The following is a 122410-nucleotide window of genomic DNA, read 5'->3' as shown; positions in this document are numbered from 1 at the left end:
TCTGTAGAGAATTGTTTTAAGGGTTTGTATGAGCCAAACTGATAATATATCTAAAATGCTCCAGAGAATAACAGATTTGCAGCTGCTTCTATGCATTAGAAATTAAGGCAGTGGGAGAAAGCAAGGCTGGGATTTGATCACAGAACAGTTAAGGAGATTCTGTGCTCTCTTGAGGGTGGTTATTTCAAAGGTAGGTTAACCTAGACGCACGGAGACAATGGAAGGGGCTCAATCAAGGCAAAGACAAACCTGCTACTGAAAAAGTTTTATACCTGGGGCATGACTACTCCTCATGACCTGCCCAATTAGAAATTTACAATCAAATCACCCTGTAAGGCTACTTTCCCAGACTGCTTTTTTTTTTGTCCACAAAAACTACATGGAATAATTCATGTAAAATACCTAACACAGGGCCAGGCCCATCACAGATGATCAACATGCATTACTCTCTCCTTTTCTCCTCCCTTACTTCACCTGTGTCCCAGATCTGGAGGTAGTCGTACAGCTGTATCAATCAGGTATGGTTGAATTAAGTCCTAATTATTTTATAATAAGGAAATGGAAAAGAAGGCTACAAGTCAAAACAACCTAAAAGCAGAGACATCAAAAAAAGAAATTGGCTAAGTGTGACATAATACAGAAGGGGGAAAAATTGTCCCAAAGACCGAGTGACCAGAATTAAACACGAGGGAGAATCACTAAATCAAAATGTTTGGCTTCATCGAAGGCTCTCTGGCCCCAAAGTCAAGGGAAGACCCGGAATTTAAGTTCTTCCTGTTGCTTGATGGAGGCATCATCCTTCCCACCTGGGGGAGAGCTAAATTGGAACTGTCAGGAGCAAAGTTAGGGTATCATCTATGCCAAACTGTGGCACAGTGAAAAGAACACAGGGACCAGAGCCGGAGAAGCAGGATGGATTTATCTTAACCTTGTAAAGCCTCGGTTTCCTAATTTACATAACTAAGATAATCAGGCCCATTTGCCTCAAAGGATTCTAGTGTGAATGAGCATGTAAAGATGTTCTTCCATGGTAATAGTTACACCTTGTTCTTCTAGCAGCAATTCACTTGCGTACCGTAATTACATTTCAGACCACAGGTTCGGACTCAGTGTTTCTGGATATTATGCTGTACTTAAGGCTCTCTCACTTTAACTGGGACTACCCCCACCACAGTGGTCACAAGAGAACGTGGCTTTCCTTGAGCATTGGCATAAATGTGGGCAAAATCCCTTTCCTTGCCATGTAAATAGTTGGAAAACAAATTCAGTGGGCAGAGTGCAGACCAGTGTGCGTCTGCCTGGATGTGGATATGGGCGTGGGAGGTACATGGGCAAGTATTTTCTTAAATAGAAGTTTGTGATTCTACTGAAGCCAGCCTCTTATCTTTTTTTCATTTTAATTATTTTTTATATTTAATAATTATTCACTTATAATATGGCTCATGATACAAACCCATGGGTATAGACTGTGGTGATTCCCCTTCTCTTTCTAAAACATATTTTATTGATTATGCTGTTAGAGTTGTCCCAATTTTTCCCCTTTGCTTCCTCTACCCAGTACCCCCCAATTCCCTCCAGCAATACCCACCCCTTAGTTCATGTCCATGGGACATGCGAATAAGTTCTTTGGCTACTCCATTTCTTATACTGTTCTTAACATCCCCCTGTCTATTCTGTCCCTACCAATTTGTGCTTCATAACCCCCGCACCTTTCCTCTCATTTTCCCCCATCCCCTTCCCAAATGATAATCCTTCAAATGATCTCCACATCTATGATTCTGCTCCTGTCTGCTTGTTTGCTTAGTTTGTTATTTAGATCCAATTATTGATAATTGTGTATTGCTAATTTAATATTCATAGTGTTGGTCTTCTTTTCCTTATATAATTTTCTTTAGCATTTCATATAATAATGGTTTGGTGATGATGAACTCCTTTAGTTTTATCTACCCTTTGATTCTAAATGATAGCTTTGCTGGATAGAGTAATCTAGGTTATAGGTCCTTGCTGTTCATCACTTTGAGTACTTCTTGCCAGTCCCTTCTAGTCTGCAAAGCTTATTTTGAGAAATCAGCTAACAGTCTTATGGGAACTCCTTTTTAGGTAATTCTTTGCTTTTCTCTCACTGCTTTTGTGATTCACTCTTTATCTTTAACCTTTGGTATTTTAATTATGATGTCCGTGGTCCTCTTTGTGTTCATTTTACTTGGGACTCCCTTTTCTTCCTGGACTTGTATGTCTACTTCCTTCACCAAATTAGGTAAGTTTTCTTTCATTATTTTTTTCAAATAAGTTTTCAGTTTCTTGCTCTCCTCTTCTCCTTCCGACACCCCTATGATTTGGATATTGGTACACTTAAAGATGTCCCAGAGGTTCCTAAGCCTATCCTTATTTTTCTGAATTCTTTTTCCTTCCTGCTGTTCTGATTGAATGCTTTTACCTTCCTGTGTTCCAAACCATTGATTTGATTCATGGCTTCATCCTCTCCACTGTTGGTTCCCTGTTGATTATTCTTTATTTCACTTAATGCAACCTTCATTTCTGCCTGGGTCTTTTTTATGGTGTTGATATATCCAGTGAATTCCTGGAGCAACCTGATAACCAGTGTTTTGAACTGTACAGCTGATAGGTTTGTTATCTGCATTTCATTTTCTTCTTTTTCTGGAGTTTTGTTCTATTCTCTCATTTGGGGCATATTTCTTTGTCTCCTCATTTTGGCAGCCTCCTTTTGTTTGTTTCTGTGTATTAGGTAGAGCTGCTTTGACTCCGTGTCTTAGGTCACTTGTTAAGTTGTATGGGATGGAGCCTTAGGTAATCATGAGGGCGGGGTAACTCATGCCACCACTCTGTTGTTCTGTTTGAGGAGGGTTCACAGAGGGGACGGTGACACTGCCTGGCCTCTGGAGTTTGCCCTGGAGTAAGCTGTCTCTCCACTTGCACTTCACTTTCTCCCTACATGCCACTGGTACCCTTTCAGCTGTTGCCCTGGTGCTGAATCCCAGAGGTGGGTCTGTGTGAAGCTTAAGTCCACTGTGAGCCCTTTAAGAGGATGTAGTTTCTTCTACCATCCCAACCCCCACTGGTTTTTACAGCCAGAAGTTATGGGGACTTATCCTCTTGGTGCTGGAATCCTGGGCTGGGTGGTCTGGACTGAGGCTGGAATCCCTCACTCCCGAGGTATTCCTCTCATTTTTTATCTACTACACATGGGTGTGGGACCAACCATTCCTATCTCCATGCCTCTCTGCATCTCTGTCCCTCCTACTTGTCCGGATGAATGCGGCTTCTTTAAATCCTTGGCTGTCAGACTTCTACACAGCTTGATTTTCCGATAATTCTGGGTGATATTTGTTTTGTAGTATAGTTGTAATTTTTGCTGTAGTTGTGCCAGGAGGTGAGGTGTGTTTACCTCCATCTTGACAGGAAGTTGGTTTCTTATGATCACACTGCTGTCCAACAGCTGCAACCATCTGCCTTTATTCTTTACTTCTCTGTTCTGAATTTATATGCATGAGAAAGATGCTGTTTTCAGACACTTCTTTCCTTAGGATCTTTTATATCTTCCAAAATGAAAGCCAAAAAGACATATTCCTAGGATTTAACTCACTTTCTATTTTTATTACAGGTTTCAGAAGCATAGCCCAGCCCATTTTTGAAATCCAATATTCCTGTCTCTAATCCTAATTAGGTGTATACTCTTGAGCAAATTAACCTCTCCCAAACCTCAGTCTTCTCAACTGTTAAATTGTGTTTACAATATTATCCTATGAAGTGTCATTGTAAAAAGCAAATGGTACTAGAACAATATCTAGCACATAGTAAATAGTAACTTGCTAATTTATTTCTATAATAATTACAGGAATAAAATATTCCTATAGCAATTACTATCATCACTCTTCTAATTATGACATCTTCAAATGGCCTCTTTTTTTGGATAAGAAGCTTATTCTATGCAGCATCAATATCATGACATAATACTATAATATGTCTATATGTAACACAAGGAAAAAATTATTTCCCGAGATCTAAGTTTAATGTATCCTTGCAATAAATCTTACCCATGCTTCTACTATAATTTGCTCACCTTTTTCTAAAAAGTAACTGCTTCTTTCATATCTTAAATATTTAACTCTCCTGTTCTTTTCATAAATTACTTTGGAGGTTTTAAATTTAAAATACCAGATACTTACAACAAAAGTGGATATAGATTTTGGGCTTCTTTTCCTAGACTCTAACTCCCCAAACTTAAACCAGCGTGGTGCTCCTCGAAGAGCCTTTTCAAAGTCTCAGCGCCCAGGACACATCAATTAAGTCAGAAAGACTCTGTGGGCATTGGAATCCAGGACTGGGATTTGTTGAAGGCCCACTCTCAAGGTTAATTCAACATCTACATGCGGCCAAGTTTGGGAACTTTGCCTTAGGCCCTCATTACCTTACTTAACTAATACAGAGGAAATGCACCAGGCTCCAACAAGATTCTAAATTGGCAGCCACATTCTCTCTCTCTTTTTTTATGTCATTGGAGGCAAGTTTTATCATAACACATAACACAATGCAGCATCATAATCCTTGCATCATCTAACCAGAGGCATTCTGAAAAGACAAATGAGATAAAACATATAAGAGGATATTAACATTTTAGAATTAAACTATTTCAGCCCTGGCTGGTGTAGCTCAGTGTATTGAGCCCAGGCCCGAGAACCAAAGGATCAAGGTTCAGCTCCCAGTCAGGGCACATGCCTAGGTTGCAGGCCAGTTCCCAGCAGGGGACTCACAAGAAGCAACCATACATTGATACTTCTCTCCTTCTCTCCTTCCCTTCCGCTCTCAAGATAAAGAAATAAAATCTTTTTAAAAAAAAGAATGAAACTGTTTCAGAGCCAAGATAGAATTACCATGCCCTCTCCTCACCCCATCCCCCCACCCATGCCTACTGCCATCTCTTCTGAAGTATCCTTACTTTCCATCATTAAAGCTTTTCTATAGCAAATGATATGGGGATCTGTTAAACTGTGGTTAAGTTCATGGTATTTCAGAGTATTTCAACCCAACTCTCCTCATTGTTCTATCATTTGTTTATCACACTTTTTCTCCGCACATATATCATGACTAATAATTTTTAGGGAGACAAAGGTTAATGCATATAAAGAGAGGTGCTATGACATGCACTTTGAAGAAAACTCTGAGATCAAATAAACTTTAAATAATGTTATTTCTGTACCAGCATCAATGTGATGAGTTCCTGGCAATAATCTCCACTTTGGCTTCAGCTGTCTCTGGCCCTGGAGTTTGCCATACTTTCCTCACTTAGATTATTTCTCAATAGAAAGTGCTAAAAGGGAACAGAGCCTTCCTAGCTCTGTGAGACCACTCTATCCAACCAAACAATTGGTCGTCGGTTCGTCCTTCAGATTGATTTATGACCAAAGAGGGAACTGAATGAAAAAAAAAGGGGGGAATTCTATGGAAAGTAACCTCACTTGGTTATTTGATCATAGATTCCTAATGGGGCAGGTCCTGGTGGGGAGCCATGCCCCAGGCCTAGATGACATCATTAGTAAAAAGTTTATCTGTGCCTTAAGGAAGCCCTGTCTATTATGTCCATGCATCTAGGCTAACACATCTTTGCAATAACCATACTCAAGAGAGAACATAATTTCTTTATTATCCTGTAATCCATTCCCAGCTTTGCTTTTCCCCACCTTCATGTAAAATTCCTTAGTTCCCTCCTTGATTTCAAATATATGAAAGAAATTGTTCAGATTCCACTCCTGACACCAACCAAACAACCAACCAACCAACAGAAAAGAAGAAACTTCATTTTCGATCTTGCTCCCTGTCATATGTCATCAATTTGCCTCAAATAAACTCATAAAAATTCAAGAAAAGAAAAAAGAAGGTTGTAAAAGAAATGTAAAATGAAAAGGAATGATTCTGTCTCCCCAAAATGCAAGGAGTCATGAAATCTCAGTTGTGGCCCCGGGTCAGCAACTTCCTGCGTGTGACCTTAAGCAAGCCAATTAACATTTTTTGTTAGAACGTTGTGTGGAAATGATTATGAAATATAAAAAGAATAAAAAGACAAGGCATTTATTGATATGCAATGGAGAATATCTGAGAAAGCACAACTATGATGAAACCAAGAACATACAAAATATATTTCCATTCAAGAGAATTCAGACATTTAAAACCAGAGGAAACGTAAACAACACTTTTTCTCTATCCTTTTAAATAAGGAATTCAATACCTTACAGCCATCCCTCAAAATGGGTATGTAATCCAGTCCTTCTAGCAGAATCTCTATTTGCTGTCTGTCAACAGAAAGAACGAGATCTACAAAAAGAAATCAAAAATTGAAGATGTACCCCTACAAAGATTCAGAAAGCAGCTTAAAGCAAAGGGATATGAGTTTTGGGGAGAAAAATGGAAAAAAGAGAAGCTCCACCCTCCTGCATGCTTGATTTGTCTTGGGAATAAAAATGTGATAGTGACATGACTTTAAAGATTTGTTTGATCTTACTTTTGAAATGAAGAGGCAACAAATATCCTAATAAAGACAGGACAGAGCAAAGATCGTAAGTTTAGTGTCTAAATTCCACAGGAAAACCCTCAAAAGTTTTTGCCTCATATTCACTTAAATTGGACAGGAAGAATATAATGAGTACTGCTCACCACTCCTTGCTCTGGCTTCCTCCTTGGTATGTCTCTCCTAACATATTCTTGTACCTGTATCTAAGACCTTGGTAAGAAGGTATTGTATCCTCCATCCGTATTGTTTCTCCCTCCTTTTGCACTAATCCCATCTCTTCCCCTGAGTCCGGTGGAGCAGAGTCCAGACAATAAACTAAAGGAAGCATTCTGCTTTCAACTCCGTCTTGCTCTGCTCCTCCTTCACTCACATTTATGTTCTCAGCCCAGGTCCCTAGACACTGGTTTTTGCTTTCCACTAAGGCCTAGCACATTTGATGGCATACAGTTAAAGTGACAACCCTTTTCATATCATTTGATGTGGGTCAGGCAGTGTTTTAAGCACTTTACATATAGAGAAAGAAACTGGGCCACAGAGAAGTTGATTTATTTGCTCCGGATCACAGAGCTGGTAAGCAGGGATTTGGAAATTCAACCTAGGTCCTGTGGCTTTAGAATCTGTGTTCTTACATTGTACTCATATTGCTTCCCAGGCAGAAACTCAAACATTTTTTTAAAATTAGAATTATCTTTAACATTGCTTTTGTTTTTTTGAGATATAATTCACATACCATAAAATTCACCCTTTTAAAATATAAAACTTGGTGGTTTTTAGTATATTCACAAAGTTGTGTAACCATCACTGCTACCTAATTTTAGAATATTTCATCACCCCTCAAAAGAAGCTGGTACCAACAACAACCATTCCCCAGTGCCCACCCCCACCCACCTCTGGCAGTCACTGACCTATTTTCTGTCCTTATGGATTTGTTTATTTTTGACATTTCATAAAAATTGAATCATACAATTTGTGGCCTTTTGTATCTGGCTAATTTCTCCTTCACACGTTTTCAAGGTTCACCCACTGTATTAGCACTTTCTAGAGCAGGGTGTCAAACTCATTTTCACCAGGGGCCACATCCCCCTCGCAGTTGCCTTCAAAGGACCAAATGTAATGTTAGCGCTGCATAAATGTAACTAGTCCTTAACCGTTAAGTGAGAGCTCGGCACTGCCGCCAGGTAGAGACAAGGTGCTGGGCCCATAAAACAAGGTGGAGGGCCAGATTCCGCCCTCGGGCCTTGTGTTTGCCACCTGTTTCCTAGAGAAACAGAACCAACAGGATATGTAAATATGTAAAGTGAAGAGAATTATTATAGGAATTGTCTCCTGAGGTTTTGAGGGCCAGGATGTCCCATACCTGCCATCTACCATCTGGAGAACCAAGAAAACAGGTGGCATAACTCAGTCTGAGGTTGAGGGCCTAAGAACCAGGGCCACTGTTCGAGTCGTAAAGTCCGAAGGCCTGAGAACCAGGAGCCCCTGCGTTGGAAGGCAGGAAAAGATGGATTTCATCTGTTTGTTCTGTTTGGGCCTCCAATACATTGGATGAAGCCTGCTCACACTGGGGAGGGCAGAACTTTCTCATTCAGTCTATCATTCAAATGCTAATCTCCAGAAACATCCTCCTCACAGACACACCCAGAAATAGTGTTTTAGCAGCTATCAGAGCCCAGCCAATTCGACCCATGGAATTAACCATCACATCCAGGTTGTAACAAAAGTCAGCACTCCATTCCTCTTTGCGGCTGAATAGCACTCCATCACATAGATAAGCCACTTTTTCACGATTATGAATGATGTGTGTAGGAACATTTACATACCTGTTTTGGTGTGGACATGGTTTTTTTTCTCTCTCATATGCAGTTAGGGATGGAAGTGCTGGGTCATTTGGAAACCACGTTAAATTTTGAGGAACTGCCGACTATCTTCCAAAGTTTCTGTACAAGTTCACATTCCCAACAGCACGTTACAAGGGTCCCATGCCACTACACCCACTACTGATTTGGGCTAGCACCCCCTTTTTGTAATAGCCTCTTAACTGACTTGAAATGGGTACCTCATTGTGGTTTTGATTTGCATTTCCCTGGTGATTAAGAATATTGAGCATCTTTTCATGCGCTCATTAGCCATGTAGGTATCTTTTTTGGAGAAATATATATTCAAATTCCTCATTCATTTTTAATTGGAATACCTGTCTATCATTGTTTAATTGAAAGTGTCCTTTATAATTCTGAATACAAAACCATTATCTGATATATGATTTCCAATATTTTCTCCCATTTTACCTGTTATTTTTTCCACCTTTGATAGTAACACAATGATTTCGAATTTTGATAAAGCCCAATTTATCTATTTTTTTGGTTGCTTCTGCTTTGATGTCCTAAGAAACTTGTTTAACCCAAATAATAAAGGATCATAGCTATGATTTTTTTGAAAAATTTTATCATTTTAGTTCTCATATTTACCCGAAGTCTTTGATCCATTTTCAGTTAATTTCTGCATACGGTGTGAGGCAGGTGTCACTATCACTCACTTGCATGTGGATGTCCAGTTGTTCCAGCACAACTTGTTAAAAAGACTCTTCTTCCCCAATGAGTTATTTAGACACCTTGTCAAAAATCAGACAGCCATACACATATGCATTTATTTCAGGGCTCTCAATTCTATTCCATCGTTCTGCATATGCATCCTTAGGCCAACAACACAGTCTTCATTCCTATATGGCTTTGTAGTAAGTTTTAAAATCATTCCGTATGAGCCTCCCAAGTGTGTCCTCCTTTTGAAGACTATTATGGATGTTCTCAGTCCCTTGTATTCCTATATGAATTTTATAATCAGCTTGATGATTTCTAGGGGGAAACAGTCATCTGGTATTTTGGTAGAGATGATATAGAGAGATCAATTTGGGTAGTAGTGCCATCTCAAGAATGTTTTTTCCTGTTCTTTTCTCTTTTTTATCTTAATTCTTGTTCAAGTACAGTCTTCTGTCTTTTACTCCCACCCTAGCCCACCCACCCAGCCCTCCCCACCTCCCTCCCATTTCCACCCCCCCTAGTTTTTGTCCGTGTGTCTTTTATACTTGTTTCTGTAAACTCGTTCCTTTTCCCCTGAAATTCCCTCCCCTGTCCCCTCTTAATATTTTTTCTTACAGAAAAACACAGGATGCCTTCCTATTTATTTACCATATTCACCATGCATAATGTGCACTTTTCCCCCAAATTTTTGAGGGGAAAATAAGGATGCACATTATATATGGGCTTTGTATCCCACGAAATGCCTTGTATCTGTTCTTGTGTTTTGTAGTTTGTTACATAAAATTTCTTGTACCATAATATGTTCAGAAAGAAATGCTAAACTTCCTTTATAATACAAAAAAAAAATAAATAAATGTAAATAAATAAATAATTGAATTTAAAAGTTTAAACAAAATATTTTTTCCTGGAAGTTTGGGCCAAAAATGTGAGTGCACATTCTACATGGCAAAATATGGGAGATTTTCTTTAAATTTCAGTGCCCAAGTTTCATTTCTTTTTGGTGATAATATTAAAATTCCACAGCCTCTAAAAGTTAAACAAAAATTTGTGTTCGATTTGGTGATATCACAGACTGTTCTGTCTCTAAGAAAATCAGTTCTAAAACAGGCTGGATAGTACATGCCCCCTGAGGCTGGCCAGACACGCTGTCTCTACCTAGTGCCATGACATTGTAAAGTTCACACTGACCCTTCTCATATCTGGTTAAGTACTCAAAGCACCACATTCTGCAACTCTGAGCAACAGAACCAAGTTTATTTTCTTTAACAGCCCTGAACTGGTCTAAATTTCTCAGGTTTCCATGAATTGGTGGAACTAGAAAGACTATCCAAACATCACATCTCAAAATTGTCATCAACGTAAATGCTTCTCCATACCTAACCTACATGTCTTCAGAGACCACTGCTCCCTGGGTACCTAAAACATGTTTGATTTAGGTGCAAATAAAAGCCAAAATGGTCCAGCCCCCAGTGTCAGTTTTGAATCCCATAACTCAGGTATGAAGATATGGAGATTTCCTTCAGCACAGAGGGTTCTATTCAGAGAGCACTGAACTTCTTCTGAGTGATTTATCTCACACACTTTCTGAATATCTAAAAACTCACCACCTGTGGCCTTGCTGATACCATCATATCTTTATTGCTAGGCTATAGTTTGCTTAGGTTATAGATAACCTAAGCTCATACTTTTAAAGTCAGCTTACCTCTGTTTCTCAGTCCATGTTACTCAGTGAATTAAAAATAATTAATTTTGCCCTGGCTGCTGTAGCTCACTGAATTGAGCACAGGCCTGTGAAGCAAAGGGTCACCAGTTTGACTCCCAGTCAGGGCACATGCCTGGGTTGCAGGCCAGGTTCCCAGTGGGGGGACACATGAGAGGCAACTACACATTGGTGTTTCTCTTCTACTCTTTCTCCATCCCGTCCCCTCTCTCTAAAAATAAATAAATAAAAATATTTTAAAAATAAAATAATAATTAATTTTAGTAGCAGTCCAAGAAGAATAAACTCAGAAAGGTAAATGTGGCGGAGGTGGAGGGGAGGTGATTTATAGATAGTTATAAAATCACATTTGGTTTATCTACATTTCTTTATTTTCCAGTCTTGCAAAACTGAATTATTCTTCAAAGTTATTTTAAATTTTATCTAATGGAAAGCCAGTTGAGAATAATCCACAGCTGTTTTAACAACTTCATATTACATATGGAAACTAAGATCTAATGAAAAGGTGACTTGCCCAAGGTCAGAAAATAAATCAGAGATCTAAGCAGATGTGGAACCTCCTGGTTATGTTATTAGACCACCCTTAGAGTGGAACATGGGTGAGGACAAGAAAGGGAGTGAAATTGAGGTCACTTGGTGTTATGAAAGCTACTTGGGCTTCAAGGAGGGATGCAAAGATAGCAACTTCTATTCTCAGTGTCAAAAAGACATTCTCTTCCCACACTGTAAAGGAACTAGCTGCACCTTCTGTGCCACGGCCGTCAAACCTCCCCACTAAACAAGCAATAAAAACAGCAACTCCGGCTTCCGCCAGGGTTCCGCCTGACAAGGACACTACGAAAAGCAATGCATGCTCCACAAATGCCACAGAATTCTGTGAACAAACAGAGAGCCCTTTGAAAGCAGCGAAAATATCTAACCTCCATGACTTGCCGATGAGGAAACTGAGTCACAGAACTTAGGTGTCTTCCAACAGCTGATTTGTACTCAAACTGAGACTGGTGTTGTGTGTCGTGAATGTCTCTGTCTGGTGCTCTTTCACTGCCCTTTGCCATCCCTCAGGAGGCAGACTGGGTATTTGGTCTCTTTTTATTCAGTTAAGTGTTGTAGGGATGAGGATAAGGAGAAAGATATTAGTCCTTGAAATTCTAACATGCATATACTTTTAAAGTTCATTCTGCCTGCCAGGCCTTTGGGCTAAAATTGTGTCTGGACAGGCCTCTGGAAACCTACCCTACATGTGACCAAAGTCAAAGACCAGCCACATACACACATTTCAATTGTATTTTCATTTCTGGCATTGCAGGGCGCTAAGAATATTCTAGTGACTACTTTGCTTTTCTTTTTCCTCCATCAGAACTCATTTTGACTCCTCCCAAGACATCAGCCCCAAAGGACACTCAAAGGGTCAGGCAATAAGACCCCCAGGGAAAGACCACAGACATAGGAAGCAGGGACGGTTCAGGCCAGACTGACTAGATCCGTGGCATCTGCTCATAGACCCGATGGAAAACGAGGCAGTCAAGTACATTTTCAGGATTCCCTTAGATCCCCTCCTCCTTCCTTGAACAAACCAAGTGTGTCGCTTCTACTGCTCAGATAAGCAAGTCCTCCCCTCTACCCGGCCAGCAAGGTCAGCACTAAATTTGGGCCCAGGCTGAAGGGCGTCACTGAGCACTGAGACAAGGATCGACAGGGCCAGTCCCCGTCTGGGCACAGCCAGTCCCTGGTACTTTGGAGAAGTTAATTCTAAGAAACGAGGCATGGCTCCAACGAACAATTGATCCTCAGAGCTGATCATTACCAGGAAAAAAAAGTGTTTAGAGTCATCTTCTCTAAACTGCCAATTATCATCTTGGGCAAGTACTTTTCATCACTCACTGATAGCAGAGATGAATACAACATGAACGGTACCTCCTCGAGTTGCATGACCTAATATTCTGCACTTACCCAATAATACAATGCATCTGGTTAAATCACTCCCCAACTGATTATAAGACAAAACCCAAGAATTCTGAAACTTTCAAAAGTAACCTGGCTTAAAATATGAGTATTACGTGTGTATTATTGAGATTTTCCTATGGCCACTATGTACCTTTGGAAACATATTTTTTCTTAACCTTTAGCATCTGCTACAATAATATACATATGTATATATATATATAGATATAGATATAGATATAGAGTCATTTTAATTTAGATCAATGTTCTAGAAATAGCACCATATGTCTACGTATTTTGTTACCTGACAACTTTAAGAGCTGCTGTTCGATACACAAAGCTGGGTCTGTTTGCTACGGCTGAGTCTATCAGATGCTAACTTCTGTAGAAGGAAACATTAAAGTGGGTTTTCTTTTCACTTACAATTCTTGCCAGTAACTCAGTCCACAGAAGCACAGCAGTGTAGCCTATTTCCTGAAGACTCAGCCTTGGGCAGTGGTACTCCCAGCACAATAACACTGGCGTCTGCACTGCCCAATTCAGCGGGAGTTGCAGGGAGAGGAACACAGTGGAGAAAGCCACGTGAGCTAAGAGAATAAGAGTAAATGCACAAACAGAAGCTCAAGTCGAGGGATGGATAGGAGCTACTTCACTTCATCCCCATTTTCCTTTGCATATCCGGAGGTGACTAAACCCTAACCTACCTCCTCACTTCTATTCTAGTTAGGAAACTCAGAGCTATTATGAGAAGCTGAAAAATAAAATACTCTGTTTTTCTGAATCCTGGAAGACTCTCAAGCTTTCATGACCAAACTGAAAAGAGGGCTCCTGTGCTCACTGACACAAAAGGCAAATTCAAGAGGCAGAGGCTGATGAGAATGGAAAGTTTTATCAGGTTCTGAATGCTCTGGGAGAATGAGGGACGCCCCATCTCAAAGCTCATCTTCTCCTCAAACTGCAGCAAAACCCAGCCATTCTCAACAAGATGAAAACAAAAGGCAGGGCCCAGAGTCCCTGCTCCATGTGAAAGTCCCCTCCTTTGGAGCCTGCAGGCAGCTGCTAAGTGATCATCCAGGTGGCTTAGCTTGTCCCCAGCTGCTGTCCAGCTTCAGGCTCCCTTTTGGAGGCTGTGTGTGGAGCCCGAGCAGCCAAGGCCACACGGCTGCCCGGGCCACAAGAACACATGCTCCCAGACGGATAAAACATGTGAACACATGGGTGAATGTTTCACCTGGTATGCAAGTGAGAGAAAGAGAGATCCCCCCCTGGAAGCCTTGTGACTGCTAAGATCGTGTGACCCATGGAGAGGACAGGCCAGTGCAGGTCCTGAATAGCAAGAGACAAGCCAGAGAGCATTTCAGTGTTCCCCTGGAATTGTATTTGCTTTGGGTGTGGGGTAGGGCAAGTACTTTCTCAGAATGAACTTCCCAACTCTGTGCAAACCTCAGGTGGGCCCACCTCCCAACCAATCTCTTTCCCAGGCTAGACTGACAGGCCTCTTTGCTTGTCAGAGAGGTGGGTGCTTGTCAGCACCTCCCCTGCCACCCTTTTGACTTCCATGGCACATGTGCTTGCCTTGCCCTGGTCTCACCCCAATCTAGTACCAGAAAGGGGTAGAAGGGCTTTTTCCTCTATCTAATTATCTTGCTAGGCTTATACATGTTCATGGTAAGAACTTTCCATTGCTGCCATCTTGGCTGGGGGCAGGGACACTCCCCTGGCACTCCATCAACTCCGTGCCCTGCCCTGCCACACCCTAGTCCCTGCACTCAGCGAGTTGCCAACAGTCCGGGATCACAGAGAGCAACCAAAAGCCTAAGTAAAGGGACCCCGGAAATCCCCCCGCACAGCCTCTCAAGCTGATGGTGGCTTTAGCAGGAGGGGCAGGCACCTGCAGGCAGGAGTAGGCTCTCTGCATGGGAGGTAGAGTGCCCACAGGCTCATGCTGAGTCACTTGGGCAATGCAGCCTCACAGAACCACAGAAGAGCAACCTGGCTCAGCTGCACACCACGCCCTCAGTAATCAAACCTCCGACCTCCATCCCCCAGGGGTGCGGCTCGGTGCACAGGTGGTTCCCAGGCCCCATCCCCACCTCCTAGCTGTATTCCCCTGGCAGCCCCTCCTGTTCCCTGCCTTCAGCATGCTCCCCACAGTCCAGACAGGCTCTCTATCATTATCAATTTCCCAGTCTAATCTCAACCCTTCCTTTTCTAAAATAAAATATATATACAATAATTAAGGACACAGAGGTATGTGCCTGTTCTTTTCTCACAAAAAGAGTGCCAGAGCTTTAAACAAACTGCAGGTCCTAGACTCAGAACAGGACTCTTCCTAATCTACACTGCTGTCTGTGCAATTAGCTGCTCCTACTTTCCGTTTCCCTAGGTAGGAACGGTGTCCAAGAAATGATATGCTAGTAAGAGCATTGACTGTCCTACATACGTACTCAGTACTTAATGAGCTTGAACGTTATTATCTGTTTCTTCCCAACCAGACAGTAACTTCCTAAAGGACACAGTCGCCTTCTTTGGGTCTTTTATGAGCAGAGCCAAAAAGTAGGCACAGAGCAGTAGCCACATCTGAAGTCAGAGGGCATGTTGGGGAGCAGAGACCACTCAGCCTAGGTTGGTGGGGAAAGCAGAAATGAAGTGACCGGGTCAGAAGAAACAGCATGATACCTTTGTGAGAACCAGAAGTTCGGGACTACTGCTATTTCCTTCATCACTGTATTCTTTCCTCATTGCCCTATCTTTAGCACCTAGGGGGACTGGCATCTGGCCCATACCAAGATTCCTATGCTTGTTCAATAAACAAATCGCTAAATTCACCCATAAAAATAGCATTGGGTCTGAAATACATTTTTATAGAAAAATAGCATAAAGATTAGGTAGGTATGAAGGATTAAACTGTAATGCTAAAAGCACAAGTGGGAATGGGGAGTAATTTTAAGTGTCATCTGGGAAGTAGCAGGTACCCAGTTCGCTGCTCTGCGGGGAAATGTTTTTAGTTCTGTCACTAGAGAAGATGCTGTTTTCTCTATAAAAGACATATAAAGTTTTTACTACCCAAAACAACCAAAACACTGATCAACCAAAACACTGATCTCTCAGAGTGAAAACAGAACAAAAAACCCATTAAAGAAAACCCAGGCATTGAAAGCTCAGTGTGGCAGGCAGATAATGTACCCCCCCCCCCAAAGATGTCTGTTCAAAATCTCCAGAAGTGTGAATACGTTAGATTTTCATAGTGTCACACTAGCACGAGGGAATTAAGATGGCAGACAGATTGATGAACTGACCTTAAAATAGGAAGGTTATCCTGAATTATTTATTGAGTCCAACATCACCACAAGGAGCCTGACATGCGGACAAAGGCAGAAGTGTCGGTATCAGCTTGTGGGAGGAGAGAGAGACATGAAGTGACTTGAAGATGGAGGGAGGGAGTCACAAACCAGGGAAGGCAAGCACTCTCTGGAAGCTGGAAAAGGCAAAGAAACGGACTCTCCCGTAGGGCCTCCAGAAGGAACACAGACCTGCCTAGCCATTTCAGACTTCTGGCCTCCAGAACTTTAAGATACAAATCTGTGTTGCTTGAAGCCACTAAGTTTGCAGTAATTGTTAATGCAGCAATAGGAAAATAACATACTTGGGTTAAAACAAAACAGAGCTGCAGAATCATGTACCCCGTGGAAGTTTGGAGCACCTGCTTATAGGAGCTGCTTGGGAGGGGTTGGGAGAGGTGGGAAAACCCAGTGTCTGCAGAAGAAAACAGAAATAGACGTGGTGTTCAACTAATTTTGAGCGTGAGCATAATTAGAGAGTTAGTCATTGTTAAGGGCGGAAGTGTTGAAAGTCCTAGCTGCCAGTACTTCAGCTTGCATCTTTATTTGGGAATTGAAAGAAATGGAGGTAGTGGAAGTAACTAGGTCCTGAGGGTAGGCCTTAATCCAATATGATTGGCATTCTTACAAAGGGGGGAAGTTGGAAGGCAGACAAAAGCCATTTGAGCACAAAGAGAGCCATCTGCAAACCAAAGAAAGCAGCCTCGGGGCAGATTCTTCCCTCACAACCCTACCAAAACCTTGAGGCAGGACTTAGGGCCTCCAGGACTGTGAGGTAATAAATTTCTGTTGTCTATACCACTTAGTTTGTGGTACTTCGCAGGGCACACCAATGCAGAGATGAAGGCACTGAACCGAGTATATGGTTCTCAACAACCAAATACTTGGTCAGGTCACACTGAAAGGCCTGGATGGCCACTCTCCTGAGTGGAGAGTCTGGGTACTAAGGAGGGGAAACAGGGCTGAGTGCACAGAGCCGTTTCCAGCTGCAGCTCAGGGTGTGTGTGCTGCCCATTACAACAGCCAATGGCTCTTCCCTAGTAGTGGGAAGAAAGCTTGATGTCGAATACAGGAGAAACTATGACGAGGAAAGGATTCGTAACAGAAGGTGGCCACAGTCACAAAAATGAAAGGGAAAGAAAGTGACAAAATGGGACTGAGGTTGAGGGACTGATCATGAGAAAAGGAAGAGAGAAAAGACAGATCAAGAGAAAACAGAAATTCAGTCAACAAGGAAGAGCATATCACACTGTACAGTTTTGAAGACTCTCACTTAGGCATCACGACTCTACCGATGAGAAAGTTGAAGCTGAGAGCAGTGAGCCGGAGGCCTTGCATCTGAACGACTCCACAGTCCTACCCAGGAGAAGCAATTCCTGCACTCTGCTGATCTCTGCCTTCCTTCGCCCCATCGCTTCCTCCCCAGGTACATACCGAGGCCCCACATCACTGGGCTTTCCTGTTGCTGCTACTCTTTGTCAAAACGGCTGAGGCAAGTTTAGTCTCTTGTTATAAAAACACTGAAGGCAAAACCCACAAGATGCTTGTTACAGAGAAATACAGATTCGTTCACCTGGGGATTATTGTTTGTCCACATGAAATACAAACAGCTGCTCACAACCATCCCACTCTCCACCTCCTCCCTCCTTTGCTCCCCTAAGGCCAAAGTCCATCCCTAACTGCATCACCCCTTCCCCCTCACCCAACTTTGTACCCCCAAACCTCCATTCACTACCGTATCCCTCTTCCAGTCACTCTGGTTGCAGACAGAACTGGCCCAGCTAGAAAGAAAGAAAAAAATAACCGGTTTCGGTAGGGCAAGGTGTGCCAGCCTCAAGGAAATGCTTTGCAGTCCCTCCTGCGGGGCGTGGCTGCCTGCAAAGGATGGAGTTTGGGCGGGCTTCCCCACAAGAGAAGTCTGTGGGCACTGAGGTTTCCGGGGCTCACCACACACTAGCCAGCCGGAAACCTCTGCTGGAGCTGTGAAGGCTGGACTCGTTGCTCCTCTATTTACTCATTCCCTTCCCCGGGGATTGATTGGTAGACGATCGGGGATACAGTAAACGTCAGTCCAGGTGAAAAATGGAGTCAGTTCTGATAAAGCGCAACAGCGCCACCTCAAGTCCGACCCCATCGCAGCAGCCTTCATTGGCGCTGAAAATGGTCAGGCTTTGACCCGAAGCTTACTTAGACCCACCTGGGGACAATCACCACACGGAGTTCTTGCTCGGTGTACCAGATAGTTTGACCACGGCTATGACATAAGGAAATTGATAAGGAATAAGTGGAAATAAAAATCCCAGAACTAGAGCCCTGACCAGGATGGCTCAGCTGGTTAGGTATCATCCCGCAAAACGATAGGTCACTGGTTCTGTTCCCAGTCAGGGAATATGCCTGGGTTGTGGGCCAGATCCCCTGTTGGGGCGCATGCAAGAGGCAACTGACGGGTGTTTCTCTCCCTCTCTCCCTCTTTCTAAAAAGAAATAAATAATATCTTTTCAAAAATCCCAGAACTAGGTAACCAATCACTAGCACATGCTTTCCACACACACGCTGGGCTCTCCTCTAGGAACACGAAGGTGAGCACAGGAGTCATCTTACCTGCCCACGTGGGATTTACAATCATGGGAAACACTAAAGAAAAAAAATGAAGGAATTCCAAATTAGATATTAACACCTAAAACAAGTTCAGTTAAAGAAATATATAGGTCGTCGATAACTCGAGTAGGTGACCAGTTCGTTCAGCATGCATAGCCTAGCTAGTGAGAAGGGGCATCCGTTAGAACAGAAGGAGTTAGCGGGCACTGTAATGTGGCGTATTTGGAGACTCAGGCACTACAGTTCTCCAGTCTTCTCTATTAAAATTTTTATTTCCTTCAGCACTATTTTTAAATTGGATAAAATGTACTAAATGTTGCTGAACTGTGCATTTTTTAAAGGATTAATGGTTGACTTTGTCTTATATAATTTTTTTTTTTTACTTAGGGAGGGGATGAGAGGGAGAAAGACAGGGAGAGAAACACCCACTTGCAAGAGAAATATTGGTAGGTTGCCTCTCATATGTGCTCTGACCTGCCAACCCAGGCATGTCCCCTGACTGGGAATCGAACCAGTGGCCTTTTGCTTTGTGGGACAATGCCCAACCAACAGAGTCACACCAGTTAGGGCTTCCTTCAATTTTTTTAAATGATGACATTTCATCAGTCAATTGCTCTTCCCAGCCTTTATGTCATAGTTGATTAATAAAAGCCAAATGAGTGGGTTGCAACTGTGCTATATAATCTCCCACTGGACTCCTCCAAGCACCCTGACCTTGAGGGCAGAGATAGTGGCTTACTCAATTTTGTATCCTTCAATATCCTGGCTTATTGCTAGATACCCATTCTGATGATACACAGAATTCTGCTAAAAATCTTGTTGTTATTAAGGAGCCACTATAAGCTACAACCTCTAGGGCCTAAGGACTTTATAATTTCTGATAGAGAAAACCCTGGAAATAGCAAGATACAGAAATGGCTACGTACATGCTAAATACAGTGCTAGGAGAACAGAAGATGTAAACAGGAGGTCCTCCTCATTACACTCACGAATAAGGTGGTTGGACATCTGATATTTTTCTTTTCTCCCGAAGTGTTCATTCCCTTATCATTTCAACTACTATCTCTGTCCATATTTCTGGCCTTCTGACTAATTTTCAGCCATGTTTCAGTCCCACCATCCCTGTCAGATGGTTATTTCTGCTTTAGTACTAATTTAGTAAACATCTAAGAGTACTCATTCTCTGTGCTGCTCCTGTTAAGTACTGAACAGCAGGAAGTCACACTAAATATACACTGGCGATCCCTTCATATTACAGGTTCCTCCACATGAACCTTTACTAGACCTTGCTTTCCTCTAAACTCCTATAATAGTCACCCACTCATGCGTTATTTAATTTCTCTTATACAATTCTGCATTTATAAGGGATCCCAGCTTGAAGTCTGGTGAAGTGAATAGTCCTAAGATCTAGTTATATGAGGCATGGAGATCATATTGTTACCCTTGGAAATCATTCATTATAAATCAAAAACCAAATCAAACCAAACCAAACCAAACAAAAAAACCCAAAAGAGTCAGAGCTTGAAGGCTTTGCCCAATAACCAGGATAGCTCGGTGTTCAGCGTTATGCCTGCCTCTTAAAGTTTTTTGGCCAAGGCCTCATGATCTATCACTAAGTCCTAAGGAAAGGAAACTATTAGTACAACTGGCAGAGTTATTTCACACACACACAAAAAAAACTCAATTAGCCAAAAGCAAACAAAGGAACAAAAAAAAACCAACATTAAACCTTGGGTGGCATTGCTTTGGAACTATTCCAAAGGAATTCACCACAAATAGGAGGCGAACGATTCTTCCAACTTTATCTGAAAACAGTTTCACCACGGGTGGGCAGCAGGGGCTCCGCAGGATGCTGGGCCTACCTGCAGGGCTTCAGGGCTCGGAAACAGAGCAACCTTGACGGGAGCTGTAAGCAGAGTGAGCAGCAATGCCCAGCACCTAAACGGGGCCACTAAGGCACTGAGAGAACAGTAGACAGCAACAGGGCAGGAAATGGTCCACTCCATGTAAGACCTGGGATTCAGGTGGGTGAAAATCTGAGGAATCCCACTGCCCTGAGGACTCCCAGAGATAGTTGAGGCAAGGGTTTTCAAAGGAACTAGAGGTTCTGCAACCAGCTAAAGGCAGAGACAAGAGAACATGGACTATCCCTCTCCGTATGCCCCCACGTTTACTACAGCTTAACAGATTGCTGGTTACAGGTATATAACTTTCCACGTGCATGCTGTTTCTTTTCACATTGCATATCCGTTTTCTGTTGCTGATGCAACAAGTTATGACCAACTTGGTGGTCTAAAACATACAATATTATCAAAAATGTCATGTTTTGGGATATTATGCCAACCATATGCTCCACTAATTTCTTTCTTTCCCTTTTTCTCCCTTCCCCAAGATTCTCAGAGCCATTCACTGTAACTTAGAAATGACTGACCTACATTTAGTTTCCACAGCTTACATGGTCACTGACAGTTTGTTCTTTATTTCCAAGTCTCTGGTTTTATTTTACTCATTTGTTTGTTTTGTTGTTTAGGTTCCACTTACAGGTGAGACCATATGGTATTTGTTTTTCGCCACCTGGCTTATTTCACTTAGCCTAATGCTCTCCAGTTCCATCTATACTGTTGTGAAGGGTAGGAGCTCCTTCTTTCTTTCTGCTGTGTAGTTTTCCAGTGTGTGAATGTACCACAGTTTTTTGATCCACTCACATACTGATGGGCACTTAGGTTGCTCCCAGCACTTTACTGTTGTAAATTGTGCTGCTGTGAACATTGGGGTGCATAGGTTCACAAATGAATTGGCTATTTGAATTAGTGATTCAGGACTCTTAGGGTATAATCCCAGCAGTGGTATCACTGGATTGAAAGGCAGTTCCATCCTTAGTTTTTTAGGAAATCCTCTTACCTTTTAAATCTCTATCACCCCTCTTTCCTCCTTTCCATCGTTGAGTTCACTCCCTTTTCTCGGCTGAATTTTGCTGATAGGCTTCTAAGTGGTCTCCGTTCTTCAGTCCCCCTGCCCCACTGACCTTTCACATCGCTGCCAGGTCATCTCCAAAAGCAAGTCCTACCATGTAAAGATTCTTTAAATCTATAAATTACTGCAGAATGAAATCTCTTAATGACTGCACATCCCCATAAACACCTTATTTCTTTCTATGTCTCATTATCTTCATCATACTATTCATATTTCCTACCAGAGTAACAACAAAAAATACACGGGAAGAAACAAGCCCTCGCCTTCCGTAAGCATTTGCATCCTCTGTTCCCCATGCCTGTGATCCTTCCCCTCCTGATTTACTCAATTCCTCCTGATTCTTTAGAATTCACCTCCAAGTGTTCCCTGATCGTCACTCCCAGGTGTCTCCTACACAGACTGCCTTGTTTTCTGAGCCGCTAGAGTGCTTCTCATTTGTGGAAGTTTGTCTGTTTCTTCTTTTAGGTTGTGTTTTCCCTTAGGGCAGACACTAGTGTTTATCACTACATCTAGTCCCTAGCAAAGTGCCTGGCATGTGCTCGTCCAATAGGGAAAGCAGATCAGAAAAAAGCGATGGTCTTAAACTGTAGTCTCAACATACTTTCAGATTCATCATCTTGTTTAATCCCTGGAAAAGGTTTATGAGGCACACAGGATATTTCGAAGAACATATATGTTTAATTGTACTGTACAGCTTCCCATCCGTATTCTGAAAATCTAGGTGATTCTGGTTTATCAGCTGGAACGCTGGGAAAAGATAAAGCTGATGAAGTCTTATCCTTGCCACTGACAAGATCATCTTACGAGTGGACAAAACAACTATGGGACATTTACGCAGTGGAATACTACTCGGACATAAAAAAAAAGTTCACCCTCCGAGACAGTATGAATGGACCTGGAGAAAAGTATGCTGGGTGAAATGAGCCAGACAAAGAAAAATACATGTGATTTCACTTATATGTGGAATCTAGTGAACACACTTAACTAATAAAAAAATGGGGACAGACTCACAGATGAAGAGCAGGATGGCAGCGTGGGTAGGGCAGATGTCTAAATGGTAATGAAAAAAAAAACAAGGATTCCATTCTAAAAAGATCTCCTTATTTTCACAAATTTATTATCAGCACCCATTTCCTTTCTAGATTTTTCCTATTAAACAAGACATACCATAATGTACAAAAATCACTCTTATGTAGTCAAGAGGTCCCCCACCCTCACTCTTTTCAGCTGAAACCAAGTACTTGCTCCTGGAAGCTTTACTCTGTGTCAGCTCTAAGACTTAAAGAACTTCATTACTTCAAATCTCAAAATATTAGCCCCTGTGAGTACATTTTCCCACTTCACTAGGAGTGAAAGCACTTTCTTTTTTTTATTTTTAATAGATTTCATTTATTTATCTTTAGAGGGGAAGGGAAGGAGAGAGGGAGAAAAATATCAATGTTTGGTTGCCTCTCATGCATCCACCGCTGGGAACTGGCCTGCAACCCAGGCATGTGCCCTGGCTGGGAAATCGAACCGCGATCGTCTGGTTCGAGGCCCTCGTTCAGTCCACTGAGCTACACCAGCCAGGGCTTGAAAGCACTTTCAAACATTGCCTCTTTGCAACAAACCCAGGACCACTGTGACACTGGTGTGGCTGGGGATCTGTGACATGAACGCTCCCAGATCACTCTCCGCAAACAGCAGGTGCTCTGGTGTACGGCTACTTTCTGAGTAGGTGCAGCTCTGCCTGTTACATCCAATTTGCAAAACTCAGAGCTTCAAATACCACTCACAGCTCACGTGCGGTCACACTTTGCCAGCCTCCTGGCCCATTCCTGGCTGTGCTCTCACCCGGTAGCCCGTGTCTCTTGGTAAAACAGTCCAAGCCCCAACCACCTGCTGTGAAAGAACTTATTTCAGGCCCATCCTCAAATGACAGCCAATTTGTCTTCTTTCTTCTGTGCTTCCAACCAGAGTGTTTTCAGGTTGTACAGACATCCACTACCAAAGCGGAGATTGCTGTTCCCAACTCCACATTGCTCATTTCTTTTTCTGAGAAAACAGCTGTAACCCTGAAACAGGTGGCATTTAGGAGGGTGTTGGAATGAAGTGTTTATAATAGCAATTTTAAAAGCCCTCAATATCCAATAATAGAGGACAAAATTATGGAAAGCTATAATTAAATGTTATACAACCAGTACAAATGATGAACATACTCCACCTAGATAATAGAAAAACAGTAAAAATAAAAATACTAGGTGAAAAAAGACATCAGTGCCAAAAAGTATATGGTACATTTTGAAGCCATTTTAAGCAAGGACCAGTTGGACAGCAAAATTACCCACAGAATTCTAAAAACTTATTTCTAATGTTTGTTAAATTGTTGGGGTAATGAGTTAAAATCCCTTCCCTCTCCCTGAATTTGGATCGGTTTTGGATCAGTTTACCAATCTCTCTTTCACACATACACGAACATAATATCTGATACAGACATATTTAAAAAAAACATGCTAATTGGTTGCCGTGAGAGCATCAGGCCTGAAATTAGAAAATTTTTAAAGTAAAATACTTCATGCCTTTCAGTAGTTTTGCCTGGAGTGTATTACCAATTTTCTTTCTTTTTAAAAGTGTGAGGCAACATGAGGTTCCTGGTCAATCCATCCACTTTCTCCCGCTTGCCATTTCTTGAACAGGCCAAGGATGGACCTTCCCTATAGCCTTTGCGTCTGCTCCCCGTGCCAGGAACACTCCAGATGTCCAAGTGGTTACTGACCTGCCAGGCCAGGGGCTCGGTGCATGTACTCTCTAATCATTTAGGAAACACCCTTCCCCTAGCTAAAATAAACATACCACCCCAAAATATGCCTATTTCTATCCCTTTACTATGTTTCTTTTCCTTTGTAACATGTATTGCCATCTGAAATTAAATGTTACACTTGTTTACATATTTGTTTGTTCTCTACATTCACGTACTGAAATAGCTCATTGGGACTAGAGTATTTCATTCATTCGTTCCTCCTAGCCATTAGCAAGGTGTCTGGCACAGACCCAGGTTTATACATACTTGAGTCAAGTATAAATAATTTGAAAGGCACGGTGGGTCTGAGAAGTTACCTACACAGCACTGACGTGCGCCGTGGTTTCTCAACTTGGGGAAACCATCTACTTCTTAGGGGGAAGAAATCTGTAATATTGTTTCAAAGACCCTCCCTTCCTCTTTTGGAGAGATACACAAATAAATATACAATACGACCTCTGGCTAGAAGTTCAAGGACGTTAGAACTACGGACTCTTTCATCAATCTGAAGAGAGCTGTTTAGTGTAAATGCCAGCCAGTCACCTCAATGGAGATCACTCAAAAGATACAGAGGACCAAACAGAAACGAAGCAGGCCCACTGCTGAGCTCAGACACAAACTTGTTCATTCCGAGGTGCACTTCCCCAAAGGAATCCCACCTTCTACCATCTCAAACTCACACGCCTGCATTTATTAAATAGCACTAATGCACCTTGACATTTGGCTTTCAGTTTACTAGTAAGTCAAGTGAATAAAGTGGGGAAAAAGACAAAAGACAGGAAAACACACTCCAGATATATATTTTCCTTTCAAGGGTAAAAATTTTATTTTCGATGAACTTCATGCTGCACATTTTCAAAGAGAGTCACATAAGAAAGCAAAAATGTCATCCTCCCCTCATCCTAGAAATAAATAAGCAGGGCATAAAATTCCTTTCTTAATCACGAGACTTGAAAGTTTAGCACCAGCATCCAAAATGAACAGAAAAGGGAAAAAAAGCATTTACTATATATATTTCAGATTTCTTTGGGGTTTTCCCCATGTGGTATTAATATTTCTTCTTTCAATTCATATCATCAAAACAGTAAAACCAGGAAAAAAATATAAACCTAGTGGGTGCTGAAACTGGGTAGGGGGGTGGTGCTCTCTTGTCTTCTGTGCAGGCATTCCCAGCAAAATCGCTGGAAACACTGGCTGACATTCTCCTTTTGTGCTTATTTGGTTTGTAAAGAATAATTGTAAACATTCCAATGTCCACATTTGGGGTATTAGTCTTCCACTTTATTGCTTGGATGTCTCTTTGGTGTTGGAAAGGTCGTGGTCTGCTTTTGTTTTAGCTTTTGAATGATCATTAATTCTTTAGGTCACCTGGAAAAAATTAAAATCAAACTTATAAAGAGGGACAGAATAACCAGGAGTTAAAGAATACAAAGGCGAAAACACTATTCTTCATGTATTTCAAAATGCACTATTTTAAAAGCTCTAAACGAAATCCACATGGGTATCTTTCTCAACATCTGTGCATCATTCTTGTTATGCACTGACTTAACGGAAGCTGTTTTGCATGAACTATTTTTATACACCAGAACAATCAGAACATAAAAGTGAAACCACAATGAAGGTAACAAGCTAACCCGTATAAAGAGGTTATTCTTTACCACTCCCTGCTTAACGATTTCATAGGCGTTATCTCACTGAACATTTCCGAGGACCTCAGTGGCTCAGGCTAGCGAGTGTTTGCGCTCCACCAGCAGTGGCCATCACTGAGGCAGAGGGTAAATAAATGAACTGCTCAAGGTCGCGGGCAAATGAGCAGCAGACCCTGCACTGGGGATAAGGACCTGCTGGCCCTTGCACACCGGACTGCGCTGCCTCCAAATCTGCGCTCCTCATCAAAGGGAAAAGGGAACGAGAAAACCACTCCAGTTTTTCCGCACATCAGTTTCCTGTTACTAAAATTTTGAGGCCTGGTCAGGCACTTTAAAATGATCAAGTTGGCCACTAGGTGTCATAAAAGTAACACTTTCAAGTGTTCCTACCTGGGATTACCATGTTAACACTATAATAATTAAAAACTGTCCAGAAAAAAAATTGGCCTCTCATGAACGGTCTGAATGTTTATGTACCCAAAGCCTAGCTAAACAAACAAACAAACAAACAAACAAGGCAATCTCAGAGATATTTGAACACCAAAACCGCTTTCTTCAAAATCCCAGTGGAGATGAGGAATGGTCCAGGTGAATCACAGAGCTCCTGTAGACTGACTTGTGCTACTGTTGAGAAATCACGGACATTCAGAAGAAAACATCAGCTGCAGCCTGGGCGGCCCACGCTCTCACCTGCCGATGTGAAGGTGCCGGGGGAGCCTGGTGTTACTCAGCACTGCTCTGCTCGGTGGCTGGAGCAGGGTTCTCAGATGGCACTTCACCCGCCTTGGTCTAAAACGCAAAACAGAACCACAAGCCAGAGACGAATCAATTCAGGTGACACTGGAAAGCTCAAGGCGGAAAGGCCTCAAAAGGTGGATGGGATCTTCTTGCCTCTGAAGGCAAATCACGGAGCAAAACTTCATTTATTCTCAAATAAAAGTCAAAAATCAGTACCACCGAACAATGGCTTCCAAACAGCAACTCAACCCCACCACTCTCCATTACAAAAAGCCTATGACATGCAATTACTTTCCGCACACTTAGAAGCAGGTTCTTCTCTGTAAAAGCTGTTCTTCGTTTGGACAGCCCTAAAGGTACTAGCTCCGAATCCCCACGGTGTGGATGATTCTTTCAGAGAATCTGATTTAGTGAAATTCAAACATTTGGTTCATATTAAGTACAGGGCATACTCTCTCTATATACGTACAGGCTTTAAGTGTAATGTTAATATACATATAAATGCATATAAACTATGTGAACATACCTTATATTACTTATAATATATATGGTATTTATAAATAACATTTTCCATAAACTATTCTATATAAATATGAATAGTTGTGTCAGTCATTAGACTATAAACCACCCTTAGAACACAGCACCAACGTTTGACATGGTTAAGGCTAATCTGGGGTCGCCCCCGCCGGCTGCCTGGATTTACCTCTTTGCCATCTTGTGAGGGAGCATTAGGAGGGCGGGGGCGACGCCGATAGTTGTACGGGCGCCGGTACCCACGGCGAGCAGATGGCTGGTTTGGACCAGTGGCCGCTTGTTGATTTTCTTTATCTTCAGCCTCTCCCACAGCTGGGGCAGGTCGCGGGCGAGGGGGCCCCCTAGAACAGAGCACAGGACAAAAAGAGAGAAACGCAATGGGGCAGGCGTCCTCAAGAACATGGGTTTTAGTCATTTTCTCAAGACGGAAAAATCAAGTGATCGGGCACTTATTGTTAGAATTATGCATAGGCTAATGCAGCAAATGGAACACAGTTTGGGTGAAAAATAACTTTTCCCGTCACTTTCTCCCTTCATCTGAATACCTACTGTTGTGAATAAACATGTACTGAGCACATACTATGTGGGCGCAGAGCACAGGAAAGTAAAGCAAAGTGGTCTGGCATCTGCCCTCCATGAACAGAGTTTCATGGAGACTAAGATTAAACATGGGCTGGGGGGGGTTTCATGTTAAATCATTTAATTTCGACACCTACTCAGTGAGTTAGATTTACAGTGAGAAATCCAAGCGGTTCAGAGAACATAAACACGGTTTGAGTCATACAGGACTGCTGGTTTTCTAGGTCAGAAAGGTCCACGACACCTTTGTCAAGATGCCACAGCTAGGGACCGACAGAGCTGGGATCCACGTGCTGTCCTGTGTCCTCGATTTTCATTACGACATTTCTATGAAGTCACTTTTATTTGACAGTCCTTAGTAACTCATCATTAGAGTGATTACGTCTAAAACTGGAGTGAACATTGGAGGAAAAAGGATACAAAGGGTGTACAATTCCTCACCCTAAATAATACACTTACACACCCTTCAACGAACTCACATCGCCAGACTACAAGGTGTTATACATGGCATTCAGGAACAAAGCTGGGTTTTCTTTTCTTTCTTTCACTTACCCTCAAGGATAGGGTAAATAAACAGTAAGGCTTATAATATAAAAAGCTGAAAAAGGATCTTAGGGGGTCTAGTCAATTTGTAATCTTCACAGGGATAAAGAACAAATAAAATAACCCACTCCATTCATATTAACATCATAGATAGTAATAATATTTAATATTACTCAGTAAACATTAACATTTATTGAGTGACTACTATGCCAGGCACGTTACTAATTATCTCAGATGTGTTATGCATTTAAACCTACGGACAACTGTAGAACGTTCCTTAATGTCCATTTGACAGACCTAGTGACTGGCTTTAAGAATTTGCAAACTTCCCGAAGGAGTTACAGCTACTAACTGCAGGGCAGGAATTTAAATAGACAGTCTGATCTATATCCTGATTTAACCTTTCTACTAGACTGGCTCAGTCAACAGACCACACAGAATCCCAAGTATCCCTGGCACTTGTTCTTCCTCTGCAAGGAGCTCTACGATTGAATTACCCATCAACTAATTTCTGCTTATTTCATTAAAAATAAAAAGGAATAATTTATGTCATGAGAAAGTTATCAAATACAAATAATGCTGTGGTAAAGAAAAAAGCCTAAATGTTCTAATTGTCGAAGTAGGGGGGGGCGGAATATCACAAGGCATCTGAACACATGCACGGCAGAGCCCCCCCAAACTTGGCCATATGGTCAGGGCAGCCACACCTTCTACTTCATAATAAATCCACAAAACAAGACCCACAATACCCCGTCCACTCTGCCACCCCTCAGGGGGGGGCCTTCAGCCGGTCGTGAGTTAGAGGAAAACGCCACACACCTGCGGTACCTGGGGCGGTAGGTTGGGTTTCGGTGAACCGGGCCCTGAAGCTGCACTCCCTCCGGGACGCCGTCCTTCATCTCCCCAATCTCACCGGCCTAGGAGAAGGGAACAGGGCTGGGAATGAGTGCCACGCTACCAGATGCAGGAGGCACAGAGCACACAGCTGCATTCAGGGTGTTGGTGAAACGTAAAAGATAAAGGGCTTCCGTACAGAGCTGGGAACTCTCAATCAACAGGGAACTGCTGACTGACTGGATCTTTGTGAATGACAGAAAAGAAAGAAAAACACGCTCCCGCCAGGTAAGTCTTCCGCCTTATTCCAGAGTAACTAGTTTTTTCACAATGTTAGTTTAACATTTTGAAGTGTTCCATGCATCCTTTGAAAGAAAACCTACAGTATGAAAGGAAATGCACTGTTAGACTCCATTTGAGCAATGAAACTCTTTCTCAAACTCAGACCCACCAACTCTACAAACTGGGTGTCCCTTCAGTATTTACGTTTCTACAGTCACAGCATCTCCCATCCCTCTTAACTATGCCTCCCCTCCGATTCCTCCCTTTCACAATGTCCCCCTTGTATGTTTGCACTACTTATTTAAGCATAACATTTTTAAAAGCAAAATACACTTTCTTAATGATAAATTTATTTTAAGCCGTGGGAATATCATAATTTTACTGTAGAACTTCCAGGGGAAGAAAGACTAACTATAGACAAAAACAAAACACAATAAGCCAGCTGGCAACCTCTCAAAATCACTACACATCACAGCCACAGTCTCAACCTTCTTTTTCCCACTGAAAACTAACATCCCTTCCTTCTGCATATTTCACTAAGAAAAGAGCAGTCAGAAAATACTTTCTACAGGTTACCAAGGCCATCCACATCTGTATTAATTTTCTTCTCTCTCGTTACACTGGATGAGTGGTCGAAGCTCATATCCACAGCCAACCCGTCGCTCTCGCCGACTACAAGGGGCTTACTCTTTATCTCCCCTTCAAGGTGCATTTCTTCCCTTTTCTACTCTATCACTTCCATCCAGGCACACAAACATGCTGAAAAGCTATCGTTTTCAATTATTTTATTTTGAAATAATTACACACAGAAAAGTTGGATGTATAGAATCTAATCCTCAGGCTCCATTCAAGTCTCACCAATAATGCCCTTTACAGCAAAAGCAAACAAATGAACCAACAAAAACCACTTAGAACCATGCACTGAATTTAGTTGTCTCTCTTTCTGACACAGTCCTTCAATCCCTCCTTGGTTTCCACAACCATGACACTATTAAAAATTACAGGCTTGGGGGTGGAGGGGTGGGGTGGGGAGATATTACAGGCCAGATATTTTAAAATACCTCCCAGTGCAGCTGCTTGGTGTTTCCCATGCTTTAGTTTCCGCGCGGATGGCAGAGAAGCCACAGAAGCGACACTGAGCTCTGGCTGCATCCCGGCAGGGGGAGTTCAGGTTCACACCCCGACTGACAGCCCTTGCATGGAGCAGGAGTCAAGGTGGTTGGCCCCTTTCCCTTTGTAATTCAGGAGGATTTGGAAGACGTACTTTCAAAGTCTGCAAATATTTGATTTCTCATCAAATTCTCCGTACATTCATTCATCCGTGTGTATCTGTGCAGACTCACGGTTTTCTATTTTATTCAGTGAGTTATAACCTGCTACTGTCATTACTGGCTGACGGGAACCCACTCAAGTGGGCTCATGTCCTTCTGACCCGTCTCCAACATTCTTTGCACGCTTCCTTGCTTTCTGGCACAACAAGATGTTCCAAGTTCATATTGTACTATCTCTGGTCCAGATCTGCAATCAGCCATTTCTCCAAAGGAGCTTCCTTTTAGTGGAGAATGGTATTCAGAAAGGCCAATGCTACCAAGGTGTCACTGATTCCAGGCCATTTTGGTGAACAGAAATAAGGAACACGCACACAATGTGTACACACACACACACACATATGAACGATTGTATGTCGTGGGGGGTTGGGGGGCATTAGATCTGCCCATCTAAGGACATAATGACATCACAAGCAAGTTGTTGGCAAGGGCAGGGGTAAGGGGAACCAGCACAGAGCTCAGTCAATGTCAAAACAAAATCAGATCAAGCCCAAACCTCGCCCTAACCTCATTCTCCTCCAGACACTGCTCCACGTCGTTGGGCTCCTTCACAGACACACACACTGACGGAAACCATCACCATCACCACAGAAACAGCCTCGAGGGGGAAGAAACTAGTCTTCTTCCTCCACTTCGGCGCTCTCTCGAGTTTATCCAAATCGTATGTTTGTCCTCACCACGCCACCACCCTCCAAGTGACCAAACCCGGCAATCAGGTCTCAACCTAACACCCTCTCCTTTTTGGCAGCATTTAGCACAGCATGTCCTTCTCAAAACCTACTTTTTCTTCTTGTCCCTTCTCATTGCCATTTGTTAGGCTCTTCGTCTTCCTCATCTGCAGTCGTTGGTGTGCCCCAGAACTCAGTCCCAGGGTCAATTCTCTGCCTCACCCATTTTATAGTTAGTCCCACCCTACACTGTGCCTTTCACTATGTCTCCACGTCTCCAAGGTTCTAGCTGCAATCTCATCTGTCCCCTTCAGGGTCCCGTCGGCCTCTGTGCCTGGCAATCCCTCCGCCACGCATGCCAGTCCCAGTACCCGAATAACTCGCTCCTCTGCTTCCTTAGGTCTCTTCTCAAATACAGCACCAAAGACTTTGCCAGCCACCTTACCTAGAGTGACGCCACTTTAACTCATGCCACTTTCTACCTCTTGACTCTGCTTTATTTATTAATTAATTCATTTTGCCCACCTGGCATCTCCACTTGGATGCAAATGTAATACAGGGGAAAGGCCTCCGAATAATTTTCACCTCCCTCCTAAACCTAATCTTTCTTCAGTCTTCATTCGTTTAAATTAAAAAACAAAACACAACACAACAAAGGGGTACCCTTTACTCCTCACATTGCACATTCACTCCAGTACCAAATGCTGTCACTTTGGTGTTGAAAACACTCCCTGAATCCGACCACTTCTCACACCTCCACGCTAGCACTCCAACCCAGGCCAGGGTCACGATCATCTCTCCGCTGGGCGATCATCTCTCCGCTGGGCGATAACAGTGACCTCGTCTCCCTACTTGTTGCCTCCTGTGGTCCAGCCTCTAAAAACAGCCCAATGATCTCTTAAATGTTTCTTCCCCGTACAGATTCCTTGATTCCTTTTTATCACATTTAGAGTCTGTCAACGGTCCCTGTTACCGTCTGCCAGGCATGTCTGGTCTGCTCTAAGATATCACCCTAGTCCCGCCTGCTAGCCCTCTCCTCTCCACTCAACACCACCCCAACCACACCGGCCTCCCTGTAGTTGTCTGAACAAGCAAACCTGCTTCTTTCTCAGGAACTGTAATTAGGAAAGAAAAAAAGACGACAGAAAGAACAATGAACTTCACTAGAGGATGAGAGTTTACTGGAATGACAGAATGGGAAAAGGAGATTGAAGCTCTAGCACCTCTTACCCATGTAACCTCAGGTAAAAGCTGTTAACCTCCCCAAACACCCCAATCTCTTCAAAAGTATGGCACCCACTGTCGCCTTCACAAAGCTGCAGGGAAGCTGAAGGAGAGCTGATTGCAAATGTCGATCACTTGGCAGATGCCAGACAATGTCGCTCCCTCTCCTCTATCACACATTTCTTTTCTCAAAGACTATAAATAGTTGGTATTAGGCCAGTCACCAATTCTACTTAATTTCATACGCAGAGAATTATTTTCTTTAAACAGGGGAGGTCGTTTGGTCACTGACCATGCTATACTGTGTCCTTTGTACATAAAAGAAATACTGTTGGCCTGCATATCACTTTTTTTCTCCCACTGTCATGTCCAATGAATTTCAAAGTTTCGAACAGAGGAGCAAGTGTTGGAAAGACTTTTCTGTTTGACCTCAATCACTTTTACTATCTAAACAGCTCTCCCTATAATTTTAAGTCATTACACTGACATCCTGGAAGTCACATGCAAGTTTTGGGAATCTCCACTTGATGACACTGGTTAGCTTAGGTCAACCTCCGACTCCGTGAACAGGCTCTCAAGTCCTAAGGTGAAATATACTTTATTTCAAACGATATGAAAAAGAATCATCGTGTCCTCAAAAAAATGACACGTGTGTGTATGTGTGCTAAATACCACAAATGATTATTTCGGGACGGTGCTCCTAACACTCTAAAAATAACCGTGCATTACAAGTCACTGCCTCTTCCTGCCCTCATTTCCTAGAAGCCCAAAGTGCGGCTCCGAAGGAACCTACTACGCCCCATGCACCCGACCTCTCCAACCGTGTGAGTCCACCTGTTATTTTTAGCACATTGGTCAGGGACAGCTGTTAAAGACTAGAAGGACACAAACAAGAAGCGGTGTAGAAAGAACACCGTCATGCATGATGGGAGAGGAGACGGGGAGCAAAGAACAGGCTGAACATAATGTTCAGTCAAAACACTCGGCGGCAAAACAACCCAAGGACACCAAGAGGAAAAATTTGTAGCTGCTGATACTAAAAGTGATGTCCTTGCCTACGTTTTCCAAAGTTTCTGGAGACGGAAAAGTTGGTGTGAGGCCTGCTAAATTACAGGCCAAGTTCACAACAGCTGTATCAATACTTTGTAGTAAAAAAAGGAGAATCAGTGGAGAATCTCCCCTCCCTGATAGGGTTTCTTAACAGTCAGCACCACCCCATCTAAATTAAGGACTTCCCAGACACTAGCTATCCTATTTACAGACACTGCGCTCGAGTCTTTACCTATGACTTAATCATCATAAACTCCATAGCAGAGGTGTGTTATTAAAGCCATTTAATGGATGAACATGTTGATCTCTTTAAAGCCTGGTTTTCTCAAAAGCTCACAGATAATAAGTGGCAGAGACAAGATTCAAATCCAGGCCTGTCTGACTGACTTCAGAGTTTAAGCTCTTAAGCGTATTGTCTCTCTGCTTCGCTTCTCCCACAAACTAGGGCCAGCACCCTTTCCGCCAGGGTCCTCGGTTGCAGGCATGGCTCCTGCGGTGGCGCTCTGAGAAATGTTACTAGAATGAAAGACTCCAGGCCTTGCCTCAGCTTTCCTGGCACAAAGAAGCCACTGGCAAGGTTTGGTTTCCCGCAGCCGGTGTTGGAGGAGGAGGAGGAAGAGGAGGCAGAGGAAGGACGGGGGGTGAGGACTGCTGAAGAGAAGGCCCAGGTGCAATTTTACCTGCATTCTGCTGGGATGGGGAAAGACCCGTGAGCGACGGTCAAAGGTCTGTCCCACGTGGTACGGCGGGAACCGCCGCAGGTACTGAGGGCGGTACTGAGGGCGGTACTGGGGGCGGCGCAGCCGACTCCGGGCCCCAGAGAGCTGCCCGTCAGCGGCAGGGGGGTCAAATCCTTCACTGCTGCCGCTCCCTTCCTCCTCCTCCTCCCCAGCGTACTAGCGAAGCAAAGAAACAGAGGTTCAGAAGAAGTTTCAGCAAGGACAGAACCAAAGAATACCATTTAGGACGAGTATCACCAAAAGAAATAAATATTTCCTCCCCAGAAGGAATAATGATCCTTTTTTATACAGACAAAATGCATTTAACCCAGATCATCACGTGATTACCCGGGATAAACTACATTAAGATTAAAGGAGATCTATGCAAATAAAATATCGAGAAGCAGAAAAGCAAAAGCAACCAATCTACTTCATTTTAACCGTCATCTAACCAACCACCCAAACAGCATTTACAATGTTTGTAATATGTAGCCCAGCCGAAGGCGGGTTTCCCAACATCTGCCACCCACTGGGACGAAGTCAGGGAAGTCAAGAAAAAAATATATTTCATGGTGTTATCAACAGTTCCACATAGTCTGCTTCCTGCGGCTGCTCTCAAAGTGTGGACGGGGTCTCCAGGACCCTTCGGGGAGGGGCTTATCGATGTGGAACTGCTCTCATAGTTCTACGGAAAAGAGTGGCGTTGTTTGACGTATCTTCTATCAAACCTCTGGTTTAATATAACCTCTGGTTTAATAGAAGATACGTCAAACAAATACGTCAAACAACGCCACTCTTCTCAATAAGTCAAACAACGCCACTCTTCTCAATCAATTTAAAAATATATAGTTCTCATAAAAATGTTATTTACATTTACATGTAATGCATTTGTTTTATATCAATTGAATATTTTTGAAACTTCTGCTTTAATTTCTAATATAATCAATTTTAATAAATAAGGACTCTGGGATCCTCAATAATATTTAAGCATACAAATGGGTCCAAAAACCAAAAAGTTTGAGAACCACTAACTTATGGTGTGATTTTCTTTATTTGCTTAGTAATACAGTTTTCCTTGCATTTTCTCAGATGGTGGTAAGTAATATATACAGGTAGTTTCTAAATATAGGCCTTACTAACAAAAGGAAATACTGACTCATTTTATACTTTTTTCTGTAGTTAAATTACCATATCATATAGTAGTATTTTATACTTAAAAATAAAAACAAACAGCCAAACATCCCTCAAAGAATTTATTTCAAATCTTACTTTAAAAGGGGATGTGTAAATGCCAAAGATAGTCATGAGGTAAGTAAATACAGTTAATAAAAATAAACAAATTAGCCCTGGCCGGGTAGCTCAGTTGGTTAGAGCATCAGGGTTGAGGGTTTGATCCCCAGTCAGGGCACACCCAGGAGTCTCTGCCTAAATAAATGGAACAAAAGAGCCATGTTTCTCTCTCATTCAAAACTAACAACGGAATAGCCCATTTCTTTTGGAGAGGGAGGGTTTTTAATATTCAGAACCCCCCAGATCAAGCCCCACTCGGGCAACCACATTGCCCGATAGGAAAGGCTTCAACAAAAGGCTGAGCTAGTTGACTTTCAGTCCAGTCAAGCCATTCCACTCTTTGTAAAAAACCTATTTCAGACATGACCCCCAATTATGTAAAGATACATAGAAAATGTTCACCAAAATATTAAGTGTAAGGCTTAAAAAATAATGGCAGCACCATTGGCAAACATACTTTTGAGCTGTGAGGCCTTAAACACATTAGAACAGAAAACCTTTATGTACACTTTCAGAACTGACATTTCTAAATACCCTTTACATGCATGATTTCACAATTTCCAGCTGAGCTTAAAAGTCTTCTAAAGGGAAATTTTTCACCAAAGGTTTTCTATCATTTTTACTTCTGAATGAACGTAGGAATCAACATACTCGCAACTGGAGCTCCATGAATCCAATGGATTTGAGTTAATCTGACAGAGTAAATGCTGTGGTAGCTCATTCCCACCTCCATCCCCTGCACAGCTTCTTATTAAAAATCAAACAGGATAAGCAAATCAGGGATAAGGAAAATACCGAAACGGAAAACAAGATGTCACCAACAATATGATAAAAATCAATCTGGGCAGGGTGTGAAGACGAGAGAATGAAGAGGGGAACCATTCTGCTACGCACAAAGATGTAAATCTATCAAAAGCATGAAGATAAATCACTCTCAATTTGCAGGTATTGATTCTGGTGAGACTTTTCAAGTTTTCCTTGGATGACTGACGCAGCCCCAGTCCCATGCTTACAAAGCATCTTGGGTTTATTGTGGTGCCAATCCCAGGCACTGATTCTAGAACCATCAAAAACTGGCTCAAATCCACAGAATCCTCATAACCACCAAGGAACAGGATTCTATTTGGGTGCTTTGGCAGTATTTCTATCGAACCTCCTAAGACAGCTCTAGCTAGACTTGGTTGTAAACCCCTTCACCTGGATTGGAAGAAATCTAAAGAACTAAAAATCCAGCACTGGCTGGGTGTGGCTCAGTTGGGTGGGCCCAGGCCTGCAAAACAGAAGGTCGCTGGTTTGAGTCCTGGTCAGGGCACATGCCTGGGTTACAGGCCCAATCCCCAGGCAAGGTGCATGTGAGAGGCAACTGATCAAATGTTTCTCTCCCCTTCTCTCCCTTCCTTCCCCTCTTTCTAAAATAAATAAATGAATAAATACATACATACAGAAATGTTTTTATAAAACTAAAAATCCAGAGAATTACTTACTACTCTACGTTAAAATAAAATAAATGTTATGCTAAATAAAACACCCACTTACTCGAGGTAAATGTAATATTTTCTGTGGCTAGCACTGTTTATTGCCTATTCCCAAGCTATTTTCCATTCTTCCTGGCCAACCAGATGCTGATTTTCTTAGAGGTCAACAATGCCAGTGCCAAGGGATGAACAACAGGTTTGAGATCTCCGTCATGGAGATCCCATTCCCCTTTACTAGTGAATGCCCTAAGACTAGGTTCTGGCCCAATGAAGAGACTGCCTTTTTGACTACCTTGGCACAGCCTGCCTTAATTAAGCTTTCTTGTTACAAGATAACAAAATGTCTGTTACTTGCAGGCAAGTACATACAAACTGACACAACGTTTCAATGGCAAGTTTCTAGTGAGACTAGGAGCTATGGATAAATTCTAGGCCCTAAAAGTTCCCCACCAGATAAAAAGAAACCACTTTGTATCTCCAGGAGAAGATACAGTGCATATCAGCTCGAAGTAAGGACACTGAATTTTGGAGGTGAACATTTTCTCAGTCGCCGATTCGGAAGAGAGAGCAACCTACGTTGCGGGGAGGTCCGCGGCGTCTGCCATAGTAGCCTCGTCTGTAGCGGCGCCGATCCGCAGCGTAGCGGCTCCCTTCTACCGGAACTCCGTCGGGGCCGGTCACGTTGGCTGCTTCAGCACCCTGACACCGAAGAGAAGGACAGCCTCAAAATTTAAGAGACACTAAACACCCCAACAACAACCATCAGCAGCCAGACGGTTCGAGACTGGCAATTCCCATGGTTAGACCTCAAAAATACACCCACGTTCTAACGATGTTGTGATTGAAATGGACACACAGCTCGTTGGTTCATGCAGCCTAAGTGCTAACTTCTTGTTTGGTCTTAACTGAGTCCAAAAGCAACACACCCCTCTTCGAAGCACGCAAACTGGTCAATACATAACAACCGAAAAGGAAGGAATGCAAGACCAAGAAAAGGATGTTCCTCGGTGGGAAATAACTGAGATAATGGTGTCTTCCTCGAAAATGCTGACTTCCCTATTCTTGTCACAGGCACCAAGGGAATCCCTATTCCCAGGCTCACGCGGCTCTGTCCAGCAAGGACCCAGAGTGACACTTGGCAGCAGCAGGAGTGAGGGACCCTGGATTTAGTAATACGGAGCTTCCACACACGCCGTCCCTCCGTAGTCCTGCCTCTTCTCCTTGAACCAGTCCTGGCATGCTTACTCTCATACGAGCAAACGAATACAATGCTTCAAACACACAAAGAAATTCAAGACGACTCAAAAGAGTGTATTTCACACCCTGTGTCAATTTGTAAAACCTCAAGTTCTGAAAACACAGAGGTGAACTACACGGTGAAACAGACAGAGGTCAAATTCACTCGACAAAACAAGATACTAGAGATCATTACGGGCCAGCATTTGAATCTCCAAGAGGCCCTGGGGATCACATCAGTACAGGCATCATTTAAGTTACTATATTACAGGAAATAAAGCATTTTTCGTTTAAAACAGAACAGTTTGGGAGCCACTAAGAATATGGACTATAGAATGGTAGACGGGGTGTGTGTGTACCTGCTTAGTTTATAACTCAGCGGCCACGGCTAAGTGCCACGACGGCTGCACCATGTATGGTTTTAAAACGTTTGCTTACTGCTGTGTTGCTTTACTGTCATCTGTAGTCCACTGCTGACTGAAAACAAACCATTAGGGGTGTTGCTAATATTGGAATTAAATATATAACAGCATTAAAAACAATCCGGAGATACGTTCCAGATGACAGAGTAACTTCATCTGAACAAAGCTGTTACACAGTCCATTCAGAAGCCTAAGAAGCCTTTGGCTTTCCAAACTCCAAGCCCAAACCACAATGATTATATTCTATTTGAATCCTGTTTTATTGAGATTGAAACATTCTTCACTGTGTATTACTGACATTATTAAAAATCACAGCCTGAAAGTTTTATTTATACATAACAAGTTAAATTTTAATCTTCTTAAAATGAAATGTCATTTTAAATCTTGAAAAATTAGTGCGTCCTTCCATAAATAGGTGTTGTCATTTATTAAATGAGACATGAAATTGTCTTTCATAATCGGTATCCAAAATATTTATGACATCCAATATCAACAATATTTCTACTTAAAAGCCACTTCTTCCTGTCATACAAAGACAAAGGAATATGAATTCATATGGGACCGACAGACGACTTTCTTGGCGCCACACGAAAACGAGGTGCCAGCTCACTCTGACACCCAGTCACAACCTGCTCTCACCTTCTCTCCTTCAACCACGTCAAACTCCACAGTTTCTCCGTCTCCTACACTGCGCAGGTATTTCCGTGGGTTGTTCTTCTTGATGGCGGTCTGTAAAGAGAAGAGACGATACAAACTGAAGTTTATGTCAGTACTGATAACCTTCCATTGCTTTCCAGTTTACTGGGGATATTGAAGAGACTGTCGACTTATTGTTATTCATACTTTTTAAATTGATCATCCTCCTACTACCATGAATCTCTGAGAGAGATTCTGTTCTCAGCCTGGTCACCCAGTCTTGACACGGTTCACTTAGTGCCCTTGAACTAGTCATCCTCAGACATTCAGACTGCAGCTCCATCGGACGGGGTCGGATGTCTTGGTGAACTCTTATACACACACCCACACGTATTTTAGGTATAAAGGTTTCTGCAGACAAGAGAAAGTGCTTCCCTCAAAAGGTATTAAAGAATTATGTGAAGGGGAGGAGGGATGACAAATAAGAAAAAGGAATTAGACAACGTCAAGGGGTAAGTATTTCTGAGAGAATATTCAAAACTACCTCAGGAATCAGAACATTACTTATAATCTGGCTTATCTCCCACCCATACCACTCATTTTATGGATGAGGAAGCATGAGGCTGATAAATGATGTGTATCTGAGGCCACATTAAAGATGCTGGCAGTGGGAGGTGGGGGGGGGGGGAGGCGGGTAGGTGAGGAAATTCATACCCCTGTACTGAGTCCGTATATTTATTCAACATTTTCCCCATCACACCATGCTTTGTCTCTGACAACACATTAAAAGGTTAATGGGGACATTCTCCTGCATGAAACATCTGCATCTAAGTACGTGCCTACAATTAGAGGTTCCTTCTTCAGCCCGAAGAGGGGAGTGGCATCATTCTGGCAATCAATTTCCATTTCTTTAGCTGGCATCTCTAAATAGTTAAAGGGGCTCTGAGTTTCTATGGAATTAGGTCAACTTTATTTTATAAAGCGACTGGGCATGTGTAATCTAGCCCTTCCCTTACTCTGAGTAGGAGGAAGGAAAAAAAAAGTAAAAGAATGAGCCAATGGAGCCGAGACTTCACCCACAGAGGAAAAAGGCAGTTCGGGACAGGATATACGCGCACACAGCATGAGCATTCAGCCATTCCAAAGCCAGCCCCTCCCTGCCGGCTCCCTCGCTTTTTCCTGTTAAACTGGGCAGGCCTCAACACAGTGCGGTGACTCACCCCACAGCACACAGGGGCTGGAATCAGGTCACACACTCGCTCGCAGGCTCACAAAGCCGGCCCCCAGTGCAGGCACTTGCAAGGCCCTTTTACTCCTGCCGCCACCAAACGTGCAGTTCTTACCCCAAATTGTCTGCCAACCCCTTGGTATTTATTATAAGCAACACTTCCTGTCAGTCTGTCATGACTTTAGAAGTTAACCTACGCAAATTATCTAGATACAACTGAACTATATCCACTCAAGCAGAAATATAAACAATAGGCACCACAAACAGGGTTTATTCTTAGCTGTCACTATTGCCAGTCACCCCACCCCACCCCACCCAACACACACACACACACACACACACACACTCTCTCTCTCTGTCTCTGTCTCTCTCTCTCTCCCCAACAGAAGGCAGCAAAACCACTGGAAACCGAATGCTTGGCAGAGCCCTGATGGTCCATGTGCTGGTAACAGAACCTGCCTCTGTGCTCCCTGCTGATATACACTGGGAACTGCACACACATTTGAGACAACTCATTGAAAACATGACACAAAAAAGGACAGCAAGGAGAGGTGTTTTTTTCATGTACTTTGTAAAGTAAGTCCAGGATACATGGCAACAGAATAAACAACATCCTAGGCCAATGATGTAAAGAAAGGCTGAGCTCCTGTAGCAGAGAAGCCCATATTTTCCACGTTTTACCCATTTTCTACTTTTGCTTTAAATGTAAGGCAGTGTTGGCCTTTCGACCCGGCCATGTGCCCACTGCGCCTGCCTCTCACAGGAATGAGGACTGTCCTGGGAACAGGCCGTTTTCTCTGTCTTACAGACACACCCCAACCATCTGCGCCGCTGGCTGCAAGCTGGAGGAGCTCGGACCAGCCTCCATCCAGGCCCAGAGCCAGGTGCATGCCTACCACACTCTGGGGGGACTGCGGAGTCCGGGGAGCAGGGCATCGGCAGGAAACAGGGTTTTTGCTAAGGATTCAAAGGCTTCACAAATTAACAAGTGGTCGAACTGCCTATTACTTCCTGGCACTCAAAAATAAAAACCATGGGAAAACAATGGCTGTGACGGGACTGAGTGCTCACCTGCCAATCGTGAAATGTAGAACTGAGCTCCCTCGCCAAAATAAAGTCACCGAGAGAGTTTGGGGTGGCATAATGATGTGCAGGACTAAATTCGGGAATGGAACAACAGCATATTACTGACACCTCTCTCTTCACAGATAAAACGTAACATTTATTACCCGTCTTACCTGATGTACAAATACATCTTCTTTGGTGTCATTTCTGTTGGAAGACAAAAGAAAAACAACTAAAGTTTATCTCAAGGCTTTAAAACACATCGAAAATGTTTGTTGATCCTCTAACCTCAATTCAGATGCCTGGACTCAATCCTCACGGAAAACTTCTAACCCCTCGAGATACTCACCTTGCTCCTCCGCATTAGCACAGTGCTTAGATCCAGGTGCAGAGATTCAACACAGAACTGTCCCCTCCTTCTCATCTCCCTCTAAGTCACATGGTGTGTAATCGGAGCCCCAGATTTCCCTCCCAGCGAAAGCACAGCAAGCCGGTTAAAAGGACAGGGCACAGCTGTGAACTAGGCTCTCCTTACACTGAAACCAAAAACAGCCCCTACCACCACCACCCCAGCCTAACTCACCCCCCACCTCAGCAAAACAGACAAGGAAGAAACTGGAGGAATTTTTTTCAGAAAGGGGTCGGGGGTAGGGGAGCATAGAAAACTATAATATCATATAAATACATAATACTCCTACGAGCTTGCACTTATATTCTCATTCCTATATGGTTAGAAGTTACCATGGTTTAAAGAAAACACTAGTTCCTACACAGGACTTGGAACTATATCGTTCCAGGGCAGTTACGCACTAGTTGAAGTGACCTTGGGAAAGTTGCCTAACCAGTCTCCATTTCTGCATCTCTGACACTATGGACATGGGCTCAATTACCTCAGGTTCTTCCTGTTTCTGAATTATTCCCCCATTTTTTCTTTTTAATGGCTAGATTCTGTAAAATAAGTTACTTATTTAACGTTCTGGAAATGTATTTTAATTAACATTTAATGGCAAGTAACTAAGCAATGAGAATATTTACAGTGCTTACAAACCTTAAAACTTATATAAGTCATTAACAAAGCATGCTAAAGAATTTATAACTACTGGTATCACAACAGAAGTATGCATTTAAGATATGCAGAGATGCGTGCACACATACCGATTAATAAATCCATATCCATTTCTGACGTTGAACCATTTGACAGTGCCAAGGACTTTGGTGGCTAAAATAGGATTAAGCAAATAAATTAATTGCTGATGTACAAGGAGATAAAACTCATATCATTTAAGATCTTGACAGCGCTATGTAAAGCCTAAAGATACCTGAAGAAATCATTATGAGCTTAATTTCAGAATACATTAGAAAAAGAAAATGGAACAAGTAAAGACATTATAAGGGAATACTTTTCAGAAGACTAAACCTTTTTTCCCTGGTAAACTTTCTGGTAAAGTCCTCAGATAAGGAGTGGCCATAAGTCTATGCATTTCTGCAATAATTAAAACTGAGAAACAGTGTTTAAGGAAAAACAACAAAAAAAGTTTTTTAAACACCAAAAAATCTTGTAAGTGCAAAAGAAGGGTCGCAGTGAAAGAGAATACAGATAGGCGAACAAGGCAAATACAAAGGACCTTAACCCATCACTTTCACACTTGGGAACACTGGCAAACGTTATCACGTGAAACAGTAGCTCCTTGTTGATGGCTAATCTACAGAGATACAACACAGAGTGGCTTGTCTCGTTGCCACACGGTGGCCCATCAGAGGAGTCAGGAGTAAGAATAGAACTGATGCTGCCTCAATCCCGCTGTGCACTCACCACCCCGAGACATGATGCAACAGGACTTTTCAAACCTCAGGGATGCGCCTGGACTTCTGTGTCACTGTTTACCCTACTCCCTGCAGCTGGCAGGGATCAAACCCAGCACTTTCTGTCAAATCCCCTCTTAAACTTGCTGATGGTCTCTCCTTTGCGTCACGAGTAGGACCATTTCTGTACACCAGATTTTAACATAAAACAAAGAGTAGGGTTATATAACTTGTACTCCATAGATTCACAATTATTTCAGCCATCAAGTAAGACCTGAGGTGACTCCTTTCAATCAATTGCAAATGCCTCTAAGAATCAGTACCTCTAAGAAATGCCCATGTCTAAATTCAGGAAGTGCATAAAGCAATTATCAAGACTCAATGAAACAGGAAATCTGACAATAGAGTACCTTTAAAAAAAAACTTAGTAGAGAAGGAAAGTAATAATTAACATTAATCCTTGCTGCCTCTCTGAGATACAAAATTTATAATTTCCAAGGATAAACAATGAGGATTCGGTTTTTAAATGCAAGACTAAAACAGTAATTAGAACTTGTTTTGTTGTGAGCAGGGTTATTTCTGAGTGTTGCTAGACTGACATGCTTGAGGAAATACTTTAGGTCTCTTAGTAAAAATAAAAAAATAATTCTTTATGCTCTCAAGTCATTTAGCTTACTATTGCCTCAGCAATATCCAACTCTTTGGCACCAAGGAACAAAGACCTCTCCAATGAAGAGTTAAACCATCGGAATCGTCAGTTTTAGGCCTTTCGAATCCCAGCATTAGGGCAAAGAAGAAAAAATGTCCACAAAAGTAGACTGTTTTTGATAAATCATATGCTTTTAAGTCATACATTATTTCAGATGATTCACCATTAATGACTCTTGTCATTTGCCCTAATTAATGTCCTGGGAAAATATAAAGGAACCGTTTTTGACTCATTTTCATGTAAGTTAATGTTTACCACTGTCAAAGGAATAACCTTGATCAGAACAGCAACATGATAATAGGGGAAAAGATAAAGAATGATTTTCAAGTCTAACTTCAACCAAAGCTGAAGCTTATTTTTACTCCCCCAATGTGATTTAAAAATTTTTCCCCAATCCCACACATATTTCCAATCATGCCATGTGGCCTAACACACTGACCCACCCTTTTTGCTTTAAAACCATAAACTCACTTTACATACACAAAGGGAGAAGCAGGGGAGACAGAGGAAGCCCACGTGGTTTCCGCCGGGGTCATCAGCAGAGCGCTTTCACCCAGGTAAACTGCTTTTCCTGGCCTACGATGGCTGTATCCACACTGAAGGTAAAGACTGTTTGTAAAAACTAAAATGGGAGAATCCCAAACCCGAGTTCCATTTTAGCCAGCACTGTGCCTGGCACAGTTTAGGCACCCACGTGTTTGCTTGGCAAAGGAGAGACAGCAGGACGAGGAGGGGGTGCGCCCCGCAGCCGGCTGCCCTTCATTCTGAGAGCTGGAGTTGCAGGGGAGAGATAAACGACCTCCAGGCTCATCACCAGGATGTGGGAGAGGCTTAACAGCCGTTGGTGATTGACAAAAAGTAACTTTATGTTTCCTTCGTCTTTGCCAATACCTGCTTTCAAATCCAGAAGTTACTTTAGATAGACCCCAAAGGGTAGAAGGATTAAGTGAAAAACTGCAAAATTTCCTTTACACAAGATAAGTTTTAAAAAGGATATATCCAAACACCACTCTGGATAACTCAAGGCTGTCTCTCTCAGACATTCTGCACAGGCGTTCCAAGAAACACTTGTTGGAAATATCCCAGTTCAATGTGGACTAGACTTCAGCAACTTTAAGTCCAGCAAAATGCCAGCTATTTCATTTCTTAACCTACACAGGCTACATTTAGCATGCTGTTGGCATTAACTGAATAAAACCCCTGGGGTGGAAGGGGACGGGGGAGACAGGAGACAGGCCTCTCAAGGTAAGGGACGTGGAATCATATTACTTTCTTCACATTAACCTCTTAATTTTCTTCCTAGAAAATTGGAAAGGCTCTGAGAGATCAAACACACCGTACCCAAAATACCAAAAATTTATTTGAAGCATCCTACACTATCTCTTAACTTTCCTGTTTAAAAGGCAGTGAATGATACAGGCATACACCCATGAGAAAGCTTATTCACCACCCACGTGCTTTGTAAGCCCGTTTAAGGTCTCCTACGGGGACACAGGGCGTTACTTGAGAGAAGGCTGCAGTACGTGACAAAACCAACGACGACCACAGAGACCTTCTCCGACGCTCTGCCCACCCCCCCCAAAAAAAACAAAACAACAACAACAAAAAAACCCTGAACGTCTTATCGCCTATTTCCAAAGTTTAACTCGCTAAGATAACGATGTAGCGAACAAACGTCATACCCACACTTCCTACTAAGTTTTTCCAGCTGCCGCACCAAGTGCGTTCCCACAGCCCAGGAAGAAGAAAACGTGTAGCGATTGGTAAACAGTGAAACAGGTTCTGCACTGCAGTGGGCACAGGGAGGGAGGAGGACGGGGGACCAAGACCCAAGAGGATTGCAACACGCCTTTCCCCGCCTGTGGCCGACAGAAGCGTGGTGCCTTTCCCGTGCCAATGTGGGAAGGGCGTCGGGGACAGACACCTGAGCCTCCCCCGCAAGAAGCCTTTCCACCTTTCCTTTCCCGTCTCCCACGAGCGCCTCATTCTTCTCCAAAGGAAATCCTGTCGCCACCCAGATCTTACGCAGTGACTCCAAAGTCGCCATCCCACGTGTCTGTTCCTCCCCAACATCCACCTTCATCCCCACCCTGGGTCCTTTTTCGGACTGCCGCTCCTTTTCTCTCCGGACCAAATCAAGGGAAACGTGCGACAGTGGCCAAAGTAAGACCCAACTTGCTGGCCCAGGACCAGGAGAAACGCGCACCAGACGGCGAGGAGCGCAGGGCGCCACGCGCTCACCTGGGAGCGCCTGCAGGACCAGCGCGCTGCAGCCCCTGGTGCTGGGCACCCACGCCCTTGGAGACCCCACACGGTGCTCCCCACACCAGGGGGAAATGCAACTGGCGATGCCCACACGTGCTCGGCTTCTGGCTGCAGCCCGCCCCGCCCGGGGCAGCCCCTAAACTCCCGGGACTGACTCACCGAGAACTTTTTTCTCTGCGTCTTCACTGCTGGCGGGGGCTGAAGAGGCCGGGGCTGCGGGGCCCGTGGGGGTCGCGTCCCCACCCGGGTTTCCTGCGACGAGGGCAGCGGGCGCCGTGGCAGCGGCCTGGGGCGCGCCGCCGCCCGCCGGGCTCTTGGGCGCGGAGTCCTGGGGGACCGCGGCGGCCGCCTCCGCCGGAGCCTGCGGGAGGGCGGCGGCGGCGGCGGTGGTGGTGGTGGTGGTGGCCTCGCTCATGCCGCCTCCTTTGCTCTCACTCGGGCACCTCGGTGGCGGTTGGTCGGCGGTTAGCGCGGCTGGTGGTCGCGACAGCCGGGCTCGCTCTCGGGGAGGCCGGTGCGGATCTCGCGGCGCGGGAGGCGGCGGCGGCCGGGGTGGGGTCTCGCGGCGGAGGCGGCTCGAGCTCTCGGGCTGCGCGCTTGCTCTTGGGCTCCTCGCTGGATCTTACTGCCCCAAAAATGGCCCCGCACAAGTTTTTCTAGGCGGCGCACGGGCCGGGGAGGGAAGGGCGGGCGAGGGAAGAGGGTGGGGAAAGTTGGCTTCGGAGTCGGGCATCGACTCTATTAGCATTTAAAGGAGCCTGGTGCCCTTTCTAACCCACGCATCCGCCCGAGACTGGAGCGCAGGGGCTGAGGTGGGGATTAGAGAAAGCAAGGGTAAGTTTGAAGTTTGCATTGCACGCTGCAGTGTTCTGAGGAGTCCACTCTACTGTCCCTTTGTTGGAGAGGAACGAGGGATCTCGTCCCTCACAGTCTCGAGGACACCTGAAACTGACCTTTAGCAGAGGAAAATAGGGCATCCAAATTACGCTGCGTTTCTCTCCCGCAAACACTTGTTTTTATGCAACATCTATCAAGAAGCAGAAACCATTTCATACAGCAGTTAAGAATTGAAATGATAAAATCTTAAGACCATCTGGCAACTTACTCTTGAAAGATAATTTGTGGGTAATTTCATCTATAACCCACAGGTGAGAAAATTGAAGTCCAACCCTCAGAGAATTATTGTATCGGAGTTTACACCCATTTAACAGAACAAATAATGGGCTGTTAATGTGTTTTTAATACTTTAGTTGAAATAAATCCACACCCTCCTATCTTTTGCTCCGATTGCCTAGACCATCTGGTGAAAGCTTAAGCAATGGAGCCCTCTTAACCTCGTGGATGACAGATACAGCGAGACCTCGCCCAATAAACGTTATTCCCAGTCGGAGGAGCCCACGTGGCCTTTAGAGAAAGAACTGGGTTATGGTAAACACATACCAGAAAGAGTGCGACTTGTACCCAAGAACTACCTGGAACACAGAACTATTTGGCCTCCTTTGCCTCTAGGGTCCAAGCAAACGTGGGGTATAAATTCCTAGTGCTGCTCTTTCTTAACCGAGTTCACCGAGTTCCTGTGCGCAGTATGGCAGAGGCAGCTCCCTCTTTGGCGACAGTTTCGTAAAGGTGCCATGGAAAATAGATGATATTATCATATGTAACTCCAGTGTCTGGTCTCACAAAAACTCCTTTTTTGGCATTCCCTATTTCCCCAAACCACTTACCTATTTATTTTTTCCTGGAGTTATGTTATGGGGCTGTGTGCTCCACATCAGGAGGGTAACTTTCAAGTGTAACTCACTATGTTTCCACTGGTTAGCACAACACTGAGTATAGAGTTGGCATTCGGTACATGTTTACTAAATAAGAACAAAAAGACCAAATTGTTCCAATCTGAATTACTTATCAATGCCTTCATTATCAGTAATTACGAAACCATCCTACGTTAGTACTTTCTCAATCCAGTCATGAAAACTACTAATTAAAGGAAATTGATCTGGTCTTAGAAAAAATATCAAATACAAGATTTTTTACTTTTCCATGCATTTCATCAATATTTTTAAAAATTACATACTCTTAAATGTTACCCATATATCAGTTTGACTGCTATATAGAGCATACAGTAATGTTACATACAAGGTCTGTCTAGAAGGTATCCAGCCACGTTGTATGAAAAGTAGTGACTTTTACTGAAGAACATACGGATACAAGATATAAGAAACGTACATAGGACAATGATGCCTCGGTCCGATTCAGAGAAGGTGCTTTGGGACCTCACACAGTTCTTCCAAACACCATCAGCTGTCCTATAGTATTTTCCTGAATCTCATCAATGGTCTGAAATCTCTTCCCTTCCAAAGGTGATTTTAGTTTGGGGAAAAGGCAGAAGTCACAGAGTGCCACATCTGAGCTACAAGGGGACTGAACTGCCTGGGCAATTTGATGTTTTGCAAAAAAAGCTCTGCACAAACAGGATGCACGAGCAGGTGTATTGTGATGATGAAGCTGCCAATCAACCATTGCCCAAAGCTGTGGCCTTCTGAATCATCCAAATAGTTTCCACAGAGGAAGGTTCAAGCTTAATGCAAAATCTGCTGCAGATTCGTTGCTCTACTCGCTCAGTTATTTTGATGCAATGGCCACACAATGTGCATGGCACTCAATGGCGTCTACCCCCACCCCCACTGACTAGCACAGTGTAATTGTCATTGTCCACGCATGCACATTCCAGTCCACTCTCCTTGTCTGCCAGGTTACATAGATGTCGAACAAACCATTCTCGTTATATTAACAATGGCTGGACTTTTTCTAGACAGACCTCTTATTTGTGAATAGTTAAGAAAAATATTGGTCTAGCCCTCATCTGTGTGGCTCAGTTGGTTGGATGTCACCCTGCAAGGCGAAGGGTCAATGGTTCAATTCTCAGTCTGGGCACGTGCCTGGGTTGCATGTTTGGTCCCTGGTCAGGACATGTGCATCCAAGAGGCAGCCGATCGATTGTTTCTCTCCTTCTCTCCCCTTCTTCCCCTCTCTCTAAAAATAAACAAATAAAAATCTTTTTTAAATGCTAGTCTAAAATTTGTTTTAAATTAAAAACACACTGGTCTAATTATAAACATGGTTAAATGATTTCTTGATTTTTTTAGAGATTAGAGTTGTAAAATTAAATTAGAAGCATGATTTATTCTGGTGAGGACTTGCCACTGACTTTCTTATCCAACAAAATGATTATCATTGCTATTTACTGTGCAGAATTGGACTGCAAGAAAAAACAGCTTGAATTCTTTAAACTCTGGTCCAATATTCAAGCCCTTCGAATGTACACATGTATATATATACCAATATTCCCCCTTGGAAGATAAGTCATAACTAACATGGGTAGCCTCCAAACTCTGGAAGGCCCTAAAGTAATTACAGATGCATCCTGGAATTTCCTAGAATTTGTCCTGGAATGGCTCCCGAATCTACTTATTTTCATCCAAAAAAAGCAGTGAGCAGCTGGGAGTTCTTGATATTGTGCTAAATCTAGAGAGAATTAGTTAGAGCAAACATGATCTCTATTGTTTTAATAATCATAAGTAGGAAACAACGTGGCTACAAATACTCATAAAGTCATCCATTCCGTCACTCAACTAATTCGTGCACATGCTCATTAGCATATGTTTACGAAGTACACACCAGCTGCCAAAGCAGTGCATGGTGAGTGTTCGATGTTGATCAAGATGAAGCTTAGTCTAAGGCTTTTTTTCATGTGGTGTTTTTCTATCATTTCCAGTGTAAAGAAATGTTATTAATTAAATTGGAGCTTAAGTGGAACAAAAGAAGAATCATGATATAATAATTGACAATAGTCATTTTTATTGTATATTGATTATGCTATTACAGTTTTCCTGATTTCCCCCTTTGCCCCCTCTATCTAGGCAGCCCCCCACTCCCTCAGGCCACCGTTGTTCGTGTCCATGAGTCATGCATATAAGTTCTTTGGCTACTCCTTTTCCTATAATATACTGTATATTCCCATGACTATTCACTAACTACCAATTTATACTTGTTAATCCCCTCATCTCTTCACCCATTCTCCCCCTCTCCCTCCCATCTGGTGACTTTCTGAAAAATAAGTTCTTTTCTCTTGCGTTTAAGAGGCTCTCTTTGTCTTTAACCTTTGGGCTTTTTAATAATGATATGTCTTGGAGTGGGTCTCTTGGCATCCATCATAATTGGGACACTTTGTGCTTTCTGGACTTGCACATCTATTTCCCCCACCAAATTAGGGAAGTTTTCTTTCCCTATTTTTTCAGATAGATTTCCGATTACTTGCTTTTTTTTCTTCTCCTTCTGGCACCCCTGTGAAGTGATTTTTGGACCTCTTAAAGTTGTTCCAGAGGCTGTTTATACTATCCTAATTTGGGGGGGATTTTTTTTTCTTGTTATGTGTGGTTGTTTTTCACTTCCTTATGTTCCAAATCATTGATTTGATTCTGGCACATTGATTTAAGTAGAATAGCTTCATCCGCTCTACTGTTGTTTCCCTGTAAATTGCTTTTTATTTCAATTAGTGTATCCTTTGTTTCTGACTGGGTCTTTTTTATGTTTGGTGATGTTTATGTTTATGCTAAGTTCCTTGAGCATCCTTATAATCAGTATTTTGAACTCTGCATCTGACAGATCGGTGCTCTCCATTTCATTGAGCTCTTTTTCTGAAGTTTTAACCTGGTCTTTCATTTGGGCCATGTTTCTTTGTCTCCTCATTTTGGCAGACTCCTTGTATTTGTTTCTATGTATTAGGTAGAGGTTCTTTCACTCTGTGTCTTGATAGTGTGGCTTAATGTACTTGGTGTCCTGCAGAGTCTAGTGGCACAGCCTCCCTTATCACCCAAGCTGGGGACTTGAGGTGCGCCCTCTATGTGCTCTGAGTACACCCTCCTCTTGTAGTTAAGCCTTGGTTACCGTTGGCATTTCAATGGGAGGGATTTACCCAGGCCGGTCAGCTACAAGGATTGACTGTGACCACTGGCCATCAATCCTCACCCTCGATTGAGGATCAGCTGTGCGGGGGCAGGGTGGTGGTACTCTCACATGGTCTGTAGCTGTCCACTAGGTATGTTGGTCCTAGGGTTTTCTGGGTGATGCAAGCCAAGGTCAGTCCTGACCTGTGTTTTGCCTGGGGCACCCTCCCTGAGCTATAAAGCAATCTGAGACAGCTGCTACCTGTGCTGGACTTGGAGATTCCCAGACAAAGCCAAGCTGTGACTCTTATCTGGCTGCCTCCAGAGCTCACTGAAGCCAGCTGTTGCTTGTTTGATAGGATTTAGGAGCCAAGGCCAGTCATTCCTATGGAAAGGCAGCTTGGGTGGCCCCTTAAGTCGGTGGGGTAGAGCCTCTGTGGATCTCCACAGTGTTAGCCAGGTTGATGGAGTCTCAGATGTGACACATTGAATCCACTAGCACTCTGAGGGGAGGGCTCAGCAAAAGGACAATAGCCTCTCCTTGCTCTGATGCGGGATGCTTCAGTTTCTCCCTATGGACCACTGGCACCCTTCTAGCTGCTGCCCTGGTGCTGGAGCTCAGAGGGAGCAAGTCCGAGAAGGTGAGTCCCTGTGCGGGTTCCCCAGGAAGAACTGCTTAGGGGTCCATCGGCCTCCTCCACCAACTCAATCCCTGCTGGTTTTCACAGTCAGAAGTTGTGGAGACTTATCTTCCTGGCACTGGAAATCTGGGTAGGGGGGCCTGGTGGGTCTGGGACTCCTTGCTCCAGAGATATCCTTTCCAAATCTATACCCACAAGGGTGTGGGGCCAGCCCATTCTGCCTCCATGCCCCTCCTACCAGTCTGGATGGAAATGGTTTCTTCAGTTCTGTAGTTTTCAGACTTCCATTCAACTCAATTTCTGATGGTTCTGAGTGATGGTTCTATATATTTTAGTTGTGATTTTGCTGTGTTTATGCAAAGATGTTAGCCATGTCTGCTTATGTCACCATCCTGACTAGAAGTACTAAACCCAAGCTTTAGTTTTTCACTTTCAAGAAAAAATATGTATCTTTTCTAGTTTGGATATAGTACTTAGCAGTGAGTTTCAATGAGAGGAATGTATTTAGTCTAATGTAAAATTGAAATGCTATTTACAAGCAGCAAGGGAATTCCAAAAAAAAATCAGGATACAAAAAAAGGTTGATCAAAATTGGCTTCCAATGTATTAGACTATGTGTGGATTTGTAATTGCATCATTTAAGCCATATTACATGGAATCAGATTCAGCATCGCACTGGAGAAGGAATCCTACACTCTTTTGGAGTGGTCTTCCTGAATTAAAGTGCGGCATCACCATAATCTTCCATGGCAGATTCCACACAAGACACAGAGGGCTAAGGACTGACTCAGTCTGCTCAAGCACTCTACCTGCGGGCTGGGTAGTGAATTGAAAGGTTGCCTCTAAGCACCAACTCATCTTATTCTCCATATCTTCCTCTGTGTTGTGCTATCGCTCATGGCTACATTCCTATCGATAACGGGGTTTTGAGCAATTCTTGTATCGGTATCTCCAGCTACTCAGACTCACCCACTCTGAGCTCCAGCACTGGGGTAGCAGCTTGAGAGGCACCAGTGGTAGCACAGCAGTCGTTTTAAGCAATGACTGATATGCTCAGGCAGACAAAAGCCACTCAGTTCCTAGTGGCCTTTGGGGGTTAGAACTTGCACAACTGTTGGGAAGGGCAGGCAGGGGAAGAGAAAGTCAGAGGCTCCACTGAAGATTTCTAACTCCAGCCCCAAAGCCGGTAGCTCTCAGGAGCATCTTCAAGCCACTAGAGTCACAAGATCTCTGGAAGGCTCTTAACCATTCTGGACTAGAGCCAAGTTTTGTGAACCTTATAGCTTATGCAATTTATAGAGCTCCCTTTAACAAGAAATGGGATAAAATTATGTATATAAAAACCACTTCCACTTCCACCAAGATGGAGGCATAGGTGGAAACACTGCCTTCTCCCACAACCAAGTTTGGATACAACAAAAGTTTTGGTGAACTAACACACACCCAGAGGCCAGAAAACCGAATTATATGGAAGTCCGACAGCTACGAACCGTTCAACGAGGACGGTAAGAGGTGGAACCAGCAGTGGAGCTGGGTCAGGCAGGGCAGACCTAGGAGCGCAGGCAGCCCAGAACTAGTCAGGGCAGACTGACCAAGGTCGCACATTCGCGTGCAGTGAGACGGACCACACAGGCCCCAGGGGGCAAACCCAGTGGTGGAGGGCTGACAGCGGTGGCACACTCGCATGCCGAGGAGTGGGGCGCGTGGCCCTGGTGACGGTGGTGGCTGCGGTGCTGGTGGGGGTCGCGGCAGTGGCAGCGGCGGCGGGTGCCGGAGGGAAGCCATTGTCCCTCTTTGACCCCGCCCCCACATATGACGTCACAACCCAGCGACTGAGTTGCCCTGCTCTGGTGAAAACCTTGGGCTCCGTTCCTGCTACTTAACAGGCACAAACAGCCCAAAGGATGGCTCAAGAAGAACTCAAAGTCCCAGAGCCAATAACTCTAAGCGACCAACAGATTGCCAGGCTCTCAGAAGCCCAATTTAAAACACTATTTACCAGGATGCTCACAGAATTGGTAGAGTACAGTCACAAATTGGAGGAACATATGAAGGCTAAACTAATTGAAATGAAGGGAGATATCCAGGAAACCAATAGCGATGGAAAGGAAAATGGGACTCAAATCAATGGAATGGACCAGAAGGAAGAACGAAACATCCCACCAGAAAGGAATGAAGAAATGAGAATTCAAAACAATGAGGAGAGGCTTAGGAACCTCCAGGACATCTTTAAACGCTCCAACATCAGGATTATAGGGGTACCAGAAGGGGGAAGGAAACAGCCACGAGTGGAAAATGTATTTGAACAAATAATAAAAGAGAACTTCCCCAGTCTGGCAAAGGAAATAGACTTCCAGGAAATCCAGGAAGCTCAGAGAGTCCCAAAGAAGTTGGACCCAAGAAGGAACACACCAAGGCACATCATAATTACATTAGCCAAGATTAAAATGAAGGAGAGAATCCTAGAAGCAGCAAGGGATAAGGGGACAGTCACCTACAAAGGAGTACCCATCAGACTGCCAGCGGATTTCTCAAAAGAGACCTTACAGGCAAGAAGGGGCTGGAAAGAAGTATTCCAAGTCATGAAATCCAAAGACCTACAGCCAAGATTGCTTTATCCAGCAAAACTTTCATTTAGAATGGAAGGACAGATAAAGTGCTTCTCAGATAAGGTCAAGTTCAAGGAGTTCATCACCACCAAGCCCTTATTATATGAAATGCTAAAGGGACTTATATAAGAAAGAGATGATGAAAAATATGAACAGTGAAAGGACAGCAAACACACAGTTATTAACAACCACACCTAAAACAAAAGCAAACCAAGAGGACAGCTAGATCAGGAGTGGAACCATAGAAATGAAGAACACATGGAGGGTTAGCAACAGGGGAGTGGGAGGGGGAGAAGGGGGGAGAAGGCACAGAAAATAGCATAGATGGTAGGTAGAAAATAGATAGGGGGGAGGGTGAGAATAGTGGGGGAAATATAGAACCTAAAGAACTTGAGACACGTGGTTATAAACTAAGGGGGGGAGAAGGGTGGGGGAGGGAGTGTGCGGGTGGAGGGGAATGAAGGGGGGGAATAGAACAACTGTAATGGTATAATCAATAAAATATATTAAAAAATAAAAAAATAAAAATAAAATAAAATAATTAAAAAAAATAAAAAAAAAACACTTCCAGAATCCTAGAAAGTATCCATGCAAGAAAGGAGCCCTCAAGTTTAAACTTTATTAGCTTCACTGTGAGTCCACCCACATCAGCCGTCTCAGTCAGCGACGTAGATGCAGAAGTTCTTCAAGAAATTTATCTGGAAGCAGTGTTGAACCTCCATCTACACACATATCTTCCTGTAACTGACTCTGGAAAACAATGGTCTCCTTCTCTCCCATTTTCTAACTCTTGAACAAGTGCCTCTCATTTACAGACTCAGGCCTAGAACCGTAGAGGGAAGGCGTTCTAGGAAATGTAGTTTTTGCCTTTGAGAAAGCTAAGGTAGGTGCTGAGTTGAGAAAGGACTACCCAGCATATCTCCCTAAGGGAAAAAAAATGCAATTAGTAGACCAATAAGACTGAGGAGACTTGAATCCATTCAAGAGACTAGAGCTCAAAGTATGGAAGCATCACTCTATTAGTAATGATAATAGAGGATAAACATCAATGATAGACATCGATGGGATGTCTATGGGGAACACTGATAAACAGTGAAGTATTTAATCTAAACCTGCTTGATGCTAAAACAACACAGAAAGGAAATGGTCAGTTGGAAATACTAAAGTAGAGGACTAAGAAAGCCAAAGTTTTTTCATGATCTTTGTGATGTTCGGTCGAGAGGGTACCCTGATTATAAGACTCTGTTTGGCATTCGCTGATAATGCATTCAACACATTTATTGATCACATTAGGTGTAATCAGCATACAAATCAAGACCAGAAAACCCTATTATTCAAGGACCTTATGGTCCAGACCAGCACTGTACAAATGAAATATAATTTGAATCCCAAATATGACCCACACATCCAATTTTAAAATTTCTGGCAACCAAGTGATTGATGTTTCTCTCACTTTCTCCTTTCCCTTTTCTCTAAAAATAAATAAATAAGATATTTAAAAAAATACTTCTGGCAGCCAAAATAGACAAGTAAAAAGAAATAAATTAAATTAATTTTCATACATTTTACTTAACACCATATGTCCAAAATATATGTTGCCATTTTAATATTTAATCAATATAAAATTATTAATGATATATTTCCCATTCCTTTTTTCTTGTTTTGTCTTCAAACTCTGGTGTACATTTTAAACTTACAGCGCATCTCATTTTGGACTTGCCACATTTAAAGTGATCCGTATGGTTGGTGGCTACCATGTGAGTTGCACAAGTCTCCTAGGCAACTAGAAGCTTACACTGAGCGATTCTCCAGAAGCCCACTGTGGAAAAGTTCTGGCCCTTTCATTTGGACCGCACATCAGTCTGTGACAATCCATCAGTACAGTGCTACCTGTTGGTCTTGCTTGACTTCCTATAGCATATAATAACCAAGGAGTTTACATGAACCATTATTCCATAATTCTGAGTAGCTATATGATGGTGTCACTGATAAGCTTCAGGGTATAGAAACAAAGTTAATTTACAGTATCTCTTCTATGCTACCGCTGCCTTTGCAGACATACTCTTTCCTTTATTATCTTTAATACAGGGTTCGGCACAAACAATGCTGCTTTTTTATTATAAAATCATATGCATGAAATTCTGTAATATAACAATATCACACTTAAGCACATCGTATGACATTGTAGGTAAAGTGTTCAAATGAAAACTATAAATGATTACACCCATGTTGTTACCCCACCAACCACACTCATGCAGGCGCTACTTCTGCTGGACCCTGTATATATATATAGTGCTATACCAAAGTGCAGATATAATGACCTTTCTTTATTTTCAGTAAGAAAACTGAGAGGAGTAGGGGACTGCCTGTGACTTAACCATCTTCTATGGGAAGCTGGATTTAGGATTTGGAAAATGTTGCACCTCTACATCTGAGGTTATTCGGAGGGGATAGCAATTACTGGGAAGTTTTTAAAATGCACAGAAGATTTTTAAAAACATGATTATTTCAGCATACCTTCATTTTTATATAAAAGTTTCAGCTCCTGAAAGACTTTGTTGTGTTATTCTTTCTTCTACTGTTTTTATCTAAACTATCTAGATAAATTCTTGATGTTTCTCTAAAGACTAGCAGACTGGCTTACTTTTGGTTGAAGAACTTGAAAAAATTGTATCATAGATAAATAAAGACTGGAAAGAAATGTTAGAAAGTATCCATTTCAACCCTATTCATTTTACAAGTGAGAATCAGGAAGGTCTCCAGCTTTCTCAAACTATAGCATCGATTCATTGGCAACAGCTAGAACCAAACCCAAGTCTCCTTACACGCTCAGCTTTTTGTACTACACAATTCTGTTAGAAAAAAATTCCCATTCTCTGGCATTGGGTCTTGTGTTTTTTTTAACTCTCCTCTTTAATTAAGTATGTAACTGGAAGTTGGTAAAATGTAAAAAATATGCAGAGAAATTTGTACACATTCTGAACTCACCTCAGAAATAAGTCAACTGAGCAAGGCTCTCTGGCCACTGTAAGATATTGATATCTTTCCAATTGGGACCCTTGGAGAAGAAACCAAGCAGCTGTGTGAAATGTTGTTTTATAACACTTTGGAACTAACGCTCTGAAACAATTAATAAAGTACACTTTCTTCTTTCCTAAAAAACATTCTTTTGTCTCTCTCTGCACAGATTATGTCTCTTTTTCTCCCTGTTTTAACCCACTTTCCCCATTTATGTTCTCCCTCTTTATTACTTTCTTTTATGTCCTCACTTGTTTAGGAAAAGCCCATGCAGTATATAATCTGAATTCTTGTGTAGAAGATCTAATGTCTGATTTTGGGGGTAGATATGATAATTCTGGAAAATAAATCCTCAACAACAGCAACAAAAAAGACTAAAGGAAAAGCACCCAATAGATGTCTTCTTCAGCTTTTTCTCTTCAAAATTCTCCTCTAGAGAGGAGGTGGGCAGGGGGGAGCAATAGGGGAAAAATGGGGACAACCATAATTGAACAACAATTAACTTTTTCATGAAATAATAAAACAAATCAATGTTCCTTCTCTTTAGTTTGAATTCTGCCTCTTAGTCAGATTTTCACTTGATCACTATTAGCGTCCTTAATTGTTCACTGTAATAATCTAATCAGGACTCATTTTAAGGAGATAGCTGTTTAATTTGATTTTGATAGTTTCCTAACATGGAAACTTTGGAATAGAAATTGAGAATGGAGAAGTTTGAGAGGGTAAAGAAGACCTCGCTCCTAATGAAATTGCAAGAGAGAAAGATCAGTCAAGTGCCATCAGAGTTTTGACTTCCAGATGGTAAGGTCACAATATTGAAGAAAAAATATGGGTGTAATACAAAAAGTATCATAAAGTAGCAATATTTGCCAGTGTAAATCTGAGTGTGTATTTATTTTGATATTCAAACTAAATAAGAACAAGGAGTTATATCTACCTCTTCCAGGTGTTTAGAACTCTAGAAATCTTACTGCGAAATCTTACTTCCAGGTGCAAGCAAAGTATTGCTAGTCCTCTTCCTTTTATTCTGCCTTTACCTGAATCCCATGCATTTATCACTATTGATGGTGGTCCTTTAATAAGAATAAATTTGGGGGGACAGAGTTTGAGCAAAAGTAAATGATAGGATAACTTGTATCCTTGAGGTGATCATTTACAATTACAGATAAACATAAATTTCCAAATACATATCCACCTAGCAATGCTTTGCTTTGAGGCATGGAATATATTTTCAAAATTGCTTTAGTAAAATGCCTTTTTTCTTTGTTTGTATTTCTGTTTAGGAAAATTTCTTTTAGTAGTAATTTTCAACATCTTGACTTTCAAGCCAGTTTTTTCTTCTCTTTGGCTTTTTATGCCCCTTAAGGTAAAAGCGGTAATAAAAGAATAGTTTGTTAAATATGGAAGAACTTTAGAATTTTTAAAGGAGAAAGTAAAGGCTTTAGTGTCTGACACTATATCCCACAGTAAAAGTTTCTATAAAAAATGAAAAACTTTAGAGTTGTGAAATGCTAATAGGAAAAATTTGAACTAAGAAAGGCTAACTTTAAGAAAACAAGATTGCAAGAATCAAGTGGAATGGTTTGATTTGTCTTGAGGCAGTTACTTTGTTTTGGTGGTTGTGGGGGGTGAATTTTGTGTGTGTGTGTGTGTGTGTATGTATGTATGTATGTATGTACGTGTTATATTATTATTATTAAATCCCACAAGGCTGAAAACATGTCTTCAGGATGATGGACGATATAGAGATGTATGTTATGGTAGAAGAAACAAAGAAGAGAAATATGAGATGCATTGACTCCCTGAAGAAAGCCACAGGCACAAGCTGCCAGCAGTGAGCAGGGCTGTGGAGGACGGGATGTTGTAGGTGTCACCCGCTCATAGGGCGGCCACAGCCGGAACAGACTCAGTAGCACACAACACACACACGTGATAGTGGAGACAAATCTCACGGTTTGACTGTGGCCCCTCCCATGCTCCTGTATCTCAATTTCATGAGTTTCTATTCAGAATCAGGGTTTATAATCTATAAACATAGTGAAACGAAGTATTGTCCTAAAGTTAAAGAGTGGAATCTGATATTTACAGGGACCTAGAAGGCACACTGGTGTCCAAGAAAGAAGGAGGCCCTTTTATTTGAATTTCAGTGGTGTAGAATAATGCTAGCCAGCTATTTTGCTATCTTGAACAAGAGTAAACCAAAAGAACACAAGTTGTACCGAAAAGGATCTCTAACTGTGAGATGGTGAGAAATTCATGTGGCAAAATGACTTTGATGTGTCCCTGTTTGAGAAGGTTCTGAAGACAATTTTTGTGGGCAAGATGTTGGTAGCTGGATGTGGTCTTGACTCAAAACAAAAGCCCACCGTGATGTGCTCACTTGGAGTTTCATTACCCAGGTCCAGCAGGAGCAGGAATCGGCTCTGGAGAGAGATGCACACTTCAGCGTCACTCAACTCATAGCTTAGGAAACAAGATTCACTCTGGCCACTCAACAGGTATAACTGGGCACACCTTAGCCCTAGTATCTGATCTCAATATATTCAGGTCCTTCAAGATTAGTTGGCACTTTCCTGACCTCTATTTTGACTGAAACTCTTAAGCAAGCTGTACATACCTGCAGAAACAGGCCAGAGTGCTGTTTGAAGTGGAAGTCTGTCGACAAAATGCTGGATTGGAACCAGCATTTCCTTCTGGAGGAAAAGGACCCCTTTTCCTCCAGAAGGAGACCGCACTCGTATAGAGAGTACATTTCGTAATCAGAGGACCTCTCTCAGCCCCCTCTCAAACAAAAAATGGAAAAGAGAGATAAAAACATCTCCAACAACAAGACTTTATTCTGTTCAGTTGACCCATTTCTTCTGCATTTTTATTATTTCATTTGTCCTTAGCCCTAGTCCGGTTCGTTTCTGAATCCATCAGGTTCTCAGATCTTTCTGTCATGTGTTGTTTTCCGTACTAGTGAGGGGGGCACCACTGCCCAAACACTAACAGGAGGCATCGTTGCTCTGGTATCTATCACGATCTAGGTACTGAACAGGGGCCTCACACTTATCACGCCTGATCCTTACACCAGCTCTGCGAGAGTGGCGCTGTTCTCCTAATTTTACAGAGGAGATAATAGAGTAGTTACGGTCTCTCAAGGTCCAAGCCAGGACCATCTATTCAACTCTGCAACGATGCCTCCAGTGGCTCTTATTCATATAGATTATGGGAGGATACCAGCTCTGGAAGTAACCTAGCATTTCTTCAGAGAGGCATGTTTGTCTGAAAACTGTAGATGAAATTATATCATGGTATAGTTATCTCCCTCCTTCTCTCAGGTCCCTCCATTTCTATCAAACTTTTTTTTGAAGCTGTCTTCACATTAAGTATCAATGGTTATTTTTATTGGTAGTAATTGAACAGTGTTGTTGCAATTTGTGAAACAGTATGTTGTGTTTTGTAAAAAGATTTCATGAAATGGCGGGTCCTTTAGAAACCTTCCTTTCTCTTTTGCCCCATCTCTGTTGTCTCGGCTCTCCTCTGGCTCAAAAAACCCCACGCTCAGAAGTCCTCAGGTGGAGGTGGTATTGTGCTGAGGAAGGATGGCGGGGATGCTGCAACTTTGCCTCCTCTTGTGGGCTATTATTCATGAGATGAGGAAGGCCATTCTGGTCCAAGCGCTGGTCCTGGGAAGCCTGGAATGTGACGTGATTGTGCCACACGCCCCCAACCCTGTTTTCCAAGGCAGAACTCCTGGCACTGGAAGCCCCCAGTAAAGAATGACTGAGTGCATTAAAACAGATGGGTTCATGTCAGTAACAGTCAGGGCCCCGGAGCATGGACGCCTCAAGGTAGAGGACAGGGGATTCCTCCAACAGTTAAAGCCAAGCTGGAGGAAGGACTGGGACAAACATGTAGGACGGCCACAGGGACCCTATTGGTGGAGGTCTTTAATGTGCCTGGAGGTGATGCTCCATTGTTGGATCTTGCTGTAGCCCAAACTCTACACAGGACCTGCTGTTTCTGTGCCAACCAGAGAAGTGTAAGTGGAGCAGCTGCCAAGGAGAGCAGAGCTTTGTCAGGTGGGCGATGGGCTTCTCAGTGTTGGCGCTGGGTCTGTTGGGCCTTGCCACTGGTGAGCTCTCCTGGGTGTGGATAAAGAAGGGGGTGGGGGGAGGAAAATGCTTCAGAGCCTCTCTTCCTCCCAACTCACATTTCTGATCAGCAAACCAGGAGATCCAAGCAACTTCCAAAAGAAACTTTGTGGTCATCAAAACCACTTCACTGTCTTCACTTTTTTGTTGCTCCTTTCTTCATCCCCTGACACCATTCATCTTATCCGGGATTCCCTCATTCTTCTTTTAGTTTAGTCCCTAACTGTTTTATGAGAATAATGTTCAGACACATGCAAGCAAAAGTGAGGAGGGGAAGAGATATATGTGGAGTATAAGTGATGAGTCTATTGCTACTTTTCTGTCTTTTCACACACTGATTTTCATATATATATATATATATATATCCATTTCTGTCTTACATGCTAGGATTAATCTCAATTTCCCCTTCTGCTATAATAACCTAATACCGTATAAATTTCTAATTTGATGTAGGCAAATTAAATTACATGTTATTTACATTGCAATAGAAGAATAAGAGACAATTCTGAATTTGTTTCTGTAATTTTCTTTTTTTCTTATTCCAAAAAGGAAGCCAAGATATTGCCATGTGGTAGTTTATAGGACTGAAGGCCAAAACTGACTCAAGAAGACCCTTCTTTATGCTGTGAAAATCCAAGCCCACTGAAGATGGTGAGCCAGGGCATTTGAAGTGGCAGGGGAGGAGAGCTGTTGGCTTTGTAAGGAGAAATGCAAAAGCAGAAGCCAAGGCAAGATTCTCAAACCTAGGAAAGGGATGATAGCTTACTGTGAGTCAGTGGGACTGTCATCTGCTCCCTGCAGTGGCCGCTGGAAGGACTTTGTGCTGTGGGGATGTCTGCATGGTATATCTCGGCAGCATCGCGTTCCTCAATGTTCTCGACTCTGGTAAAAGCTCCATGAATGCCATGGCACAAAGCCACAGGACCTCCAGACACAGATGTTCTTCTACACTTGGACAATGCCCAACTCAGCAGCAAGTGTGAATACAGTGTAGAAAAAAGTTTGCTCTGGAATAAGGGTCTTATGTGGGATGGACGTGGGTAAGGAAGGGAGGCAGAGTCCTATTAATGACTGGATTTCTTACAACTTGGGTGGGATAGGTTCTCCAAATGGAATTAATTTTAAGTTTAAAAGAATAACATGAACTGACTTTTTTTGTTTGTCTCTTAGGTCCATTCTCCAATTTTTCTTCTCTGCTCTGTGGCCCAAGGGGCTCAGCTTTTTGGATGGCTACTATGGACATCTCTGCTTTCGGGATTCCAGTTGTGCTCAGCCATTGGGAGGCACTGGCAGGAGATCAGAGGAAGAGAGGAGAATAAATTGGGATGTTTATTTCTAAGGGTCCCTCCCGGTGGGTTGACTGGGTCCTTCTACTGAATGCAGCAGGTCCTGTCTGGTGGCCCTCCCTTGCACGTACTCTCTCCTGCTGGGTTCTGTTGACCATTTGCTCTCCTGCCCCCCCAAATGTAAAATCTTTAGAAACTTCCCCATTGTTGTTAGTTTTGGGTGGGGGTGAGGGAGCTGTACTATTCCTAATTGATTTCTTTTCATCTTAACCACACCTTTTAAGGATTTCTTTGTTAAATCCTCCTCAATTAATTACTTTTTATTATGTCATCTTTGTCTTACCAGGACCTCGACTAATAATACATTACATGGATATTTTTTCACACCAAAGTTTATGGATTCATAACCCCATATGTGCCATTTCCCCCCTTGGAATTACCAAAACTCCTTGTGCAGCCCTCATCAGGGGCTATAAGCAGATTAGAACTCCTAGCACTGAAGCCAAATCATTTTGAGATTTTAGCACTGAAAGTCCCGCATCCTGGGAAATGCTTCACTCCCAGGCAAATTGAATGATTGATCAACCTAGTTGTAACTCTGGTGGAGAGCTGGGTGTATATGCAAAGAAAGCTCTACTGACTTCCATCCAGTGGAGTAGGATGAGACAGAGTTTGAAAATTAATATACTGCATATGAGATTGTCCAGAAGGAGATGAAGGAAATTAGGATAAATACAACCCTGTTGAATAACTGTTTCAAAATACTTTTTAGTGGGGCATGGATGTGAGACCCTTGTTTCAGAGTGAATTGTTAAAAATTAAAGTTCTTCTTCAAGATGGAGGAGCAGTGTTGTCAGAATCCTGGGTACAAGGTGAAAATTATTCCTCATACCCAGACCTGACATCGGAGGCATGGCTTAACAAGTTGAAACAGATGACCAAGCTAGGAAAAGCTCACTTAGCTGGAGGTGGAGATGGTTTCCAGAGACTGAGAGTGTTTTTAGAGGATACAATTTCCATCCCAAGAGAAAAGACAGTTCTATATTGGATAAGGCTAATTTGAGATGGCAGGGAGCTGAGGAAAAGAGCATGCTCTATGGAATGCCTGAAGAAGTCAGCCTGAAGCGGCCACTGGTGATCCCAAGTAAAGCATTTCTGTGGCCATGGTGGGAGGGACTGGGGGGCTGGTTCCAGGAACTTAGATGAAAGAATATGGTAGGTAGGACTCCCAACTGTTGCCAGAGTTAGAAAAGCTGACTGTACAGTCATCGTCCATTACCTGCCATTTTGCTTTCCACATTCAGTTACCCTGCAGTTAACTGCATTCTGAAATCATTAAATGGAAGATTCCAGAAATAACCAATCCATAAGTATACATCGAGTGAAGGTCTGAGTAGCGTGTTGAAATTTTGCAACAACCCATTTTGTCCCGCCCAGAACGCAAATCATCTCTTCGTCCAGCATATCCTGTTTATCAGAGAAAGAGAGAAACCACATCCACATACTTTTATTGTAGTCCATATTGTTATAATTGTTCTATTTTTATCTTTAGTTATCGTTGTTAATCACTTACTGTGCCTGATAAACTTTATCATAGGTATGTGCACATAGGAAAAACATAGTCTGTATAGCATTTGGTACTGTCTGTGGTTAAGTCAATCACTGGTGGTCAGGGAATGTATCCCCACAGATAAGGGGAACTACTGTATGACAGTAGGTTAGAGACTTTGTTACAAAGAACCTGCCCTCAGATCCCGGAGAAGAGTTCAGCTGACTCACTTAGCCCATGTGTGAGCAGCAGCAAGGATTAGCATCTTTCCCTGTGCAAACCTTCACTGAATTCAACTCCCTTCAACTACCTCCCAAATAGTGAAGCTGGTGAAAAGGAAGAAGAAGCTGTTTCCTTCAATGGCAGGGAGGTAAAGTTCAGAAACATGGGTCCTTTGCACTCAGTTGGCCCACACTCTCCAACAGAATAAGTCAATTTCCTTGCTTTGCTTTCACATCTTCCCTGTAAATGTCTTCCTTTCAGAGGTGTCCAACCTGTGGCCCATGGGCTGCACCGTGGCCTAGGATGGCTATGAATGTGGCCCGACACAAAATCGTAAATTTACTTAACACCTTTTTTTTCTCATCAGTTTTTTTTCAGTGTTTGTGTATTTAATGTGTGGCCCGAGACAACTCTTCTTCTTCCATTGTGGCCCAGAGAAGCCAAAAGGTTGGACACCCCTTCTTAGCTCCTGTCAGTGTAGTACTTCTAACCCTTCTGGTTTGGCTCTACCTGACTCAAATGGACTTTTGCTCAAATAAACTCTCAAAAAATTTTTAATACACCTCAGTTTATCTTTTAACACCCCACACAGCTGCCTTATTATCTGATACTTCAAGCTATCTGAGACTCTCACCCAGCTCCGTCACTGGGAAGATTTGGGCTTATTCTGAGAGGAAGGCATTTTTCTAAGAGGGCCCAGCTCCTGAAAGGGACAGGCAGGAAATGTCCACTGTGCTTAGCTAATATATTTAGCTGTTGGGGAAAATATTGCTGTGATAGTAAGCATTTATAATTATAAATATATATTTGGTTTTCCTCCCCATTCTTGGCACACAGCTCCTAAAACTCTTGCAACTTCCTCCATAATGAGAGCAATAAAGCTGTCTTTTACTCTACATAACAAGCCCCTTCAACCACATTGAAGTTTATGCTAATGAGGTGACTTTTGAAAAGCTCATTGGTAACCTAAGAAGCCGGGCTGGTTGCTAGTGAATCCTATCATGCTATTATAGTGTTGGATCATTCAGTCCCACTCTTTTTTTTAATTGTTATTCAATTATAGTTGTCCCACTTTTCCCCATTGCTCTCCCCTACCTTGTCCACCCCACCCCAAATCCCACCATCAATTCCCATCCTATTTTTCATGCCCATGGGTCCTTTATACATGTTCCCTGACTTGTGCCTTCCCCTTCTTCCCCCCCTAACCCCCTTCCTCTCTCTTCTGGTCACTGTCAGTTTGTACTTTATTTCCATGTCTCTGGTTCTATTTTGTACATCTGGTTGTTTTGTTGATTAGGTTCCACATATAGGTGAGATTATATGGTATTTGTCTTTCCTCATCTGGCTTATTTCACTTAGCACAATGCTCTCCAGTTCCATTCATGTTGTCTCAAAGGGTATGAGCTCCTTCTTTCTTTGAGCTGCTTCGAATTTCATTGTGTAAATGTGCCACAGTTTTTTGATCCACTCATTTACTGATGGGCACTTAGGCTGTTTCCAGTATTTGACTATTGTAAATAATACTGCTATGAATATTGGGGTGCATAGGTTCTTTAAAATTGGTGTTTCTGGATTCTTAGGGTATATTCCCAGTAGTGTAATCACTGGATCAAAAGGCAATTCCATCTTTAGTTTTTTGAGCAAATTCCATAGTGTTTTCCAGTGGCTGCACTAGCAGTCTGCATTCCACCAACAGTGTACTAGGGTTCAGTTTCCTCCACAACCTCACCAGCGCTTATTTGTTGATCTGTTAATGATGGCCATTCTGACCAGTGAAGTTATATCTCATTGTGGTTTTAATTTGCACCTCTCTGATGGCTAGCGATCCTTTTATATGACTATGGGCCCTTTGTATGTCCTCCTTGGAGAAGTGTCTGTTCAGGTCCTTTGCCCATTTTTTTAACTGAATTGTCTGTCTTCCTGGTGTTGAGTTGTGTAAGTTCTTTACATATTTTGGAGATCAAACCCTTGTCTGAGGTATCATTAGCAAATATGTTTTCCCATATGGTCAGTTCCCTTTTCATTTTGTTGGTGGTTTCCTTAGCTGTGCAGAAGCTTTTTAATTTAATGTAATCTCATTAGTTTATTTTTCCCTTATATTCCTTGCCTTATGGGGGTGATCCATAAAAATATTACTGTGTAGGATATCTGAAATTTCCCTGCCTATGATCTCTTCTAGGACTTTTATGATATCACAACTTATATTTAAGTCTTTTATCCATCTTGAGTTTGTTTTGGTGTATGGTATAAGTTGTTGGTTGAGTTTCATTTTTTTGCATATAGCTGTCCAGATCTTCCAACACCATTTGTTGAAGAGGCTATTTTTACTCCATTTTGTACTCCTGCCCACTTTGTCAAATATTAATTAACCATAGAGTCATGGGTTTATTTCTGGGCTCTCTATTCTGTTCCATTGGTCTATGTGTCTGTTCTTGTGCCAGTACCAGACTGTTTTGATTATAGTGGCATTGTAATATAGTTTGATATCAGGTTATTATGATCCCTCCTACATCATTCTTTTTTTTCAGAGTTGCTGAGGCTATTCAGGGTCATTTATAGTTCTATGTGATTTTTGAAATATTTATTTTATATCTGTGAAATATGTTATTGGTATTTTGATAGGGATTGTGTTTAATCTATTAATTGCCTTGGTTTGCATGGACATCTTAATGATGTTAATTCTTCTAGTCCACAAACATGGTATATGCTTCCACTTATTTGTGTCTTCCTTAACTTCTTTCTTCAGCGTTCTATAGTATTCTGAGTACAAGTTTTTTTACCTCCTTAGTTTAGTTTATTCGTAGGTATTTTAGTTTTCTTGTTGTTATATTAAATGGGATTTCTCCCCCTAATTTCTGTTTCTGATATCTCATTGTCAGTGTACAAAAATGTCTTTAATTTCTGAATATTGACTTTGCATCCTGCAGTTTTGCCAAATTTACTTATTAGGTAATTTTTGGTGTATGGTGGAGTCTATAAGTTTTCTATGTATACTATCTTGTCATCTGCAAACAATGACAGTTTTACTTCCTCCTTTCCAGTTTGGGTGCCTTTTATTTTCTTTTGTTGTATCATTGCTGTGGTTAGAAATTCCAGTACTAAATTGAATGGAAGTAGTGGAAGCAGAAACACTTGTCTTGTTCTTGATCTTAGAAGGAAAGCTTTTAGTTTTTGCCCATTGAGTATGATGTTGGCTGTAAGTTTCTCATATATGGCCTTTATTATGCTGAGGTATGTTCCCTCTACTCCAACTTTGCTGAGCATTTTTATCATAAATGGGTATGATCATGTGGTTTTGTCTTTCATTTTGTTTATGTGATGTATTACATCTATTTATTTACATGTATTGTACCATCCTTGCATCCCTGGAATGAATCCTACTTGATCATGCTATATGCAGTTTTTAATGTGTTGCTGGGTCTGGTTTGCCAATATTTTGTCCAGGATTTTAGCATCCATTTTCATCAGCGATATTGGCCTGTTGATTGTCTTTCTTTGTTGTGCCTTTATCTGGTTTGGGGATTAGGATAATGCTGGCCTCATAAAAAGAGTTTGGAAGTCTTCCCTCTTTTTGGATTTTTTGGAATAGTTTGATAAGGATGGGGGTTAGATCTTCCCTAAATGTTTGGTGAAATTCTCTTGTGAATCCGTCCAGTCCATGGCTTTTGTGTACCTGGGTTTTGTTTTTTTTTTTTTAATTACTGCTTCAATTTCACTAGCTGTTACAGTCTATCCAGACTTTCTGCTTCTTATTCACTCAGTTCTGCAGGAATTATATTTATCTAGATTTGTTCGTTTCACCCAGGTTTCAAATTTCTTGGCATATAGTTGTTAATAGTAATATCTTACAATCCTTTGTATTTCTGTGGTATCAGTTGTAATTAATCCTCTTGCATTTCTGATTCTATTTATTTAGGTCCTCTCTCTCTTTTTTTTGATAAGTTGGTTAAAATCTTGTTAATTTTGTTATCTTTTCAAAGACCCAGCTCCTGGATTTATTGGTTCTTTTGGATTGTCATTTTATTCTGTTCTGATCTTGATTATTTCTTTCCTTGTACTTGCTCTGGGCTTTTTAAATTGTTATTTCTCTAGTTCTTGTAGATGTAGCATTAGGTTATTCATTTAATATTTTTCTATTCCATTATTTTTTTTAAATTTAGGCCTGTACTGGTATGAACTTCCCCTTAGGACTGCCTTCACTGTGTCCCATAGGTTCCGGATTGTTGTGTGTTCATTTTCATTTGTTTCCAGAAACATTTTTATTTCTTCCCTGATCTCATGTTTAACCCATTCATTGTTTAATAACATGTTATTCTGTTATAGATTTGATTATTTTTGAGTTTTTTCCTTGAGATTGGTTTTGATCTGAGAAAATGCTTGATGTGATTTAAATGTTCCTGAATTTGTTGAGACTTGTTTTGTGTCCTATCATGTAGTCTATCTTTGAAAACGTTCCATGAGCATTTAAAAAGGTTCTGTATATATTGGTTAAGTCCATTCAATATAGCATGTTGTTCAGTGCCACAACATCCTTGTTGATTCTTTATTTGGAAGATTCATCCTCGTTGACAGTGGGGTTTTAAAATCCTCTAGTATAAATGTGTTATGTCTATCTCTTCCTTTAAGTCCACCAAGATTTTCCTTATATATTTGGGTGCTTCTTTGTTGGGTGCATATATATTTACAATGTTTATACCTTCTTGATGAATTCCACTCGTCAGTATTACAAAATATCTTTCTCTGTCTGTTTCTTATGGCCTTTATTTTGAAATCTATTGTTTCTGATATAAATATTGCTACCCTGGCTTTTTATTCTGTCCATTTGCTTTCCAACCCTTCACTTTCAGTCTGTGTAGGTCTTTTGTTCTGAGGTGAGTCTCTTGTAGACAACAGATATGTGGGTCATGTTTTCTTACCCATTCAGCTACCTTATGGCTTTTGATTGGAGCTACATTTAAGGTTATTATTGATAAGTACTCATTCATTGCCATTTTCACATTTTATAGCTGTGTTCCTCTCTCACTCTATACCTTTATCTTTTTAAAGCAGTCCCTTTAGCATCTCCTGCAGTGCTGGTTTGGTGGAGGTATATTCTTGCAGTCTTCTTTTGTTTGGGAAACTCCTTATTTCACCTTCTATGTTAATTGAGAACTTTACTGGGTACAATAGTCTTATTTGAAGGCCTTTGCTTTTCATTACTTGGAATATTTCTTGCCATTCCCTTCTGGCTTGCATGTTTCTGTTGAGAAATCAGCTGCTAATCTTATCAGAGCTCTCTTGTATGTTTCTTCCTGTTTTTCCCTTGCTGCCTTTAAGATTCTCTCTTTGTCTTTAACATCTGGGATTTTAATTTTGATGTATCTTGGAGTGGGCCATTTGGGGTTCTTCTTAATTGGGACCCTCTCTGCTTCCTGAACTTCAGTAATTTTTCCCCTCACGAAGTTAGGGAAGTTTTCTGTCATTATTTTCTCAAACAGTTTTTCTATCCCTTGCTCTTTTTCTTCTCTTTCTGATATTCTCATGATGCAAATGTTTTTACATTTCATGTTGTCCTGATGTTCCCTTAAACTATCCTGGTATTTTTGAGTCTCTTTTTGTTTTATTGTTCTGCCTAGTTATTTCTTTCTACCGTGTCTTCCAGCTTGCTGATTTGGTCCTCTGCTTCATCCAACTTGCTTGTAAGTCTTTCTCGTGTATTTTAAATTTCAGATATTGTATTCTTCATTTCTTCCTGATTCTTGTTCATAGTTTCTACTTTATTTTTCACGCTGCTGTAGCTCCCACTCAGTTCCTTGTAGTTGTCACTGAGTTCCTTGAGCTTCTGTATAACCATTTTTTAAATTCTATGTCTGATAGATTGAGTGTCTCATTTCATTTAACTCTTGTTCTGGGTTTCCTCCATTCCTTTTGATTGGGGGTTCTTTCTTTGTCTCCTGATTTGAGGAGACTCTTTTTTTGTTTCTGTGTCTCAGGATGCTCTGCTTTGCCTGTATGAGTTTGTGGGGTGGACTTCTGTGGCAGGAGTTCCGTGGGACTCAGTGGTGCAGTCTCTTTGATCTCCTTATCTGGATGCTCTAGGGTTGCCCTTTCTTCTGTTTGTGTGGGCTCTCTCATTGTATTTGGGTTTTTCTTGTTGGTGGCTCCTTCCTTGGTGGGTTCTCCCCTCCATCTGGCTGACTGATATCTACAACTCCTGCTGCATCTTGTATGCTCCTGACTTCTTTCTGAACCCATTTCTGTTTTTTTTTATCAGCCCAAAGCCCCAGAGTGGGTAGTCAACTTCTGGCAACACCACCTGTATCTCCTTCACCTGTCTCTAGAGAAAGCTTCGATCACTGGCTGTGAAGGTAGGTGAGAAGGAGGCTGTTGGCAGAGTCTGGGGAGATGGAGAAGGATTAATATTTTCCTATTGCTTTTTTCTGTGTATGCACTTGATGTGTATTTAAAAAGGAGGGACATATTAAACAGTTTTAGTAACTTTAAAAAAAGGATCCTCTCTCCAAACCTCACAGAGACAGAGTTTGGGGGTTAGCCTGGGTCGAGCTTCTGCTGCCCACCGCTCCCCTGTTTACAAGTCTCAGCAAGCTGGAGGAGAGGGAGAAATAGAGAATAGAGAATGTTCCCATATGGGCCACTAAAATATTAGGGTGGTTAGTGACATGGGCTGTGAAGTAATTCACAAAGAAAATAAAGTGTAGTCAGTCCCACTCTTGACCTCTGGGGAAGAAAGAGGAGAAATTGAGTTCAACCACCAATTGGCCAATGATTTAATCAATAATGTCCATGTAATGACACCTCCACAAAACCTCCCAAAAATGGGGTGTGGAAAGTTTCTGGTTTGGTGAGCAAAAATGCTGGAAAGTGGTGCACCCCAAACTCCAAGGGAACAGACGCTTCTGTGCTAGGGACTCTTCCAGACTTTGTTCTACATGTCTCTTCATCTGGCTGTTCATCATATCCCTCAACACCCTTTGTATAACCTGGCAACCTAGTGTGAAAACTGTTTTCCTGAGTGCTATAATCTGCTGTAGCAAAGTAATCAAACCCAAGGAGAGGGTCACGGGAACCTTAGATCTACATTTTTTAAAAAAAAATCTGTGGTGATACAGTGGAGAGTGAAGAACACCTTGACCAAGTGATCAGGATTAATATCACCTGCAAGAGGCAGGGGCCTATCTTGTGTCTCTAGATGAGTTATCCCGTGAAGGACACAGCATCACCTGGGTAGTATTCCAGCTGCACCTAATCTGAATGTAATAATAAGAAAATACCAGAGGAACCCAAAATAAGGAATGTCATATTAAAAGGAGGGGAGACATTATTTTTTTAAATTGTCAATGTTATAAGAGTAAAAAAAAAAAGCTGTGGAAATATTCCAGGTTGAAAGGGGCTAAAAAGACACCTAAACACAGTCAGTACTGGATTGTGTCTTTGTGCTGGAGGAGAAAAAAATAAGTGCTATAAAAACATTGTTGGCTTAATTCACAAAATTGGAATTCAGAAAGGTGAGATAGAATTATTAAATCACTGTTAAATGTATTGAAGTTGTTAACTGTACTAGGGGTATGTAAGAGCTTATCATGATCCTTAAGAAATATACACTGAAAAGTTTAGGTGTAAAAGACCATGATTTAAGTAACTTGCCCTCATATAGTTCAGGAAATAAGAGAGAATAACAAAGCAAATGGGGTAAAATGTTAACAAGTGCCACCCCCAGACCAGCAGCACCATTGCCATCTGGGAACTTGTTAGACATGCAAATTGCAATTTATTAGACCCCAATCAGACCTACAGAATCACAGCCCTGAGCCGTGTGATGGGGCAGACATCAAGTTGTGTGTTTTAAGAAGACCTCCAGGCAATTCTGAAGTGCACTAGAGTTCGAAAATCACTGACGGAGGGCTTAAGTGCATGTAACTCAGGCTTTTGATAGAGCTTACATTTATAATGTGGCGGTAACATTTACATTTCTTTTTTGCTAAACAGAATAAATGTTCATTAGAACCATTGAAGAATGACACTAAAAAAAAAATTCACTGACCTGGTTCTAATCAGGATATTAAACATCCTTTGCTGGGCCTGATTTATTATTCAACAAGCGTCCACTGCCAACAATCACCTGTTTCAGCAACCCCAGCTTTAGTCAGCAGTCCTTCTGCATGTCAAATTTAAATTAGTATTTTGTGATCTAATTTTTAATTGAATTTATTGGGTTGACATTGGTTAATAAAATTATATAGGTTTTGAGTGTACAGTTCTGTGGTACCTCATCCTGTATAGTATTGCGGGTTCATGACCAGTCTTTTATGATTTTAGGTGTGTTGCTGCTTGACCTGTCATTAAGGCAGATTTTTATTTGTATAATTTATATTAACATAAGTAAGCTGAGATATAGGTCTTTTAAATATAAATTCAAAATTTTCTGATTTTGGCCTGACTTTGTTCTGAAAAAATTATCAAAATCTTTGTCCCAAATTACTGTTTGACAGTTCTCACCAGCAACATAGGGGGGAAATGTGGATTTGCCCAGTGGTTTAGAATTTCATCCTGATGGCCTATCTAAGGTCTTGTCTAATTTCCTGGAAAGATATTTAGCCAGTCATAACATATGTTTTCTGGGTTGTCTACTGGCTCAGAACGTCCTTCTTTGAAAATTGTCACCCTTGTTTGTGCTTAATTACTCTTAGATTCCCCCTTGGCTGTAGTCAGACCACGGGAGACTCTTTGTCTCAGAGGTTAGGAATCTGAATGTGAAGGTGTGAGCCAGTCTCCCCTAGTCACTGCAGCAGGAGATGTGTGGATTCAGGAGCTGTGGGGTCTAGTGAAGAAAACCAGTTATTGGAAGAGGCAAGAGCCCAGACATGCCAAGAAAACCCTGCACTAGAGAACAGACAAACAAAGAGAGAATAAGTATGAGCGATTGCCATAATTCCTAATGGCTTCCCAGCTCTTTATTCTAATTTTCTGCATCACCCAAAAGAACTTCTAGTCTTTGGGTTCTTCAAAATGAATTTTTATTTCATTGAGAAACCATCTCTTTTTTTCTTTAACCAAGTTTGAATGAAATTATGTTATTTCATTCAAAATAAAATGCCTTGATTAAGATGACAACCAATGAAGACATGTTCTTGTTTTATTTAAGTGGCAGGAAAGGAATGAGTGACCCTGAAATAAATCTTAAAATTGACATTGCTACTAGTGACCAAACCACTATTTAATAGTGTCTGGGAAAGTTGTTTATATTGTCCTGTGCTAAAAATAAATCAAACCGCTTAAGCATCCCTTCAGTTATAAGGAAAATAGCAAACGTCTGATTTCTGTATCAATGAGGAGGGAGGTTAGGAAGGAAGGTCACTTTGTGTTAATTAAATAGGTTTCTTCCTAGTTCCTAGCACATGTGGTGAGAAGAGAGAGGACACTGATCAGAGGTACTCAGTTTTGAATTCTGGCGCTATTGCTTACTGCTTCTTTTACCAGGGAGAACTTACTTGATTTCTGTGTTCCTAGTTTTTTCCTACATGAGAATGAGGATGGTGACGTCTCCTTTGCATGAATGTGAGGATTGCAAAGGGTCTAGACCACAGTTGGTCCTCGGGGTGGGGGATGTCTTCACCAGCCGAGGTGTGCACAGCCTGTGTTCTTCCAACTACTCTGGCCTCAGTGACCTCATGAAAGCAGGGGAAGGAAAACCTGTGAACATGACTCATTGGAGGAGCCTGTTTCTTGGAATCCAACGCAGAGTTTACTTTTACTTCACTGTTATCGCCACCTTGTGGGTTTCTTGGGGAATGAAACTCATCCTGTGAGTTTCAAAGGGGCCTTACCGTTTCTTCAGTAAGTTTCAGTGGTCTTTGTGAGCACACTCTTCCCAGCATTGGTTGTAAAGTTTGAACGCCCTGCTGAGTGCTGAGAGCATGAGTAAGAGCACTAACTAGTTCATCCATCCGCCCTCCTTCACAGACCTCCCTCCTACCCAGTTTTCAAACATAAAAACTGAATCCCACGTAATATGAATTTAGGTTTCCTGCCTTCCAATTAAACATACTGCCTACTTACACAATTAATTGGATAATAGACTGTTGTATTTACAATGAACTGATAGTTATTTTTCATTATGTACTTATTTTACAGGCATAGGTAATTGATCGACTAATTTGCTTTATCGCACTGTATTTATATGTGATCCTACTCTCTTCTAGTTTATTTCCTGGGTGCTACCAATTTTCTTCCTTTCTTCCTTTCTTCCTTTTCTTCCTTCCTTCTAAATGCTTCCTTTAGAAGCATTTTCTAGTCTTTTTTTTTTTTGTGGAAGTGTTGGGTGATAGATCAGTAGCCTGTCCCTATTTGCTGAAGATTTCTTGGGGATTCCCACCCTCGTGTATTCCTCCTGCTTCCTAAACTGTCCCTCCCCTTCTCTAATCTTATGCAAACTACTCTTTCTTTTAGGCAAACTCAAGTTCCACTACTTCTGAGCTCATGGTATCTCTTTTGGGGCTCATATCACCGACTTCTGTGAGTTACTTTAATGTGCATGCCACTGTTTCTTTAGCTAAACCATGATCTCTCTGAAAGCAAAGACTGTGTCTTAAGAGCACCAGAACCCCCACTATGTGTGTACATGATTAATATGTATTTCCTGATCCATCATGGCTGTCCCCACTTTTACTTCCTTTTTCTGTCATGTCCCCATTTTTCTGAGCAAGCAGAAGCAACAACCAAACAAAAGTATGGTCTATTTACGTAGTAGCAGAAGATTGCTTTTTGTTTCTTGTGGTTTTTACTCATGAAAAACCTGTTTCCTAATTTGCACTCACGTGTGCCTGCCGAGTGTGTGTGTGGTTTTTCCCATAACTTCCAGTTCCTAGCCACTTACCTCTGGGTATTCCTGGGGATCTGTGTTTAAGTTGCTCTTTTACTGAAGTTTTCTTTGTTACTTCTTAGGAGCAACTGATGGCATTGCTTTTAGACAAATTCTCAGGTTGAGATTCTGGGGATTAAATGTTGCAAACATGTTTCAAGTTTGGTTCGTAGTTATAAATTCTCAGCAGAGAACATTTTCCCTCTCTTTTTCCAGGGTTGAAATTTTTTCTTCCATTTGCCAAGGAGAGGTCTTCATATTTTTTCATATTTTCCTTTTCAAATTTGTCGGTAGTTCACCCTGACAACGAGAGGATGGTCTTCTTGGATTCCAGGTGTGTGTGTGTGTGTGTGTGTGTGTGTGTGTGTGTGAGGGGGATGGAGGTTTCCATGAATTAGTCTCCAACCTCACTGATGACTCCTTCCTAGTGAACATGAGGGGATGCTCATTTTACTGGGCTATAACACGGAAGCTCGAGATTATCCTGGTTCAGCAGGTTCCGTTAGGGGAGGCCCCAGTTTCAAGCTTTACTTTCCTCTCTGGATTTTTGGGTTTACTTTATTTTGTTGAATCTCTAAGCACACTCTTTGGTTTTTGCTAGTTCAGCCATGCATTGAACAGTATTTTTTTTTCCAAGTTGTGTCAAGAATTCTCAGTCATTTGAATTGGGACGGCTCTCCTTGATGGGTTCAACGGTCACTTACTCAATCCTTTAGATACAATTTAGAATTAATCTGTGAGTTGCATGGAACAACTCTGTTATGATTTTGGTTTTGGGATTTCATTTAACAATTTAGGAAAACCTAATACCTTTACTTAATATTTATCCTTCTCCTACTTAAACATGGTTTATCATTCCATTTATTGACGTCTTTGTTATGTTCTTCAGTAACATTTATGTTTTTCTTTCAAAGCTCTTATATGGAGGGCTTGTAAAACTTTTTTTAACTTTCATTTTGTACTTATTGTTGCTGTGTAAATAGCTAAGATTTACATAGTACTCATTACATGCCAGGTAATATTTTAATTTTTTTAGTAATTTACCTTATGAACTTGTTTATTAACTTGAATAGTTTGTCATTTGACTTATTTTGTAAGTTCTAAGCTCTTTAAATATAATCTTCTGTACAGTCTTTTGAGGGCAGTGCTATAATTAATAACATTGTGCATGTGAGAAACTAAGGGATAGGACAATTAAATAATTTTCAAAAATAACACAACTAGCTTCTCATCTATCCTTGTTTTATTTTTAATATCTGTGCCTTTTATAGTTTATTTATTTTTTCTTATTGCTGTCTTATTTGATGCCTCTCTTTAATGAATGTTTTTTCTTTGTATATTTTATTAGTCTTGAGTGCAGGCTTATGCTTACATTGGAGAATTCCTCTTTCCCTGACTGTGGACACTTTCTAAGTTTACTCTTGGAGGGGGCACAGTTTACACAGTCTTACTGTCATTCTCATGAGGATTTTCCACTCCTTTTGGGAGGTGCCAGCCCCCTGGAACACTGCATTACCCCTGAGAGCCAGTTATTGTTCACACTGACTTCTCTGGTCTGGAAGCAGGTGTTGGAGTGTTTACTGCTTGACTCTGTGAGTGAGTGAGTGAGTGAATGTGTGTGTGTGTGTGTGTGTGTGTGAGAGAGAGAGAGAGAGAGAAAGAGAGAGAGAGAGGAAAGAGAGAGAGAGAGAGAGGGAGAGAATGTTTGTGTTTCTCTCGGTGTGCAGGCAGGGCCAACCTGCCTGACTGCTTTACATTCCACTCTGAGCAGTCACCCTAATAATTGTTCTTGGCTCCCTATATACCTCTTCATTTTCATTCATTATGAGTCAGAGAGTCTTAAGAACTAATCTCACAAAATGTGAGATGTCTATCTTTGAGCCAAATATCTTCTCTCAAGTTAATCCTGTCATATTTCTGTCTTTAAGACATATATAAACATTTTCTGTAGTCTAATGATATTCTTTCTTTTTTTTTTTCCAGTACGGTTCAGGTTTTATCTCTTATTTTAATTTTGTTAATTTATATTTAGTTGATTATGCTACTAGAGTTGTCCCATTTTTCCCCCTTCCCTCTCTCCACGCAGCACCCCCACCCCCATCCACATCCATGATTCTGTCTCTGTTCTTCTTGTTTACTTAGTTTGTTTTTTAGATTGAGTTGTTAATAGATATTTATATAGGTATAAAATAGGTGTTTCATTGCCATTTTATTATTCATAGTTTTGATGTTTTTCTTTTTCTTAAATAAGTCTGTTTAACATTTCATATAATAATGGTTTGGTGATGATGTACTGCTTCAGTTTTCTCCAGTCTGGGAAGTTCTTTATCTGCCTTTAGATTCTAAATGATAGCTTTGCTGGAGAGAGCAATGTTTGTCTGTAGGTCCCTGCTTTTCATGACTTTGAATATTTCTTTTTTTAAGTATATTTTATTGATTGTGCTACTCCAGTTGTCCCATTTTTTCTCTCCTTTATCCCCCTCTTCCTGGTACCCCCATTCCCTCCAGCATTCCCCACCTTAGTTCATGTCCATGGGTCACACATACAAGTTCTTTGGCTTCTCCATTCCCTATACTATTCTTAACCTCCCCATGTCTATTTTCTACTTACCATTTGTGCTTCTTATTTCCTGTACTTTGTCCCCCATTCTCCCCATCTCCTCGCAGATGATAACCCTCCATCTGACCTCCATTTCTGTGAGTCTGTTCCTATTCTATTGTTTGCTTAGTTTGTTTTTTATTTTGGTTTTGGGGGGATTTTTTAGGTTTCATTGTTGATAGTTGTGAGTTTGGTGTCATTTCACTTTTCATAGTTTTGATCTTCTTTTTTCATAAATAAATCCCTTTAACATTTCATATAATAAAGGCTTGGTGATGATGAGCTCCTTTAACTTGACCTTATCTGGGAAGCACTTTATCTGCCCTTCCATTCTAAATGAAAGCTTTGCTGGATAGTCATCTCAGATGTAGGTCCTTGCCTTTCATGACTTTGAATACTTCTTTCCATCTCCTTTTCACCTGAAAAGTTTCTTTTAAAAAATCAGTTGACATTCCTATGGGAACTCTCCTGTAGGTAACTTTCTTCTTTTCTCTTTCTGCTTCTAAGATTCTCTCTTTATTTTTAATCTCTGATGTTTTATTTATGATGTGTATTAGAGTGGATCTCTTGGCATCCATCATAACTAAGTCTCTCTGTCCTACCTGGACTTGCATGTCTATTTTCTTCACCAAATTAGAGAAGTTTTTTCATCATTTTTTTCAAATAGATTTCCAATTTCTTATTCTTTCTCTTCTCCTTCTGGCATCCCTATAATGCAAATGTTAGACCACTTGAAGTTGTCCCAGAGGCTACTTATACTGTCCTTGATTTTTTAAATTCTATTTTCTTTTTGTTGTTCTGATTGGTTTTGCTTTCTTATTTTCCAAATCATTGATTTGATTCTTGGCTTCCTCCACTCTACTGTTGTTTCTCTGTAAATTGTTTTATATCTCAATTAGTGTATCCTTCTTTTGTGACTGGATCATTTTTATGCTGCTGAAGTCCTCACTAAGTTTTTTGGGCATCCTTACATAACCAATGTTTTAAACCCTGCATCTGACAGATTGCTTATCTCCATTTCATTTAGCTCTTTTTCTGGAGTTTTGATCTGTTCTTTGATTTGGGCCATGTTTCTTTGTCTCCTTGTTTTAGCTGCCTCCTGTATTTGTTTCTACATACAAGGTAGAGGTGCTTTGACTCCATGTCTTACTAGAGTGGCCTAGTATAGTAGATGTCTTGTAGGGTCCAGTGGCACAGTCTCCCCTGTCACCCAAGCTGGGTACCCAAGGTGCCCCCTTCTTGTGGGCTGAGTACACCCTCTTCTTATAGTTGAGCCTTGATTGCTATTGGCAGGGCAATGGGAGGGATTTACCCAGGCCAGTCAGCTGCAAGGACTGATTGTGACCACCTACTACCAACCTTGGCCCTCCATGAGGATCAGCTGTGCAGGGGCAGGGTGGTGGTGCTCTGATACGGTCTGTCACTGTCCACTGGGTGCACAGGCTCTGAGGTTTCTCAAGTGGTGCTGGCCACATTCAGCTCTGACCTGTGTTTTGCCTGAGGCCACCCAGCCTGAACTATAAAACAATCTGAGATGGCTACTACTTGTGTGGTTTTGGAGATTTCCAGGTGGAGCCAAGCTGTGCATATAGGCTGGCTCCAGCTAGTGCCTGGCCTGGAGCCATTTAGGTATGGGGTTCCTGGGAGCTCACTGAGGCTGGCTGTTGCTAGTTTGAGGGGATTTAGGAAGTGAAGCATGAGCTAAGACCAGCCATTTATGTGGAAAAGCAGCTTCGATGGGCCCATATGTCTTGTGGAACGAGTCTCAGGGGATTTCCAGAGCAGGGCAAACAAAGAGTGTTAGCAAGGTAGATGAAGTCTCACATATGGCACTAGCCTGTGGCTCTGTGGCTCTGTCCACAGGATTCAGAAAAGGGATAGCCTCTTCTTGCCTTGACACCAGACACTTCAGTTCCTCCCTGTTTGCCACTGGTGCTTTTCAAGCTGCTACCCTGGTGCTGGAGCTCAGAGGGAGTGAGTCTAAGTTCATGTGTGGGTTCTTTAAGAGGAACTGCCTGCAATTCCAACAGTTTCTTCCACAGTCTCCACCCCTGCCAGTTTCTATAGCCAGAAATTGTAGGGATTTCTTTTCCTGGCACTGGTACCCTAGGCTGGGGGTCCTGGTGTGGGGCTGGGACTCCTCACTCCTGGGATATCCCCCCTGACTTTTCCCCACTCTATGCGGCTGTGGGGTCAGCCCATCTTGCATTTGCAGCCCCTCCTACCAGCCTAGATGGATATGGTTTCTTTAATTCCGTAGTTGTCAGACTTCCCATTCAACTCAATTTCTGGTGGTTCTGAGTGATGGTTTCTATATCTGACTTGTAATTTTGATATGATTTTGTAAGGAGGTGAGCCATGTCTGCCTCCTTAACCTGAAGTCTTTATCCCTTATTTTTAAATTCATCTTCAAGGAGTTGTTGTGAGGTTAAGTTTGTGTCATTTTCCCATTCTGTTACTAATACCCACTTATTAATGATCAATGCCCACATATTAATCATTTCCATATATATATCTTTTTATTATTGGTTTAATTTCCAATAAAACATATATCAACAATATTAATTATGAAAAATATTTATATTTGGCATTCTCTGATCAATACATTGATCAGACAAACATTAAATTCAATAAAAATTGTCATCCTAAGCCTACCTAAATTAATATCATCTTGCATTTCCCAAAACATTTATAAATTATACCACCAAATTTTCTCCATAGTCTGAGATCATTATAATTTCAAGTTGAGAAAACATGTCCAAGGATTAACAAGTTTCACATTATACAGTATGCAACAGAGAAATACTCAATGGGCTGACTAGCATTGCTCTAAAAAAGCACAAAATCACAGCCAGCCAGTCTAGGTTCAAATTTATTTCAATTACCAGCTGGTGTGTCACTTTTGAAAATTATTTAATTACCTCATCTCTTAGTTTCTCACCTGGACAGTGTTACTAATTATAGTACTAACCTTGAAATGTTATAGTCAAGATTAGATCTAAAGAGCTTAGAACATAATATGCACACAATTAATAGCGATTATCATATTATTATCATTGCTAAATCTGAACTCATATCCAACATCTTTGACCACATTATATCATTGTATGCAAGGCCAATTTTAAAGGTCTTTGGAATTTAGAGATAAGGTTATGGGTAAAAAACGATAGAACTTAACAGAAGTTTAAATACACATGACACACATGCACTTGTACATAAAAGTATTATCTAGCCATTTTCCCTGGTAGCTCAACCTGGTGCTTCCTAGGTTCTAGACAACACAAAATACAGGGCAGGGCAAAGTAGGTTTAGCATTGTGAGTACATGAAACAGAGTTTATTCCTTTATTATTTGTTAATTATTATATTAATTTTCATATGAACAGCTGTAAACTACTTGTGCCCCACCCTGTATGTCGGGAAAATGGTGTTGAATAGGAAAGATACTCTTATCTCCCTTTAAGCTTATTTGCCAGAAAAAGAGACAGATATTAAAGAAATGATTATCGTACTAAGGGCTTTACAGCAAGAAATCATTTAGTAATGTACTACTCAAAAGACTTAAAAATACATTCAATTATGATAACCAGAATTTAACTCCCTGCAGGCATGTCTGAAAACAATGGCTTCTTAAAATGTTATGGCACAATTAACATGGCTTCTATCCCAATAATTGAAAATGAAGCTTTATCATTTTTATCTTTTACTATTCAAGTGAGGGAACCAAAAAATCTGACAGGTAGAATCATTCAGGTCTTTGGAGACAGGTGCTTCATTGTGAGTAGGGCAGGTGTGCTGTTGTTTTTGCTGTTGTTGGTGGTGGTGATGTTGCAAGGTCCTGGGGGAAATGACTAAAGTGGAAAATATGCATCCGTGGGTTCACAGCTTGTAAGCGATGTAGTAGGAACTGACTGTGGATTGAGTGTGCCTCCGCATCAAGTTCATATGTTGAAATCCTAATGCCAAAGACAATGGTTATAGTAGGTGGGACCTTTGAGAAGTGCTCAAGTCACAGGGGAGGAGCCTTTATGAATATAATTACTCTTCTTATAAAAGAGACATCGCAGGGATCCCTGGACTATTCCACCATGTGAGGACACAGCAAGAAACTGGTGATCCACAACCCTAAAGAGGGCACTTGCTGAACCATGCTAGCACACACCCTGATCTTGAACTTCAAGCCTCCAGCACCATGAGAAATAAATTTCTGCTGTCTATGTTACCCAGTCTATGGTATTTTGTTATAGCAGCCCAAATGAACTAAGACACACAAAATTAAAAACTTTCTGTGTGTTTATCAGGGATTGCTGAATGCAAAAATTCTTTCATTACTTGTAATGTAGCCTATGTTTTACTTGCAATTGGAGTCAATAAGAAATAGTCTTCTGTTTCTCCACTATATTCCGACTGCCTACCATGTTCTAGGCACATTTCTAAGCATTTGGGGCATGTTCATGAGCAAAAGAGATAGAGATCTCTGACCTCAAGGTACTTTTAAAGTAACTCAGCAGAAAATATCAACCATTCTCCACATAGCCTGTCTTTGTGGAGAGAGACGGAAGAGGACCATCACTCTGCTTCAATTATAGAACCGGGGGCAATTCAGCAAGCTCCGATCAAGGGAAAGGACAGCAGAGATGTTCCTCTCATTTGTGTCAGTGATGTTTGTTGACCTGACATATCTTCACAGTTCACCCTTAACAAGCAGCTATCCTTGTGAGCTCAAGTATACCTTGCAGGTATATTGTTCAGGCAGTCACTAACCATCCCAAGCATCACAAGCCATCTGTCCAGGCAGAACTGCCAGGGCTTGTGGAGAGAAAGGGTGCATTTCCCAGAGTAATGTTATGGAGTCATGGGAGTTGGAGCTGGTATAACAGATGGAGGAAGGAAAGCTTGTAAAGGGAGCACTATTGGAAGACAGGGTGAGATTTTCTGGCTTTAGACAATAAAAACGGTCACCTACAATCCTGCCACTCAAATTTTTGCCTCAGTGTTCTTGACTAAGGAGTTTATATGAAGAGAACAGTGGATAAAAACAAAACAAAATAAAACAATATGCTGTAGTGGTTGTGTATTAGACACATCTAATACAAAGTTAATTAAGAACCAAAGTCAAAACAAAAGGTGGAAAATCGTGTATTGACTGAATTTCCCATGATCATCCTGTAATTGCCTCCAAGTTAAAGTACTTGGCACCTGTTTTTGTTTTTATAACTGTATAGCATATCTGGTAACCTTTGGTTAGTCACTATATTTTGTGCCCTCAGTTAATTCTTCAATCTCTCAAGAATATTGACAAGTAAATCATGACTCACATGTCAAGTCACATGAATCATGCATTTTTTCTTCTTCTTCTTTTTTAATCTCAAAATTTTTTGAATCAATTGCATATTATTTCCTTAGATTTACTAATAATACACATTGACTCTTTTCAGCTTGATCATATATGATCGATATATACACAGTATTTCAATAAGTTAAATGTGTGTATAGGAAGTTTTATTTATAGTACTTGAAATTATCTGAGTAAGCCCTGGGTAATGCAGGACTACCTGGTATAAACTGGAGGTCTAAGGGAGACCTCTAAGAGGGACCTTTGCCTACTTATTGACTTGGCCAAATGGTGGGCAGAGGAAAGAGGCATCAGTTTGCCTCAAGGCAGTAAGCTTGCAGCAAGCTATGATTTGCTCCAAGAAATAGAAAGAGAGTGTTCTCTCAGGAAGGAGATGAACAAGAGAGTGTACTCTTATGATTCTGAAAAAAGCAAACCTCCCCCTAAATATCGCCCAGTTAATATCCTATTATTCTTGATTCTGAAGAGGCAGATGAGCAAATGCTCCTCTCCTGGGAGGGAGCAGAAAAGGACGTGGGTGGAGAGGAGAAAGAGTGGGAAAAAGGACTGGAAACCTGGGAAGGAGGACAACAGTGTAGGGAGAAAGGTGGACAAGCCCTCTCCCCAGAAGTCCCCCCTGTAAACCCATGGTCCTGTAGTCACAGAATGAACCCCAAGTTCACAGTGAAAACACCACCAAAAGAAATATGCCTCCTATTGTTACATTTTCAAAGACATTTCCATGCCTTATAAATTAAAATTTAAAGAAGACTAAATTTCAAAATACTCTGCTCTCTAATTTCATCTTCAACTCATATTGCCCAAGCCATACAGTTATCTAGTTAAATTCTATTTTCCTTGCATTGTAACTGAACTTCAGCCATCTTTCACTTGGGTAATATAAGTCCTTGAATCTCCAACATTGAAAAATATCCAGTTGCTTTCTATCCAGTATCTTATGTGTCCAAATTTCTAAAGAAGAAAAAGGATAATTACATGTAAAAGAATATTACAAAAAGATTTCTATACTTGAGTTTGGAAGATTTACCTTGAACAATACCATTTAATGAACAAAAACAACATTCCCTCATTACTATTAGCCAGTAAGGTAGAAAAATAAAGAAAAAAAGGAAAATTGCTTTTGACTTAAATGATTAGTAAATTTCTACCAGATGTCCATGGACCAGAAATTGAGAGCTAAAACACAACCAGAAGAAATATGACCTTCAAGAAGCTAATTGTGATTTTATGTCTTACCTCCATCAGAGGATGAAATGTGAGACTCTGTCTTCTTTAAATTTTTCCTTTTTAAAGGTTTTATTTATTTTTTAGAGAAAGGGGACAGGAGGGAGAAAGAGAGGGAGAGAAACATTGATGTGCTCAAGAAACATTGATCAGTTGCCTCTTGCACATTCCCGATTGGGGACCTGGCCCGCAACTGAGGCATGGACTTGGAATGGGAATTGAACCCGTGACCTTTCAGTTCACAGGCCAGTGCTCAACCCAGTGTGGCACACCAGCCAGGTCTTTTTTAAGTATTTATAAACATTGGCTGTAGTTCACTTAAGGAATTCTCCCTATTAGCTTATGAGAAACCTCTGAATTTTTATTTTCTTTCTGAATCTCATATTCCTAGCATCACAATATTAAATAGAGTATGAGTTCTCTCACAGTATTCTTTTAAAGCAGGGCACCCTTAATTGTAGGAGGGAAGTATAAGCAATCTTAACCTTCAGTCAAGTCTTCTGCTTCAGAAGACCAGGTCTGTGTCCCCAGCAGGACCCCCAAAACTTCCATGCCCTTTACCTCCTATGGTGAAATTCTTCATGTCTACAAACCCTGTCCCCCGAAAGAGACTTTTCTTCTTGCCCTCAAGATCACTTCAGCTGGAAAATCACTCTTCTGTGATGCTTTTAATTAAGTTATTTCTTTATTGAGGCTAATTTGCATACAGTACAGTATATAGATGGCAATTCTATAGCTGCTGAAATTTTGTATGTGAATATACTGTGTAACTACCTCCCAGATCAAGGTAAAGAACAATTTTGTCAGCTTATTCTTGAATTGAGCTCTTGATGTTTCGGAGGTGAAGCCAGTGCCCCCAGGTGCAGGGGAGGAGTAGTGCTTCCTTCTGCAAGCTCCTTTCCCCAAGCACACTGTCTTCTCGTGTCTAAACTTTCCAGGCTGCAAGTACATTGCATGACCTCGAGAGAAACAGAAGTATTTCTGTAGTCCAGCTCCTGTCCTGACATACTGGATTAGGCCTCTACTGTTTTGTTTTGCTTTGTTTTTAAGGCTAGCCTTTTTTTTTTCTTCAGCATGTCTAATTTGTTCTAATTGCATTTCCATGATGACTACATGAGGTTGAGCATCATTTCTGGATTTACTGTTTTGTGAATGCCTATTCAAAAGAGAGGAAGAAAGAGAGGGAGAGAAGGTATGGCAACATTTTGACGAGTGAACTATACTCAGTCATTTTTTTGCTTTCTTTCTTTAAAAAAACAAAGAACAAGAAGTGACAGAACTAGATTAATATATACACCCCGATTCCAAAAGAACAACTCGCTACTAGCAATTTACTCAACAGACAATTGCTAAATCATTATTTCATTTCATGTTTGTTCTTTAAGTCCCTTGACCTGTCTATCAACTACACAGCATGGCTAATTACTTCAATCACCACTACAGAATAACAACCAGTACAGAAGTTTCCCTTCCCCTCTCCCAAGAGTTGTGCCCTACCTGACCTTGACATTTTAGGGAGAAATTTGATTTAGTTTGAACAGTATTTCTAATAGGTAATTGAATTAATCAATCAAAGACAATTCTTTTGTTGATATACTTTTCACTCTGGTTAATAAAAATAAGTTCATACCATCTTAAGTATTAATTTGATCAAACAGTTTTTACATATTTCAGAAATTCAGCCTTCTTCCATCTATTCAACTTTCAGTTAAAGATGTACTTACACGGAAGGCACAACAGAAATATGCAATTGTCCTCAAGGAAGAAGTTTCATGGGAGAGCAAGGCGTGACTGCATTTGGCGAGGTGGAGTGTAATTACGGACCAAACCCACGATTTCACTGCTGGGCTATGTGATACAGACAAGTGGCACCCATCTCCGTGGCCCTGGATGGAGTGCTAAGGCAGTTATCAGTCGTCCAAATGAAATACAAACATATTAAAAGGGGCCAGATGCAATGAGCAAGAATGAAGTACATTCGATTGGCCAACTCCTCCATAGCTATATTTGAAATTATCATAGTATGTACACTACCAGAATGAATAATGAAAAAGAAGTGCATTCAATGATATTAACAATAGCTAATGTAGTACATTACCTGAATCTATCCTATGAATTTTATTATTTTAAAAGGTCACATAGTTTTTAAAACATGGACACAGTGTAACATAACTCAAAAGTCCACCTACTTACAAGTTGACCTCACTTATCATTATAAAGTTTTCAGCTAAATTTTAAAATCATGTACTTAGCTGTAGTAACCTACTTTTCGAGTCTCACTACTTCCGCTCAAGTCCTGTTGGTATACTGCATTGTTTATTTGGCCTCATTTTTTAATGTTATGTATTACTAAAAAGAAGCTTCAAATAGGAAGCTATGTTAGCTAAAAAATAAAGGCACCATGAAAACGGCTGTCATTTTTATCTAGAAATAAAACCACATACAAAGGAGATAGTACAAAAGTTATACTGACAATGACCACAGTGTGGCACCCTAGTCTCATGCATGACATCATAAAACTACACCAAAAAGCATAATCACATCATAAAATCTAGCTCAAATTATTGCATGTTCTTCTTCCACCCCCACCAAAGGAAGTCATCAGAAGAAACCAGGGATTAGCCCTGGCTGGTGTGGCTCAGTGGATTGAGTACCAGCCTATGAACCAAAGGGTCTTGTGGGACAAGTTCCCACTAGGGGGCACATGAGAGGCAACCACGCAATGATGTTTCTCTCCCTCTTTCTCCTTCCCTTCCCCTCTCTCTAAAAATAAAATATTTTTAAAAAAGAAAAGAAAAGAAACCACAGCTTAAATATTATGTTATTTGATTTTCCCAGACTCCAATCTAGTTTTACACTTCCTTTGGCAACTGCCCTTTAACCCATCCTGAGCAAGCTTTCCCTTATCCAAAAAGAAACAAACAAAACAAGAAAACAGAAAAAAAAAATGCTAACTCTGCTTGATCTTCAAACTAACTGCGCATTTGCTCACTAACTTCATGAACAAATATTCTTCACTTGTGGAATCCACTTTGCTTCCAGCAACAACAATCTGGTTTCCAGAGTCATCTGTTACAACTAGCTTTCAGGAAGCCTCAAACTGAGTTCCTATTTGACATTATTATTCATTCCCTTCTTTTGGAAACTCTTTTCTGCTCTGGTTTGGTAATATCGCTCTCCTAAACTTGTTCTCAGTGTCAGGCGGCCTGTGTTGAGTCACTTCACTAGCTCGTCCTGAGCCAGGTGCATCCTCTAGAATGTTGCAGCCGGAAGGTCATCTGCGAAGTCTTCTATACCAAAGCCCAGAAAAGACACATATTCCAGCAATCTTTTACTTCAAGTTCAAGGGACACAATCCAGCCAATAGTGATTTTGTCAATAATGGGGTTTGTGTTGCCGAGTTCAATCCACAATTTAAGGTTTCGGATCCTGGTGCTCAGAGAACAGATGAGAGGGCAGAGGGCTTCTTGCGGATGCTCTTTCTCAGGCCCATCCACAGCCCTCAGCGGTTTCAACTCCTTCCCTGGCGCCCACTGTCTCCTCCTGTGTCTGGCGTCTGTAAGTGATGATTTGAGTTTCTGCTGTTGGATGAGGGGAGAAAAGAGCCTCAGATCCTACCTGTGGAGGTAGGGAGGGACTACAAGGAAAAAGGGAACTCAAAGTGAGGTATTATCTAAAGTCAGATTTTTAAATTTTTTAAAATTTTTTAAAATTATGTTTTATTGATTATGCTATTACAGTTGTCCTGATTTCTCTCCCTTTGCTTCCTCTACCTGTTACTCTCTCAGGCAACCCCACACCATTGTTCATGTCCATGGGCCATGCATACAAGTTCTTTGGCTTTCCATACGGTGTACTTTAAACCCCCATGGCTATTCTGTAACTACATATTTGTAACTTCTTAATCCCTTCACTTCTTTACCTAATCCCCTACGCCCTCCTCCCATTTGGCAACCATCAGAATGCCTCTGTAATCATGATTTTGTCCTTGTTCTCATCTGCTTAGTTTTTTAAAAAAATATTTTATTGTTATTCTGTTACAGTGGTTCCCATTTTCCTCCCTTCCTCTCCTCCACCCAGCCTACTGCCCACTCCCACAGCCAATCCCCACCCTGTTGTCCATGTCCAGGAGTCACTCACACATGTACTTAACTAGTCTCTTCCCCTTCTTTCCATCCTTACCCCCCTCCTCTCTGGTAACTGTCAGTCTGTTACTTGTTTCCATGCCTCTAGTTCTATTTTATTTGTTTGTTTGTTTTGTTCATTGGGGTCTTTTTATAGGTGACATCTAATGGTATTTGTTTTTTGCCACCTGGCTCATTTCACTTGGCATAATATTCCCCAGTTCCATCCATTCTGTTAAAAAGGCGGGAGCTCCTTCTTTCTTTCTGCTGTGCAGTAGCCCATTGGGTAAATGTACCACAGTGTTTTGATCCACTCATTTACTGGTGGGCACTGAGACTGTTTTCAGCACTTGGCTATTGTAAATTGTGCTGCTATGAACACTGGGGTGCATAGGTTCTTTTGAACTGGTGTTTCTACATTCTTAGGGTATAATCCCAGCACAATCACTGGGTCAAAAGGCAGTTCCATTTTTAGTTTTTTGAGGAAATTCCATACTGTTTTCCACAGTGGCTGCACCAGTCTGCACCTAGTGTACCAACAGTGTGCTAGGGTTCCCTTTTCTCCACATCCTCACCAGCACTTGTTGTTTGTTGATTTATTAATGATGGCCATTCTGAGGGGTGTGAAGTGGTATCTCACTGTGGTTTTAATTTGCATCTCTCTGATGGCTAATGATCTTGAGCATCCTTTCATGTATCTATGGGCCCTCTGTATGTCCTCTTTGGAGAAGTGTCTCCTTTGCCCATTTATTAACCAGATGTTTGTCTTCCTGGTGTTGAGTTGTATGAGTTCTTTATATGTTTTGGAGATCAAATCCTTATCCAAGGTGTTATTGGCAATATGTTTTCCCATTTGGCCAGTTCCCTTTTCATTTTGATGATTTTTTAAGCTGTGCAGAAGCTTTTTAATTTGATGTAGTCCCAGTTGTTTATTCTTCCTTTATTTCCCTTATTCTAGGAGACATATCAGCAAAAATATTGCTACATAGGATGTCTAAAAATTTTACTGCTTGTATTTTTCTCTAAGACTTTTATGGTGTCACAACTTATATGCAAGTCTTTTATCCACTTTGAGCTTATTCTTGTGTATGGTGTAAGTTAATGGTCTCGTTTCTTTCTTTCTTTCTTTTTTTTTTTTTTTGCATGTACCTGTCCAGTTCTCCAAACACCATTTATTGAAGAGGCTATTTTTACTCCATTGTATGCTCCTGCCCCCTTTGTCAAATATTAATTAACCATAAAAGCATGGGTTAAATTCTGTGCTCTCTATTCTGTTCCATTGATCTATGTGTCTGTTCTTATGCAGTACCAGACTGTTTTGATTACAGTGGCCTTGTAATATGTTTTGATATCAGTATTTTGATTCCTCTGGGTTTGTTCTTTTCCCTCAAATTTGTGGAGGCTATTTGCAGTTGTTCTTGGTTCCATATAAATTTTTTAAACAATTGTCCTAGGTCTGTGAAATATGTCATTGGTATTTTAATAGGGATTGCACTGAATCTATAGATTTTTTAGATTCAATTGTTGATAGATATGTATTTATTGTCATTTTATTCATAATTTTGATCTTTTTTTAAATAAGTTCTTTTAACATTTCACATAATAGTGGTTTGGTGATGATGAACTTCTTTAGGTTTTTTCTGTCTGGGATGCTCTTTATCTGCCCTTCATTAATTACTGATAATAATTACTTGTGTAGTGCTTTATAGCACTTTGAAGATGTGAGTTAAGAAGAGAAATAAGCTAACAGAAGAGCATAATTAAGGCTACAATGGACATATCGTTCATCAATTTCCTTGTAGAAATGTAGGAAAGGTAAAAATCTCAGTTACTTTATTATTTTTATTTTTTACAGATGAAGAGCAGCTGGGTATGTGCCCTGGATAAACACAGTCTTTTGAGACAAACCAACAGAATGACAATCAAGACTCAAGTCAACCCAAATTTAGGCCCCGCCCTGGCAAACAGCAATATAAACGACAGCCCAATCTTCGCATGTGATGTTCCGAGGATCCTTGTATAAAAAAGATAAGGACTGCAAGGGCGCTGTGAAAAACTGTAGTGCCTCCAGGTGTGGCCTGAGGTGCACATACCCTCTTCAGCAACCCTAAAATTTGCAACTCAGCTCAACAATCTAAAGTATAGTAAGTTTCGGGTGACATACCCCCTCATCTTTAATGCTCTCATTTTAAAACACTTTCTGAAGCCCTGGCTGGTGTAGCTCAGTGGATTGAGCACGGGCCTGCAAACCACACGCTCGCGGTTCGATTCCTAGTCAGGGCACATGCCTGGGTTGCAGGCCAGTTCCCAGAAGGGGACTTACAAGAAGCAACCGTACATTTCTCTCCTTCTCTCCTTCCCTTCCTCTCTAAAGATAAATAAATAAAATCTTTAAAAAAAAAACACTTTCTGAGTCTTTTGTCTTATATTCCTCCAACCCAGATTCATATCTTATATCCAATCCAATTGTAACTTTAGGATACAATTTATGGTTAGAATGGTATAGATTTAGATCACTTTCTCCATGATCTTTATTTATTTATTTATTTTTAAAGATTTTATTTTGGGGGAAGGGAAGAGAAAGAGAGAGAGAGAAAAACATCAATGTATGGTTGCCTCTCATACACCCCCTTCTGGGGACTTGGCTCACAACCCAGGCATGTGCCCTGACTGGGAATCGAACTGATGACCCTTTGGTTCACAGGCCTGCACTCAATCTACTGAGCTATACCAGCCGGGGCACTTTCTCTATTATATCTAAAAGGCATACTAAATTGGAAGAAAATTCTATGTATACTTCACTTGACTTTTTCTTTCACCCATGCACCTAACTTTTATTGAATGCCCACCATATGCTAGGCACTGGAAATATACTGATAGATAGATGTAACCAATTTACTGATACAGTTGATAATTTTAGCAATATTATCCTTCACTAAGCACCCAAACTTTTCCTTCCTCTTATGATCTCTACTGCTCTCCTTCCTTTTTGAAGACAACATAAATCTTACCCCATCTGAGATTTTGGTGGTCGATTTTCAAATCTTGGTCGAATTATTTCTTCCTTTGATTTATCCCCCCACCCCCTAGATATTGGCTGGAGAAATGGGTTCAGAAGCAAGTACCAAAATATTGTTCTCTCAAATGTTGTTCTTAAAATATATGTGTCATTAAAAGCTTAATGTCATCTGTGTTTGAAGGTTATGTTTGATTTATTGTTTTAATTCTTTTTGAGCTCTACAGGTACTTGGAGTGACTAGACTGCAAAGCATATGGTTTCTGCTACCCAGAAGGAGGTCCTGGGAACAAATAGAGGTTCTTTAAGTATCTGTAGACTCTGAAATTTCAGCAATTTGGGGACATTTTTGGATGGCGCACAAGTTTCAATTTGATCACTGAAATTCCTGTAAATAATTCTAAAAGTTCACATGATATACAGGTTGGTTTTTCCCCCTGTTTTGTCTCCTGATATAATTGTTACTACTTTAATCACTCATCTTCTATTAATTTAATCTTCTAATGTTTACTTTGGGAAATATATGGAAGAAATCCAAGGCACTGACATTTATTAATTTGCCTAAGCTAAATCATCTAATAAATGTATGAGATCCATGAAGGTCATCCATTATGATGTCAACTTCAGTATGATGAATTTTTCCCATTTGTGTAATTTGAAACTCAGTAATTAAGAAATATTAAATAAACACCTACCTTTATCACAGACGTGCTTTGTAATACGGCATGAAAACGTGTGGTTCATATGGAGAGTAACTTGTATGCATTCGGAGAACAAAGAGCCCTCTGGTATAAACCACAGCTGGCCATTTGACTAGCCCGGCAAATGTTCTAATTTGTTTTACATTTTACCCAACAGTGGGGAAGAATGAACTCTAGAAAGAGGAATTGCAGATAAATATCTATTAGTTTGTTTCTATCATGCTTTTTAGAGGAAAACTTTGAATTCTAAAGAAAAAAATCTCTGTGGTTAATAGGTACTTACCAAATAAGAAAACAAGAGAGAGAAACAGAGAAAGAAAGGAAGCTGTGTCTACTAGAAGCTAGTGGCCAGCCTTTCCCTGCGTGAGCTGTGGGGCTGAGAGGACTGTGCTTTCTCCTCTCAATGCCTTGGCATGTGCTCAGCCCCTGGTATAGGTGTACTCCAGAAAGGGGGAATCATCTGGCAGAAATGCCACTTTGCCTGCTGTGTTCAAGGCTCCCGTTTGACCAGATACTGTGAACTTTGTTCACACCAACTTGGGCAAAAACAATAGACAGCCCTAGGCGGTCAGCGAATTGGCAGGACATCAAACCAGTGCTGAGTCTTGGGGTGCTGGTAGAGCTGTGCCTCAAATTCCCAGAATTCGAGGTTGTGGAACTCATCGTTCCAGCCAGGGTGCTTTTGGAAATATGTGTCATGGTGCATGTTTGCACCAACCAAAACCTGGCACCGTCGGCAGCGCAGAGTAAACACGACACAGAAACGACGCACCATCTGCTCTGCCCCAGCTGCCTCAGCCTTACGGTACTGGTCCTCGTATTGAGGACGTTCCTGAACTTCCTTTGGTGGTTGAAGATAAAGTTGAAATCTACAGCAAAACGAAAGAGGCTGTTTTGCTTCCTAAGAAGCTTAAGGCCTGGAATGATATCCAAAAGGTCTATGCCCCTCAGAGAATGAGAGTGCCAAGGGCAACATGAGAAACTGCCCTCGTACCCAGAGCAGGGGACCCTGCATCATTTACAAGGAGGACAATGGTATCAACAAAGTCTCCAGAAACATTCCTGGAATTACTCTGCTTAATGTAAGCAAACTGAACATTTTGAAACTTGCCCCAGGTGGGCATGCGGGCCGTTTCTGCATTTGAACTGAAAGTGCTTTCCGCAAGTTAGATGATCCGTACGGCACTCGGCCAAAGCGGCCTCCCTCAAGAGTAACTACAACCTTCCACGCACAAGAGGCTCAATACAGACGTTAGCAGAATCTTGAAAAGTCCACAGATCCAAACAGCCTTCTGAGCACCAGGCGAGAAGATTCATCGCAGGGTCCTGAAGAAGAATCCACTGAAAACCCTGAGAATCACGTTGAAGTTAAATCCATATGCAAAGACCTCGCACCAGAACACTATTCTTCGCCAGGCCAGGAATCACAAGCTCCGGGTGGACGGAGCAGCCGCAGCACTAAAGGCCAAATCAGATGAAAAGGTGGTTCCAGGCAAGAAACTTGTGGTAGGAAAGAAAGGAAAGAAGGTTGTTGGTGTTAAGAAGCAGAAGAAGCCTATGGTGGGAAAAAAGGGCTACAGCTACCAAGAAACCAGCTGCTGAGAAGAAGCCTGCAGAAAAGAAACCCACCACAGAAGAAAAGAAGCCTGTGGCATAAACTCAAATTTGCTTATTCCATAATGGTCAAGTCACTATGGACAGCTAGTTTTAAATAAACATGTCAAAGGCAGTGAGAAACAAAAATTAATTAATTAATTTAAATAAAAGTGAGTGGCCGGACTTAGCATATAGTTCAACATTGTGCTATGCTGTTCAAGACTGTCTTTTAACATACTTCTCTGCAAAGCTGCAATTCTGACTTTGCTCTAACGAGTCAATCAGGAGAGAGATCCTTGCGTTCCTGTGACACTGAGGTGAGAGTGAACCTCCTGTGAGCCGATGAGATGAGGCTAATCTTGCTTTAGTCTCTACCTGGCACTAAACACGGCGGACCTTAGACGTTTTGAATTTTGAGGGGTAGGATGATGACACTAGTGAAACATTTAACTTAGTTCAGCTATCAATTAAAGTTTAATAAAATAAATTTTATTTATTTTCAATGCAACATAGAGAACTGCTGAGACAGGGTGATTCTCTGAGGAATAAAGAGCTTTTCCGACGGTGCCATAGACAGAATGTTTGTGTCCCCCCACATTATTTTTTTAATCTTTTTAGTCCTCACCTGGGAACATTTTTTCATTGCCTTTTTAGAGAGAGAAGAAGGGAGGGAGAAAGAAAGAAAAACATCGATGTGAGAGAGAAACATCGATTGTCTTCTCATATACACCCTCACTGGGGATCAAACCTGCAACCTGGATACATGCCCTAACCAGGATTGCGCCTTTGACCTTTTGGCCTATGGGACAATGCTCCAACCAACTGATTGATCTACACTGGCTGGGGCTATGTCCCCCCAAATTCACATTTTGAAACATAATCCCAAGTTATGAGGGTGTTAAGAGACAGGACTTGGGAGGTGACAGGTCGTAGGATGAAGCCTTCACAAATGAAATGAACGCCCTTATGAAAGAGAGCCCAGAGAGTTCCTTTGTCCCTTTCCTCATGTGAGGACACAGAGAGAAGATGGACACCTATGAACCATAACCTACCGAATCAGGTGGAGTTCGATAGATTTGTGCCAAGATATCATGTATATATCTATAGGCAGACATAGTGACTCCACCTGGTAGTTTCTCTCAGACATCATGAGATACCTGGTGGTTTATAGATAGTTTTATGTATATCACAGTAAAGTTAGAATAGATGGCAATATAAACTAGGTGGCAGAAACATAGAAGGAGAGGAGAGGAATATATCACTTCTAACTAAATTTAGGCTACAGTAAATTGTTTACTTGCCTCATTTAAATTTATAGCTAACTTTTCTCTTTCCTTGTTTTCTTTCTGAATTTCCTCTCACTTAAGAAGATCGTAAAGAAATTGAAGAATCATCAGAGGAATTACAAGTCAATTCTCAAGAGTAAGATGGAAGTCAGCATGGAAGAAAGGGCACAAGTGGAAAAGAAGGCCAAGGTCAACAGGGTGAGCTTCCCAGACGGAATGTCCAGGGAAGCCAGGAAAGCTCACATGGCAGAGGAAAAGCTCACAAAGCTCACGGAAAAGGTGGCCAAGGTGGTCAAGGGGGCCTGGGTGGCCCTCATAGCCAGAGAAGCCAACGTGAAAGAGGTGGCCAGCCTGGTCAGCGTGGTGGCCAATGACAAGGAAAACCAACTAAAGATGGTTTCCAGTGATTCCCTAGGTATTAATTGTACCTTTACTCAGTAACCTAGTGAATTTCTCTAAATTTTTCTTTTTTCTTTTTGTGTCTGTTTATATCTCTTGTTTTATTCTTGACTTTAATCACTCAAAACTGTTCGTCCAGATTTGTCTTTGCCACGATTCTCCTTGCCTCAAGCTTACAAATAGAAAATTCCCTCCATTCTTTGAAGAGCAAGTGTTACTTCTACCAAGAGCTTTTTTTGACTCCCTTTTCTGATGTTGGCCTACAACCGCCCCAGGTTCTACCTCTCATTCCCTCGGCCTCTCTTCTCCTCCTCTCTTCTCTTCTCTTTCCCCTCTCCTGGCCTCCTCTTTCCACCTTCACCTCCCTACTCCTCCTCCTTCTCCTCTCTCTCAACTGCCTGTATTGTCTTGTAGTGAGACTACTTAGTAGTAGAGATACCAGGCATAGATCACACTTAGGCTGAGTTATGACTTGTGTTTAAAATCCTTCTCTCTGTTTCAGAACTGATAGATTAACTGGTGACCATGGACTTTTCAGTGATGTAAATGTGGCCTTTCTCCGACTTTCAATCATCAGTAAAGTCATAAGCATGACACCCTGGCTCTTGTTTTCCTTTTAGGGTCCCAGTCCTCAATCAAGGGACAAGAAGGGCAGACTGGCAGGGCAAAGTCCTGATTGGACTCCAAATGTTCTGGACTGTGTAGCTTGATAGGTAGCTCAGATTTTAATTTTGTGAAGACTTAGCTACCACCAATATTCCAAAGCAAAATATATATATATATTCTTGAGATCAATAAGAGAATTTTCCAAGTTCACAGGTTCACATTATCAATGTGCATACCCTTTTCTCAGATCAAACACAGTCTTTCAATGCATATGTGCCAGATTATTACATTTCTGTTTACATCTGGGATTCAGAAGGGCCTCCAGGACCTGTTTGCTCTTGTCATGCCCTACTGGAGGCGGACTCATTATCCAGCTGTCAAGCTTGTCTAAGCTTCCTCTTGGTTTAGAAACATATAGCTATACCTTGTGCACTGCATTTAGCTTATGCATGTTGACTCAACTTATTATTTTTCTTGCATGTATAGTGTGAGGTAAAACCTGCCACAGCTAAAGAAGATATAACAGAAAGTGAGTGCTATGAGCTGAATTATGTCTCCCCCAAATTTACATGTTGAAGTCCTAACTCCAGTATCTCAGAATGTGACCTTATTTGGAATGAGGGTTGTTGCTGATGTAGTAATTAGTTAAGATGAGCTCATTTGTAGAGTAGGGTGGGAGCCTAATCCAGTATGACTGGTGTCCTTATATAAAAGGGAAATCTGGATATAGACATGTATACATGTGAAGACAAAGACGGAGATTGGGGTGGTGTAGCAGAAGCTAACAGGCCTGGGCAGACTTTTACTCACAGTCCTCAGACTGAATGAACACCTTGATCTTGGACCCCTAGTCTCCAGGACTGTGATAAAATGAATTTCTGTTGCTGAAGCACTCAATTTGTAGTATGTTGTTACAGAAAACCTAGAAAACTAATACAGTGAGAAAATTTACTTACCAGCTTTTTTAAATGAATAGCACACATAGACTGATTACAACACATTCATTCCATCTGCTTCCAAAGCCTCTGACTGAAGACTAATGGAGAGAGGTGTGAAACACCCCTTAGGTGCTGGGCTCAGTGTGGTCAGACCAGGGGTTATGCCTCACCTGGAAGCTCCTTGTTTCTCTGAGTGTCAAAATTTGGTTATACCTATGGGAGTCACACCTGTGAATTCTGGCAGCCCTAGAAGATTGACAGTAAAATTAGGTGAGGCTAAAAATGCTCTAACGGACATTTCTATCAAGGATATAAGTAGCTTGATTTTAGTTATTAGTGTTAATGAAGAAGAATTTACAGGTTAAGGTAACAGACACAGAAATTAAACATGTTTAATACTCTTTATTCCTACATTCACTGCCTGGTTCAATTCTGGAATCAGATCAAGAACTGGCCTTTTCCTTGGAAATAGAATTAGACTCTGGCCACCCTGGCTTTCTTGGTGCCCGTACTGACTTTCCATCCAGTTTCTGCAACAATGTCACCATTCTGTGGATGGACTCGGGTACACTTCATAGTGCAAACTGTATGAAAATATATGAACCCTAGGGGTACAAACGTTTGGAAATGACTCAGGTGAGGAATCAAGAAGAAATTAGCAGCCTACCCTTTACCACGCAAACAGATTAGGGGCCTCAGTTATTTTTCCCAATTTTCCATTATTTATTAAAAGCATAAGGGAAGAAAGGTAAAAAGAAATAATAAAAACCAGCAAACTTCATAATAACAATAAACATTACAGATAAATAACAATAATTTACTAGATAGTAGGTTACTATCATTTCCATCAAAATACTATACAACAAAGCTCACGGTCTCATACCCACGTTAACACATTTTTGTATAATAAAAGCCTAGTCAATAGTCAAGGACACTCATAAATGAGCCACTTAATGTCATGTTTTATTTTTTAGAAAGAGATACCAAAACTTGGCTTTTCTGGTTAAAAATTTTCATGGCTAGCAACATTATCTTCATTTCAGCGCTCTGTTCCCCATTTCTTGTTTCCTAATATCATCTGAAGGAGCTATCCCCTGGCCCACCAGAGAAAACTCCCAGTTTGCTCCCATTAAAATGAATCTCTTAATAAAGAGGTATCTTTCCTTTAAGACTACATTTAATTTTAACAAATTTGTATCTCATCCTAAAATACTTGTGAAGAAACGATCACACTGTTCCACTCCCCCAAAATCTCTGTGACCCAGAGAATAAACTGCAAGTCACTTTGCTCGTCCCAACATCCTCCACAATGTGGAACTCGCCACTATCTTCGGCTTTATCTTCCTATATTCCCGGGACACATAGTTAGGTGGTGGTTTTGGTAGTCTATGCAGTCAGTCCTTCCTGATATTATCCTGTCACTGGCCTTTCTGATCCTTTATAATAGTAAACCAAGAAAATTGCAGCAACTCCAGGTCCCCATGTGTCCAAGCTTCATGGAGCTGCCCCAACAGAGTTTTAGGACTGAATTTATGTTCCCTTGCCAAAAATATTGAGTCCCAAGTCATCATTGAGGGCATCCACGTCAATAAATTCTCCATATCCAAGTTAAGAGAACTCCTTGGTCTACCACCCTCACAACCCATTTCTAGCATGTTCTCTTATTCCCACAGCTATGTTAACAATACGTGCTAATATTGGCATGAAGCTATTTTCTTTTGGAACAGAACTGCACTAATACCTGACTGAGCTGTGCTTAAACCCTGTCCTGGAGCAAGAAAGAGCGGCAGGACATATCTCCAGGAGAGCGGATGTTGACCTGCCCCGGACTGAGTAACTGAACAGTGTCTGGGGGTAGGGGGGCTCTTCTGCTCTTGTGAGGGATGGGGACCTGCCCCTGGGGGTCCTGAACCTTCCATGGAATCTGGAGGTTCCAAATGTTCAGCCTCATTCACTGGAATATCTCTATTTCAGGTCTGGGGGTTCAATCTTTTTATGTCAGGGCCGTGATTTTAACACGATGGCTCTATCAGTCACTACCCCGTTCTATTTTATTATCTTCCTCTCTACTGAACCATTTCAATTTGCATGCACTCACTATATCATCCAATTTCAAAACAGAACCAATGCAAAGACCAAAATTTTACCTTGTTTTCATGTTCCATTCTCTACTCTGCTTAATAACAAAATGTACTTAAATACTATATTTTCAGTATGCCTCTGCTTTCTCACATTTTTTCCCTTAACCTTCCCTACTGAACCTAGTTTCTACCCCTACAGTTTGCTAACATTGCTTTTGTTAGGGTCCTCATTTACAGTCACTTCTCCACTAACAATGAGGTTACATCTCAATAAACCCATCGTTAGATGAAATGAGTTTAATATACCTCACGTCCCCCAAATCACAGCTTAGCCTACCTTAAACATAGCCAGAACACTTACATTAGCCCATTAGCCTACAGTTGGGCAATTATCTTGAGTTTTATTTCAAGAGTAATTGCCTTCCCCTCCTCACCAGAAACAGGGGGCATGCAAGGGTGTGTTGTGGACCTAATGGGATGTGAAAACACAAGACACAATACCCAAGGAACATGGGCAACCTAGCACACTGCAGGCAGGGGTGTCAAACTCATCTTCACCGGGGGCCACATCAGCCTCGCGGTTGCCTTCAAAGGGCCTCATGTCATTTTAGGACTGTCTACATGTAACGACTTCTTAACAGTTAAGTGAGAGCTCAGCACCGCCGCTGGGTGGAAACAAGGTGCTGGATGGAATAAAACAAGGTGAAGGGTTGGATTGGGCCTGAGGGCCTTATGTTTGCCACCTGTGCTGTAGGGTACCACTTTTTAAAAAAAGATTTTAATGTATTTATCTTTAGAGAGGAAGGGAAGGAGAGAAGGAGAGAAATATCGATGTATGGTTGCCTCTCATGAGTCCCCTGCTGGGAACTGGCCTGCAACCCAGGCATGTGCCCTGACTGGCAATCGAACCGTGATCCTCTGGTTCACAGGCCTGCGCTCAATCCACTGAGCTACACCAGCCAGGGCAGGGTACCATTTTTTATCCTGTGGCAGCCTGGGAGTTGCTGCCCAGCATCGTGAGAAAGTACTGTACCACATATCGCTAGGCAAGGAAAGGATCAAAAATAAAAATTTGAAGTATGGTTTCTGCTTGAAACATATAGCTTCCACACCATTGTAAAGTCAAAAAACTGTAAGTTGAACCAGCTTAGGCTGAAGTCTGTGTATATTCATGTTGTCAAGTCCAGGGGTTATTTTGCCATATCAGTTTTACTGTTTTGCTCAGCAGCATTTGAACGTTGATCTTTCTCTCCTTGTAACAGAATGACACCTTTTATTCCCATTTCACCACACTTCCCTTGCTTTACTCTTTTTGTCTCAGGAGCTCTTTCTTGTTTCCCTTTTGCTGATTTTTTCTCCTCAATTTTACTTCTAAAGATTTGAATATCTCAGGACTCAGATCTGGTGTTACTTCTCTCTGTATATTGTTTCGGTAACCCCATTTATGTGTTGATGACTTCCAAATTTATATCTCTTTTCTCTACACTTAGTTACATATTCATACATTCAATGATCTATCTGACATTTTTGCTTGGTTATTTCATAGATCTCTCAAACATTCATGTAAAAAGTAGAATTTTTTATTCCTATTTTCCTACCCCTCAATTATGATAGTTTCTTCTCAATCTTAGGTAGCAGTGTACTTACAATTTCTAAAGTGAAAACCGTGTAAAAGTTTTTTTTAGTTTCCTTTTTTTAATCCCCTGCCTTCCTCTGATCAATTAATAAGACCTACGAGTTTTACCCATACAACATATAGAATTCACCCATTAAAAAAACTCCCTAACTCTATTGCCACCGATCAAATTAGCCACCATGATTTCTCATAAATACTACTTACTCTAGTCATGTACCCATGGTACACTAGTATTTATTTCTCATAAATACTACTTACTCTAGTCATGTACCACATAGTCCCCTTAATCATACTTCTCCCTACCCGCAACACACAAAATATCCATTCTTCTTATTACCAAAATGAACTTAAATCTGCATGCAAACCAAACTATGTTGTGCATGGCTTCAATTCCTTTAATGTCTTCAGATTGAACTTAAATATAAATTCCCTCTCATGACCTACAAGGCCTTTTTCACGATCTTGCAAGTCGCCCTTTGCTCACCATGCTTCAGTCACTCAGACCCTATTGTTCTTCCTCAAACATCTGTTCCTCAGGGCCCTGGCATTTGCTTTGCCTCCCTTTGGGAATTATATCTGTCCCTAATATTGATTGCATGGCTGGGTTATATTTGTGACTCAAGTTTCAGCTTGAAATCCTGCTTTCTAAGGTAAGTCTATTCTGACTATGCTGTTTAAAGCTGTCCCTCATTTCCGGTTCTCAGTCGCATTACTCACGCCTTATAACTGCTTGGTTCTTTCCTTGATTGTTATCTCTCTTCCACAGCTTTTCCATAGCTGCACCGGAAAGCCTGGACTTAGTCACATTTTATTTATACTTTAAGCACTCAGTATGTTGCCTAACATTCTGACATTTGATGTATGAGTGAATATCTATTCATTAAATAAGGATTTAAAAAACAGAGATTAATCTGCCTGCATTCTCTGTAACCCTTTAATTACATTCTCTTGGAGAAAGCTTGGAAATTCTACTCCAGACACTGACAATAAAAGAAACAGTATACACGCTTCCTTCAACCTTAAGTGATTGTCATTTTTGCACAATTTCTCAAAATTAATAAAATGTCAGAAGATAAACCACTTAACTGGCTATATCACTTTCATCCCAGATTGCCAATAGAGAGAATTATGTATAGTAAGAATTCTCTGATATGGCTTCTCTTTCGACCTCAGCATCCTTGGCCTGGCTGCAGTCTGCATAGAAACGGAATGTTGAGGCACTATGTTTGTAACGTAAATAGATAATCAAGTTTCTATAGTCCACAGCATGAAGACATTAAATATGGAGCTTTCGAGATTCCCACTAGCCTTATGGTTCTTTCATTCCCATGCCTAATAAATCCATATAAACTGGCCTCTGCTTAGCTGTGGGGCAGACAGGTATTCTTTGAGAGATTATTTAAAAGAACTAAGTTTCAGTCTAGGCACCTAAGTTTCCACTGTTTCTTTGACTTACGATGTACTTAGTACATGCTTTTAAATTTATTGGTTTAATCAATGTGTATCTTTTACACTGTCAGGTTCAGAGAAGAAAAGTTAGCTTATGAAACAACATATGAAGTATAAAAGTAATTTTGGTTCTTACCAACTTTATTGATCAGCGTATTTATAAACCTTTCTTCTGCATACAAAGCCCACGGCAGCTCTAGGCTGGTTAGTAACAGAGTCAGTCCCTGTGAAATATCTGTGTCACAGCATAAATGATGTGCTTTTAATAGAATTTCCCAAATAGATATCTCATAGATGACATGTAAAATCCAAATAATATCCTCCTGGTGTATAGAAATGGTCTGTATTGAATCAATGTCTCCTTTGATGTTTTGACATTTTCTCAACTCAAAACATAAGTTTTTTAAAAAAATTATTTAATTATTGTTCAAGTACAGTTTTCTGTCTTATACTCCCATCCTAGCCCACCCCCCCAAGTGCTCCCCGCCTCCCTCCCATTCCCCCCCTTAGTTTTTGTCCATGTGTCCTTTATACTTGCTGCTGTGAATCCTTACCCTTTTCCCCTGAAATTCTCTCCCCTTGCCCCTCTAGTCCCTGTCAGCCTGTTCTGTATTTCAGTGTCTTTGCTCATATTTTGCTTGCTTGTTTGTCAAAACATAAGTTTTTTATGGAAGGTCTCATTTTAGCAGGGTATCTTGACCATCAATGCTTGGTGTGGTCCTAGTTTGCTAAAAGCGAACTCACACATGTCTTTCATGTAAGAAATATCTTCAACAAGCAATAAATACTTCTTTAGGCTCCTAGTTTAGCCATCCTTATTTTATAGAAACTTTCTACATAAATTGCCCTTTCCTCAGGCTTACAGAGTGTCTTTTTGTTCATCAATCTATGATCCTAAAATAATTTCTGAATCCCCTGTGGCAATATTTATTTCAATCACAATTTATGTTTTATTGAAGATTATAATCAGTATTAACTGCTGCTATATTCATAGAATTGCATCGCATTTTATTAAGAACTGTGACCTTATCGAGTCTTTTCCAAAGGTGGAGCTCGGTTGGATGATCTGAGAACGATCTTGCTGCGTCCACGAGCATGAACCAGCTGCTTTTCAAAGGGGTGCCAATAACAGCGAGATGCTATTACAGTTGTTCTGAATTAGTCATACAATTTGCCTCTGGAGAAATGATTTAGAACTAACTATGAAAATATTTTCTCCTCACACAGTTAATAATATTAGGATATTACTGTCTACCTGTTCTAAAACATGTTAAAAAAAAAACTCTGATGGGAGGGAGAGAGAGAAGCTACACAGGGATGAAGAGAGACAAAAGGGGAAAGAGAGAGAGGGACAAAAAAAGCTCTACCTGAGATTCCCTAAGTCGTAAAGATACAAATACATTTTAAGGTAATCAATCACAAGAAACCAACATTAAAGTAAGAACTGAAGGTAATTAAGAAAAATTTTCTTCCTTTGTCCTAGAAAATGATAGTTCATCTTCAGATATGTTTATGTTGTCAGAAATTTCTTCTTTTTAGTGCATGGGCTACTTTACATAGTACCCTTCGAGATGCTTGTCTTAATTTATTGTTCCCCAGAATTAAGATAAATGAATGGCTTGAGGGATAGATTAGAGCTACCAACTCACCAATCTTCACAGCTAATTCAGTCTCTGGAATGAAATAACTGGAGGTGGCTACGAGAAAGGACAGAGTGTAGACAATGAACAGGAGGAGGAAGGAGACGACAGCTTTCACGGCTCCCACGTGGGCATCTGTGCTGGGGTCTCTGCACCCTGTGGCATTGAGCTGCATCTGCCTGATGTGTCCCCACAGGGAGAGGATCAAGAGGAGAACGGAGACCAGGGACACTGAAAAGGGGAACAGCGTCAACAGGTTGAGCAATACCTTGGTGGAAGCATATTGAGTTTTATTTTCCAGGCATCTTAAAGTTATGTTTCTTCTCACCTTTTTCTTGAGACAAAGCCTGAAATCATCATTCAAATTCTCAGTGACAGGAAGGCTAATAAACAGAGACAGGGCTGAGCACACCAGCAAGACCCCAGGAATCACCCTGTTGATTCTCCACTTCATCCAGAGGAAAAAAGGATGGCAGAAATGAGCTATCTTGAAGAAATAGAAAATGCTGAGGCAGGTGGCAAACCAGACGCTGACATGGTTGGTTAGTGTCCAGAAGAAGTCAATGATTCTCATTTGTCTACCGGTGGCATAGATATCTGGGTACAGCACCAATATGAAATAATCTAATAGTATTACACACAACAGACAAATTCTGGATATGGCCAGACTTGTGAGGATTAAATCAATGGAAGCAATCTTTTTATTCTTGATCCAGTCCATGCAGTTTACCAGTCCAATAAATGCATTTCCTAAAATCCCCACCGAAAACTCTCCAACTGCTATGATCATTAAGGTGCTGTTTGCCTTACCTGACATGTTAAAACAGAGAAATATCCAATTTGTGTCTACTTGGACTGGTGTAGTATGATATCTACACCTACGTCTTAGATTTTGCTGTTATTTTCTTCACTCTTTTGTTGTAGTCTTTGTCTTTTGATGGAGACTGGAATGGCAAATGAAGAGTGAAGCTCTCTTCATTAAATCCTAATTAGTCTTGACGAACAATGTGGTTGGCAAATCCTTACCTGGTTGTTTTATGCTCATTTACCTGCCCAGCAAGGCTTACTTTTCCACATATCATGAATTTAAACTGCAGTTTGCAGAGATGCAAATTAGGCCAATTCCCTTTCATAGACCCACACTATCTCAGGTTACATTTTGCAAATTTTGGATTTATTACTCTGTGCCGCATGCTAGTAACCTCAACAGGCATGCCAGATTTAGCAAATAAAAACACAGGACACCCAGCTAAATTTGAACTCCAAATACAATAATAAGTACAAAGTCCAGCAAAAGTAAGGCCTGCTTCAGTGTGGTTGGTAGGGTAATATGGCTGTAATACTTTCTAGTTTTATTTTGAACATTTCACCTAAAATGTCATATAGGTGATATATGAGTGTGACATTGCTTGTTACAGAATTACAAGCTTATGATTTTGTAATAAACAATTTGTAATTGAAAGGGGCATTATTTGGGCCAGACTCTGCATTTTTTTTTAGTATGTGTCCCAAATGCATGGCATAACTACTCCCAAGAGGTTTTGAAATTTAAATTTAATTGAATGTCGTGTATTTTATCTGGCAAGCCTAAACCTCAGGCATTTCTGGCAGTTAGAAAATGGCCAAAAGTTGAAATTTGTAAAGAATTCTTCATTTTGTTGAATAATAGTGTTAATTACTGCTACAAATCCAAAGTTTGGTTTAACATTGAGACCTATATTCTTCCAGGAATTTAAAAGATTAACACTAAATATAAATTACTTGGTTCTAAAAATATTTTAGCTCATTTTATCTTTGTTGTTCAGATGAAAAAATATATGGCACAATGTTTCTTAAAATAATGATTTGTCTTGTTAATCAAGTGACATTTAATGGTCATTTAGTTTGTATATATGACTACATATCTATGAAGGCAAAAGAACCGTAACAAAGAAGAGTATTGATTACCTTTAGATTTTTCCTTTTCATTGAAAATGTTCCCAATGGCAGTTGTATAGACAAGAGGGAAGAGAGTAAAATCCTGGGTTCCATTCAACTCTCCACCCTCCTCCCTACGAAATAGCATCTGAGTATCTAGATTCTTTACCCTCCTAACCCATTAAACAGGAGACTGATGATTAAATTTATCTTGTTTCTATAAACTATCACTTGTTTTTAAATAGCTTCTCTAATTCAAGTTGCTAAGAAACACTTTACTACCTAGCATTTTCGTGGAACAATTCTGGGGTACTCATACCTTCTTTGGGAATGCAATTCTCTCAAACTTTCCTTTTGTTTCTTTTTTTGTTTTTTAATTTTTGTTTATTACATTTACCCCAAGTTTTTGCCCTCTTTCCTCCTCTGTCCAGCTGCCACACACCCCCAGGACTCATACCTTCTTTGGGAATGCAATTCTCTCAAACTTTCCTTTTGTTTCTTTTTTTGTTTTTTAATTTTTGTTTATTACATTTACCCCAAGTTTTTGCCCTCTTTCCTCCTCTGTCCAGCTGCCACACACCCCCAGGACACACAGTCTGTCCCCATGCCATTGTCCATGTCCATGGGTCATTCATACAAGTTCCTTGACTAATCCCTTCCCGTTCTTTCTACCATCCCTCCCCTCCTCCCTTTCCTCTGGCATCTGTCAGTCTGTTCCATACTTCCATGTCTCTGGTTCTGTTTTGCTTGCTTGTTTGTTTTGTTGATTAGGTTCCACTTAAAAGTGAGATCATATGGTATTTGTCTTTCACCACCTGGCTTATTTCACTTAGCATAATGTTCTCCAGTTCCATCCATGCTGTCACGAAAGTTCCTTCTTTGTTTCTGCCTTATAGTATTCCATTGTGTAAATATACCACAGTTTTTTTTTTACCCATTCATTTACTGATGGGTTCTTAGGCTGCTTTCAGCACTTGGCTACTGTAAACAAGGCTGCTATGAACACAAGAGTGCATAAGTTCTTTTGAGTTGGTGTTTCTGCATTCTTAGGGTATAATCCCAGTGGAATGGCTGAGTCAAAAGACAGTTCTGTTTTTAGTTTTTTGAGGAAATTTTATACTGTTTTCCACAGTGGCTGCACCAGTCTGCATTCCCACCAACAGTGCACTAAGGTCCCCTTTTTCCCACATCCTTACCCACACTTGTTGTTTGTCGATGACCATTCTGACCTGTATGAGGTAGTATTTCATTGTGGTTTTAATTTGCATCTCTCTGATGGTTAGTGATGTTGAGCATCTTTTCATATGTCTATGGGCCCTCTGTATGTCCTCCTTGGAGAAGTGTTTGTTCAGGTCCTTTGCCCATTTTAAATTTGAATTGTCTTTCTATTGTTGAGTTATATGAGTTCTTTATATATTTTGGAGATCAAACCCTCATCCGAGGTATCATTGGAAAATATGTTTTCCCATATAATCAGTCACCTTTCCATTTTGATGATGGTTTCTTTAGCTATGAAGAAGCTTTTAATTTTATGTAGATCCATTTGGTTATTTTCTCCTTTTTTTACCTTACTCTAGGAGATATATCAGCAAAAATACTGTTTAGTAGGGTATCTGAAATTTTACTGCCTATGTTTTCTGCTAGGACTTTTATGGTATCATGACTATGTTTAAGTCTTTTATCTATTTTGAGTTTATTCTGGTGTATGGTATGAATCGGTGATCTTGTTTTATTTTTTTGCATGTACCTATTGAGTTCTCCTAACACCATTTATTAAGGAGGCAATTTTTACTTAATGATTTCAGTTTACTTGAGTTTGTTGAGGCTCGATTTGTGTCGTATCATGTGGTCTGTCTTTGAATGATCGATGTGCACTTGAGAAGAATGTATATTTTGCTTCTTTGGGGTAAAATGTTCTAGAAATATTGTTTAAGTTCATTTGATCTAGAGTGCCATTCAATTCTACTATATTTTTGTTGATTTTTAATTGGAAGATCCATCTGTTGTTGAAAGTGGTGTGTTAAAATCCCCTATAATGATTGTATTGTGGTCTATCTCTTTCTTAAAGTCCTCCAATATTTTCTTTTTTATTTAGGTGCACCTAAATTGGATGCATATATGTTTGCAAGAGTTCTATCCTCTTGGTGGACTACTCCCTTATTTAGTGACTTCTTCAGGCCTTTGATTTGAAGTCTATTTTTTCTTATATAAGTATTACTATCTCAGCTTTTTTTTTCATTTCCATTTGTATGAAATGTTTTTTTTAATCCCTTCACTTTCAGCCTGTGTATATCTTTTGTTCTGAGGTGGGTCTCTTGTAGACAGCATATATGCAGATCATATTTTCTTATTCATTCAGCTATACTATACATTTTGATTAGGGAATTTAATCCATTTACATTTATGGTTATTATCGATAGGTACTTATTCATTGCCATTTATCTCTCTATATATTTCTTTTTTAAAAAAAAGAGCCTTTAGCATCTCTTGCAGTGCTAGATTGCTGGAGATGTTCTCTTTTAGCCCTCTTTTGTCTGGGAAGCTTTTTATTTTGCCTTCCATTTTAAATGAGAGCCTTGCTGGATAGTGTAGTCTTTGTTGCAGGTCCTTGCTTTTCATTACTTGGAATATTTCATGCCAATCTCTTCTGGTTTATAGTGTTTCTGTTGAGAGATTGGCTGACAGTCTATTAGAGCACCTTTGTATGTTACTAGTTGTTTCTCCCTGTTGTCTTTAAGATTTTTAGTTTTCATATAAGTGGTTGATTAGGGAAGGATATGATACAAACTGAATTACAAATAGCACTGAATTATAAATAGTGTTATTGGACAGTCACATGGCAACATTTACTAAGAATTTACTCTCTACGTTTATTATGATAAAAGATGCCAGTTATACCTTTAGTTTTATTTAATATGGAAAATGCTGTCCATAACAATTTACTTTCTGTAATGTCTCTTGGATAATAAACATTTTCATCTAAAAGAAATTTACACTTTAAGTTATTCTAGTTACAATGAACACTTTTTATAAGATTTATGATCTTACATTCTGCACTTCAGTCATTTCTATAGATGGACAATCACTTAAAATTTTTTAAATAAAAAAACAATAATTCTAGGAAATAAAACCAATTCTATCAAATTTAATTTATGCTGGGGAAACACGACAGCTCACAATAGATTTGAGTCTAGGTTTACATATCACACAGATGAGAGTTCCTCTTCTTGTATTTAAGTAATTTTATACTGTAAACATTATATGTAGCATTTCCCTTATTTCTTATCTGTATATGAAGCATAATAGGAAAGCACAAAGTTAATAATTTAATAAAAATAATTATCCATAAAATATTGACTGAAACAAAATAGAACAGAGAATGACGCTAAGGAAAAAAATCATGTCAAAGATCCTTAAGTCTAGAAGGGTAGAGAGAACATTTCAAAGAATGTTTGAGAATTGACTCCTCAAATTGGCATCACCAGCTAGGGTTTACTTAGGATTTACTTACTTATTTAGGGTTCAATTTTTTCAAGGTTATTTTGGTTTACACATTTCTAACTATGCATCCTCCCCCTTTCCTGGTCAAACCTTCATTCTTGAGATCACACCTCTGTTCCTACATTTTATTCTATGCTAGGCAGAATCTCTCCAAAGAGTGCCTCCCCCATTTTGATAAGGATAAACCATCCCAGAAATAGAGGTGATGAAAGGGCAGAAAAGTTAAGGATTGACTTTCAGTTCAGACAAATTAGGCAGTTTTTTGTATGATTGATTTTATAGGAAGGACTAGTGTGTATTTAGTTTTTTTTCCCACAGCGTGTTGGCTTGAAATTCTCCTGTTATTGAGTTCAAAGTGTTTACCTGTACATCGCAGGAAGAAATGGAACTTTTCTGTGTGTAGGCAATGTTACTGTGGGATTCGGGCTCAGTTTTTCTGAGAAGACAAAGAAACACCTGTGGTTTGATGATGGATTCAACATCAAACAAGACAAAATGTGGAGAAACACAAAAGAAAATTTAGAATAATGATAGATATGATTTCTAACAGTATATAATAAAAAATGAATACCATCAATTTGGAAGAGAGAGTATTTGTTGGCATTTTACTCCTTGTATTCAGGATTCTCAGTGGAACAAAAGATTGCCTTCTTTTATGAAAATCTTTCACAATCCTTAGCACCTTCAGAAAAGCCTCACCCTGGCTGGTGTGGCTTAGTGGATTGAGTGCCAACCTGCAAACAAAAGGGTCGACTGCTCGATTCCCAGTTAAGGAACATGCCTGGGTTTGGGGCCAGGTCCCCAGCAGGGGATGTGTAAGGGGCAACCACACATTAATGTTTCTCTTTCTCTCTTCCTCCCTTCCTTACCCTTTTGTCTAAAAATAAATAAGTAAAGTCTTTTTTTTTTAAAGAAAACCCTCCTCAGCTTACTGTTCCCCATTATCAGGATGAATGAACGCCTTCATCCATGGAAAAATGTCATGGAAAAATGACAGTAATTATGCAACCAGCCCTGGCTGGTGTAGCTCAGTGTGTTGAGCTTGGGCCTGCAAACCACACGATCATGGTTTGATTCCCAGTCAGGGCACATGCCTGCGTTTCAGGCTAGTTCCCAGCAGGGGACTCACGAGAGAGGCAACCATACATTGATATTTCTCTCCTTCTCTCCTTCCCTTCCCCTCTAAAGATAAATAAATAAAATCTTAAAAACAATTATGCAACCAAACATCACCACAAATTTTCTCTGAGGAATCAGAAAGCTGTAGGTTATGACAAGACTGTATGGTACATAATAAAGAGCAGCAGAAAGATGATCACTGCCTTATAGGGTCCACCTGTGGGCCTCTGTGCTGGAACCCTGCACACTGAGGCATGAAGTTTCATCTGCCTGGTGTCTTAAGAGGGAGCAAAGTAACAAGAGAAATGAAATCAGGCAAAGAATAAAGGGACCTATAGCCCCCAGATTCAGGGTAATCTCTCTGAAAGGATTTGATATTTTACTCTCTTTGAATTCCCAAGTTGTATTTTCTTCAGAATTGACCTTGAAGTGATAGCAAGAGTCCTCAGTCAATGAAGCACTAATAATTAAATACATGAGAAAGAAAGTCAGAAGAATCCCAAGGATGACTGTTGAACTTTAGCTTCAGCCAGAGGAAAAATGAGTGGGATATATCCACTATCCTGAGTAAATAGAAGACATTGAGGTGAGAACTAAACCAGACACTTGAATGATATGAATGAACACATAAAACATCCAAAGTTTTCATTAGCTCACCATGGGCATATGTATCTCTGGAGAGAGCAGCATAACAAAGCCATCTAAAAATATTACACACAGCAAACAGATTCTGGAGATGGCTACTCTGACCAGGATAATGTCAATCAAAGAGCTCTTGCCTTCTGAGCCAGTGCAGTTAGCCAGTACAAAAAAAAAAAAAAATCCATTTCTTTAAATTCCTACAGGCAGTTCACCAGCAATCAAAATCATATATATTGCCTCCATTGTACTTGGCATGTCAGCAGAGAGTTCTCATTTTGATGTCTCTGATGAATTGACTTTCAGCTGAACCGTGAAGAATGGTATGTGTCTGCCACTTAGGACACGATGCAGCCGTCTTTATCTTCTTTTTCAGCTGCGGTCCAGGTCAAGGAGAGTTCTGCTCTAGGATAGAACTGCCTAAGAATTCACTGATGGGGGCCAATGATTTCATTATGTAAAGTGATGATTGAAAGGCTTTGAGATGCAGATAGGAATGGATCTGATTTGTTAGATTTGCACAATCTTTCTCATTTTTAGCTTGGCATATTTTCAATTAATCACTCTAGGCAAGCTGTTGACCAGAAACTTCAAGAAGGAATCAATTCCTTAGAAAACAAGGCTACAATTTAATTTGGAGATGTGGCATCATTACCATCTCTAAACGCTTGCAAAGTGCTCCCAACTTGTGGTCCATTTTGTACAAATGCAGGTTATGGAGCTGCACAAACAACTGTGAATTTAAAGTATAGACAGCTAACAAATATGAGTAACTTTAGCCTCAAAATATTGACTGCTAATTAGGATCTTTCAGGTAGAATACTAGTGGTTTTCAATTTTCTGGAAAAGGCAGGTACTTGACTTCTATCTCTACCACCCGGTCATGTGGAAGCGTGAGCACTGAGGGTACTCTAGGTGTGCCCATTATTATTCCATTTGACCTCAGAATATGCATTTGTATGTAACATTTTATGGTTCAAATCTGAGTGTTATCTTGTCTTTAATGCTTTTATAATAATGAGTATGCATTTCAAAGACAACACATTTGATCAGATTTTTATTATTTATATACCCTACTGCTGGTTTCATGGTTTAAAACACATAGCATCTAGATGCATAAAACAATAACTCAAACTATACTGGCACTCTCTTGCATGGGTTTGGCTGAAAAGTCCATGATGTTTTCCATAAAATAAAAGACATATTTTAATATTCACCAGTAACTTTATTGATTTGGATATTTTGAGTGTGTTGGCTGTCTCTCATGAGGTTTAACACTGATCATTCTCAATTAATGTCTTAATTTGATCACTATCACCTTCAGCTGGTCTACCCAACTATGGAGCATCATCCAATGAGAAGTCTCCAGCATGAGATTTCACACACCACTTTTGACACATTTGATCAGTCACAGAATCTTCTCCATACTTTGCCCAAATCTTTTGTTGCATTTCAGTTGCATTTTTACCTTTCTTGAAATAAAAAGCATAATATGTCAAAAATGTTTTATATTTTCTTCCATCTTCAATATTAAAATGGCTACAAAAAAAATCACCAGTTTTGCCCTGGCTGGTGTGGCTCAGTAAATTGAGTTCCGGCCTACAAACTAAAGGGTCGCCGGCTTGATTCCCAGTCAGAGCACATGCCTGAGTTACAGGCCAGGTCCCCAGTAGAGGACAAATGAGAGGCAATCACACATTGATGTTTCTCTCCCTCCCTACTCTCTAAAAATAAATAAGCAAATACATTTTTTTAAAAATCAACAATTTTAATGTGTTTTTTAAATGCACACTGATATGACAGCTGTCATAATACAATCTAACAAAAGCATTGTGAATAAAATTAAAGATAACTAAGTGCTACTAGAGCCATCTTAAGGAAAAAAAACAAATGAACTTTTAGGCTAACCCAATATTTTACCAACTTAACATGTAAGCTGGAGTCTTTAAGGTTTTGCTTTAACTGGAGGTGTTGCCCTATCAGAGGGAAAACATTTGATTTGATGACCTCAAGCAAGCGCCCCACATCATTTGCACATGTATTTTAAGAATATTGGTAATAACAGACAGTGAGTGTAGGAAATTGAGATAAAGAGTCCCACCCGTTAGGTGGCATTAGGAGTCAAGTATCTTTTCATATATTTAAGAGACATTTGAATTTATTTTTTGTGAGTTGTTAATATTCTTTGCTCATTTTCCTACCTTTTTGTGAATTTCTACATTTTTATATCTTAGAAAGATTGGCACTTTTTCTATATTGTGAATCGACAACATTTTCCCAGTTCGTTATTTGTCTTTGGCTTTTTCTTGTATTTTCTAAATGCAAACAGAAGTTATAATATTTTGTATAGTTTTATTTATCAGTCTTTTCTACTATGACTTCTGGGTTTTGATTTCTAGTTAGAAAAGTCTTTTCCATTAAATTTTTCCTGTTATTTTCTCTATTGCTCTCATGATTTGCTTTTTTAAAAAATTAATACTATATATAGTCAAGTATGAATCCAACTTTATTTTGCTATAGGTGGCTGTCTACTTGTTCCAACTTGCTAGTTTATCTTGTTCCCCTTGCTGTGAGGTAGAGCATTTATGTAAATAATAGTTTTCCTATGTATCTGTGAATCAAAGGGCTTTTGGTCTTGACCCTTGTTGCAGTCATCACTAAAAGGGCTGTGAGTGGTGTGGCTATTTCTAACTGCATAGGAGAACTTGTGACAATTTGACATTTTAAGTGTTCAGCTAGTGACAGAAAATCAATGATCTTCTATGGTCCTGAAAAATTCTCTTACTTTTTTACAGCTGTAAGTCAGATCTAAAAGTTAATTGTGTAAATAAGAGAATTACTATATAAAATGTATTCACAGGTTCATCAAGTCTCATCAAATAAAGTTTAGAGCAATGATGGGAAAAGAGTAAGACCTTAACACTGGGCGTGACAAAAATGTATGTGGACTTGGATAAATAAAGTTAAGAACTTTAAACTTCTTTTGTAATTAAAGCAGTCTAGCAATGCATGTCAGAGGAATTAGCCTTGCTTTGCTTGAAAACCCTATGGTAACCTCACCTTGGAAACTTGCCGTGTAAAAGGATGTTTATTTTCTTCAAGATCCATTTCAAGCCCCACTTATTGACCCTAGACCCATTACCAAAGTCACACGTTAGCATGCTCCAGGTAAGAGCGGGAAAAGGAAGGGAACAAGGGCAGTTACAAAGTCTAACTAAAAAGTAAAACATTTGTTCTCCAAAAGAATGGCAAGATTTTGCTCAATTGTAATTTTAATCACAGTCACTGGAAGAATACATGTGAGATGGGCTCTAAAACATTGAGAACAAAGAGGATAGAATTTAATACTGAACCTGGGACAATATATTGATAAAGCTGCCCCTTCATAGATTCTGTGTTTAATGTGTTAACTTGTGAAGCCTTGCTTGGTAGTCTAAACAGTTAACTTGCTTGGTGGTCTAAAGCTTGAAATACATTATTATTTACATTAAATGAAATTTAAGGACAGAACTGGCGGAATATAGAGGAAAGAATCTAACAATTTAAGAAGACAGGAATATTAAAGTGAATTTAGCATATGTAACTTCACATTTTCTTCCCATTCTACGATCTGAAAGGATTGAAAGTATATGCCATTTACTAGGGCAATGAGAAATACATCATTGAGGGAATTACCAATATCTTTTGAAAGCTCTGTAGAATCTGTCTTCTCAACAGAATGTGTGAGTGGTAGATGTTTGAGAGGAGTGTCCTAGTTTCGATGAGGATGACGCAATCCTGAAGGTCTGGTGCCTAAACTATAGATGCAAGGGGGAAACAAATGCTACACTGAAGAGTAAGGACCCAGCAGTGATTAGAATACTCTAACCCACAACTAGTTTTGGTGGCATCTAATTGTTCACAATCTCTTTAATAATGAAAGAGATGGGCACCCTATTATAATCCTACTTGATTTTTGTAACAAGAGAAATTCTGCACGTGGACACCGAAAAACTGACTTGAGTTGCCGTAAGAGAAAGGCATGGATTTCACCTGATTTCCAATCTTAAGCCAGTTTACAAATTGGCCCCTTGCCTGAAGGAAAGGCCAGATCCTCCAAAATGCATAAATAACTGATTCTAAACAAAAAAGAAGTCAGATAACACAATAGTCAAATAGTTGATTAAACATGGGCAAATATAAATAGTTTTCCAAAGAAGACACACAGATGGCCAACAGATTCATGAATAGATGTCCAACATCATTCACTAATCATAGGAAAATGCAAATCAAAACCCCAAGCTGTCACTTCACAGCTATTAGCGGTTAGAACAGCTATTATCAAAAAAGAGAAGAAATAACTAATGTTGGAGAGAACGTGGTGAAAAGGGAAATTTGGTGCACTGTTGGTTGGAAAGAAAATTGGTGAAGCCACTTTAAAAAAGGGTGTGGAGGTTCCTCAAAAATTAAAAATACAACTATCATATTATTCCACAGTTATCCTTCTGAATATTTATCCACAGAAAACAATCCCTGTGTTCATCACAGCATTTTTTACAATAGCCAAGATATGGAAATAACCTAAGTGTCCGTTGACAGATGAATGGATAAAGAAAATGTAATTTTTATTTATATGTATAATATTTTATTGTGTATATATGTATATAAACACAATATGGACTATTACTCAATTATAAAGAATGAACCTTGCCATTTGTGACAACATGGATGAAACCTGAGGGCATAGTGCTAAGTGAAATAAGTCAGTTAGAGAAAGACAAATACTATTTCATATCTATCATATGTAAAATCAGAAGAAAAAAAAAACCCTGAAGAACAAAACAAGAAAAAATCAAGCTCTTAGATCTAGAGAACAGACTGGTGGTGGCGAGAGGTGGGGCGTGGAGCTAGAAAAAATGAGTGACGGAGGTATTAAATATTTTTAAAATGATACTACAAATAAAAGTATGCTCCCGATTAAAAAATAAAATAAATAAAACCAGTAACTACAAAAAAGAAACATCAGTTATCACATTTAAATAATTTTTTAACATCCATTTTGGAAAAATTCAAACATATAGAAAGTAATTGGAATAATATAATGAACCCCCATTTAAACACTCAGCTTTAAAAATGTTTTAATACTTAATGTTTGAAAAAATGTATTCCAGTTAATTAATCTGAGATTAATCATATCTTTAAATTCTGATAAATGATTTGATGTTTTAGTCTGGGTGACCCCAAAATTTTCTTATTGACCATTGACCATTCAGGGTCTATTATACCTGGTAGTGTGGTATTTTAAAATATATTTTATAGACCCAAGTATATTTTTATTGAAGAGCATTATGCTAAGTGAAATAAGCCAGGGGGTGAAAGACAAACACCATATGATCTCACCTACAAGTGGAACCTAATCAACAAAACAAACAAGCAAGCAAAATATAACCAGAGACATTGAAATAAAGGACAGTGACAGTAACCAGAAGGGAGGGATAGGGGGATAACTGGAGAAAGAAGAGGAAGAGTCTTGTCAAGGAACACGTATAAAGGACCCACGGACAAAGCCAGTGGGGAGGGAGGATTTAATGTGGGAGGTGGGAATGAGTAGGGCAGGGGAAAGTGATGAGGGAAAATGAGGACAACTGTAGTTGAACAACAATAAAAAAAAGAAAAAAAATTACTTGTTAAAATATACATTTAAATATTTGTCACTTTCGATTGTTTTATTTTCCAGCTTTGGAAATTCTAATTATTGAATATCTATCTATATTGTGAATCTCTTTTGCCTGTTTTAGATACCTAATATTTTCCCCTGACTCCTCTGCGATCTTTTCTTATTTCTGCTTCATGTCATTACTTGTCTAATTTCTAGTCTATATTTTTGTATGTTTTGCACTGTATTTTTGCACTTATTGTCCTATCATATTTTATTCTGTGCCAGTTCTGTTCTTTTCTTCTCTTTCCTGAGTTTTACCAGTTTAGGGTAAGTTCTGGAATTATGGCTGGATTTCTTCATAGAAATTATTGCTTCACTCATTTTAAAAAACTTTATAGTCAAAATTCATCTATTCCATGTCTTTATTTCTCTTTTATTTGACATGTTAATGTTATTCCAAATTTTTCCTTCATTTTTAAAAAATTTATCTTTATTTAGATGATGTGACAAGATTACCAGTAATTGAATGAGTTGCATTATCTTGGAGTAGCTATTTGCATGTTTTCCTATAAATTTTTTTGTGATCTAAAAGCTGCCTTTTTTCCTGGTATTTTCCCCCCTAGAAACAGACTGGCTCCTTTCTACCAATAGAATTGATTTAAATAATGTTTTGCATATTTAACCTTCTCTATTACTCTTAATCAAAGCAGGTTAGGAGAGTTTTTGTCAGTAGCCCTACTTATCCTAGTTCCTGCAGCCAGTGTTGCAAATAAGGGATATATAGTGTTTGCATTTCAGCACACACCCCTCAGACTCCGGAAGTATTGTCTATTTTGGTGATTGATTTCTGAGATTTACAAGCTTCTTCTCAATTTCTACCTCGCCCTCCCCCCCTCCCTTCACCTCTTCCTCCTCCTTCTCAACCTCCTTCTCCTTCTCTTTCTTCTTTTTTTCTACTTCTCCCATGCGACTTTAGTCCAAATGTAACTGCTTTTGGCAGATCTTGCTGGTATTTTGAAATATGCATATAATATAGGTTTCCTGGTTTTATGAATATTTCCTGTTTTCTCTTTGGTTTCTGCTGGTTTCTAGCACAAGAGGAAAAGACTGATTTGTGCAACTGTGTATCTGCTTATTTTGCCAAAGAACTCAAAGTAGATGCATAGGTTATATATGGTTGTTCTAGTATCAGAAAAGAGAAATTTAAAATTTGTTTCAGAAAGCACAAGCAAATGCAGTTTTGTTTGACATCTGAATACCTATGAGAAGTCTTCATTAATGGATGTCTATAAAAGAAAAAAAAGAGGTAACTCTACAAGGAAATAAGGAAAGATGAACAGTAAAATGTAATAATATCGGTAAATGAGACCCAGTGAACTCTGCTTAAGATGTTAGTGTTCCTCAGAGTGTTTTTGCTTCATACCTGACGGTAGCCTGAGTTTATAGAAAAACCAGTCAAAATGTCAGTCTCTTTTTGTTAATGAGACAGGGGAAAGAAACCAGTCTGAGCTGTGGGGAGGACAAAGAAAGATCTAAAAAGCTACAAAATCTGACTGACATGTGAGATTGTGCCACCTGTAATGAGTGATGAATTTTTTAGCTATATAATTTTCAAGAGGTGGATCATGACGAAGATCCACTAGTATATAAATGATAGGGCACATATACAAGTGAACAAACACACATACCAACATCGAGCTTCTAGAATAAAAGAAAGATGTTAAATATTANAAAAACCAGTCAAAATGTCAGTCTCTTTTTGTTAATGAGACAGGGGAAAGAAACCAGTCTGAGCTGTGGGGAGGACAAAGAAAGATCTAAAAAGCTACAAAATCTGACTGACATGTGAGATTGTGCCACCTGTAATGACGGATGAATTTTTTAGCTATATAATTTTCAAGAGGTGGATCATGATGAAGATCCACTAGTATATAAATGATAGGGCACATATACAAGTGAACAAACACACATTCCAACATCGAGCTTCTAGAATAAAAGAAAGATGTTAAATATTACCTATTGAACAAACTAAAACAATAGCATTATAAAATATTTTTTATTAAATTCATTGGGATGACATTGGTTAATAAAATTATACAGATTTTAAGTATACAATTCTACAATATATCATCTGTGTATTTTATTGTGTGCTTACCACCCCAAGTCAAGTCTCCTTCTATCACCATTTAGTATCATAAAATCTTTAATGAGATAATGTCTTATCTGTTTCTGTTCATGTGATAAAACAGTTTTAGACACAGAAAAAGTTAAAAATGAAAATTGCAGGTTTTCATGAGAATGCAAAAGACTAGTGTCAATCTATTAAGTGAGATTTGGGGTTCATTTTATGATTCTCTGGGCTTTGTTTCTGAAGAAGCATCAGATTATGCTTCACCCCAAAAGCACACATGGTGCTTGCCATGACCAAAGCCATAAAAAAGGCAATACTCTGAAAAGAACTTGAGTAAAGAAATTGACTTGCATATTAACTACAGACGTGACCAGACCACACTTATATATGAACTGATAGGGCTTATGTAGCTGGAGAGCACTGCGCTGAGTGAAATAAGTCAGGCAGTGAAAGACAAATACTATATGATCTCAACTATCAGTGGAACCTAATCAACAAAACAAATGAGCAAAATAGAACAAGACACATGGAAATAAGGGACACACGGACAGTGACCGGAGGGGAAGGGGAGAGGTAAAACAGGGGGAAAGGAGGGGAAGGGTCTAGTCAAGGAACGTGTATAAAGGACCCATGATGATGGACAACTGGGGGGGGGATTGACTGAGGGAGGGGCAGTAGAGAGAATTGGGGAAATACTGGAACAACTATAATTGCACAACAATAAAAACATTGAATGGTGAACTTTGAATCAGGGGTTGAAGGTTATCATTGGGAAGCAGAAGTATTCTGGGCTTAATTTGTAAGGTCCGGAAAAGATGAATACAAAAATAAATCATGTATGTGGGTGATCAGTAACTACTAGCATTGTTGAATTTCTTGGTAATCTCAGAGAATTCTGCTTTGCTTTCTGATTCTTGGTCTTTTTTCCTTATATCCCTTATTTCTTTACTTTAGCCATAAGTGAAATATAGGTCAGTTTGGGGGAAGGTGATCTACTTACATTCAAATGAGAATGGAAATGAGCTATGACACAGGAGCATATTTACCTAGGGGCCTATGCTTACTAAAATGCCATTCTTGTTTATCTTTCTTTGCTAGAAATGAAATGCAAGTGACCTCATGTGATTTGTCCCCACTGGATAATTTCTTAGGTTATTTGTCCTTTAGATTTCAGACAATTCATATTATTCGATTTATTTTTTTATTTTTATAATGTACTTTTAGCATATGTTTTCCCATTACCATTTATGCCCCTCAGACCCCTTCCAGCCCTGCAACCCCCACACTCTTGTCCTTGTCCATGAGTCCTTTTTCCTGTTTGCCCTACAACTTATATTTTAGTCACTGACTTCACAGTAAACCATCAGCAAAAACCTTGTATTCTAACCCATTTTTCTGATAGTTCACTTTGCTTTTTGTGTTTGAACTCAGCATCTTAAACTTTTTTGTACAGTGGAACATTTTGGCGGTCTGGTGATGACTGATTTTCTCAGAATAATGTTTTCTAATGGATAAAATTAAAATACATAAAATTTCATAAGAATTCATATAGATTGAAATACATATTTGATATCAATAGGAGATAGGAAAGAAGTGGAAGAAACTAGAAGTAAGCATGAAAAATAAAAAAAGACCAATGTGAATATAGAAAACTATTATACCTGAGATTACAATAGTATAAAAATGTTTACCCAACAACCATAATTTTGAGATTCAAATTTTAAATGAAGTATTAAAAATCAGAGATTTGTTTTCTACAGGAGACAATAAAGAAAGATGGGAAAATGTGTAAAATACACAGAGAAAACATAGTCAAGTATGAAGCAAACTAACAAAATTAGTGATTTTTAACATGGACAAAATAAAATTTAAAGCCAAAACCTGTATGAGTACAAAGAGGTCTTTTAATATAAGTAAAGAAAATATTAATAATAAAAGTAATGACCAGCAAATCACAATGATATATATTACTTCAAGTTAAACACAACTGCAAATTAAAAATTATGAGCAAAGACAAATAACTGTGAATGTATGTTTATTGATATTAATTTCAAATTATCATATAATAAACATGGGTAAAAAGAGTAAATATAATTAATATGGTTCATCTAATGTATATAAATTTAAAGTTAGTATCGTTAAACTTCTTTTAGAAAAACATGGGCCATTCACAAAAATTAAATTATATATCAGGCCAAATAAATCTTATCCTAGACCAATTATCATACAAATACATTGTCTCATCCAATTTCAAAAAAAATTTAATATAAAAATTACCTTCACATATATCATATACCTAGAAAAATCATTCTGTTTAATAACCTTTGTACTAAAAGCATTACAAAGTATATTTTGAAATTTTTGAGCTGAACTATGTGTCAACATGTGGAAAGTATCTAAATCAATATTTAGGTAGAAAATATATCGTTTTTAATACCCATACTAAAAAAATGAAAAAAGAACCTTTAAAAACACAACTTTTGCTTTTAAGAATGTGGCCGAATGATGTCTGGAGAAATTCTTCCAGTTCAAAATACATAAAATATGGAAAAACAAGTCTTTAAATTCATGGCCCAGCTGTCACGAAAATTAAAAAAAAAATTTATATGCCAAAAATGGTGGGAAGGCACACATTTTGAGAGAGAAACAAATAGTGGTAAAGAGGAAATCTTTGGGGGCATTTTCCCATTTTTTTTAAAACTACAGTTTATATTTTAAAGTAATCATGTGTCTGCAAGATAAGATATATAGCTTGTGCCTCTCCAAGACTAGAAATAATTGGATAATATCAATAAACCAAGACCTCTGAAATGTAATTTCCTAAAGCCCAGTGAGAAAACAATATATGCCCAGCAAAA

General features: G+C 40.5%; 2 protein-coding genes and 2 pseudogenes across 4 annotated transcripts; 1 reads left to right on the top strand and 3 right to left on the bottom strand.

Annotated features, from left to right (window-relative positions):
• Window positions 1-25629: 25629 nt before the first annotated feature.
• On the bottom strand, window positions 25630-47356 carry YBX3 (Y-box binding protein 3). Of its 3 annotated transcripts, none has more exons than XM_037033795.1 (10): window positions 46849-47356; window positions 43068-43131; window positions 42086-42119; window positions 39623-39712; window positions 37902-38024; window positions 34522-34737; window positions 29284-29372; window positions 27503-27674; window positions 26752-26850; window positions 25630-25780 (listed from the first exon to the last, which is right to left on the bottom strand). In XM_037033795.1, exons 1-9 carry the CDS (start codon window positions 47102-47104, stop codon window positions 26785-26787), a joined length of 1110 nt encoding a protein of 369 aa, XP_036889690.1. In that variant the 5' UTR covers window positions 47105-47356; the 3' UTR covers window positions 25630-25780; window positions 26752-26784. The 3 variants fall into 3 exon arrangements, with proteins under 3 accessions (XP_036889690.1, XP_036889689.1, XP_036889691.1); XM_037033794.1 differs by having other exon boundaries at window positions 29275-29372; window positions 46849-47353; XM_037033796.1 differs by lacking the exon at window positions 34522-34737 and having other exon boundaries at window positions 29275-29372; window positions 46849-47346.
• On the top strand, window positions 47103-94715 carry LOC118978416 (60S ribosomal protein L4-like; annotated as a pseudogene).
• Window positions 94716-104485: 9770 nt separating this feature from the next.
• Window positions 104486-105424, bottom strand: LOC118978477 (taste receptor type 2 member 7-like). Its single transcript, XM_037033963.1, has one exon. It carries the CDS (start codon window positions 105422-105424, stop codon window positions 104486-104488), a length of 939 nt encoding a protein of 312 aa, XP_036889858.1.
• Window positions 105425-109937: 4513 nt separating this feature from the next.
• On the bottom strand, window positions 109938-112041 carry LOC118978415 (taste receptor type 2 member 9-like; annotated as a pseudogene).
• Window positions 112042-122410: the final 10369 nt, after the last annotated feature.

The sequence above is a fragment of the Sturnira hondurensis genome, unplaced genomic scaffold (genome assembly GCF_014824575.4).
Source record: "Sturnira hondurensis isolate 20B ecotype Veracruz unplaced genomic scaffold, ASM1482457v3 Scaffold0021795, whole genome shotgun sequence".
Classification (NCBI taxonomy): Eukaryota; Metazoa; Chordata; class Mammalia; order Chiroptera; family Phyllostomidae; genus Sturnira; species Sturnira hondurensis.
Note: the sequence above shows the minus strand (reverse complement) of the source record. Positions and strands in the feature narration are given on the sequence as shown.

Excerpts from the sequence above, each read along its gene's own strand:
- LOC118978477 (XM_037033963.1), bottom strand. The coding sequence starts at position 105,424 with ATGTCAGGTAAGGCAAACAGCACCTTAATGATCATAGCAGTTGGAGAG.
- YBX3 (XM_037033794.1), bottom strand. The coding sequence starts at position 47,104 with ATGAGCGAGGCCACCACCACCACCACCACCGCCGCCGCCGCCGCCCTC. Across the intron at positions 38,025-39,622 it reads ACGTGGTTGAAGGAGAGAAG|GGTGCTGAAGCAGCCAACGT; the intron begins GTGAGAGCAGGT and ends CTTCGGTGTCAG. Across the intron at positions 29,373-34,521 it reads CCCATCCCAGCAGAATGCAG|GCCGGTGAGATTGGGGAGAT; the intron begins GTAAAATTGCAC and ends CCCTTCTCCTAG.